Source organism: Ovis canadensis, chromosome 2, assembly GCF_042477335.2.
Source record: "Ovis canadensis isolate MfBH-ARS-UI-01 breed Bighorn chromosome 2, ARS-UI_OviCan_v2, whole genome shotgun sequence".
Classification (NCBI taxonomy): domain Eukaryota; kingdom Metazoa; phylum Chordata; class Mammalia; order Artiodactyla; family Bovidae; genus Ovis; species Ovis canadensis.
In genome coordinates, this window is record NC_091246.1 from 90,807,453 (window position 1) to 90,951,631 (window position 144,179).

The 144,179-nt window shown below is 39.7% G+C and overlaps 3 protein-coding genes and 3 pseudogenes across 3 annotated transcripts; 4 read left to right on the plus strand and 2 right to left on the minus strand.

Moving 5' to 3' along the window:
* The first annotated feature begins 163 nt into the window (after positions 1-163).
* LOC138432391 (interferon tau-like) lies at positions 164-2,048 on the plus strand (annotated as a pseudogene).
* A 4,936-nt stretch (positions 2,049-6,984) lies between these two features.
* LOC138434618 (interferon tau-like) lies at positions 6,985-7,572 on the plus strand (annotated as a pseudogene).
* An 8,223-nt stretch (positions 7,573-15,795) lies between these two features.
* LOC138434619 (interferon tau-4) lies at positions 15,796-16,747 on the plus strand. The gene has a single exon (XM_069579427.1). The coding sequence runs from the start codon at positions 15,860-15,862 to the stop codon at positions 16,445-16,447; it is 588 nt and encodes a 195-aa protein (XP_069435528.1). The 5' UTR covers positions 15,796-15,859; the 3' UTR covers positions 16,448-16,747.
* Positions 16,748-24,835: 8,088 nt separating this feature from the next.
* LOC138432392 (uncharacterized) lies at positions 24,836-113,074 on the minus strand. The gene is made up of 4 exons (XM_069573737.1): positions 112,904-113,074; positions 112,306-112,861; positions 37,044-37,646; positions 24,836-26,379 (listed from the first exon to the last, which is right to left on the minus strand). The coding sequence occupies exons 1-3, from the start codon at positions 113,072-113,074 to the stop codon at positions 37,555-37,557; spliced, it is 819 nt and encodes a 272-aa protein (XP_069429838.1). The 3' UTR covers positions 24,836-26,379; positions 37,044-37,554.
* On the plus strand, positions 25,921-26,508 carry LOC138432676 (interferon tau-like; annotated as a pseudogene).
* On the minus strand, positions 51,441-52,112 carry IFNE (interferon epsilon). Its single transcript, XM_069579429.1, has one exon. The coding sequence runs from the start codon at positions 52,110-52,112 to the stop codon at positions 51,531-51,533; it is 582 nt and encodes a 193-aa protein (XP_069435530.1). The 3' UTR covers positions 51,441-51,530.
* Positions 113,075-144,179: the final 31,105 nt, after the last annotated feature.

A 144,179-nucleotide genomic window follows, 5' to 3' on the forward strand; every position in this document is an offset into this window, starting at 1 on the left:
AACATGGTAACGATGACCCTATATGTGAGACAGCAAAAGAGACACAGATGTAAAGAACAGAATTTTGGACTCTGTGTGAGAAGGTGAGGGTGAGATGATTTGAGAGAATACCACTGAAATATGTAATTTACCATATGTGAAGTAGATCACCAGTCCGGGTGTGATGAATGTTACACGGCGCTCAGGGCTGGTGTGCTCGGACCACACTGAGGGATGGGACAGGGAGGGAGGTGGGAGGGGCATTCAGGATGGGGACACATGTACAACCAAGGGTGATTCACGTCAATGTATGGCAAAAACCACTACAATATTTTAATTAGCTTCCAATTAAATTAAATAACAACTAAAAAAATAAAGAAATAATGATAACATAAAAGTTGAAAGTTAAGTTTTATTTGGTGGGAATTCGGGAGGCAGTAAATCTATTCACCCTGAGCAATTCCTCCAAGGAGGAGAGGGAAGAGTCAGGTTATATAGGAATTTGCAAGAAAGGGGATGTAGTGTGAACATCAAAATATTTTTGAGAATTTAAGAAAACCAGGTATCTCAAGTTAAGGAATTTAGAACTTTTTCTTTGTATAGGAAGAGGCAAGTGCCTGGGTCAGTGAAAAAATTCCATTCCTGAACCTCAGCTCTCCTGGGGCATTTTTCCTTGCATTTTCTTGCATCTTGCATTTTTTCACTTCCCAAGTTGCCTTGGGCTCACCTTAGGGAGCAGCTGCAATTTGGTAGCTGTTACCCACAGGTGTTTTCCCCCTTCCTGAGCACCCTGGAGGGCTGGAAACTCTTGATGACTGTGTCATCCTAGTTGACTGATATGGCAGCAGATACTCCACTCCTCATGATCTTGTGGCCCCAGTGCAATGTAATCTCAGGAACCTGAATGAATGTTCTCAAAAGAACAGAAACTACGGAGTAGTTCATTCACTCTTAATCACAAGCCTCTGCTCTGTGAAACAGAAAACAAACTACAGAAATCAATATGGCCTGAGCGACTCTGAATTCCTATGTGTAAGATAAAGAGGGGGGAAATGCAGTTAAGAATCAAGGAAAACTTTTGTTTTGACATAGCACGAACACAAGGAATGCTTATATATATTATACTTAAATGTGTACATAATAAGTATATACACCTCTGTAAGTCTTTACATACTTACATACTTTCAGCCTTTCTTTACTTTCTCATTTAACTGATATACATTTGCATTGACAAATCCAAACTTTATTGGGAAAATTAACCTTCCATCGTAAAAATTAAGAATTTAGATTGACCACATTTTTTAGGTCAAATAGAAAATATCTAAATGAAAATGCACAGGGGAAGTGAGACAGAAATTTTCAGACAGTGAGTACCATCTTCCCTACTAAGCCTTGCTTAGAAAGATCATCATCAGACACCCTACCTCCAAGGTTCCACCAGACGCCATCTCAGCCAGCCCTGCAGCAGCCTCATCTTCCACATAGATTTCGTGCTCTCTGTACTGACGGCCCTGGTGCTGGTCAGCTACAGCCCGGGAGGATCTCTGGCCTGTGATCTGTCTCAGAACCACATGCTGGTTGGCAGCCAGAACCTCAGGCTCCTGGCCCGAAAGAACAGACTCTCCCCTCACTCCTGTCGGTAGGACAGGAAAGGCTTTGGTTTCCCCCAGCAGATGGCAGAGGGTGGCCAGCTCCAGGAGGTCCAGACCATCTCTGTGCTCCACGAGATGCTCCAGCAGAGCTTCAACCTCTTCCACACAGAGTGCTCTTTTGCTGCCTTGGACCCCACCCTCGTGGAGCAGCTCCGCATTGGACTCCATGAGCAGATGGAGGACTTCCATGCCTGCCTGGGGCAGGTGATGGGAGAGGAAGCCTCTGCCCTGGGAAGGATGGGCCCCACTCTGGCCTTGAACAGGTACTTCCATGGAATCCATGTCTACCTGAAAGAGAAAGAATACAGTGACTGCGCCTGGGATATCATCAGAGTGGAGATAATAAGAGCCCTCACTTCATCAAGCAGCTTGTACAAACGGTTAAAAAAGATGGATGGAGATCTGAACTCACCTTGACATGACTCTCACCGACTAAGATGCCACATCACCCTTGTACACTCACCTGTGTTCATTTCAGTTGACTGATTTCTGCTTTAGCCACCAAATTCATTGAATTACTTTAGCCGATACTTTGTCAGCAGTAATAAGCAAGTAGATATAAAAGTATTCAGCTCTAGGGGCATGAGTCCTAAAGTCATGCTGGCCGTCATGTTATCTGTTGCTGATTTGCTTATTCCTTCCTGCACCTAACATACTTAAAATATTTGTAAAATTACAATTCATCTGTACATCATATTAAACTTTCTACAACATGATTACCATTTCGTATTATTAAATTTGTACTTTGTTCTATTTATTAATTCTTATGAACAAAAATGAGTTTCCTTGCTCAAAAACTAAATCCAAACCTCCATTTAATGTATTATTTAAGAATGGGTGTTTACTTTTGTTTACTCATTCGTTCCATTCATATTATACACATACGTTGAGTACCTACGTGACAGACTGTGTGATTGTCACCGAGGAATACAAGTGAAGAAAGCAAATGCAGTTCCTACCGCATGGAAACTTCCAGTCTTACAGAGAAGAGGACATAAACACAGTATTATTTTATTTCAATTATACTAAAGACTGCAAAGAGAAGTGAAGGAAAAGAATGTTCTCACATGAGAAGCCTTAGGTACATATGATGCTGGATACAAATAATATTATATATCTTTCTAAGCTAACAGAAGGAAAGGAAAAGAATGTTCTCACATGGGAATCTTTAGGTACATATGAGTCTGGATACAAATGATATTGCATATCTTCCTAAGTACCTGTGGGACTTCTCTGGTAGCTCAGCTGGTAAAGAATTGACCTGCAGAGCAGGAGATGCCGGTTTGATTCCTGGGTCAGGAAGATCCCCTGAAGAAACGATAGGCTACCTACCCACTGCAGTTTTCTTGGGCTTTCCTGTTGGTTCAGTTGCTAAAGTATCTGCCTGCAATGTTGGAGACCTGGGTTGGCAAGATCCCCTGCAGGAGGGTTACGCAACCCACTCCAGTATTCTTGTCTGGAGAATCCCCATGGACAGAGGAGCCTGGTGGGCTGTAGCCCATGGGGTCCCAAAGAGTGCAACACCACTAAGCACAAGGCACAGAAAGTCCATGAATTCTCTTCACTTAGTTTCAAGTTACCAAAATCCAGGGAGATGTTCTTAGATAGACGTTACCTAAACACAATTATTTCTATAGAGTTGACCTAAAAGCACTTTCTTCTTCTTACTCTTAGAATCACAGACCATAGTTCCAGAGAGCCCAGGTACATCATTTACATGGCAAAGGACCTATTTCCTATTTAAAGCCTTGCTTTAGGTTTATTATTCCCTTTGAATAATAACTGCACTTGCATCCCTTCCAACTTGACTCAGTAGTAACACAGAACAGAGGCATAAATAAAGGGATTCCAGAGAAGACAACTGTGGGGTGTGCCTATTTGGGTAGAATTGAGAACTATCAAGGTAATCCAATTTTAATTCAGGAATTAACAAGGATGTGCCCATGAGTGTGTGTGTGCATGTGTGTGTGGGAATGCCTGCGAGTGTGCACGTGTGTTTGCTCAGTGAGTGGGGAAGGGCTTCAATTTAGCCTATGTCTATCAAACCTCTGCCTCAATTGACAGGCTTGTCTTCAGTTTCCTTCTCTCCAAATGACAAATGAGAGGGCTCTCTAGTTCATTTCTTGAATAAGTTTTGTTCCCTTTCTTTCTTCCTTCAACACTTTGGGGCCCCTTTTGGGGGCAAGAATACATAAATAATTTTTGGTCTCACCTGGCCATCTCTGTGGAGGCTTCCCAGGTGACACCAGTGGTAAAGAACTCGCCTGCCAATCCAGGAAACATGAGTCCACCGTTTAATTCCTGGGCCCGGAAGATTCCCTGGAGGAGGAAATAGCAACCCACTCAGGTATTCTTGCCTTGAGAATCCCATGGTCAGGGGGGCCTGTCCACAGGGTCACGAAGAGTCAGACATGACTGAAGAGACTTAGCACGTGCACATGGCTGTCTTTGAGACTGTTTGACAACTTTCAAATAGTCTCAGTCCTTCCATTTTTTCATTGACCTTTCTTCAACTTACATTACCATACTGTCAGCAAAAAAGATATTTGTCTCTATTCTCTTTCATGACATTCAAAATTATATTTGTTTTATTCTTATCCACAAACGACTCTCAAGTTTTGCCTTCCAGGAAAACTTGACATGAGAAACGAAACAATCTCTAGTGTTAAAAATTACAGAAAATATGGTGACACCCCTTGCCATTCTGTTCCTTCCTTTTGTATGAACCCTAGGATGAAATGTTTAGGAACGCAGCAGCAGGAGAGACAAACTGGCCAGTAAATCAATATGCAAAAAATAACCTCTTAAATGTTTTTTGCTGTTCTTTAAATTTAAAACAAAACATCATGAGTAAGTAAAGAAACAAGGCTATTTCCCCCTGTCACAGCCTGGGCCTCACTGCTCTGCCTTCTGAGCACGAGACAGAGATGGATCGACAAGTCAGCCCAACAGAAGGATGTGGCCTGAATGAACAACTACAGGGCACCGATTCTGTGACACAGGCTTTCAACAATACATCACACCCTCCCTGAATTCCCTATACCCGACGAAGAAATTCTGAGCAAAACAAATCTTGAACACTTTCTGTAAAAGACTTGAACGATAAAAGCTGTAGTGGCAAAATAAAAATTGTCTACCAAAGGTATAACAATTGCCTTTGGATAATGCCTCCACCTACTTAGCTCTTCACACTTTAGCTCTCAGCATCTGAGGGCTGCTGACCCTTGATATTGGGGACATGGATCAGGAGAAGAGGAGGTCATCACTGAGAACTCCCCTCCTTCACACAAACATGCACTGGGAGAGGGTGGGGATACTGGAAGATGAATGATTTTGCAAACTAAGAGACAAGGCCCTCCACAGTAGAAATCTAAAGTTCTTGGGATGTGGTTAGCCTGCCCTCACGGGTAAGATCCGAGTGGTTGGGTTGAGGACACTGTCATTCCAGGGGAAAAGTGCTACTAGAGGTGATAACCACCTTGTGAGTGAGGTGATGCTCTAAAGACAATTAATTATCTTGCAATTATAGTTTTCAGACCTACATGCACCAGAAAAGCAGCAGGATTCCTGGTGTGGTAATTGGCACAGCCTGTGGAAAACTATGAAAGTAAAAGTGAAGTCTCCCAGTCGTGTCCGACATTTTTGCAACCCCATGGATGACAGCTTACTAGGTTTCTCCATCCATGGGATTTTCCAGGCAAGGATACTGGAGTGGGTTGCCATTTACTTTTCCAATAGATCTATCATAAAAGCAGGTTGAAACCAACTGCCATATCATGTATATTGCTCCTGACACTTGATCTGGAGCCTATCATACACAGTGAAGTAAGTCAGAAAGAAAAACACCAATTCAGTATGTTAACGCATATATTTGGAATTTAGAAACATGGTAACGATGACCCTATATGTGAGACAGCAGAAGAGACACAGATGTAAAGAACAGAATTTTGGACTCCGTGCAAGAAGGTGAGGGTGGGATGATTTGAGAGCATACCATGGAAATATGTAATTTACTGTATGTGAAGTAGATCGCCAGTCCGGGTGGGATGAATGTGACATGGCGCTCAGGGCTGGTGTGCTGGGACCACACTGAGGGATGGGACAGGGAGGGAGGTGGGAGGGGTATTCAGGATGGGGACACATGCACACCCAAGGGTGATTCATGTCAGTGTATGGCAAAACCCACTACAATATTGTAAAGTAATTAGCTTCCAATTAAAATAAATAGGTTAATTAAAAAAATAAAGAAATCGTGACAACCGAAAAGTTCACGGTTATGCTTTCTTTAGTGGGAATTCAGAAGACAGTATCTCAAGTCACCCTGAGGGAATTGCTCCAAGGAGCTGAGGGGAAGAGTCAGGTTATATAGGAGTTTGCAAGAAATAGGAGGTAGTGAACATCAAAGTATTTTTGTGAATTAAAGAAAACCAGCTATCTCAAGTTAAGGAATTTAGCACTTTTCCTTAGTATGGGAAGAGGCAAGTGCCTGGGCTCAGTGAAAACATTCCATTCCTGAACCTCAGCTCTCCTGGGGCATTTTTCCTTGCATTTTCTTGCATCTTGCATTTTTTTCACTTCCCGAGTTGCCTTGGGCTCAGCTTAGGGAGCAGCTGCAATTTGGTAGCTGTTAGCCCACGGGTGTTTTCCCCCTTCCTGAGCACCCTGGAGGGCTGGAAACTCTTGATGACTGTGTCATCCTAGTTGACTGATATGGCAGCAGATACTCCACTCCTCATGATCTTGTGGCCCCAGTGCAATGTAATCTCAGGAACCTGAATGAATGTTCTCAAAAGAACAGAAACTACGGAGTAGTTCATTCACTCTTAATCACAAGCCTCTGATCTGTGGAACAGAAAACACACTACAGAAACCAATATGGCCTGAGCGACTCTGAATTCCTATGCGTAAGATAAAGAGGGGGGAAATGCAGTTAAGAATCAAGGAAAACTTTTGTTTTGACATAGCACGAACACAAGGAATGCTTATATATATTATACTTAAATGTGTACATAATAAGTATATACACCTCTGTAAGTCTTTACATACTTACATACTTTCAGCCTTTCTTTACTTTCTCATTTAACTGATATACATTTGCATTGACAAATCCAACCTTTATTGGGAAAATTAACCTTCCACCATAAAAATTAAGAGTTTAGATTGACCACATTTTTTAGGTCAAATAGAAAATATCTAAATGAAAACACACAGGGGAAGTGAGACAGAAATTTTCAGACAGTGAGTACCATCTTCCCTACTAAGCCTTGCTTAGAAAGATCATCATCAGACACCCTACCTCCAAGGTTCCACCAGACGCCATCTCAGCCAGCCCTGCAGCAGCCTCATCTTCCCCATGGATTTGGTGCTCCCACTACTGTTGGGCCCGGTGCTGGTCAGCTAGAGCCTGGGAGGATCTCTGGCCTGTGATCTGTCTCAGAACCACGTGCTGGTTGGCAGCCAGAACCTCAGGCTCCTGGCCCGAAAGAACAGACTCTCCCCTCACTCCTGTCGGTAGGACAGGAAAGGCTTTGGTTTCCCCCAGCAGATGGCAGAGGGTGGCCAGCTCCAGGAGGTCCAGACCATCTCTGTGCTCCACGAGATGCTCCAGCAGAGCTTCAACCTCTTCCACACAGAGCGCTCCTTTGCTGCCTTGGACACCACCCTCCTGGAGCAGCTCCGCACTGGACTCCATGAGCAGATGGAGGACTTCCATGCCTGCCTGGGGCAGGTGATGGGAGAGGAAGCCTCTGCCCTGGGAAGGATGGGCCCCACTCTGGCCTTGAACAGGTACTTCCATGGAATCCATGTCTACCTGAAAGAGGAAGAATACAGTGACTGCGCCTGGGATATCATCAGAGTGGAGATAATAAGAGCCCTCTCTTCATCAAGCAGCTTGTACAAACGGTTAAAAAAGACGGATGGAGATCTGAACTCACCTTGACATGACTCTCACCGACTAAGATGCCACATCACCCTTGTACACTCACCTGTGTTCATTTCAGTTGACTGATTTCTGCTTTAGCCACCAAATTCATTGAATTACTTTAGCCGATACTTTGTCAGCAGTAATAAGCAAGTAGATATAAAAGTATTCAGCTCTAGGGGCATGAGTCCTAAAGTCATGCTGGCCGTCATGTTATCTGTTGCTGATTTGCTTATTCCTTCCTGCACCTAACATACTTAAAATATTTGTAAAATTACAATTCATCTGTACATCATATTAAACTTTCTTAAACATGATTACCATTTCATATTATTAAATTTGTACTTTGTTCTATTTATTAACTCTTATGAACAAAGATGAGGTTCCTTGCTCAAAAACTAAATCCAAACCTCCATTTAATGTATTATTAAAGAAGGGGTGTTTACATTTGTTTATTCCTTCATTCCATTCATATTATACACATAGATTGAGTACGTACATGACAGACTGTGTAACTGTCACCAACGAATACAAGTGAGTAAAACAAATGCAGTTCCTACTGCATGGAAACTCTCCGTCTTACAGAGAAGAGGACAAAAAAAAAGTATTATTTTATTTCAATTATACTAAAGACTGCCAAGAGAAGTGAAGGAAAAGAATGTTCTCACATGGGAAGCCTTAGGTACATATGATGCTGGATACAAATAATATTATATATATTTCTAAGCTGCCTGTGGGGCTTCCATGGTAGCTCAGCTGGTAAAGAATCCGCCTGCAGAGCAGGAGATGCCGGTTCGATTCCTGGGTCAGGAGAAATGCAACCCAGGAGGAGACAGACAAACTCTGACCAGCAAATCACTCTGTAAAATATAAGTCCTAAATCTTTTGTTGTTATTTAAATCTAAAATGAAACATCATGAGTAAGTAAAGAAACAAGGCTATTTCTCCCTGACACAGCCTGGGCCTCATGGCTCTGCATTCTGAGCATGAGACAGAGATGGATAGACAAGTCAGCCCAACAGACGGGTGTACCACATGAACAAGGAAAGGTCACTTTTTTCCATGATATACGCTTCTATTAGTACATAACACCATCCCTGAATTCCCTATAGCCAACTCAGAAATTCTGAGATAAACAAAGATTCAACACTCTAAGTAAAAGAGCTGAGCGATAAAAGATGTAGTGGCAAAATAAAAACTGTCTACGAAAGGTGTAACTATTGCAAGCGGATCATGCCTCCACCCATACAGACAGTAAAAAACTGGTGGAAAGAAACAGTGATGTCTAGTATATTATTCCTGACTATCACCTTGAAGAAAAAAGTCACACCCCAAAAGTTGAGAGTTATGTCTTATTTGGTGGGGGTATTGGCACAGCCTGTAGAGCACTATAGATCTACTGGGAAAAAAAAAACCAACAGTGGAATGAAATGGTGATGTCTAGTGTATTCTTCCTGAGTGTCGACTTGAAGAAAAAAGTCACAACCTAAAAGTTGAGAGTTATGTTTTATTTGGTAGGAACTCAGGAGACTGTATTTCAAGTCACCCTGAGAGAAGTGCTCCAAGGAGGTAGGGGGTAGAGGCCACGTTATATAGAAGTTTGCAAGAAAGGGCAGGTAGTTTGAACCTCAAAGGTATTTTTGTGAAGTAGAGAAAACCAGATATCTCAAGTTAAGGAATTTAGCACTTTGCTATATATGGGAAGATGCAAGAGTCTGAGCTCACTGAAATAATTTTTTTCATGCATCTCACCTATCCTGGGACCACGCACCTTGCATTTTGTCATATCCTGAGCTCCCTTGGGTTCACCTTAGGGAGTGGCAGCAATCTGGTAGCTGTCAGACCAGGAGTATATTCCTCCTTCCTGAGCACCCTGCTAAGTCGCTTCAGTCATGTCCAACTCTGTGTGACCCCATAGACAGCAGCCCACCAGGCTTCCCTGTCCCTGGGATTCTCCAGGCAAGAACCCTGGGGTGGGTTGCCATTTCCATCTCCAATGCATGAAAGTGAAAAGGGAAAGTGACGTGGCTCAGTCGTGTCTGACTGTGAGCGACCCCATGGACTGCAGCCCATAAGGCTCCTCCATCCCTGGGATTTTCCAGGCAAGAGTACTGAAGTGGGTTGCCAGTGCGGCTGCAAACTCTGAGGACCGTGTCATCCTGGTCGACTGATATGGCAGGAAACATACCATTCCTCATGACCTGTGGTCCCGTGAAATGAAACCTCATGAACCTGAATGAATGTTCCCAAAAGAGCAGAAACACCTGATTAGCTTATGCACTAATACTCACAAGCCTCTGCTCTGATTAAAACAGAAAACAAAATACAGAAACCTATAGGGACTGAGGGACTCTGACCTCCTATGTATAAGGTAAGGAGAGAAAAAACGCAGTTCAGAGTCAAGGAAATATTTTGTTCCTGACACAAAGAAAAGGAATCTTTACATATATTAAAACATGTACATAAGTATGTACCTGTGTATAAGTCTTTACATCCCTATATAATGTCAGCATTTAATTAGTTTCTCATTTATTTGATATCCATTTGGAGTGACAAATCCAAGGTTTAGTGGGAAAACTGAACTTCTATTGTAAAATTTAAAACCATAATAGATTCATTACATTTTCTGGGCCAAATAGAAAATGTCTAAATGAAAACACAAAATGGGTGCGAGAGAGAAAACTTCTGAAAATGAGTACTGTCTTCCCTATTGAAAGCCTTGCTTTAAATTTATTGTTCTCCTTAAATAATAACTGCACTTGTATCCCTTCCACTTTTCTCAGGAGTGAGAGAGAACACAGACACAAATAAAGGGATTTCAGAGAACACAACTGTGGCCAACCAATAGCCTGGGATGTGTCTATTCAGGTAGAATTGAGAAGTATTAAACAAATCTAATTGTAATTCAGGAATTTACCATGATGTGTATGTGAGTGTGTGTGCATGCGTGTGTGTGTGCGCGCGTTTGCTCAGAGAGTGGGGAAGGGTTTCAGTTTAGCCTTCAGTTCAGTTCTGTTCAGTAGCTCAGTCGTGTCCGACTCCTTGCGACCCCATGAATCGCAGCACGCCAGGCCTCCCTGTCCATCACCAACTCCCGGAGTTCACTCAGATTCACGTCCATCGAGTCAGTGCTGCCATCCAGCCATCTCATCCTCTGTCGTCCCCTTCTCCTCCTGCCCTCAATCCCTCCCATCATCAGAGTCTTTTCCAATGAGTCACCTCTTCGCATGAGGTGGCCAAAGTACTGGAGTTTCAGCTTTAGCATCATTCCTTCCAAAGAAATCCCAGGGCTGATCTCCTTAGGAATGGACTGGTTGGGTCTCCTTGCAATCCAAGGGACTCTCTAGAGTCTTCTCCAACACCACAGTTCAAAAGCATCAATTCTTTGGCGCCCAGCCTTCTTCACAGTCCAACTCTCACATCCATACATGACCACAGGAAAAACCATAGCCTTGACAAGATGAACCTTAGTCAGCAAAGTGATGTATATCTCTGCTTTTGAATATACGATCTAGGTTGGTCATAATTTTTCTTCCAAGGAGTGAGCGTCTTTTAATTTCATGGCTGCAGTCATCATCTGCAGTGATTTTGGAGCCCAAAAAGATAAAGTCTGATACTGTTTCCACTGTTTCCCCATCAATTTCCCATGAAGTGATGGGACCGGATGCCATGATCTGCGCTTTCTGAATGTTGAGCTTTAGGCCAACATTTTCACTCTCCTCTTTCACTTTCATCAAGAGGCTTTTGAGTTCCTCTTCACTTTCTGCCATAAGGGTGGTGTCATCTGCATATCTGAGGTTATTGATATTTCTCCCGGCAATCTTGATTCCAGCTTGTGTTTCTTCCAGTCCAGCGTTTCTCATGATGTACTCTGCATAGAAGTTAAATAAGCAGGGTGACAATATACACCCTTCACGTACTCCTTTTCCTATTTGGAACCAGTGTGTTGTTTCATGTCCAGTTCTAACTGTTGCTTCCTGACCTGCATACAGATTTCTCAAGAGGCAGGTCAGGTGGTCTGATATTCCCATCCCGCCTAGATCTATCAAATCTCTGCCTCCATTTACAGACTTGTCTTTAGATTGCTTCTCTCCAACTGACAAAGGAGAGGGCTCTCTAATTCATACGTTAAATAAGTTTTCTTCCTTTTCTTCTTCCTTCAACACTTTGGGGCCCCTTCTGGAGGCAAGACTACATGTACAATTTTTGGTCTCACCTGGCCATCTTTGTGGAGGCTTCCCAGGTGACACCGGTGGTAAAGAACCTGCCTGCCAATCCAGGAGACATAAACACCAGGGTTTGATCCCTGCGTCAGGAAGATTCCCTGGAGGGGGAAATGGTACCCCACTCTGGTATTCTTTCCTGGAGAATCCCATGGACAGGGGAGCCTGTCCACAGGGTCACAAAGAGTCAGACATGACTGAAGCGACGTAGCATGTGCACGTGGCTGTCTTTGAGACTGTTTCACAACTTTCAAATAATATGATTTCTTCCATTCTTTGGTAGCCCTTCTTTAGATTTAACTTACACTTTGTCATAGCGTCAGCAAAAAAGACATTTGTCTATATTCTCTCTCATGAACTTCAAAATTACATTTGTTTTATTTTTGCCCACAAATAGCACTAAAGTTCTGCCTTTCAAAAGTTGAAATGAGAAACAAATAATTTCTCGTCTTAAAAATCACAGACAATATGCTGACGCCCTCTGCCATTCTGTTCCTTCCTTTTGTATGAACCCTAGGATGAAATGTTTAGGAACGCAGCAGGAGAGACAAACTGGCCAGTAAATCAGTAAGCAAAAAACAAGCTCTTAAATGTTGTTTTGCTGTTCTTTAAATTTAAAACAAAACATCATGAGTAAGTAAAGAAACAAGGCTATTTCCCCCTGTCACAGCCTGGGCCTCACTGCTCTGCCTTCTGAGCAAGAGACAGAGATGGATCGACAAGTCAGCCCAACAGAAGGGTGTGGCCTGAATGAACAACTGCAGGGCACCGATCCTGTGACACAGGCTTTCAACAATACATCACACCATCACTGAATTCCCTATGCCCAACGCAGAAATTCTGAGCAAAACAAATCTTGAACACTTTAAGTAAAAGACTTGAACAATAAAAGCTATAGTGGCTAAATAAAAATTGTCTTCCAAAGGTGTAACAATTGCCATTGCATAATGCCTCCACCTACTTAGCTCTTCACACTTTAGCTCTCAGCATCTGAGGGCTGCTGACACGAGATATCTGGGGACATGGATCAGGAGAAGAGGAGGTCATCACTGAGAATTCCCCTCCTTCACACAAACACTGCACATGAGAGGGTGGGGATACTGGAAGATGAATGATTCTCGGCAGTAGAATTCTGAAGTTCTCAGGATGTGGTTAGCCTGCCCTCATGGATGAGGCCCAGAGAGTTTTGTTGAGGACACTGTCATTCCAGAGGAAAAGTGCAACTGGAGGTGATAACCACCTTGTGAGTGAGGTGGTGCTGGAGAGGCAATTAATTATCTTGGAATTAGAATATTCACACATACATGCATCAGCAAAGAAGCAGGATTCCTGGTGGGGGTATTGGCACAGCCTGTCGAAGACTCTAGATTTACCATAAAAGTCAGGTAGAAAGAAACCATCCTCTCTCGTATACTGTTCCTGACTGTTGATCGGCAGCCTATTATACACAGTGAAATAAATAAGTCAGAAAGAAAGACAGCAAAAGAGATACAGATGTAAGGAACCGAATTTTGGACTCCATGTGAGAAGGTGAGGGTGGGATGATTTAAGAGAATAGCACTGAAATATGTAATTTGCTGTATGTGAAGTAGATCACCAGTCCAGGTGTGATGAATGTGACACAGATCTGAGGGCTGGTGTGCTGGAACCACACTGAGGGATGGGACAAGGAGGGAGGCGGGAGGGGTTTCAGGATGGGGGACACATGTCCACCCATGGGTGATTCATGTCAATGTATGGCAAACCCACTACAATATTGTAAAGTAATTAGCATCCAACTAAAATAAACAGGTTAATTTAAAAAAATAAAGAAATAATGACAACTTAAAAGTTGAAAGTTATGTTTTATTTGGTGGGAATTCGGGAGGCAGTATATCAATTCACCCTGAGAGATAGCTCCAAGGAGGAGAGGGGAAAAGTCAGGTTATGTAGGAATTTCCAAGAAAGGGCACATAGTGTGAACATCAAAGTATTTTTGAGAATTTAAGAAAACCTGCTATCTCAAGTTAAGGAATTTAGCACTTTTCCTTTGTATGGGAAGACGCAAGTGTCTGGGCTCACTGAAAACATTCCTTTCTGCATCTCAGCTCTCCTGGGGCAGTTTTCCTTGCATTTTCTAGCATCTTGCACTTTTTTCACATCCTGAATTGCCCTGGGTCCACCTTAGGGAGTAGCTGCAATTTGGTAGTTGTTGAAAAGGCAGAGGAACCAGAGATCAAATTGCCAACAAACAAACTGCCATCATGGAAAAAGGAAGAGAGTTCCAGAAAAACATCTATTTCTGCTTTATTGACTATGCCAAAGTCTTTACTGTGTGAATCACAATAAACTGTGGCAAATTCTGAAAAAGATGGGAACAGCAGACCACCTGACCTGCCTCTTGAGAAACCTATATGCAAGACAGGAAGCAACAGTTATAACTGGACATGGAACAACAGACTGGTTCCAAATAGGAAAAGAAATCCGTCAAGGCTATATATTGTCACCCTGCTTATTTAACTTATACCCAGGGTACAGCATTAGAAATGCTGGGCTGGACAAACCACAAGCTGGAATCCAGATTGCCAGGAGAACTATCAATAACCTCAGATATGCAGATGACATCACCCTTATGGCAGAAAGTGAAGAGGAACTAAAAAGCCTCTTGATGACAGTGAAAGAGGAGAGTGAAAAAGTTGGCTTAATGCTCAGCATTCAGAAAATGAAGATCACGGCATCTGGTCCCATCCCTTCATGGGAAATAGTTGGGGAGACAGTGTCAGACTTTATTTTGGGGGGCTCCAAAATCACTGCAGATGGTGACTGCAGCCATGAAATTTAAGGATGCTTACTCCTTGGAAGGAAAGTTGTGACCAGCCTAGATAGTATATTGAAAAGCAGAGACATTACTTTGCCAGCAAAGGTCTGTCGAGTCAAGGCTATGGTTTTTCCAGTGGTCATGTATGGATGTGAGAGTTGGACTGTGAAGAAAGCTGAGCGCTGCAGAATTGATGCTTTTGAACTGTGGTGTTGGAGAAGACTCTTGAGAGTCCCTTGGACTACAAGGAGATCCAACCAGTCCAACCTAAAGGAGATCAATCTTGGGTGATCTTTGGAAGAACTGATGCTGAAGCTGAAACTCCAACACTTTGGCCACCTCATGCGAAGAATTGACACATTGGAAAAGACTCTGATGCTGGGAGGGATTGGGGTCAGGAGGAAGAGGAGACGACAGACGATGAGATGGCTGGATGGCATCACCGACTCGATGGACGTGAGTTTGGGTGAACTCTGGGAGTTTGTAATGGACAGGGAGGCCGGGTGTGCTGCAATTCTTGGGCTCGCAAAGAGTCAGACACCACTGAGCAACTGAACTGAACTGAGCCCACAGGTGTATTCCCCCTTCCCGAGCACCCTGGAGGGCTGGAAACTCTTGATGAATTGTGTCATCCTGGTTTACTGATATGGCAGGAGATACTTCACTCACATGACCTGGTGGCCCCAGTGCAACGTAATCTCAGGAACCTGAATGAATGTTCTCAAAAGAACAGAAACACCCGAGTAGTTCATTCACCCTTAATTACAAGCTTATCCTCTGTGAGACATAAAACAATACAAAAATCAATATGGCCTGAGTGACTGTGCATTCCTATGTGTAAGATAAGGAGGGAAAAATGCAGTTAAGAATCAAGGGAAAATTATGTTCCTGATATAAGATAAACAAAAGGAATGCTTATATGTATTATACCTAAATTTGTGCCTAATAACTATGTACACGTCTATAAGTCTTTCCATACGTACATCACTTCAGCCTTTATTTAGTTTCTCATTTAATTGATATACATTTATATTGACAAATCCAAATTTTATTGGGAAAAGTAAACTTCTACTATAAAAATTAAGAGTTTAGAATGGCTACATTTTCTAGGTCAAGTAGAAAATATCTAAATGAAAACAAACAGGAAGTGAGGGAGGAATTTTTGGATAATGAGTACCGTCTTCCCTATTTAAAGCCTTGCTTAGAACCATCGTCATCAGAGAACCTACCTGAAGGTTCCCCCTGACCCCATCTCAGCCAGCCCGGCAGCAGCCGCATCTTCCCCATGGCCTTCGTGCTCTCTCTACTGATGGCCCTGGTGCTGGTCAGCTATGGCCCAGGAGGATCTCTGGGTTGTTACCTATCTCAGAGACTCATGCTGGATGCCAGGGAGAACCTCAAGCTCCTGGACCGAATGAACAGACTCTCCCCTCATTCCTGTCTGCAGGACAGAAAAGACTTTGGTCTTCCCCAGGAGATGGTGGAGGGCGACCAGCTCCAGAAGGACCAGGCCTTCCCTGTGCTCTACGAGATGCTCCAGCAGAGCTTCAACCTCTTCTACACAGAGCACTCCTCTGCTGCCTGGGACACCACCCTCCTGGACCAGCTCTGCACTGGACTCCAACAGCAGCTGGACCACCTGGACACCTGCAGGGATCAAGTGATGGGAGAGAAAGACTCTGAACTGGGTAACATGGACCCCATTGTGACCGTGAAGAAGTACTTCCAGGGCATCCATGACTACCTGCAAGAGAAGGGATACAGCGACTGCGCCTGGGAAATCGTCAGAGTCGAGATGATGAGAGCCCTCACTTCATCAACCACCTTGCAAAAAAGGTTAACAAAGACGGGTGGAGATCTGAACTCACCTTGATGACTCTTGCCGACTAAGATGACACATCAGCCTCCTACACCCGCCTGTGTTCATTTCAGAAGACTCTGATTTCTGCTCCAGCCACCAAATTCATTGAATTACTTTAGATAATACTTTGTCAGTAGTAAAAAGCAAGTAGATATAAAAGTATTCAGCTGTAGGGGCATGAGTCCAGAAATGATGCCTTCCCTGATGTTATCTGTTGCTGATTTATTTATACCTTCTTGCATTTAACATACTTAAAATATTAGGAAATTTGTTAAGTTACATTTCATCTGTACATCATATTAAAATTTCTAAAACATGTTTATGATTTTGTGTTATTAAATTTGTACTTGATCGATTTATTAAATCATAGAAAATGAATTTCTTTACTCAAAAATGAAAATCTACCCCCCCCCATTTTAAAATTTTATTAAAGAATGGGTGGTTACATTTGTTTATTCATTCGTTCCATTCTCACCAAGGAATACAAGTGAATAAAGCAAATGTAGCTCCTACTGCATGGAAACTCTCAGTCTTATACAGAAAAGGACATAAAAACAGTATTATTTTATTTTAATTATAGTAGGGGCTGCAAAGAGAAATAAAGGAAAAGAATGTCCTCACATGGGAAGCCTTAGGTCCAAATGATGCTGGAAAGACAAATAATGTTATCTATCTTACTAAGCTGCCTGCAGGGCTTCCCTGGTAGCTCAGCTGGTAAAGTGTGCGAGTGCAGAGCTAAAGACCCCTGTTCGATTCCTGGGTCAGGAAGATCTCTTTGAGTGGGATAGGCTACCTACCCACTACAGTATTCTTGGGCTTCCCTGGTGGTTCAGTTGGAAAAGAAAATGCCTGCAAGGCTGGAGACCTGGGTTGGCAAGATCCCCTGGAGGAGAGTTAAGCAGCCCACTCCAGTGTTCTTGTCTGGAGAATCCCCATGGACAGAGGAGCCTGGTGGGCTGTAGCCCACGGGGTCCCAAAGAGTGCAACACCACTAAGCACATGGCACAGAAAGTCCATGAATTCTCTTCACTTAGTTTCAAGTTACCAAAATCCAGGGAGATGTTCTTAGATAGACGTTACCTAAACACAATTATTTCTATAGAGTTGACCAAAAAGCACTTTTTTCTCCTTACTCTTAGAATCACAGACCATAGTTCCAGAGGGCCCAGGTAGATCATTTACATGGCAAAGGCACAAGAGAAATATCCATTCCTTCCAGCAAGCTTGCTTTATCAATTACACAAGCCTCACTTTGATACAGTAGCAGAGCTAGCAGAGGCCATTGTTCTCCTGATCTCCGGGCAGCCCCCATTCAACAAGGACAGCCACCCAAAGGCCCCATGTCCTAGTGGACAGGCACCCAGGGATTTCCCTGTTGCTTCTGGGATTCCACCCTGCAATTCTTGGGAACCCTATGGTAGTGGATGGCGACCTCAGGAATACCCTACAATTTGGGGATTACAGTCACCAAATTTTGGGCCCCCTGGGTTAGTGGAGAGCCACCTCAGGGTCACCCAGCAACTTTGGGGCCCCACATGCTAGTGGATGACCCCAATAACTTCCCATCCCCCGTCCTATATCTTGGCACTCACAGGAGTTTCTGCCATCTCCTGCCTGCCACCAATAGTTGGGTTGTACCCTTCAGGCTTACAAGACCCTTTGCCCAGCTCCAAGAACAAAGAAAGAATCTGCCGTCAAGAACAGAGGCATGGATGGTTTAAAGGATGGGAGGCGCTTACATGTCTGAAGCAAGGTCCTGTTGCAACAGCCCACCGTGTGTGGTGCATTGGGGGTGGGAAGTATTAATACATGATGACAGGCTTCATTCTGAGAGCAATGGAGGGGTGGGGAATAGAGGGTGGGGAAGTGGGGAATGGGGAAGGAGGGAGAGGGGATGGGGGAGGAGATTGCTAGTCCTAGTGGGAGTGACATCAGGTGGGCTCATTAGTTATCATGGAAAGCAGTAGAGGGACAGGCCTCTCACCACCCCTTTGACATTTTAAGATAATGGGATTAGAACTAACAATAGAAAGATCTCACCACAATCACTGCCATAATAAACATCTTAAGATAAGCAAGATACACTGTTCTATTGACTAAGACAAACCAATGTTGAAAAAAAAGTGTGTTTTTCTTCTCCTCCTTGAGAACTCCAAACCCTATATCCTCCTGGAGGGCCCCAGACCCCCTTCTCCTCCTTGGGGTCCCCAGGCTTCTTATCAATTTGCCTAGGAACTGACACTTTCAGAGATCTCTGATTCCTAGGTTAAATACATGTCAGTTGCTCAGTTGAGTACAACATGTTTGCAACTCCGTGGACTGTATCCTTTTCATACTGTTCATGTGATTCTCAAGGCAAGAATGCTGAAGTGGTTTGCCATTCCCTTCTCCAGTGGACCACATTTGTCACTTACAACCAACCTAGACAGCATATTAAAAAGCAGAGACATCACTATGCCAACTAAAGGTCCATCAAGTCAAGGCTATGCTTTTTCCAATAGTCACATATGGATGTGAGAGTTGGACCATAAAGAAAGCTGAGTGCTGAAGAATTGATGCTTTTCAACTGTGGTGTTGGAGAAGACTCTCGAGAGTCCCACTGAATGCAAAGAGATCCAACCAGTCCATCCTAAAGGAAATCCGTCCTGAATATTCACTGGAAGGACTGATGCTGAAGCTGAAATTCCAATACTTTGGCTACCTGATGTGAAGAACTCATGCTGATGTTGGGAAACATAGAAGGCGGGAGGAGAAGGGGGTGACAAGATGAGATGGCTGGATGAAATCAGCGACTCAATGTACCTGAGTTTGAATAAGCTCAGGGAGTTGGTGATGGACAGGGAGGCCTGGTGTGCTGCAGCCCATGGGGTCACAAGACTCAGACACGTCTGAGCGACTGAACTGAAATGGACTGTACCCCCAGGCTCCAGGTCCACGGAATTCTCCAGGCAAGGAAACTGGAGTGGGTTGTCATTTCCTTCTCCTGTATATTAAGTAAGTTTTGGGGTTTTCTTTTTTTTCTCTTCCTGCAACACTTCAGGGAAACTTTGGGGGGCAAGAGTACGTGGATAATTTTTGGACTCATCTGGCTGTCTTTCTGGGGGCTCCCCAGGTGCCACTGGTGCTAAAGAACTCACCTGCCACTGCAGGAGTCATAAGAGACCTGGGTTTGATCCCTGGGTCGGGAAGATCCCCTGGAGGAGGAAATGACAACCCACTCCAGTATTCTTGCCTGGAGAATCCCATGGACAAGGGAGCCTGTCAGACATGACTGAAGTGACTTCGCACAGACACATGCTTGTCTTTGTGACTATTTAACATCCTTTAAATATTACAATTCTTCCACTGTTTGGCTGAGTATTTTTCAGATTTAACTTGCACTTTGCCATTTAGTCAGCAGAAATGTCACTTATCTTTCTTCACTTTCATCACATTCAGATATACATATGTTTTATTTTTGCCCACAAACATCTACTCATTTGCTTTCTAGGAAAGTTCAAATGAGTGACTAAATATCCAAATCCTTGAAAATAATAGAAAATGAGGTGAAGCCCCTCTGCCATTCTTTTATTTCCCTTTGTATTAACCCTAGAATGAAATGGAACATAACCCAGGAGAGAGACAAACTTCGACCAGTGAATCACTATATAATTAATTATAAGTTCCTAAATCTTTCATTGTTTTTTAAATTTTAAAAGAAACATCATGAGAAAGTAAAGAAAGAAGGCTATATCTCCCTGACACAGCCTGGCCTCTTGGCTCCACATTCTCAGCACAAAACAGAGATGGAAAGAGAAGTCAGCCCAACATTCGGATGTACCGCATGAATACTAAAGGTCACTAATTCCTGTGACACAGGCTTCTAAGAATATGTAATACCACCACTGAACTCCCTATAGACAACTCAGAAATTCTGAGGAAAACAAATGTTCAGCAGTTTAAATATAAGGTTTCAATGAAAGAAGCTGCAAGGACAAAATAAAAATTGCCTACTAAAGTGTAACTACTGCAACTGGATAATGCCACCACCTGGGTAGTAGTCTCACCTGGAAAATCCCATAGACACAAGAGTCTGGCGGGCTCAGTCCATAGGGACACAACTAATCGCACATGACGGAGTGACTGACACACACACGCGTAGACAGAAACACACTTTAGCTCTCAGCATCTTGGCTGCTGACCCTTGATACCTGCGGACACAGGTCAGAAGAGGAAGTCATCACGGAGAACTCGGGTCCTTCACAGAAACACTCCAGGGAGAGGGTGGGGATCCTGGAAGGTGAATGATTTTGCAGAGAAAGAGACAAGCCCCTCCACAGTAGATCCTGAACTTCTGAGGATGTGGTAAGCCTGCCCTCACGAGTGAGTGCCAGAGAGTTTGGGCGAAGGACACTGTCATTCCAGACGAATAGTGCTATCAGGGGTGAAAACTACCTTGTGAGTGAGGCAGTGTTGGAAATATAATTAATTATCCTGGTTTAGAATCTTCACACTTAAGTGCACGGGAAAGAAACAGGCTTCCTGGCGGGGGTGTTAGCACAGCCTGCAGAGGACTGTAGATCGACCATAAAACACCGGTGGAAAGAAACAGCCACGTCTAGCGCATCATTCCTGACTGTCAACTTGAAGAAAAGTGTCACAACCTAAATGGTGAGAGTTACGTTTTATTGGGTGGGAATTCAGGAGACAGTATTTCAAGGCACCCTGAGAGAAGTGCTCCAAGGAGGTTGGCAGGGGAGAAGGGGAGCCAGGTTGTAATAGAAGTTTGCAAGTACGGGCAGGTAGTCTGAACCTCAAAAGTATTTTTGTGAAGTAGAGAAAACCAGATCTCTCAAGTAAAGGAATTTAGCACTTTGCTCTGTATGGGAAGATGCAAGAGTCTGGGCTCACTGAAATCATTCTTTTCATGCATCTCACCTATCCTGGGGCCATGCGCCTTGCACTTTTTCACATCCTGAGTTCCCTTGGGCTCACCTTAGGGAGTGGCTGCAATCTGATAGCTGTCAGACCAGGGGTCTATTCCTCCTTTCTGAGCACCCTGCAGGGCTGGAAACTGATGACTTTATCATCTTGGTTTACTGCTATGGCAGGAAATACTCCATTCTTCATGACCTGTGGTCCACTGAAATGTAACCTCAGTCACCTGAATGAATGTTCTCAAAAGTGCAGAAACAAATGATTAGCTCATGCACTCATAATTACAAGCCTCTGCAATGGCACCCCAGACCAGTACTCTTGCCTAGAAAATCCCATGGACAGAGGAGCCTGGTAGGCTGCAGTCCATGGGGTTGCTATGAGTCAGACACGACTGAGCGACTTCACTTTCACTTTTCACTGTCACGTATTGGAGAAGGAAATGGCAACCCACTCCAGTGTTCTTAACTGGAGAATCCCAGGGACAGGGGAGCATGGTGGGCTGCCGTCTATGGGGTTGCACAGAGTTGGACACGACTGAAGTGACTTAGCAGCAGCAGCTCTGATTAAAACAAAACAAAATACAGAAACCCATATGGGCTGAGGGACTCTGACCTCCTATGTATAATGTAAGGAGAGAAAAATGCAGTTCAGACTCAAGGAAAAATTTTGTTCTTGATACAAAGAAAAGGAATCTTTATGTATATTAAAATGTGTACATAAGTATATACATGTGTATAATTCTTTAAATCCTTATATAACCTCAGCCTTTAATTAGTTTTTCATTTATTTGATATCCATTTGGTGTGACAAATCCAAAGTTTAGTGGGAAAGAAAAAACTTATTGTTAAATTTTTAAGAATAGATTGATTACATTTTCTGGGTCAAATAGAAAATGTCTAAATGAGAACACAAAATGGATGTGAGAGAAAATTTATGACAGTGAGTACTGTCTTCCCATTTTAAAGCCTTGCTTTAGATTTATTATTCCCTTTAATAATAACTACACTTGCATCCCTTCCACCTTGACCCAGTAGTAACACAGAACAGAGCCACAATAAAGGGATTTCAGAGAAGACAACTGTGCCCAACCAATAGCCTGGGGTGTGCCTATCTGGGTAGAGTTGAGAACTATTAAGGTAATCCAGTTGTAATTCGGAAATTAACAAGGATGTGCCCATGAGTGTGTGCGTGCATGTGTGTGTGGGAATGCCTGCGTGTGTGCACGTGTGTTTGCTCAGTGAGTGGGGAAGGGCTTCAATTTAACCTATGTCTATCAAATCTCTGCCTCAATTGACAGGCTTGTCTTCAGTTTGCTTCTCTCCAAATGACAAATGAGAGGGCTCTCTAATTCATTTCTTGAATAAGTTTTGTAGCTTTCCTTTCTTCCTTCAACACTTTGGGGCCACTTTTGGGGTCAAGCATATATATACAATTTTTGGTCTCACCTGGCCATCTTTGTAGAGACTTCCCAGGTGACTCCAGTGGTAAAGAACTCGCCTGCCATTCCAGGAGACATGAGTCCATGGTTTAATCCCTGGGTCAGGAAGATTCCATGGAGGAGGAAATACTAACCCACTCAGGTATTCTTACCTGGAGAATCCTATGGTCAGGGGAGCCTGTCCACAGGGTCACAAAGAGTCAGACATGACTGAAGCGACTTAGCATGTGCACATGGCTGTCTTTGAGACTGTTTGACAACTTTCAAATATTATGATTCCTTCCATTTTCTCACTGACCTTTCTTCAACTTACATTACCATACTGTCAGCAAAAAGACATTTGTCTATATTTTCTTTCATGACATTCAAAATTATATTTATTTTTGTCCACAAACAACTATCAACTTTTGCATTCCAGGAAAGTTGACATGAGAAACAAAAAATCTGTAGTGTTGAAAATCACAGAAAATATGGTGACACCCCTTGCCATTCCGTTCCTTCCTTTTGTATGAACCCTAGGATGAAATGTTTAGGAACGCAGCAGGACAGAGACAAACTGGCCAGTATATCAATATGCAAAAAATTACCTCTTAAATGTTTTTTTGCTGTTCTTTAAATTTAAAACAAAACATCATGAGTAAGTAAAGAAACAAGGCTATTTCTCCCTGTCACAGCCTGGGCCTCACTGCTCTGCCTTCTGAGCACGAGACAGAGATGGATCGACAAGTCAGCCCAACAGAAGGGTGTGGACTGAATGAACAACTGCAGGGCACCGATCCTGTGACACAGGCTTTCAACAGTACATCACACCCTCACTGAATTCCCTGTACCCGACGCAGAAATCCTGAGCAAAACAAACCTTGAACACTTTCTGTAAAAGACTTGAACGATAAAAGCTGTAGTGGCAAAATAAAAATTGTCTACCAAAGGTGTAACAATTGCCATTGCATAATGCCTCCACCTACTTAGCTCTTCACACTTTAGCTCTCAGCATCTGAGGGCTGCTGACCCTTGATATTGGGGACATGGATCAGGAGAAGAGGAGGTCATCACTGAGAACTCCCCTCCTTCACACAAACACTGCACAGGAGAGGGTGGAGATGCTGGAAGATGAATGATTTTGCACACAAAGAGACAAGCCCCTCCGCAGTAGAAATCTGAAGTTCTCGGGATGTGGTTAGCGTGCCCTTGCTGGTGAGGCCCTGAGAGGTTGGGTTGAGGACACTCTCATTCCAGAGGAAAAGTGCAACTGGAGGTGGTGGAGCAACACCTTCTGAGTGAGGGGGTACTCGAAAGACAATTTTTTTTGGAATTAGAATCTTCAGAACTACATGCACCAGGAAAGAAGCAGGATTCCCGGTGAGGATATTGGCACAGCCTGTGGAAGACTATGAAATTGAAAGTGAAGTCTCTCAGTCGTGTCCGACTCTTGGCAACCCCATGGACTGTAGCCTACTGTGCTCCTCCATCCATGGGATTGTCCAGGCTAGAATACTGGAGTGGGTTGTCATTTCCTTCTCCAATAGATCTACCATAAAAAGCAGGTGGAAAGAACTGTCATGTCTTGTATATTGTTCCTGACTGTTGATCTGGAGCCTATTATACACAGTGGAGTAAGTCAGAAAGAAAAACAGCAATACAGTATATTAATGCGTATATACGGAATTTAGAAACATGGTAACGATGACCCTATATGTGAGACAGCAAAAGAGACACAGATGTAAAGAACAGAATTTTGGACTCTGTGTGAGAAGGTGAGGGTGAGATGATTTGAGAGAATACCATTGAAATATGTAATTTATCATATGTGAAGTAGATCGCCAGTCCGGGTGTGATGAATGTGACAGGGCTCTGAGGGTTGGTGCGCTGGGGCCACACTGAGGGATGGGACAGGGAGGGAGGTGGGCGGGGCATTCAGGATGGGACACATGTACAACCAAGGGTGATTCACGTCAATGTTATACAAAAACCACTACAATATTTTAATTAGCTTCCAATTAAACTAAATAAGTTAATTTAAAAAATAAAGAAATAATGACAACTTAAAAGTTGAAGTTATGTTTTATTTGGTGGGAATTCAGGAGGCAGTAAATCAATTCACCCTGAGTGATTGCTCCAAGGAGGAGAGGGACAGAGTCAGGTTATATAGGAATTTGCAAGAAAGGGGATGTAGTGTGAACATCAAAATATTTTTGAGAATTTAAGAAAACCAGGTATCTCAAGTTGAGGAATTTTGCACTTTTCCTTTCTATGGGAAGAGGCAAGTGTCTGGGCTCAGTGGAAACATTCCATTCCTGAACCTCAGCTCTCCTGGGGCATTTTTCCTTGCATTTTCTTGCATCTTGCATTTTTTCACTTCCCGAGTTGCCTTGGGCTCACCTTAGGGAGCAGCTGCAATTTGGCAGCTGTTAGCCACAGGTGTATTCCCCCTTCCTGAGCACCCTGGAGCGCTGGAAACTCTTGATGACTGTGTCATCCTAGTTGACTGATATGGCAGGAGATACTCCACTCCTCATGATCTTGTGGCCCCAGTGCAATGTAATCTCAGGAACCTGAATGAATGTTCTCAAAAGAACAGAAACTACGGAGTAGTTCATTCACTCTTAATCACAAGCCTCTGCTCTGTGAAACAGAAAACAAACTACAGAAATCAATATGGCCTGAGCAACTCTGAATTCCTATGCGTAAGATAAGGAGGGGGGAAATGCAGTTAAGAATCAAGGAAAAATTTTGTTTTGACATAGCACGAACACAAGGAATGTTTATATATATTATACTTCAATGTGTACATAAGTATGCACACCTTTGTAAGTCTTTACATACTTACATACTTTCAGCCTTTCTTTACTTTCTCATTTAACTGATATACATTTGCATTGACAAGTCCAAACTTTATTGGGAAGATTAACCTTCTACCGTAAAAATTAAGAGTTTAGATTGATCACATTTTCTAGGTCAAATAGAAAATATCTAAATGAAAACGCACAGGGGAAGTGAGACAGAAATTTTCAGACAGTGAGTACCATCTTCCCTACTAAGCCTTGCTTAGAAAGATCATCATCAGACACCCTACCTCCAAGGTTCCACCAGACGCCATCTCAGCCAGCCCTGCAGCCGCCTCATCTTCCCCATGGATTTGGTGCTCCCACTACTGTTGGGCCCGGTGCTGGTCAGCTAGAGCCTGGGAGGATCTCTGGCCTGTGATCTGTCTCAGAACCACGTGCTGGTTGGCAGCCAGAACCTCAGGCTCCTGGCCCGAAAGAACAGACTCTCCCCTCACTCCTGTCGGTAGGACAGGAAAGGCTTTGGTTTCCCCCAGCAGATGGCAGAGGGTGGCCAGCTCCAGGAGGTCCAGACCATCTCTGTGCTCCACGAGATGCTCCAGCAGAGCTTCAACCTCTTCCACACAGAGCGCTCCTTTGCTGCCTTGGACACCACCCTCCTGGAGCAGCTCCGCACTGGACTCCATGAGCAGATGGAGGACTTCCATGCCTGCCTGGGGCAGGTGATGGGAGAGGAAGCCTCTGCCCTGGGAAGGATGGGCCCCACTCTGGCCTTGAACAGGTACTTCCATGGAATCCATGTCTACCTGAAAGAGGAAGAATACAGTGACTGCGCCTGGGATATCATCAGAGTGGAGATAATAAGAGCCCTCTCTTCATCAAGCAGCTTGTACAAACGGTTAAAAAAGACGGATGGAGATCTGAACTCACCTTGACATGACTCTCACCGACTAAGATGCCACATCACCCTTGTACACTCACCTGTGTTCATTTCAGTTGACTGATTTCTGCTTTAGCCACCAAATTCATTGAATTACTTTAGCCGATACTTTGTCAGCAGTAATAAGCAAGTAGATATAAAAGTATTCAGCTCTAGGGGCATGAGTCCTAAAGTCATGCCAGCCATGATGTTATCCATTGCTGATTTGCTTACTCTTTCCTGCACCTAACATACTTAAAATATTTGTAAAATTATAATTCATCTATACATTAAACTTTTTAAAACATGTTTATCATTTTGTATTATTAAATTTGTACTTTGTTCTATTTATTAAATTCTTATGAAAGAAGATGAGTTTCTTTACTCAAAAATTAAATCCAAACCTCCATTTAATATATTATTAAAGAATGGGTTATTACATTTGTTTACTCATTCATTCCATTCATATTATACACATACGTTGAGTACCTACGTGACAGACTGTGTGACTGTCACCGAGGAATACAAGTGAGTAAAGCAAATGGAGTTCCTACTGCATAGAAACTCTCAGTCTTACAGAGAAGAGGACATAAAAACAGTATTATTTTATTTCAATTATACTAAAGACTGCAAAGAGAAGTAAAGGAAAAGAATGTTCTCACATGGGAGCTGTAGGTACATATGATGCTGGATACAAATAATATTATATATAATTTCTAAGCTACCTGTCGGGCTTCCCTGGTAGCTCTACCTGTAAAGAATCCACCTGCAGAGCAGGAGATGCTGGTTCAGTTCCTGGGTCAGGAAGATCCCCTGAAGAAAGGATAGGCTACCTACCCACTGCAGTATTCTTGGGCTTTCCTGGTGGTTCAGTTGCTAAAGAATCTCCCTGCAATGCAGAAGACCTGCGTTAGGAGATCCTCTGGAGGAGGGCCGGGCTACTCACTCCAGTATTCTTGTCTAGAGAATCCCAATGGACAGAGGAGCCTGGAGGGCTATAGCTCATGGGGTCCCAAAGAGGCCACCACAAAGAAGCACACAGCACAGAAAGTCAATGAATTCTTAACCTCGTTTCAAATTACCAAAATTCGGGGAGACTATTTTAGATAGACGTTGACGTTAAGTGAAATGAAGTCACTCAGTCGTGTCCGACTCTTTGCGACCCCATGGGCTGTAGCCTACCAGGCTCCTCTGTCCATGGGATTTTCTAGGCATTAGTCCTGGATGGGATTGCCATTTCCTTCTCCAGAGGATCTTCTCAATCTAGGGATCAAACCCAGGTCTCCTGCATTATAGACCGACACTTTACCATCTGAGCCACCAGGGAAGTTTAGACGTTTAGAAGTTTAGATAGACGTTACCTAAACATAATTATTTCTATAGAGTTTACCTAAAAGCTCTTTTTTCTCCTTACTCTTAGAAATCAGAGAACATTAAAGTTCCAGAGAGCCAGGTAGATCATTTACATGGCAAAGGCACAAGAGAAATAACAATTCCTTCCAGAAAGCTGGCTTAATCAATTACAAAAGGCTCACTTTGATGCAGTGGCTGAGCTAGCAGAGGCCATTGTTCTCCAGATCACTGGGCAGCCCCCATTCAACAAGGACAGCCACCCCAAGTCCCCATGTCCTAGTGGACAGCGACGAGGGATTTCCCTGTTGCTTCTGGGATTCCCCCAGCAATTCTTGGGCATCATATAGTAGCAGATGGCCACCTCAGGAATACCCTACAGTTTTTGGATTGGAGCCAGCAACTTTTGGGCCTCCTGGGTTAGTGGACAGCCACCTCAGGATCAGCCAGCAACTTTTGGGCCCCACACGCTAGTGGATGCCCCCAATAACTTTCCTTTCCCCATGTGTCTCTTGGCTCTCACAGGTGTTTCTTCCACCTCCTGGCTGCCACGGATCACTGGGTTGTACCCTGCAGGCTTACAAGACCTATGTTTGCCCAGCTTCAAGACCAAAGAAAGAATGTGCCGTCAAGAAGAGGCATGGATGGTTTAATGGACGGGAGGCGCTTACCTGTCTGAAGCAAGGTCCTGGAGTTCACTGGGGGTGGGAAGTATTTATACATGGTGACAGGCTTCATGCTGAGAGCAATGGAGGGGTGGCGAGTAGAGAATGGGGAAGCGGGGAATGGGGAAGAGGGGAGAGGAAGATGGGGGAGAGATGGTTGGTCATTGAGGGAGTGAGATCAGGTGGGCTCATTAATTATCATGGAAAGCAGTAGAGGGACACACCTCTCACCACCTGTTTGATAAAAAAAGATCAAATCTGGGGCCTGGGACAAGTACAGAGAAAAGCCAGTCATAGGGTGTATAGGGTGCATAGGGTGTACTGGTGGGGCAGGGTTTGTACAGAGATAAGAGAACAGCCATCCTGTTTGGCCTGACCAAACAGACTTTATTGCGAAAAATGACCAGTGATCATCTGGGCCATCAGAGTTTTTTGCCAGTGAAGGTTTGAACTATCCTGAGAATTACTGCAATGGGACACAGAGACACGGGGTGTGCCAGGGCTGTTTAAAATGCAGTTGATAGATTTGCCTGACCCGGGGTTGTCACAAACCTCCAATGTGTAAAAAATGCAATTATCTCGGAAATGGGATAAAACAAAGTATGTCCGTACTTCCTCAGTTCAGTTCAGTCACTCAGTCGTGTTCAACTCTTTTCGACCCCATGAATCGCAGCACGCCAGGCCTTCCTGTCCATCACCAACTCCTGGAGTTCACCCAGACTCATGTGCATCGAGTCAGTGATGCCATCCAACCATCTCATCCTCTGTCATCCCCTTCTCCTCCTGCCCCAATCCCTCCCAGCATCAGAGTCTTTTCCAATGAGTCAACTCTTTGCATGAGGTGGCCAAAGTACTGGAGTTTCAGCTTCAGCATCATTCCCTCCAAAGAAATCCCAGGGCTGATCTCTTCAGAATGGACTGGTTGGATCTCTTTGCAGTCCAAGGGACTCTCAAGAGTCTCCTCCAACACTGCAGTTCTTTTTCACAATGTAGCAATTCCCAGTATGCTCTCCAGATTCACTCGTCCTTCCCCTGCACAACCCATTCATACAGCTCTTTCCTGTTTCTTTGTGCTTCTGGCTACCGATTTGCCCTTAAGAGTGCAAAGCATAGTCACTCAGCTGTGCCGACTCTTTGGCACCCGTGAACCATAGCCCACCAGGGTCCTCTGTCTTGGGATTCTCCAGAGAGAACACTGGAGTGGATTGTCATTTCCTTCTCTAGGGGATCTTCCCCACCCAGGGATCAAACCTGGGTCTCCCACATTGGAGGCAGATTCTTTACTCTCTGAGCCACAGGGAAGCCCTGACAGTGCAAAGCCACCTCTTATAAGTTTGAGTCAAAATTCCAGGCTTTTTAGAAATGTATGTAAGGGGTTATTGTTTTTCTTGAGATGAATACTTTGGGAATGAGAGAATGTCGTTGTTACAATACTGTAACAACAGCCTTGGCCAAAATGACCTAGAAAGCAGGATCCCTTTTCCTCTGGAGGCTTTAAAAATAATTATGGAAGAAGCATGCCACCTACTGGCCAAGATGGACTAGAACATTGATGGAGTCTGTAGAACAGGCTTCTTGCTCTTCTAGGCAGAAGTCTGTCTTCTTATTAGCATTTTCTTCAGAGCTAGGGGAGGATCTTTCCTGGAAAGAACTGACACCAATAACTTGAAAAAGCCTGCTTCCTTAGCTTTCGTATTTTAAAGAGGAAAATACTCCCAGCTTCAGGCAGGACATGTCTTGGCCTAAGGAAGCTGCGTGGAGAGAAAGGTCAGGATGTGTCTTTTGTTTCCAGGCTGCTCATCCAGCCAAGGCGGCACATTCATCATTTGCTTTCCCTACTTTAACACCCTTGGAGCCTTCACCATGGCATGCTGGGTAGGGAAATGCGCGGGGAATCAGAGGAAATAGCTCCTGTTTGAAGGTGCATTACCTCTTTCCTAAACAGTAAGTACGTTGCTCGCTGCTTGACTTCAGGAGAAAACTCCCAATGTCCCTTTGAATAATAACTGCACTTGCATCCACCTTCCACCTTGACTCAGTAGTAAGAGAGAACAGAGACACAAATAAGGGTATTTCAGAAAATACAATTGTTGGCAACCAATAACCTGGGTGTACCTACTTGGGTAGAATTGAGAACTAGTAAGGTAATGAACTACAGTAACTGAGTAAATCAGGAAGAGCGAGCGAGTGTGTGTGTGTGTGTGTGTGTGTGTTTACTGATCAACTAAGCAGGGAAGGGCTTCACTATAGACTAGATCTTGCAAATCTCTGCTTCAGGTTACAGACTGCGTCTTTAGATTGCTTCTCTCCAATTAAGGAATGAGAGGGCTAATAGCCTATGGTGAACAATATCAGATTCGTGATCTCCGAAGATTTAGCTCCGGGAGCAGGGACCATGCTTGATCACTCAAGAACTTTTGTATAGCAGAGTTTTATTAAAGTATAAAAAGAGACAGAGAAAGCTTCTGACATAGACATCAGAAGGGGGATGGACAGTGCCCCGCTCGTAGCCTTAGCGAGAGAGCTATATACTTTTTAAATTGGTTATTAGAATAAATCAAAAGAATGTCTCAAAGTTTAAAGAGCTTACTAGACCCACTCCCACCAAATACATTTTAAGATAATGAGATTAGAACTAACAATAGAAAGATCTTACCAGACCCACTCCAATAATATACATCTTAAGATAAGTCACAAGGTCTTGTTAAGAAGAAACATGACCTCGAGCAAGATACATTGTTCTATTGACTAAGACAAAGCAATGTAGAAAAAAAAAATTGTTCTTTTCTCCTCCTTGAGAACTCCAGAATCCTATCTCCTCCTGGATAGTGCCAGACCCCTCTCTCGTCCTTGGGGACCTCCAGACTTCTTATCAACCTGCCTGGGAATTGACACGCTCAGAGATCTCTAATTTCTAGGTGAAACACATGTCAGTTGCTCATTTGAGTATGACTCTTTTGCGACTCCGTGGACTATACCCTTTGTATAGTGTTCACGGGGTTCTCAAGGCAAGAATACTGAAGTGGTTTGCCACTCCCTTCTCCAGTGGACAACATTTAGTCACTTATGACCAACCTAGACAGCATATCAAAAAGCAGGGCAACAAAATCTGTCTAGTCAAGGCTATGGCTTTTCCAGTAGTCGTATATGGATGTGAGAGTTAGACCATAAAGAAAGCTGAGCGCCCAAGAATTGATGCTTTTGATCTGGGCTGTTGGAGAAGACTCTTCAGAGTCCCTTGCACTGCAAGGAGATCCAGCCAGTCCAACCTAAAGGAAATCAGTCCTGAATACTCACTGGAAGGACTGATGCTGCAGCTGAGACTCCAATACGTTGGCCACCTGCTGCGAAGAACTGACTCCTTGGAAAAGACCCTGATGCTGGGTTATACTGAAGGCGGGAGGAGAAGGGGATGAGATGGTTGGATGGCATCACCAATTCAATGGACATGAGTTTGAGTAAATTCTGGGAGTGGGTGATGGACAGGGAGGCCTGGCGTGCTGTAGTCCATGGGGTCGCAAAGAGTCAGACATGACTGAGCAACTGAACTGAAATGGACTGTACCCGCCAGGCTCCTCGTTCCATGGAATTCTCCGGGGAAGGAAACTGGAGTGATCTGTCATTTCCTTCTCCTGTATGTTACATAAGTTTTGTTTCTTGTTTTTCTTTCTTCCATCAATACTTTGGAGACACTTTTTTGGGGCAAGACTACATAGGTAATTTTTGGACTCATCTGGCTGTCTTTGTGGGGCTTCCCACAAAGTTTTACAGTTTTATTAGTTTTAAAGTTGTTATTAGTTTTAAATTGTTTACTGTGTGTCTTGTAATGAGGGCATGGGGATGATGTGGTCACTTATAAATAGAATGGGCAATGAGAAGAGGACGCTCAGTACTAAGGGTCAGGCAGAGGAGTGACCTGCAACAGGCACTGAGGCAGGGGGCAGGGCAGGGAGAAGGACACAAGGATGAACGGGGAGAGACTACTGAAGGGAAGGCGTGTGCTTCAGAGACACAGTGGGGCCTGCAGGGTGGGTGAGGACTGAGCTGTGCCAGCAGCCCTGAAACATACGCCACCAGTGACCGTAGCAGGATCTGGTTTAGCAGAATTAACGGGGCAGAAACCAGATTGGAGTAGGCTGAAAAGGAAACACAAGAATGAGAATTAGGAACACTGTATAGAAAATTAAATTTTGTGAAGTGGAGCAGTGAAACAAGATGGCACATTGAGGAGATTATGGGTTAAAATGCCTGTGCACATTTTTCTCATGTTTTCTAATAATAATTTTCAAAGGATGGATGAATTGCCAAAAACATTTTAAATGTATGACTTATTTGATTTAAACAATTGCTTATTTAGATACTCGATTTGACACATTGCTTTTTTTGGCTAAAAATTGATTTAGCATTGTTCTAATTAGTCATTTTGTAGTGAATTTCAACAGTAATCCATTTGGCTGCTGATTTAAACTCTTCGTTCAGTCAAGTTTTACAGTCAAGCTTCATTTTATCTGCTACTTCCTTTTGTTTTATATTGGTAATTTACATTATTTATCATTTTATAATCTCTAATCATTGACATATACATTTTCTCTATGTTATAGCCACTTTCTTCTGATGGATATGTGTTTTTCATTTCTCCTGTGTACACAGAGCTAGACAGTCTCTTGTATATTTTGCCAAGCGCTGTTTAGGACATAGAATCAAGCCTCTCCCTAGTCACATTCATTCCTCTTTTGAACTTGTATGTATTTGGTGCCCTTTCTTGTGCATCTGTTTTTACATTAAATTCAGTATTTCGTTAACTTTTTTTTTCTTTTTTGATCTATGATATGAGAATCTAAATTGCTTTTTGTTTGAGTGTCAGGAAAGTTTCCTGGAATATTTTATTGAAATATCATTTCTTTCCTCATTAACAAGAGGTATATCTTTTGCATAAATCTTTAGCTAATGATCAGCATCTAATTAATTCTGCTAATATGGCAATTTTTGAGGTTTTTTTTTTTTTTTTTGCTTTATTAATACTTCGGAGAAGGCAATGGCAACCCACTCCAGTACTCTTGCCTGGAAAATCCCATGGGCGGAGGAGCCTGGTGGGCTGCCGTCCATGGGGTCGCACAGAGTTGGACACGACTGAAGAGACTTAGCAATACGGTTACTGAGCTTTACTCACTGCTACATGGTTTTATTACAGCTACTTTAAAACTCATTTCTGTTTTTAAATATTGTTGCTTGCATTATTTCTTGATTAGTTTTAGAATTGTTCTAAGGTTAAGAACATTGACTTAATGAGAATCACAAACATTTGTGGATCCCCAAATGGCTAATTGAGTGCTGAAAGCTGAGCACCGGAAGAAAGCTGAGCGCCAAAGAATTGATGCTTTAGAACTATGGTGTTGGAGAAGACTTTTGAGAGTCCCTTGGACTGCAAGGAGATCCAACCAGTCCATCCTAAAGGAAATCAGTCCTGAATATTCATTTGAAGGACTGATGCTGAAGTTGAAACTCCAATATTTGGCCACCTGATGTGAAGAAGTGACTCATTGGAAAAGACCCTGATACTGGGAAAGATTGAAGGCGGGAGGAGAAGGGGACAGAGGATGAGATGGTTGGATGGTATCACCGACTCAATGGACATGAGTTTGAGCAAGCTCCGGGAGCTGGTGATAGACAGGGAAACCTGCTGTGCAGCAGTCCATGGGGTCACAAAGAGTCAGGACCTGACTGAGTGACTGAACTGAACTAACAAAGAAGAGACATTCAATAAAAATGAAAGAAAGAAACGGAATCAAAGATTCTTTCTCCCAAAACCTAAGGCTAAGAACTTTTATTAAATAATATATGGGAAAGTTATAACATTAGCCAGGAAACAACAGAGCAAGAGAGTTTAGTGGTCACATAAATTCAAATTTAAGAAATGATGGCAGAAATTCATAGTCTGAGACTTAAAGAGTCATACATACCTCACAAATGGCCCACCCATTTGGCTGGTTGGTATGCATATATATGTATACTTTTCTTTTTAAAATTTTAAATTCTATTTAATGTGAAAAACTTCTCCCAGTTAATTTAGTACTGTCACCTGGCCCTAAAACCTCTGTAGTCATATCCTATTTAATGGTCAGATGTTATTAACTTATAGGTTCTAAATTTTTGGAGAACCAAGAAGCTGGGTTGTTAAAGCAGAACTAGGGGTGACTGAGCGGCTGCCTGTGCTGAGCTGCCAGCCAGCTGTGCACAGGTCCTGTGCACAGGTCCTGCCCATGCTCAGGACTTCAGCAGCTCAAGACACACGTGGTCAAATGTGGAAAGGATGAAGGAAGACAGGGTTGCAGCTAGGCTGACCATGATCTTCAGTGGGGGATCATGGGGCACTGTCAGGGAGAGGCAGGTGTGCCATTAGGAACGTGGCCACAACTCAGTCCTCCCTATCTGCCATATCTGCTTCTGCAGAGATCAAGACGCTCCTGAAATTCAGCAACACACAGAAATGCAGTAAGTACAGGCAGGTGCAACACCAACATAGCCTACAAGTCTACACAAAAACAGCCCCAAATTTTGCCTGAGTAGTGAGGTGTTGCACGTCGTAGTAGGGACAAGTGGCATATTTTAATGTTTCTCCAACAGCAAAAAAAACCAAGTGCTTTGCATCGTTAATTTCTGGAAAACAGGCCTGACTGATATTTGGGATCCAGTGGATGCTGGGCAGTTTCAGGAAAGCCCACACCCTGCTGTCCTCCCTGAGATGTCTCTGCAGCATCTTCAATACAGAGGCCCAGGATGTTTGAGATAAGACCCTCTTGGAGAAATTCCACATTGAACATCATCAGTAGCTGGAACAGCTGGTGATGTGTTTGAGACAAGAGAGCAATTTAGAAGAGAACTTGCTAGAAGTGAGGATTCAAAACTGGTTGTGAAGATCTACTTTCAAGGAATGAACCTTTCTGTAAAGGGGGAAGGATACAGAGCTCTATGTTTAAGAAATTAACGCAGTGGAAATCAACAGATACTTTCTCTTCATTAACAAATTTGTAAAATCAAGGGGAAAAAAAGAAAGAGAACTAAGCTTTCACAAAACAGTGGCAAAATGATTCTTACAAAGTTCAGGTTTTCATGTATTTTAGAAGTTGCTTTACCAGCTGAAAACTGAAGTCTAGATTCAGCAATGGTGACCTTAAAAGCAGAGAAATATGAATTATACTCAGTGATTTAAGCCTGACAGGTTTAAATCAGTTACCATGTATTTATTTTGTATATGGTATTTATATCTTATGGAACAAAGTGTTTTCATTACCATGTATAAAATTTTACTTTGTAAACATACATGCAATTTCTCAAATGTAATGTGCTCATGTATTCAGTTTTTAATGCACACAAAAACTGCAATCAAGTTGATGTTTTTCTGTGTGAGATCTACGCTAGAAACAAGGAATACCTGTATTTCCCTGGTTGATTTTGGGCTGAATCTCAGTGAGGTATCTTTGCTCATGACCCATCGACATATTAAATTCTTGGGATGAGGGAGAATCTCTGGACACATGACGTAAGTCAAAGAATGATTAAGTCCACTCATTTAGGTAACAAATTTGAGGATATGGACCAATAAAGAGCTGGACGTGCTTTTATAGACAAGAACTAAGAAAGGAGACGGCAATAATAAAACAGTAGTGCTTGAGTCACAGATCCCGGGAGTGCTCCTCCACTGTATATTGATCCTGTTCTGATATTGCCTTGTATCTAAAATAATGCCTTTGTTTATATGTATAAAAGAAAGCTAGAAATATGTACAGGCAGCTGCAGTTTAGAAAGCACCATTAAAAGGCACATGTGTTTATAGCCACATCCATCCCAAGTAGAAATGTTAGAACAGGAAAACATCCTGCAGAGATAATGACTGGAAAGTGGGGGAAACGCCGTCAGTTCCACCTGACGATTCAGATGGTCAACAAATAACCTGGGTGGAAACAGGTTTGCGTATTGGGAGAACTTGGTTTAGTTGGTCTAGCAGCCAGTCAGTATCATTCAAATATGAGTGAATGGTTACACATGTGTGTGTGTGTGTGTTGGGGAATTCATGTGTGTGCCTTCGTTTTTGTTTGTGTTTTGGAAGCTACTGGGTTACAGTAGCAAAAATCCTAGTGTCTACAAGGAAACAGTGTATAAAGAGCACTTAGAATATTAAGACTTTGTCAGCTATTTTTAATGTCTGAATATGTTGTATCTTCCATTATTTTTTATGTCTTTGAGAAATGTTTATTAAGGTGTGACGATAAGTTACTCTGCTCAGAAAACGGCATGGGGAAGCTATCACTGAACTCTACTGTTGAAACTATTGGTTGTGAAAGCTTAAAACTGAGTTGAAATGTTACAGCTTTGAAACCTTTTAAATGACATAATGTGCTAAACAATGTAAATCTGAAATCTTATGAGTCAAAATATTTCTGCTGATTACCTGATGATGGATACACATCAAGTTTTCTATATTGTCTTATTTTTTGCTTGTTTTCTTTTTAAGAGGAAAATTTCATGAAAATTCTACCTTGAAGCTGTTTTCCTGGAATGTATTGTTGGTGGTTTAGTTGCTCAGTCGTGTCCGACTCTTGCAACCCCATGGACTGTAGCCCGCCAGGCTCCTCTGTCCATGGGATTCTCCGGGCAAGAATACTGGAGTGGGTTGCCATTTTCTTCTCCATCTGGAATGTATCAGTTCAGTTCAGTTCAGTTCAGTCGCTCAGTCGTGTCTGACTCTTTGTGACCCCATGAATCGCAGCACACCAGGCCTCCCTGTCCATCACCAACTCCCGGAGTTCACTCAGACTCACGTCCATCGAGTCGGTGATGCCATCCAGCCATCTCATCCTCTGTCGTCCTCTTCTCCTCCTGCCCCCAATCCCTCCCAGCATCAGAGTCTTTTCCAATGAGTCAACTCTTCGCATGAAGTGGCCAAAGTACTGGAGCTTCAGCTTTAGCATCATTCCTTCCAAAGAAATCCCAGGGCTGATCTCCTTCAGAGTGGACTGGTTGGATCTCCTTGGAGTCCAAGGGACTCTCTAGAGTCTTCTCCAACACCACAGTTCAAAAGCATCAATTCTTCGGCGCTCAGCCTTCTTCACAGTCCAACTCTCACATCCATACATGACCACTGGGAAAAAAACCATGATTTCAATTTGAAACAGTAGAGGGCAGAATAACATTAGTCACAGAAGGCACTTGCTCATTGAGTCAATGTAAACAAATGAATTAACTGCAAGTATTCATGTCTTAGTGCATTTGGTTAGCTAACATAACACAATGTTATACTCAGCCTTAGGGAATACAATTAACACATTTTTTACCAGTGGTTATCCATTCAAATATGCTTCTTAGCAAAGAGACACCAGAGGACAAAGCTAAGTTATTAAAATCAGAATGGAAAAAGTTCCACTTCTTTTAAAAAATAATGATATTGGATGTCTGATACTTTCAGATTAGATAGTAAATAACCACAGAGGACTGGTGTTAGGCTGATATCCCCATTTTAAACCTTACCTTTTCCTCTTCATTTTGCATTATTTACTTATTCTAGATTTCTGTAAATATACTTGATTTATTTCAATAGGATGGTACATGGAAGATTTTTGCAGTGTTTTTTCTAAGTTAGTTACCACGATCGATAAGGCAATCAGTAATGTGGATTTTTGACCCAACTACTGGGAACAATTCAAAACAATCTATTCATCAGTATTTAATATGAAAAAAATAAACTTTCACCTCAAATATTTTGATGTGATATTAAAAAAAAATTAGTAATATATGCAGCATCTTTTAAAACCCCAAACGAGTGAGAAATAACAGAAACATGAGAATAATATCAATCAGGTTTCTTTATAAACAGGAGAAATGATAAAGTGGAATACAGGTATACCTCAGATATTTGCAAGTTCAGTTTCAGACTACTGCAATAAAGCTAATATTGCAATAAAGTGAGTCACAAACTTTTTATTTTCCAGTGCATCTAATTTCTATTTACATTATACTGTAGTCTATTAAGTGTCCAACATTATGCTAAAAAATAATGCACATACCTGAATTAAAAAATACTTTATTGCTAAAACATGCTAACCATCATCTGAGCCTTCAGTGAGTCATAATCTTTTGGTAATCATAATATCAAAGATCACTGATCGTGGATCACCATAACTAATACCATAATAATTTAAAAATCTGAAATATCATGAGACTTACCAAAATGTGACATAGACACAAAGTTTGAAAAATGGTGCTGATATACTTGTTCAATGCAGGGTTGTCACAGACCTTTCATTCATAAAAAATACAATTATCTACAAAGCACAATAAAAGAAGATATACCTGTATTCTTGCTAAAAATTAGGTAAAAAAAAACGATGCCTACCTTCCCTTCTAGTATTTAACACTGTGGTGGAATAATAACAAGTTAAAAATATATGAAGCAAATACAAGGAAGCAAAATTACTACCACAAGTAGGAAATACAGTTTCCAAGGCAAAAGTATGATTAACTTTGAACTCTGTTAATGAATACGCCACCATAAATCTAGCCACTCTTCACTCCTCTATCACCATGGATCGGCTTTGCCAATTTCTGAACTTCTTATAAATGAAAATAATGTTAAAATACTCATATCTATGTCTAGTGCTTTTGTTCAATATTATGTCTGTGACATCATTGATATTGTTTTGTGTATCAATAATTCATTGTTGTTATTATGCACTATGTTGTTAGAATAGATCAAAATACGCGTGTCAGTTCTAGTATTAATGTAGTTTAGCTTTGTTTCTTTGGCAGGTATTGGGACTACTACGATGAAAGCTTCTGTTAGCATACTTGGACTTTTCTTTTGGTGGATCTAAGCAATAATTTCTGTGGATATATGACCAGGGGTGGGTGGAGTGGCTTTGTCACAGGTGTGTGTTTATATGTTTATCTTTATAGATAGTACCAACCACTTTCCAAAAGTTTTAGTAGTTTATACTTCCATCATCAACAATTGTATGTCTTTTTATTTTTTTAAATTTAATATTTTTAGTTTTAGCTATTCTGGTGTGTGTGCTGTGGTATGACATTTTGGCTTTAATTTGCATCCCATGAGCAGTCATGATGTTGATCACTTTTCTTCAAGTTTATTGATCATTTGGAGATTCTCTTTTGTGAAGTGTGGTTTCACAAAATATGAAGATTCTCATTTTCTTCTTGATACTGAAGTGCATATTTAAAAAATATGTAAGAAAGACACAGACATAAATAAGCTAGAAATGCAAGTAAGTTCATAATCTTTGGAGTTTTTTTTAACCTGGCTTGTGTGACAACATCATGATTGTCTTCGGGATTGGCATGGGATTGTTCTGACCCATCCAAAATGCGTCCTTAGTAGAGTATCACTGTAGATTCATACTCCCTGCAGGTAAGAGATCTTGGCTAATTCTGTATAGAAGTCCTTTTCTCAATTGTCTTTCTTCTCTAAATTGCATCCTAGAAGTTCTTCTTCCATGTTAATTTTATCTAAGAGAAATCTTAGATACATGTACAGAAATTTCTGCTGTAACTTATTCAACAATTGCTGGAAGTGTTAAAGGTAAGCTTAAAGCAAGATACTGAATCTTAGGAGTCCTTTTTAGTGAAAATATTTGCACTAAAGAGAAAATAAGTTTATACCAAGAGGCGCAGATACATAGATATAAGATCTAGAATAGTGCTGGAGAAAACAATCAGGATGTACTTTATTCATCCATAAACTACTATGAAAAGCCATATAGCAAAGAAGACATTAGAATTCAGGAGTCAGTTACTTACTCTTAAAGTTATATCAATGTTTTCGTTCATCATGAGAAACATATATTAAAATTTTCTATTTATATATTACCAGAAAAATATGATTTTTATCCAAAATTCTGTCTGTCTCATCTTTGTCTTTTAACAGAGTATAGTGAAGTGTTTGGTTCCTCCATACTGTTCCTGGTGATACAAAGGCAGGAGTCATCATCTTCCAGTACCAACTCTGGGAGATTGAGCTGAGACAAGCTTCCTTTTCTTCAGAAAAATGGAAATACCGGACACAATTTAAAAGAGTCAATTTTAAGCACATAGCTAAGAAGAAAAAAAATGGAATGGTACGTATGTTCCAAAAATTAAAAGGGAGTTTAAAGATCTCATTTCTTATCCTCCATTCCCTCAAATTCTACTCCCTAGAAATAATGAGACATCAGTTTTCCCCAGTGTAATCCTTGTAATATCATTCAACATGTTATGAACGAGCTTGGATTTAGGTGAATACTCTTTACCTAGAGAATTTAATTGCTGTGTAGTATTCCACAGTATGAAGGGGTCAGTATTTACTTAACCAAATCCTCTATAATAGCACATTTGACTAAAATTACCCTTTATATAAGTAGGGCTGCAAAAAATAAATTTGTATTCCCTTTTGAGTAGGGAATGTAAGTACCTAGAACTGCATTTGGTGAGTCCAGTGGTTCAAAAATGCTGGTAATTTTTACCAAATTAATTACTGATATTTGAAAAATTTTTTGTTTCTACTATGTATAGGTGTCAGCTCTTATCCCAACCACCAGCAAGCTATTTTGTTCTTTATCAGATTTTTCCCTATAGAATGCTACAACTGAATCCTTGATATGTCCAAACTCATCTCTTTGTCCTTCTAATTTCAATCTATGGTAGAAATCTTCCTAGCTAGAGGCATTTTGGGGACACTTTTCTTGTTTATTTTAGCTCCTGAATGCTATCCCACCCACAAGAGTGTGTTCTCTCTCCTTTCCTCTTCTTCAGTTCAGTTCAGTTGCTCAGTCGTGTCCAAATCTTTGTGACCCCATGAACCGCAGCATGCCAGGCCTCCCTGTCCATCACCAACTCCCACAGTTTACCCAAACTCATGTCCATTGAGTCTGTGATGCCATCCAACCATCTCATCCTCTGTCATCCCCTTCTCCTGCTGCCTTCAATCTTTCCCAGAATTAGGGGCTTTTCAAATGAATCAGATCTTCGCATCAGGTGGTCAAAGTATTGGGGAGTCTCAGCTTCAACATCAGTCCTTCCAATGAACACCCAGGACTGATCTCCTTTAGGATGGACTGCTTGGGTCTCCTCGCAGTCCAAGGGACTCTCAAGAGTCTTCTCCAATACCACAGTTCAAAAGCATCAATTCTTTGGCACTCAGCTTTCTTCACAGTCCAACTCTCACATCCATATACAACTACTGGAAAAATGATAGCCTTGACTAGTTGGACCTTTGTTGGCAAAGTAATGTCTCTGCTTTTAATATGCTGTCTAGGTTCATCATAACTTTTCTTCCAAGGAGTAAGCATCTTTTAATTACTTGGTGGCAAACACCATCTGCAGTGATTTTGGAGCCCAGAAAAATAAAGTCAGCCACTGTTTCCACTGTTTCCCCATCTATTTGCCAGGAAGTGATGAGAACAGATGCCATGGTCTTAGTTTTCTGAATGTTGAACTTTAAGCCAACTTTTTCACTCTCCTCTTTCACTTTCCTCAAGAGGTTCTTTAGTTCTTCTTCACTTTCTGCCATAAGGGTGGTGTCATCTGCATTATCTGAGGTTATTGATATTTCTCCCGGCAATCTTGATTCCAGCTTGTGTTTCTTCCAGTCCAGGGTTTCTCATGATGTACTCTGCATATAAGCTAAATAAGCAGGGTGACAATATACAGCCTTGACGTGCTCCTTTTCCTATTTGGAACCAGTCTGTTGTTCCATGCCCAGTTCTAAATGTTGCTTCCTGACCTGCATACAGGTTTCTCAAAAGGCAGGTTAGGTGGCCTGGTATTCCCATCTCCTTCAGAATTTTCCACAGTTTATTGTGATCCACACAGTCAAAGGCTTTGGCATTGCCTTTTTTTGAGATTGGAATGAACACTGACCTTTTCCAGTCCTGTGGCCACTGCTGAGTTTTCCAAAATTGCTGACATATTGAGTGCAGCACTTTCATAGCATCATCTTTTAGGATTTAAAATAGCTCAATTGGAATGCCATCACCTCCACTAGCTTTATTCATAGTGATACTTCCTAAGGTGCACTTGACTTCACATTCCAGGATATCTGGCTCTAGGTGAGTGATCACACCATCGTGATTATCTGGGTCATGAAGATTGTTTTTGTACAGTTCTTCTGTGTATTCTTGCCACCTCTTCTTAATATCTTCTGCTTCTGTTAGGTCCATAACATTTTTGTCCTTTATTGAGCCCATCTTTGCATGAAATGTTCCCTTGATATCTCTAATTTTCTTGAAGAGATCTCTAGTCTTTCTACTAGACACAAATGGGTCCTTTAAGGTATTTTTCCTGTAACTACACAATTTGCTCTGGAACTATGCCTCTTTCTTTCCCAGTTCCATCCGTCCTTTTTCTCCTCCACCAGTTTCTCCCTCCCAAGCAATGAGAATAGTTTAGAAGATGTTACTTTAAAATGTCAGTTATATGGAATAATACACAGCTAAGACTTTGGTTCTTAATGCTCTCAAATTAACTGTTTTGGTCAGATTTATGATCACTTTGTTCATCTGACGTGAAACCAGATGAATCTGTTATTGAGAACAAATAAATAAATTTCCCCAGGGGTCTATGCTTTGTTTAGTACAATGCTTATACTGAAACTTAACTTGGAATAAATTTTACTAAAACAACGTGCACTTAGCTCTCTTACACAGAAAAAGTTACATGATTTATGAGTCAAGGGAACCTGCCTTTTGCTTTACTCAAACCTTGCTCCACCCATACCAAGAGTACATAATCTCCTCCTTCAGTGATGAGAACTTAGCTGAACAGGTTTCCATACTTTTAAGAAACTGGATTCCTCTTCCATTTAATGAAAATCCATGGGACTGTTTCTGCGTTATGATCCTTTCCCTGCATACCTGTAATGTGACTCTGGCTATTTGTCTCTAAATACTCATTACATGCTGGCTATTTCCTGTCTACCCATAATGTTTATGTATACAATCCAAAGAGATGAGGAAAACTGCCATCAAGTCTTCACTAATAGTTGGCAGAAAAACCGATCCAGTAGCCCTCCATTTTGGACAACAAGCTAGCTTTCGAAAAGAACAATGGGAAAAAGTGTTACACAACAACTATAAAACTGAGCCATGTACACCATTTGCGTGTATTGTTTTCATAATTTTTCTAACATATTAAGCCTTCTATAAACTGAACAATAATTTCAAGCTGGTACCAGTGGTTTCTATATTACTTGGCAATTGAAAACATGACTAACCATCACCAGATTGACGGGGTCAAAGGCCCAGAAAGAGTGAATTCAGAAAAGGATTGTCTAAGAAGATCAGAGCAACCAGAAGAGAGGCTCCGACCTGGATTTCTGCCTTACATATCGTGCCATTATTTTACTGTGCCCTAAATATACAAGGACAGAAACCACTCTTTCATCAGAGAAAGATAGATACTTCACTTCTTACTCCAAGAAGCAGTTTATCCAATATCCCATCTAGGAAAAATAGAGAAATTGAAAAACCAAAATGAAAAACTTTACCCCTTAGCTGCTGCTGAGTCACTTCAGTTGTGTCCAACTCTGTGCAACCTTATGGACTACAGCCTGCCAGGCTTCTCTGTCCATGGGATTCCCCAGGCAAGAGTACTGGAGTGGGTTGCTATTTCCTCCTCCAGGGGACTTCCTGACCAGGGATCGAACCTGGGTCTCCTGAACTGCAGGCAGATTCTTTACCGCTGAGCCTTATCTCTAGACAGAATCCCCTTACATATAGAAATGCCCATGATAATATGGTATTGATATTCCTTCTTTCTTTTAATACTATATTTTAAATTTCTTCATCCATTCAATATTTAGATTGACCCTGTTAGGTGCTCAGGTAAAGAGATAAGATTTCATTTGCCTACTGTGAAGCGTTAATTGTTCACACTCCAGTTGGAAGAAAGAGAAGTAACTGATTACACTACAATGTAGTTTGGGACACGGTAAAAGTTGTGATCTGGAGGGGCACAGATAGATTCAGAGAAATCAGACTATTAGGGCTTTCAGTGAAGGAAAAAGTTTTAAGTGAGTCATGAATAGCAAAAATGAGACATTAACACATATTAGGAAAAGAATATGCACCAAGTCAAGGAAACAGAATGTGAGTTTGGGTTTTCTATGGCCCAAAGGGAAGTTCTATATGCTATGGCACTGGAGGTCAGGTGCTGAGAAGGCAGACTTTGAGACACAGTTTACCATGCAAGGAGTTTACTAGGGAGCACTTCAGGGAAGAAAAACCAGGAGGATGGAGACAGGGAATGCTGAGTTGCCATGTAGTCACAAAGTGGCCTTGGCCAATTACAGTGAGGAGCTCTGAAGGCGAGATGACCCTTCAGAGATGGAGTGAGGGGTCTGAGCCTTTATACCTCCACATCAGCCAGTCACTGAATATAGGCAGACCTCAGGAAGGGAGAGAAAACTTGGGCTAAATGCCAAAAGCAATTCCAGGAATGAACCCCTGATCTCTTTATTTACCAAACATCTACACACCTCAACAGAGATTACTGAACCACTTGCCATCTTTCCCCTTGGAATCCTCTATCTTTTAGAAGTTTGGTTTCTTTTGTGTCTGCAGAATATACTTTGTCCAACTGTAATGAGTGCTATAGTTGTCATTTTTATTTCACTCAACCACAGGCATGAGAATCAGAAACTCTTACAGAAAGAAATGTGGTTTGGACCATTTTCCTTAAAAGGCAGTTATTACTATGGGGTGTAACTGGGGTACTGAAGTCTCTAAATACAGCTTCTTTAAGAGAGAAAAAGACTATCTAATCTGCTGCTGTGAAAAGGTAATGACAAAAAAACCAACTACTATCTAACAACTACCTTACCATCTATAGGGTGCTCACTTCTCTCCAGGTACTGCAGGAAAACGTGAGGTCAGGAATTTCAAGGAGAACATGCCTTCATCTGTTAAAAGTCTACCACGGCCATCAAGAAATAGGAATGTGGTTAATAATGTGTAGTCACAGGATCAACAGCATCAGCTTCATCTAGGAATTGTTAGAAATGCCAATACTCAGTCCCCACCACAGACCTATTGGATCAGAAACAGTGGGGATGGAGCCATGTGATCTGTGTTTTAACGAGTCCTTCGCATGATTCTGATGTGCCAGAGGTGGTGTTTAATTTACTGCATGTGATGAGTTTTCTAAGCCAAATCTCTACAAGGGGCCAACTTCTTTTTTTAAATTTAATTATTTTAATTAACTAATTAACTTATCTTCTGTCTACACCACATGGCATTTTGGATCTTAGTATCCGTAGTTCCCCAATTAGGGACTGAACTCATACCCCCCTGCAGTGGAAGTGCAGAGTCCTAACCACTGGACAACCTGGGAATTTCCTATTTGTTCTTTGTTTAAATCTCAAAAATAAAATAACTTTATTTGTCTTGGATCTAAAATGAATCCATATTTATGAGAGAACTATTTAATTAGAAAAGTGTTGGCGTGCTGCAATTCATGGGGTCGCAAAGAGTTGGACACAACTGAGCGACTGAACTGAACTGATGAGAATGGAAATTCTATCACCCAGATGGCACTGCTATGAACATTATAGTGTAATTTCTTTTCAGACATTTTTCACACATATTTTTTAAAAATGTGATGCTACTGTACTTATTACTTTGTAACCAATTTTTATTTGATTTAGTAATCTATTTAGCTCAGGACATGTAGATGTAACAATAATTCAGATGACTCACTGAATGAATGAACTTACCTTTACTCTGAGCTCACTCATGTATTGCTAGAAGGGTATCTAGTTTTTTTAAAAGTATTTCGCTTTCTCAATATCTCTAAACTTAGAACTTCGGATTTAAAGTTTTAAAACGGTACACATATTTCAGTTCAGTTCAGTCGCTCAGTTGTATCCGACTCTTTGCAACCCCATGAACTGCAGCACTCCAGGCCTCCCTGTCCATCACCAGCTCCCGGAGTTCACTCAAACTCAAGTCCATCGAGTCCGTGATGCCATCTAGCCATCTCATCCTCTGTCATCCCCTTCTCCTCCTGCCCCCAATCCCTCCCAGCATCAGAGTCTTTTCCAATGAGTCAACTCTTTGATGAGGTGGCCAAAGTACTGGAGTTTCAGCTTTAGCATCATTCCTTCCAAAGAACACCCAGGACTGATCTCCTTTAGGATGGACAGGTTGGATCTCCTTGTAGTCCAAGGGACTCTCAAGAGTCTTCTCCAACACCACAGTTCAAAAGCATCAATTCTCCAGCACTCAGCTTTCTTCACAGTCCAACTCTCACATCCATACATGACCACAGGAAAAACCATAGCCTTGACTAGACGGACCTTTGTTGGCAAAGTAATGTCTCTGCTTTTCAATATGCTATCTAGGTTGGTCACAACTTTCCTTCCAAGGAGCAAGCGTCTTTTAATTTCATGGCTACAATCACCATCTGCAGTGATTTTGGAGCCCCCAAAAATAAAGTCTGACACTGTTTCCACTGTTTCCCCATCTATTTCCCATGAAGTGATGGGACCAGATGCCATGATCTTAGTTTTCTGAACGTTGAGCTTTAAGCCAACTTTTTCACTCTGCTCTTTCACTTTCATCAAGAGGCTTTTTAGTTCTTCCTCACTTTCTGCCATAAGGGTGGTGTCATCTGCATATCTGAAGTTATTGATAATTCTCCCGGCAATCTTGATTCAAGCTTGTGCTTTCTCCAGCCCAGCATTTCTCATGATTAGTTTGTATTAGGCAGCTAAGGCAGTTATACAAGGAGGATGTCAACTTAAGCTAAATGTCTGGGGAAACATTAGTACGTAAAGTATTGGTTTTAGCTTCTAAATGTTATCTGCTATAAGTTTCCACGTGGCAGCTTCCAAATGGAGAAGTGTTCTGTTCACCTTAGTTCTGAGGAAAGAAATGTCTAGGGGTGAAGATACACTATAATCAAGTAATTCAAGATTTTGACAGTACGGGAACTTGAATAAGGAAATCCAAAAGAAAATTATTATCATTATTGTCATCTTTATATTTGCCAGTAATATTATATAATTCTGTTCAGGTCTGTAGTGTCTAGAATACAGTGCAAGCTTTTGAGTCAGGCAGACTTGAGAGGCCATCTTTGCTCTGGCATTTGCTCACTCTGTGGCTTGCTACATTACTTTGAATCAGTTATATACTTGACTTTTAAAGTCTTGTTCTCACCTGAGGAAAGAAGATAATATCAGAAACTACCTTGCAAGATTAACTGGAGAATTGAATAACATGTTAAATAATGGATTTGGTTTTGAAAAAGTTCCTGGATTAAAGAAAACAACAAAAATTCTATAGACATGAGAAGCAAATAACCTGTAAGGACAGTTGAATTGATAAATACTTCTTCTTTCTCCACTTCCCTATCTCTGCATGAACTTGAAGGTAACTGGGCTGAAATATGAAGCTGACAGACTTCCTCCTGACTGCCCAGCCTCTGCTTCCTTGCCCTCTGCCACTGCTGCAGCTCACCCTGCCTAGGTCTCAGGATCCTATTTGGTCCTTCCTCGTTCCTTTCAAGCCAAATCTGGATGCACTGGCCGACAGTTAACACATGTTCAGTTCAGTTCAGTTCAGTCGCTCAGTTGTGTCCAACTCTTTGTGACCCCATGAATCGCAGCACACCAGGCCTCCCAGTCCATCACCATCTCCCGGAGTTCACTCAGACTCACGTCCATCGAGTCCGTGATGCCATCCAGCCATCTCATCCTCAGTCGTCCCCTTCTCCTACTCCTAATCCCTCTCAGCATCAGTCTTTTCCAATGAGTCAACTCTTCACATGAGGTGGCCAAAGTACCGGAGTTTCAGCTTCAGCATCATTCCTTCCAAAGAAATCCCAGGGCTGATCTCCTTCAGAATGGACTGGTTGGATCTCCTTGCAGTCCAAGGGACTCTCAATAGTCCTCTCCAACACCACAGTTCAAAAGCATCAATTCTTCGGCGCTCAGCCTTCTTCACAGTCCAACTCTCACATCCATACATGACCACAGGAATTAAACTGAAAAGGAATATGCTCCTCAGCAAGCTTTTACAGCCAGCGATGACTTTTAACTAGAATTATACGATGAACCTAAAGCAGAGAATGACATAAAGTGATAGAATGAGCACCAAATTTCTGGGCCACAGCTATGCGTCTCACATTGATGACTGTGGGAAAGTCACCAAGCCTTAGTGACCTTCAGTTTCTCCAGCCTCACATTTGTTCCATGATGATTTTGGGGAGCTCCTGGGTGGAAGAGCTAGAACCCCTTCCTCATCAGCATCTCCTCTCCTTTGGCATTAGTACCCTTCTTTCTAGCTCTCCTCCCACCCAGCCCTTGCTCCAGGCCAACCCAAGGGCAGGCTGGCTCATTCCTGTTTCTTCTAGCCTTCATCTAACACTTCCTTTCACCAACAGGACTCCTCCATGTACATTTCTGATAACTGTGACTTGTTAGATATATTTTTTTAATTTGTATCTTTCAAACGACTAAAAATCAAAATACAAAAATATGTGGTAAAGCCTCTTCTACCCTGTCCTCTTCCCTTAGTTTCTCTCCCCAACCCACTCCACAAAATACACGTTAACATCATTGTAATTTATTGCTTGTATATTCGTGATTTATTCATATATAAGTAAGGTCAAATATAAAAAATTTGTATTACACTTTAATCTCAAATGCAGCATTTTATATACAGTCTGTATCATGCCTATTTTTTATGTATTTTTTTTAAGTCTGCCTCTTGCCTATTTTTATGTTTGTTTTTTTTTTCCCAGTATGGTAACAGCACTTCATTCTTTCCTCCAGCTGAATAGTTTTCCTTTGTGTGAATATGCCTTAACTGTCTCTAACTGGAAGGATATGGGTGTTTTCCTCTCTTTTGATATCATATATAATGTTGCAATGAATAATGCTGTATGTAAGTCACTTCACATGGATGCAAATATTTTTACAGGACATACTGCAGACCTGCACTTGATGAATAAAGGAATACATGCATCTGTGATTTTAACAGAGTTCACCAATTTGCCTTCACAGTGATTGTGCCAATTTCTGGTGCTCTGGAAAATTATAAAAGCATCCCTCTTCCAAAATCTCCATGATAGTGTTTAAAAAATTGAATTCTACAGTCTCATCTATCTGATAGGTTATAAATAGCATATTATTCACTTTTAATTTCTATTTTTTATTATGTGTGAGGTTGAACCTCTTTTCACGCATTTTTTTTTTCTTCTGCAAACTGCTTATTCATGTCCTTTGGCCTTACTTCTATTGTGTTGCCTATAATAAATAATCAGTGTGTGATGTTATTTTCAGAACTTGCAATACAAATTATTCCTAATATTTCTCATTGTTGCTAGCAATTTCTGGCAAAGAAATCATTGGACAGCACTCAGAATGGGAAAAAAATATTTACAAATGAAGCAAATGACAAGGCATTAACCTCAAAAATATACAAACAGGTCATGCAGTTCAGTATAAAAAAAAAAATAACAACCCAATCAAAACATGAGTAGACACATACAGATGGATAACAAAGACATACAGATGGCTAACAAACACACAAAAAGATGCTCAACATTCACTAAGTAGAGGACTCAAAACTATAGTGTGGTATCACCTCATACCAGTCAGACTAACCATTATCAAAGAACCTACAAATAATGAATTCTAGACAGAGTCTGGAGAAAAAAGAAACCTTTTACATTGTTGGTGGGGTGTAAGCTGACACAGGGACTATGGAGAACAGTATGGAAGTGCCTTCAAAAATTAAAAATAGAATTACCATATGGCTCAGCAATCCCACTCCAGGGCATACAACTGGAGAAAACTATAATTCAAAAAAATACATGCACCCCAATATTCACTGTAGCACTATTTACAATAGCAGGACATAGAAGCAACTTAACTGTCCATCAGCAGAGGAATGGATAAAGAGGATAATATTCCATTATATATATAATTACATAATATTACTCAGCCAGAAAAAGGAATGAAATTGTGCCACTTGCGGAGACATAGATGGACCTAGAGACTGTCATACAGAGTGGAGTAAGTCAGAAAGACAAAACAAACATTATATAATTGTCACCTACATGTGGAATCTAGAAAATGATACAGATGAACTTATTTGCACAACAGAAATAGAGACACAGACGTAAACAATAAATATATGATGTGATATCAATAGGGAAAGGGAGGTGGATCAGATGGTAAAGCATCTGCTTACAATGCAGGAGACCTGGGTTCAATCCCTGGGTCAGGAAGATCCCCTGGAGAAGGGAATGGGTACCCACTCCAATATTCTTGCCTGGAGAATTCCATGGACAGAGGAGCCTGGTGGGCTACAGTCCATGGGGTTGCAAAGAGTCGGACACGACTGAGCAACTAACACTTTCACTTTCAGGTATAAAATACATAACTAATAAGAACCTACTCTATAGCACAGGGAACTCTACTCAATGCTCTGTGGTGACCTAAATGGGAAGGAAATCTAAGAGGGAATATATGTATACATATGGTTGATTCACTTTGCTGTACAGCAGAAGCTAACACAACATTTTAAAGCAATTATACTCCAATACAAGTTAATTTAAGAAAAAGAAATCACTGGGATGAATATTCAATGATAAGCAAAGTATGACAGTGAAGATAAAGTTCATTATATCTACTTGGCCAGTCTTTATGAAAATATACCAATCTGAAGAACAATTATGAAATATTAATGAATCACTTCAACTCATAAAAATTTCAGATGGACAGAAAATACAAAGTGACATTACAGAATAAAAACAACTGTAGTCAATGCGCATCATCTTTAAAGCAAAGATACATATACGTATATATATATATACATACACACATACATATATATATACACACACACACAAAAAAAAAAAACAACAAAGAATAGTACTACTTTAAAACAAAAAGAAATAATAGTGCCTGGAGAAACCCTACTACTCCTCCGTGCTATGCTTTTAAAGCCTGCAGTTGGCTCTTCCTTCAAATGGTTCAAGTTTCCATGCCCTGTTCACTCAGCTTTCTTGTGAGTCGGAACACCAAGAACAGACACCGGTTGATTTCTACTTTGACAATGGTCCAGGCACAGCTGCTATAGTCCTGGCTTTCCAGGTAATCATGGATCCTTTGGAAATACATTTTAACCTGTAATCTAAGGTTCTCACTGCCCAAGGTGTCACTTTTCTTCTTTGCTTGCAGTCTCATGACTGCTTCTAGGTATTCCAGCTGTTGAAGAAGTTCAACAAGGAACTTTTCTGTGTGACTTTCCTCCCAACCATCAAGAGAAGAGGTTGCCCTGAAGAGGTTGAAGATCTGTTGAAGCATCTCATGAAGAATGGCCAGTACTTGTCCTTTCTGATACTGGTGAGGATTCACAGACTTCTGGGGAAGCAGGAAGTTTTTCCTGTGCAGTAGACACTGCTGAATTGACGAGGTCTGCAATTTATTCAAAAGTTTTAAACTCTCTTGGTTCACTCTCCTTTGCTGGCAAAGAACCAGTTTCAGCTCTTGGGAGCAAACAGTGGAAGAAGCCAACAGAACCAACACAATTTCAAAGAAAGCCTTGTTAATCATGGTGAAGGTCAAATATTCCACTTATCTCTGTGCAGACTGGATAAAGCTCCGACTCTAGTGATTATTTGTTTTGTGCATCTTATTCTGGAAAGTATTCTCTTTTGTAGTTTTGTTTTCTAATGTTGTCATTTCTCCAAGTTTACATGTTAAGCTTTCTGGTTCCCTTTTCACAAGGTTTACGGGACTTTTTTTTCCACTTTCCATTGTGTTGGCTTATTTGAGGAAGTAATCCAAAGAATTTGTTTTCTTTGCATGTGTTCCTTGAGACAATAATAGGCCAGTCATGCAAAATGATCTTCTATTACTCTCATTATTTATTATACACAAAGTTTCACTCAACACAATATGCTTTCTAAATATTTAGTCAAGCTTATTAAAGTTCTTTTACTGAGAGTAAGTTTTTCTTTTTAAAGGAATGGTCTTTCATGGAGTTATGTTTATCAGAGGCTTAACAGCACCTATATGGCGTGTGTGCGAGTGTGCTAAGTCACTTCAGCCATGTCCTACTTTTTGCGACCCTATGGACTGGGGCCTGCCAAGTTCCTCTTGTCCATGGAAATCTCTAGGCAAGAATACTGGAGTGGGTTGCCATGCCCTCCTCCAGGGGACCTTCCTGACCCAGGGATCGAACCCAGATCCCTTACATCTGCTGCATTAGCTGGTGGGTTCTTTACCACTAACACCACCTGGGAAGCCATAACACAGTCAGGCAAAAATTAAACAAGAAAAATTTAACTGAGTAAATTTAAAGGTCAAATTGGTTCCACCAAGCTATAGAAAAGGAAAGGTTTTTAAAGTAGAAACCAGGCAGAAAAAAGAAAATTATTAACAAAAAAAGTACTGTTTCAGGCAAAGTTGCCCTCCTAAGGGGGATGGAGGTGCCTATACGCAGATTACTTCACTACTGCTAACCAGGTAATTCTAGGTTGACTGGTTAAAGGTTACATTCCTGGGGTGTTGAAATTGCAATTAAGTTAAATATTAAGTCTTGGTTTACTGGCATGGAGTTTAGCATAAGTAATTCCATTTTGGGTCTGTTGTGTCCTTTTTACACTACTAAATTTAAAACCTCAAGTAGAACTGTATCTTTGCACAAATGCTTGAACAGATTAACCTTAAGATATGTACCAGCAATCTTAAATTGCTTTGTGTCTTAGCCAAGCAGTTCAATATCTAAGATTCTAGCCTATGAAAGTAATATAAACAGGAAAATATTAGCAAAGGAAGATTGTTATAAAATTACTGCAACTGAAGTGTATACCATATAGGTATATACCATAACACCATATAGGTCCAACAACAGTGGAATGGTTAAATAAATGTTGGGAAATCCACGTAATGCAATGCTATGCAAACATTATAAATAACATCATATGTGGAAAGAGTTTGGGGGCAGTTGGTTAGTCTATATTCCCTAGGGTGCCAATAACTAAAGAAAATCAATGTGACTAGTTTACGTCAGTAATGCTTCTTGAATTACAAGTCCCATATTCCTTTTTTAATAATTCCCTTTTAAATTAATCCATTTTTTGATTGTGCTGGCTTCTGTTGCTACATGCAGGCTTTCCCTAGGTGAGGTAAGTTGGGGCTCCTCTTTGTTGGTGCGTGGGGTTCTCACTGTGGCGGACTCTCCTGTTAGAGAGCATGGGCTCTCGGTGCACAGGCTTTACACATTGCAGCCCCTGGGTCCAGCAGTCACAGCACGTGAGCACAGTAGCTGTGGGGCACGGGTTTAGTTGCTCCATGGCATGTGGAATTTCCCCAATCAGGAGTTGAACCTGTGTCCCCTGCATTGGCAGACAAGCAGATTCTCACTCACTGTACCACCAGGAAGTCTCCAGTTCCATATTCTAAATTCTTCAGAATAAACCCCCAATCAACCATTCCAATCTTATCTCTCACTGTTGCTCCAAATGTGGTATATTTGTGCACGCTCAGTTGCTTCAGTCGTGTCTGACTCTTTGTGACTCTGTGGGTTGTAGCCTGCCAGGCTCCTCTGTCCATGGGATTGTCTGGACTTGTGTGTGTGTGTTTAGTAATATTTTCTTTCCCTAAAACATCACTTGTTGCCTCCTTCATTCCCAGGACCTGTCTGTCCAAGGACTAGGACTACTTCTCCTTTGGGGCCTAGACTGCTCCCAGGGAGCTATAATTTCTTCTCTGGATCCTCACAGAACTTTGCACCTTTTAAGACACTTTTCTTGGTCTGTCTTATAAATGGTTATTCATTTAATTGTCTCACAACCTTCTAACATTAAGACCTCTTATGAATGTGTAATAAACACTCCTATTTTTACTGTCTATACAACTATGTGCTACTGCTGCTAAGTCACTTCAGTCATGTCCGACTCTGTGTGGCCCCACAGACAGCAGCCCACCAGGCTCCCCTGTCCCTGGGATTCTCCAGGCCAGAACACTGGAGTGGGTTGCCATTTCCTTCTCCAATGCATGAAAGTGAAAAGTGGAAGTGAAGTCACTCAGTCATGTCTGACTCTTAGCAACCCCATGGACTACAGCCTAACAGGCTCCTCTGCCCATGACATTTTCCAGGAGAGTACTAAAGTGGGGTGCCATTGCCTTCTCTGCTATACAACTATAGTAGGAGCTTAATAAACCCACGTTGTCTTGGACTGACAATGTGCTCTACCACAAAGAAATACAAGATGTTACATCTCATATTTGACCTTTTTTTTTTTTTTTTTGCAGGTCATTGAGTGAGATCACAAGCGCTGGAAAGAGAATATAAACATGCGTGGCCTCATTATCCACCAGCTCAATTATATGTTGGTGTCATTTAGTCAGTCTCATCTTAATAAATTAAGTCAACATGCTCCACGGAGGAATCTTTTCCTGTTCAAAAGTTCAACTACATCAATCAAAAGGTTTCAAACATTTTGGGTGCTGTGGAATTTGAACTTTCAGATCCAGGTCCATGAGAGTCAAATTACAGAAATCTCTTATCTGAGCTAACAAGGTAAACAGGCTTTAAGCTGATGTCAAGGAGTGGGAGCTGGGAAGAAAAGAAAACTTCACACTGAACTGGACAGAGTAGAAACCATTCAAAGGTAGTTACGTCATGTTAAACTTTGTGCCCATGACTTTAAACTTAACATCCAAGTCATGTATAGTTTGCACTGAATATTGTTCTGTAAAGCATGTTCTCTTTGAAAAGTTTTTAAACTCTTCACGGGATCAAGAATTATCTAGTAATTCCACTAGTGCTGCTGCTGCTAAGTCATTTCAGTCATGTCCGACTCTATGCGACCCCATAGACGGCAGCCCACCAGGCTCCCCCGTCCCTGGGATTCTCCAGGCAAGAACACTGGAGTGGGTTGCCGTTTCCTTCTCCAATTCCATTACAGTTATTAGTTGTTTGACATCTGTACCTTGTGTTTCTCTGCTTGCTGGTGTCATCAGGATGACAAATGTTTGAATACTTAATTCATGTTTTCACATTCAGGGCAACTAGTAACTTTATAAAGTTATAAAGAAATCTGTCACGTATTATCAGCTGAATTATGGAATTTGGATTTTGAAGTCACAAAGACCTGGAATGGAATATTCTCTCTACCAACTGCTGGTTGTGTGACTTTGTGCAAATTACTTAATCTCTATCTGCCTCAGCTTTCTCATCTCTAATTTATAAAACAGTTTTGAGGATTAGCAGATAAAATATTATAAGTAAAAATATAGTATGGTGCCTAAGGGTTCCCCTGGCGGCTTAGTGGTAAAAAATCCATCTGCCGATGCACGATTCATGGGTTTGATCCCTGGGTTGGGAAAAGCCCCTGGAGAAGGAAATGGCAACCCACTCCAGTATTCTTGCCTGGGAAATTCCATGGACAGAGGAGACTGGCAGGCTACAGTTCACAGGGTCGCAAAAGAGTCAGACACAGCTTAGCGATCAAACAGTAGCAACAGCATGGTGCCTAAATTATGATAAATAACTAATACATATTTGTTGACTTCCACCTCAGTTCAGTTCAGTTCAGTCGCTCAGTCATGTTTGACTCTTTGCGACCCCATGAATCGCAGCACGCCAGGACTCCCTGTCCATCACCAACTCCCGGAGTTCACTCAGATTCCCGTCCATCGAGTCAGTGATGCCATCCAGCCATCTCATCCTCTGTCGTCCCCTTCTCCTCCTGCCCCCAATCCCTCCCAGCATCAGAGTCTTTTCCAATGCGTCAACTCTTCACATGAGGTGGCCAAAGTACTGGACTTCCACTTAACAAATACTAAATCAGCCACATTCTTCCTAGGGATTCAAAGTTATGGTAAAATATTTTTATAGACAGAACAGAAGAATTAAAAGTGAAACATTTTTATCTTCTTGTGGCTCTTTTGAGCTGAGTTGCTCTGGGCTTCTGAAAGGGTCTGATCTCACTATATCTGAATATTTTTTATTGTGGCAATAACTCCACTAGTGTTTTTAAAAAATTTCTTCTTCTCCCACTTCTTCTCTTTCTCTTCATCTTCTTTCTCTCCCCTCTCCCCCTTCTTTCTCTATCTCTATGTCTTGGTCTTTCTCTTGCTCAACAAAGACCTATGGTAATTTACAACATATAAAAAGAATAATACCTGTTTTGATAACACTCCAGTTACTTCATCAAGACAATAAATTTTTGACCTGATCTCAAGATAAATCTATAAATCTTTAATTCAGAGCTTCAGGAAAACTGTAAGGACAGTTGAGAAAAATTGCTAATCTGCACTCAAGACTTTCACATTATTTTCATCCAATTGACTATAATAATGTAAACCTGTGTTGTTTAATTTCCAAATGCTAGAGGATTTGCCAGGTATCATTCTGTTATTGATTTCTAACTTGAATTTCTTGTGGTTAAAGAAATTTAAATTGATTGAGATGTATTTTATAGCTCAGAATATGTTCTATCTTGGCGATCGTCCCATGAGAACTCAAAAGAATTATATTCTGCTTTTGTTGGCCGAACTGTTCTGTAAACGGTAATTAGGTCAACTTGGTTGACAATGTTGTTGACATTTTCTATGCTCGCTCTATTGTTTGTTCTATCAGCTATTAAGTGACACCTTGAAATCTCAATCAAAAGGAGACTTGTCTACCTACTGTTATTATTTCTATCAGTTTTTGCTTCATATATCTTTAAACTCTTCTGTTAGGTACATCACATTTAGAATTATCATGTCCACTTGATGAATTGACTGTTATTTTAAAATGTCCCTCTTTTCCCTAGTAATATTCCTTATTCTTAAATCAACTTTGTATATTATATACTTGTGCTTTTTTTAAATTAGTGTTTTCATAGTATATCTTGTTGTATCCTTTTACTTTTAACCTATACACTTTTTTTTTTCACATTTAAAATGAGTTTTGGACTCTGTGGGAGAGGGAGAGGGTGGGATGATTTGAGAGAATGGCATTGAAACATGTATAATATCATATAAGAAACAAATCGCCAGTCTACGTTCAATGCAGGATATACGATGCTTGGGGCTGGTGCACTGGGATGACCCAGAGGGACGGTATGGAGAGGGAGGAGGAAGGAGGGTTCAGGATTGGGAAGACATGTATACCCGTGATGGATTCATGTTGATGTATGGGAAAACCAAAACAATATTGAAAGGTAAAAAATAAATAAATAAAAAAATGAGTTTCTTATATATGGTATATAGTTGGATCTTACTTTTTATCCAGTCTAACAATCTTAGTTTTTTATTGTAGTGTCTGGGCCATTTTCATTTAATGTGATTATCAATGTGTCTGGGTTTACATCTACCATTTTGCTATTTATTTTCTAATTGCCTATATGTTCTTTTTCCTTTAGATTAATTTTTAAAAAGTGATTCCACTTTATCTCTACCATTGGTTTATTAGCCATTTTATTTTTACAATAGCTTCTCTACGGTTTATAGTCTATATACCATTTAAAGTATACTGTAAGGTGTTCTTGCCTGGAGAATCCCAGGGATGGGAGAGCCTGGTGGGCTGCCGTCTATGGGGTCACACAGAGTCAGACATGACTGAAGTGACTTAGCAGCAGCAGTAAGGATGTTACAATGTATGTCTATCTCCTCCCTTACATCCTTTGTACTATTGTTGTCAGACATTTTCATATGTTTTAAACCTCAAATGCATTGATATTGGTCCTTTAAATTAGTCAATTACATAGTAGAGAGATTCTGGAAATCTGTTTTCTATATTTACTCACATATTCACTATCTAACCAACCATACCTACCATTATCACATATTTACCTACATAGATACCATTCCTAGTGGTCTTCATTCCTTTTTAAAAAAAATTGTATTGAACTATAGCTGATTTAGAATGCTGTGTTAACTTCTGCTGTATAGCAAAATGATTAAGTTGTACACATGCATACAATCTTTTTTATTTTTTTCCAATATGGTTTATCACAGGATACTGAAATATAGTTCCCTGTGCTACGCATGATGACCTTGTTTTTTGTCCTTCATTCCTTCTTATAGATCTAAAATCTATGTGGTATTATTTTCTTTCTTCTTGAATAACTTCCTTTAATATTTCTTGTATTTCAGTTTGACTAGCAATAAATTCTCTTGGCTTTTGTTTGTCTGAAACATTTTTTTCATTTTTCAAACACTTTTTACTAGGTATAGAATTTTAAGATGACAGGTTTTTTTCCTTTCAGAACTGTATTAAAGGTATTGTCCCACTGTCTTTTAGTTTGTATAATTTCTGAAGAGAAGATTGCTATCATTCTTAATTTTATTCCCCTGTACATAATGTTACTCCTTGTTCTCTGACAGCTTTTAAGATTTTCTCTCTGTAATTATTTTCAGCAATTTTATTATGATGTGCCTTGAGGTAATTTTCTTCTTGTGTCTTCTACTTGGGAGTTTCTTGAATCTGTGCTTCCATAATTTTCATCAAAATCAGAAAAGTTTTAGACCTTACTTTTCCCAATATTTTTCATCTTTTTTTTAGGACTCTGTTGTAGATATGTCAGACGGGCCAATGATGTTTTATTCATTTATTTTTAGTCTTTTTCTCTTTTATTTTTGATAGTTCAATGGCTATAACTTTAAGTTCATCTATATTTTCTTCTTCTCTGAATTTCAAATTCTGACAATCAACTCAATGAGATCACTGACATGTTTGGGTTTTCTCCTCCTCCTCGTGCTGCAGCCTAGAAATTTTCTACACAGTAAGCAGGAGCAGTAACAGGGCTAACTATATTTATTTCCTTTTTCTCAAGGATCATTATTCTATGTTTCCTGTTACTCAGTATCTGAAAGCTATTGTATCATATGTTTTATTTTGTTTTTCAGTTTAAAGTGGGAGGGTGCATTGAGTCATCTATCATGCCTGGAAGTTGAAGTTCTGTCAACATTAACGATCCAAATTAGAAGCTAGCAGACTACAACCCATGGGTCAAATCCAGTTTGCTACTCGTTTTCATAAATAAAGTTTTATTAGAGCACAACTGTGCCCATTCAGTTATGTATCGCATATAACACTTTCATGCTCTAACTGGAGACTTGAGTAGTTGTGACAAAAATAGGCTTTGTCAGTGACTTCTTAGTTTTTCATCTGAATGTATGTTTCTGTTTATTCACTTTTTCCATAAATTAAAGATCTAATGTGACATTTCTCCAAAGAAAACATATAGATGGCCAATAAACACAGGAAAAGATGCTCAACATCACTAATTATTAGAGAAATATAAATAAAAATACAATAAGGTATCACCTCACATCAGTCAGAATGGCCAGCATCAAAAAACCTGCCAACAATACATGCTGGAGAAAGTGTGGAGAAAAGGGAACCCTCATGCACTGTTGCTGGAATGTAAATTGATACAGTCACTATGGAAAACAGCATGGACATACCTTAAACTAAAAATAGAACTACCATATAACCCATAAATTCCACAACTGGCCATATACCCAGAGAAAACCATAATTCAAAAAGATATATGCACCCCAGTGTTCACTGCAGCGTTATTTACAATAGCCAGGACAGGGAAGCAACCTACATGTCCATCCACAGCGGAATGGACAAAGAAGATGTGGTACATACATACAATGGAATATTACTCAGCCATAAAAAGGGATGAAATTGGTTCATTCGCAGAGATGTGGATGGACACAGAGAATGTCATACAGAGTGAAGTCAGAGAAAATCAAATATAGTATAGTAATGCATATCTGTGGAATCTAGAAAAATAATATAGATGATATTATTTGCAAAGCAGAAATAGAGACACAGACACAGAGAACAAATGTATGGATACCAAGGGGAAAAGTGAGGGGGCAGAACTGGGAGACTGGATTGACACATGTATGTTACTGATACTGTGTATAAAACAGATCATTAATTAGCACATGTTGTAAAGCATGGGGAGCTCTACTTAATGCACTGTGGTGACCCGAATGGGAAGGAGGTCCAAAAGGGAGAGGATATATGTGTATGTATAGCTGATTCATTTTCCTGTATAGTAGAAACTCACACAACACTGTAAAGCTTCTATCCTCCAATGCAAATGAGCCTAAAAAATAAGAAAAAATTTATGCTGTATTAGAATCCTGACTACCTCTCTGAGTTAAAAATACACCAAAACAGTTCATTAGTAACGAAGGTATTTAAACCAAAGCATGGCAGTATAAGATCAATTACTTATAGCCTAGTATCAACTTGCACTGTTTTCAAGAGAAATAAAGTTTGCAGCATCTAGTAGTCTAATAACTATGGTCAAAAACACATTATTGCTTTGACCAACTGAATTGTTCCCATAATGCATAAGCTTACTAATCACTCTAACTTATATTGAGATACTTACTGGTTAGTGTTAAATACTTCCCTGTTTTTCCTTGATTACTACAATGGACATTTATTGCTTTCTGCCTATTCACTGCCATCACCTTTCTGGGGACTATGGGTAAACACATCCTGACTTCTCTGCCTACAGTTTGTTCTTGCGCTTTTGACCAGATTCAACATGACACATGTAGTCCTGATCCAGACTACTCATTGGCTCACTTTGCTCTTGTTTCAGTGATGATTTCAGGAAAGGTCATTTGTCCCAGTGATTTCTCAGCAGTCCCCAAACTTTTCGGAACCAGGGACTGATTTCCTGGAAGATAATTTTTCCATAGATCAGGTGTAGAGGGGATAGTTTAAGGGTGATTCAAGTGCATTACATTTATTGTGCTCTTTTTTTTTAATTTTTGGGAATAGTTTATTGTGAAGCAATAAGAAAGGAAATTTTAACATATGTAATATCAGAATATGAACACATATGAAGAGAATCCTGTGATAAAGCAAAAACAATTATTTCCCCACCTTCATTTTCACATGTAGTTATGGGATTCACAACCTACTCAGTCATTATTATGCTTAATACTGTGAGGATCAAATAGCTTTTTCAGAGATTTTGTACTATTTGAATGTAATAGTTAATGGATTCTTAAGTGGTTTTAGTAGGACCATTCTCACCACAAGAATGGAAAATTGTACGCTTTATTTCTAATCTAATGCCACTGCTCCTCTGCAGCAGGTATTGGTCCTTGGCCTGCAGGCTGGGGACCCGAGCTCTACCCCTATTTTCTGAGCATAAACTTGCAAATTAAGTTAACCATATTACTTTATCTATCATAGAATGTAAGAGTTGGAAATGACCTTAAATAGCATGTAATCTCTGCTTCCCTTTCTCTTCCTGAAAAAAACTAGTTCTGAAGCCAAAAAATGGGTAGAAAAAAGGAAGCATTGCGCTGGAAGGGGGCAGGGACCGCTGGTGGTCCAGATCGCATGGTGGGGTGGCAGAGTTCAAAGAGGGTGGGGCATGTCTTCAAATGGAGAGATTACCTGGCATGAGATGTTGGAGCCTGAGAAGACTGAATATCTGCAGGGAGTGGGCAGGGCAGCTGCTATGAAAAGCCATAGGCTGAGTCGGGTGAGAAAAGCAAAGTTTCCAAAGGAAAAAGTTTCACAGTACTGTACTACAAAATTTTATTCTTTATTTGTAAAAGTTGTATAGATTTAAGTGGTTTTAATACACATGTACATCATGAAATGATTACGACACTCAAGCTAATGAACGTTACCTCACATAATTACGTAAATACTTACTAGTTTTAAAAAGTGAAAGAATAACTTTGCAGTGGAAAAGCCCAGCAGCCACAACCTCACTCACAGGATCAAAGTGAACCCCAAATGGGACAAACTGAAATCATAGATGACCAGAAAAGATGCAACTCAAACAATGCAACATTCCCTTTGTGCTCTTACTGCCAAGTGTAAATAACTTTAATCATGAAGCACCATTACTTAAACCAAACTGAGGAACACTGCACAAAACAAAACAAGTCAAAAAGCCCAAAGAACTGCTACAGAATGAAAGAAACTAAAGGGACTTCTAGTTTTCAATTCTGCATGTAAGGAGCAAAGAAGTAGTGATTATGTCTCAATAGTAAGTAAAAAGCTGAACACGCCAATAAATCAATAACTCTTTTAGAAGCCATACAAGGGAAGACACAGGGCAAATTGCTATCCCTCAAATTATGGAGAAAGACAGGAGAATACAGGGAATAAGAGTTCACCAGAGCAGAGACTCACAGGAGGAAACCACTGTGGGAACCAGTACAGGGTAGGAAAACCTGAACTGTTATTGATGAGTTGTTGAATGCTCAGTGAGATGAAAGGATATCGCAACTGAATACGCAGCATGATTCTGAACAGTCTTTATTTGCAATTAACAATATTATTGTTCAGTTCAGTTGCTCAGTCGTTTCCGACTCTTTGAGACCCCTTGAATTGCAGCACACCATGCCTCCCTGTCCATCACCAACTCCCAGAGTTCACTCAGACTCACGTCCATCGAGTCAGTGATGCCATCCAGCCATCTCATCCTCTGTCGTCCCCTTCTCCTCCTGACCCCAATCCCTCCCAGCATCACAGTCTTTTCCAATGAGTCAACTCTTCACATGAGGTGGCCAAAGTACTGGAGTTTCAGCTTTAGCATCATTCCTTCCAAAGAAATCCCAGGGCTGATCTCCTTCAGAATGGACTGGTTGGGTCTCCTTGCACTCCAAGGGACTCTCAAGAGTCTTCTCCAACACCACAGTTCAAAAGCATCAATTCTTCAGCACTCAGCTTTCTTCACAGTCCAACTCTCACATCCATACACGACCACTGGAAAAACCATAGCCTTGACTAGATGGACCTAAGTCAGCAAAGTAATGTCTCTGCTTTTGAATATGCTATCTAGGTTGATCATAACTTTTCTTCCAAGAAGTAAGCATCTTTTAATGTACAACTGGACAAATCTAAATATGAAGGCTGAGTATTACATGGTACTAATGTAACAATGCTGATTTCTCAGTTTTGATGATGGTATTGTGGTTATATTGGAGAAACATTCTTGTTTGTAGGAAATACACGTTTAAGTATTTGAGAGTATTAGAGCATCAGACTGGCAACTTCAGTTCAGTTGCTCAGTTGTATTCAAATCTTTGTGATCCCATGGGCTATACAGCCCATGGAATTCTCCAGGCAAGAATAATGGAATGGGTAGCCATTCCCTTCTCCAGAGGACTTTCCCAACCCAGGTCTCCTGCATTGCAGGTGGATTCTTTACCAGCTGAGCTACAAGGAAAGCCCAAGAATGCTGGAGAGGGTAGCCTATTCCTTCTCCAGCATATCTTCCCAACCCAGGAATCAAACTGGGGTCTCCTGCACTGCAGGCAGATTCTTTACCAACTGAGCTATCAGGGAAGCCCCAGCTTAAATAACCCATTTTTGAAATGTGGTAACTGAGGCATCATAGGGGAGAGTACCCTTCTTTTTACACATTATTATCACCTTTACTGTTCTTTCTTCACCTCTTCATAGTTTAATTTAGGCCAAGAATGGCAAAAATGCAGGGTAAAAAAGGGCTATACTCACCACTATAAATATATCAATATAGCATGATGTTTTAGCCCATGAACTCTAATATGTGGCATATTAGATTTAATCCCAACTTTATCTAATTTGTCTGTTGGTCTTGGACAAACTATTAGCATTTCTGTGTCTGTTACATTAATGTAAAGACAACTGTCATAATGGCATCCCATGGAGCTTTTGTAAGATCTAATTGATATAATCCAATTAATGTGTTTGTCTCAATGTATGGCACATGGTCTGTGCTAAATTAATAATATTAATATGGTATTTGTATTAGACATGATTAATAGATTATAGCACTATTTTCCACTGATCCCTAGGTAATTGCTTTCAATATAGCTCTCCAAGCAGACCCCTATTAATCGATCACAGCTGCAAATAAGATGCTGTCTATCTTCCATGGATGGTTTTTCAGTAAATGTCGATTAATCCAAAGAAGGACCAAGTGGTTGCATGTTCTAGAAGCACTTACAGAACATGTACTGTTCCTCACAATACTAATTTATTCAATTTATTTTTATTGATTGCTTGCCTTCCTATCACTGCTTTAGACCTATTATTCAGTGAGGCAGAGATAAAGATCATCAGAATGTGGTTTAATTGGATTAGGATGGCTGAGGAGGGAGAAACAATAATCAAATTATATAGTACAATAGAAAATAATTAAGAGTTTAGATCAGAATAAGATCAGTTGGGAGCATCTTTTGTTCCCATCTACTGACCTCCTGTTTATAGAACCTCAGTACATAGAGTGAGGAGAGCAAGCAGCCTAAGATCAACCCCTGAAGAGAACCAGTGTTTAAGAAATGAGTACAAGAGGACACCACGAGGGAACTAAAGAGTGACTACTACACTGGTAGAAGGAAGGCCACTTTTCAGGAAAGAAGGACAGTCTAACAGTGTCCAGTGCTGCTGACTGGATAAGCAAAATAAAGTACTGGAAAGAATATGTTGGAGTTAATGCCTTGGAAGTCATCAGTGACTTTAATAAACGGAATTTTTCAATAGGGTATTCTGGGTGGGAGCCAGATTTCAATGCTTTTAAGAAGTGGAAAAACAATGTAAGCAATGCCAACAAACAAGCAGGAGTAGGATGTTAAATCTTGAAAAGTTTTGTTAATTTCTAACTTTTGACTTGCTTTTAAAGTGAGAAAGACTAGTGGTTGGCTAGAAGTCAGTAGAGAGAGAGGAAATGGAACTCAAGGCAGGCTTGGTCTTTAGCAGGAAGGAAAGAGGAAAGCATAGGCATTGACACAGGTGTGCAGGTGTGGAAGGGGAAGTTCAGGGTTTTATTCTGATGGTTTATATTTGGTTTCTTGGTGAAGTGGGAGGTTAGATCACTTGAAGGGCCATCTTTGGGATCAATATTTGCCTTGGCACATGCTATTTCTTCTGCCTTCAAAAGTTCCTCTTATTTGCCAACCCCTCTTCTCTGGGCTTATATGCCTCCCAGAGGGCTCTAGCAATAAAGAATCTGGCTGTCAAGGCAGGAGACACAACAGACACGAATTTGATCCCTGGGTTGGGAAGATGCCCTGAAGGAAATGGCAATCCACTCTAGTATACTTGCCTGGAGAATCCAATGACAGAGAAGACTGGCGGGCTATAGTCCACGTGGTTGAAAAGAGTCAGATACGACTGAGCATGCACACACCATATACATGCTCTTATGGCCCCATTCATTGTTCTCATCATGGTCTGTAAGATTTGTGATTATTTTATTAATTTCTTTCTCTCCTAAGAAGGCACTAGCCAAGTCTTTGTTTTGCTTACATTGAAAAAGTCTGGCACATTATATTTCTAGCTCTGAATATAGTAGGGATTCAATTAAAAATTGGATGTGTAAGTGTTTTTAATTCAAAAAAAGGAGAGCTATTCTAGGTTTAAGAGAAGGAACAAGATTTAGGGTTGTGATAGCAAAGAATGTGAGGAAGAGATGGCTGATCAGGTACGAGAGTAATACTGACCTGGTGTGGCGGTCATTTATGTGTTAACTTCACTGGGCAACAGAATTTAGATACTTGGCAAACATTATCCTTGACGTTTCTGTGAGAGAATTTCTGGATGAGACTTACACGTTAATCAATGGACTCTGAGTGAGACTGACTGTCCTTCATATTGTGGATGGCCCGCATCTAATCAGCCAGAGGTCTAAATAAAACAAAAAATCAATCTCCTCCAAGCAAGAAAGAATTCCACAGTGACTTGAGTCAGCAACTTGCCTTGTACAGGCCACTGTACAGATTTCGGATCTGCCAGCCTCCAAATGTGTATGTCACTGTGTACATACACACATCCCATTAGTTGACTATTACACTAGGTAGACTGCTGAACCTAAGTTAATAATGGCATCAATTTTACCTTGCTTTGAGCAGAAGCAGAGAATGTCCACAGTCCACCCAGGATTGGGGTTTTGCCAGGTGATATTCCACTGAATGATAATGAAATAATTTCAAGATATTAGTAAGAGAGTAGTGGAAGTGTTGGACCCTGGAACTGTTAATAGGTGAGTACGGACTATATACCTAAGTGATCAACTTCAGGAGTGGGACAGTTCTCCTAAAACCCTCTGATCCTATTTTACAACTGACTTCTGATTTTCTCTAGTTTGAATACTTGGTTAGATAACATTGTTACTTGTGTGTCCATACATAAGGCAATATCCAAATAATAGCCACTGCTTACTGAATATACACTGTCTAGGAAACACTTCTGAAAACGCTTTACGTAGTCAAGTCTTTAATCTTCTTCCTTTCTCTCCCTTTCAAACCTCAGCAGGATTTTTTGGTAAAATAATATGAAGAGAATCTCAGTATTATAACACATCAAAGTTATGAAAAGTGGTCCAGATAACAAGAGAGAAATTTGTCCTGTGTATGTTCTGACAAATTAAATGACCTAAGCTTTTATAAGATAAACAGTAAAAGGTACCCAAAGCTCTTCAAAGAGAAAAGCTTTAAAAAGGCAAGTATGAGGCATAATCTTGAGGACATTTCATCTTGTGGCCAGAAGTGAACCAGGAAATTAGGCAGGAAAGGGAAGAGAGGTTTAACCCGAGGGAAAATGAAGGAGGGCAATGAATGGGATGGGACCCTGGACAGCTGTCCAAGATGGTCTCTACGGACTGAAAAGTATCTCAAAGGGAAAAGTAAAGAAATGGCTTGTATTTTCTCTGACTGCCAAGTGGGTTCACTGCTGATTAATGGTAAGACAATTTCCTTTCCAGTAGTAGGCAACACAACCACAATTTTTCAAAATCATTTACTTAACTAACAACTATACCTCTTACTTTGAGGGAGACATTGTTCTAGGCAAACTACCAATATTAATCCATTTAATCCACACTATTCAATGAAGTATTATTATCCCCACTGTACAAACAAGGATGTTCAAAGATATATTAAATACAAATGCTGTACATCACTAAGAAAATGCATTAATATTATTTCTAAATTTTGTTTAGGATTTGGGGATTAACATATACACACTACACAAAACAGGTAAATAACACGGACATACTGTATAGCACAGGGAACTCTATCTATACTCAGTATCTTATAATAATATATAATGGGAAAAAATTTAAAAAGTATATATAATTTTAAAAGAAAAATTCTAATTTTTATAATATGCTTCAGAGGGAGGTCTTATTATCTCCACTTAAAAATGAAAAGGAAAAAATACTTTTGATTTAAATAATTAAATTACATTTCCAATCCCATGAACTTGTATTTCCTGTTATGAAGAAATAACAGGGTCAAGAATTACCCTCCCATCAGAAACAACTAGAAAATTAGACAAAACACAGGCAACAACAATTTTTGGTCATTGGATAACAGGTAGTGGAAGACTGTGATCCTTGAGATGAGAAACAAATGACGCTTTTTGCTTGGAGGCAATTTCTAGACTAGACTGCAGGGAGGAGAAACCTCTCTGGACAATCTGAATTGAAGAAAGAGATATCAGAGTTTGTAGCGCTCAACAGAGCTAGAATTAGCAGGGCACAGTAGCCACCAGGGTGGAACTGTCTAAAATTTGAGAGGTATATTCTTGAGCCTTCGGGGGTTACTAATGGGTGTATATGTTAGGTAAAACCTTATAAAGCACAACAAGTACAATCTTCAGAAGAAAATAATTACCATGAACTTTCAAGCTAAAGAGCATATTCAGGATTGGAAAGCATTCAAGTTTCTACCAGCCACATAGAATACATCAGGCATTCTATTAGAGTCCCCTTAAAGAGCCACTTTTATATGTGGAACTAAATTAGTCCTAAAGTAAAGACTACTCTAGACCTGTCAAGAGAGCTTAAGAATAAGACTAGAAAAAGCCAAACTCATCTGCAATCAATATGACTGCCTGACAGAGCAAAAGCCAAGACGCTTACATAAGAAATACATAAAAATCCAGCATACTAAAATATAAAATCACCATGTCTGGCATTCAATTAAAAATACTGCACATATAAGGAAATAGTCTGACCCATACCTAGGAGAATAATGAGTTAATGAGTCAGACAGAGAAATAGTGGAGTCAGGCCCCACCCTGAAATAGTACTGCTTCTGAAATCCAGCAAACTAGAGGTACAGTCCGTGGTGAGTTAGTTAACCTTAGTAAGTCTCCACTTTTGTTAAACTGGCATGCTAATAATAACATGGAAGTTGTAAGAGTTAAAATAAGGTAACATACATAAATTGCCTAGTATTAGCAATTTAATATTTACTTATTTCTTGCCCTTCTGAAGTCCTCTTCCCCCTTCAGTTCATATTTACCTAATATTATGAATTCTTCCTCAGATCGAAACTGAACTAAGATTCCGTATCACTGGCCTCTGATGTCAAATATCTCAGTTTAGGCTTATCAATTCTTCCTTTCCTGAAGCAACATTTGAAGGATTAAAAGAGACAAACACCAGAGAAGTCAATGTAACCTCACAGAGCTTTATCACATTTGGGGTTCATTAATCTCAGAGTCTCAAGAAGACCTTGGTCGGCTTCACTCCTTGGTAGAGCAAAGAGAAAAATAAACCAGGAGACTATAAAATACTAAAGAGTTGGAACATTTGCCCTTTGACTTCTTAACCCAGCCTACATTTTTTCAAGGCTCTAAGCAACTATCAAGAGACAGAGTTGTCTGAAATCAATACTACTACCTTATATAGCCACCCAAAAGCAGATAATGAAGACTGGTGCCTACCTGGCCCAGAGATCAATGAGTTTGCCGAGTAATGTAGTCTGACCACCTAGCCATACATTTCTTTTGGTATAGGACTGGAAGGATGATGAGTGCAGAGGTTATGACCTAAAGTGGTTCCAGGAAATTCTTAGATTGGTGAGAGTATTATCAAAAGACCAATGAGTTGGTAGGGTATCTAAGCGGTCTATAAACTGCCATGCCAGGAACACAAATTCACCTGAAATTTAGGTAAAAATACTCTTTGTAGGCTAAGATAAGAAGTGTTGTCGCAAGTAAACAATGTGCTCCTCTAAATAAATAAACTAAAAACTAAGACAAGATATTGCAACTTAAAAATCTCACTAAAGGTGTAGTAGATTTGCAAAGTTCTTTATGAAGGCTGAAAATTTATGCCTAGAACATGGAGGCAGAAACACTGAACAGATTTACTTAAATTCAATTTCAATTTTCTAGGCTTAAGTTCTTAATAACATTGGGTCAATTTATCTTCGTAATCAACTTCCTGAGGGCATCTCAGTTTCATCCATCTATCACTGTCAAACTGCATTGCATTGCAGGTGGATTGTTTACCAGCCAAGCCACCAGGGAAGCAACCTGGTAAGTCAGGAAAGCGAATCTGTGTGGCCTTGGGTCACATGTGAATGCAAGCTGAGGAAGGTCATTCTAAAGATGTAAAACAGGGAGACTGCTTCCCCAGAGTGGCCCCTCTGGAATTCAAGACGAGATGCCTTAGAAATGGTAACACAGAGCCAACAACAGGTAGCAACTGGGGCGTGGGTGGAGCAAACTGGAACAATGACAGGGTCTTTGACAAGCATCTTGTGTGGCGACAGTTCTCCCCTTTGGGGTAGAAATAAAGGTTTTATAAAAAGTCTTCAGACTCAGAAACAAATGTCCTCTTTGTCACTGTGACTGGGTAGCAAATACAGCCAGGTCATAAAATGAAACCACTGATTAGCCTTGGGAATATAAATGGAGACTCTTCCTGCTCATCTCACCCATCCTGAAAGTCAGAACAAGACTAAGATCACCCTGAAATGAACTGACTCCCCTGCTGGCGGTGTACTGATACTTTCAAAATGGTTCAGTTACACCAGTTTCTGACGTCCTTAGGGGTTTTTATTGGTATGCATCAGTATGCATAATATATTTTTTCACTTTTTAAAATTAAATTTTATTGGACTATAGTTGCTTTGCAATGTTGTGTTAGTTTCTGTTGTACAGCAAAGTGAATCAGCTATATGTTTATATGTATATTGCCTCTTTTTTAGATTTCCTTCTCAGGACTCATAATACTATGTACAAGGCAGAAAACAGCATTTTAAAAGAAAGCATCTTATATCATAGAAGGGGGAAAATGGACACTATGAAATACTGCTAGTCAGCTGTTACAGGGATAGAGAGTTGAATATAACATATTGTACTACTACAACTTTGAGGTTATTTGGAGGAATTTCAGAAACCAAGGAAACACATTATTTTATATTCATCACATGGACTTTTAAAAAACATATAATTTTGTATCATAGCTCATGGCCACATTTTTTGTATTTTCACATTACCATCCCACACAGTTTACGAAAAATATTGCTTTTTTTATCCCCAAAGAAGGGTATGAGGCTAAAAACTATAGTACTTAATTTTAGATTTTAGTAAAATTGAACTTTTCCATCTCTAATTCATGTCTACTTAGCCATAATTAGAAAATCACACACTGATGTGAAAAGAAAAATTGCAGATATGTATGGTGGGGGAGAAGTAAGGCAGGAGACCAAGGGCATGAAGATGGGCAATAGGTACAAAGCATTTTGTAATTCACTAAGTATAGGCACAACCACTCTTCTAAATAAGAAAAGCAATCAATTTTCTGAAAGCCTAAACATTTTATATTAGACTTATTAATTTTAAAATTATTAATAATTAAGGACTTCCCTGATGGCTCAGATGGTAAAGAATCCGCCTGCAACGTGAGAGACCTGGGCTCGATCCCTGGGTTGGGAAGATCCCCTGGAGAAGAGAATGACTACCCACTCCAACATTCTGACCTGGAGAAATTCCATGGAGAGAGGAGCCTGGCAGGCTGCAGTCCATGGGGTTGCAAAGAGTTGGACACGAGTGAGTGGCTTCCACTTTTATTTTCAAGCTAAAGAAGACCACTGGTTCTTGGACTCAATGGAACAAAGATTTTGCAAGTTAAAGCTAGGAGAGCTACTGCTAAAATGAAATAATGGCAAGCATTTCTCAATGCATATACAATAAGTTAATGAACAGAGTTTTCTAAATTGTAAGCATCTTCATCATAAATTGGTCTTAAACCAGTAGTGTGGGCAGCCATTTATCTTGATATCTCAAGGTGGTTTCTGATTTGTCCATAATGTATAATTAAGGTTGTCATAGCAATAATTCATTAAGTTCTTATAATAACACCATGACTCCTCTACATGTTCTCTCCCTTAAAGACATTAGAAAACAATAGCCTAAGACCATTGAGCTTAAATAAATAAAGAGAAAGGTACCCAGGCATCTTTCTGTGCTTCAAACAAAATGAGGACTCTGGCTGTTGTCTGTGGAAAAGAAGAGGCTGGCCCATTAGGCAAAGTTGATATCCTTGGCCATCTTTTCAAAGGATGAAGTATCAGTAAGTACTACACAGTTAATTTTGAGACTTTTCTGGAAGGCAGTGCTGTCATTAATCACTCTTGATGTTCCTCCTAAAAGGAACTTGTTTTTAAAGTACTTGTTACTTCTTCAAAATCTAGACAGTGAGGGTTTGATATGACCTACTTACTGAAAATTGTCACTTTAACAAATATTTATTGACTGCCTGTCAATAACAGCAGTGATATTTAGATACTCTTCACTTGATTCCTAAGAGACTGGTTTTGATTTTTACATCAGTGTTTTTCTAAATCATCACTCCTCTTGGCCTTCCTGTGAGAAAAATTAAGTTGTTAGCTTTCAGATTCTCTTGTAATTTTGCCATCTTTTAAGAGCAACTGGAGAATTAAACCCCCAAACCAACATACATCAACAAGGAATTACAAATATTAGCTAAAGGCAAGAGAAATGCCATAGAAGATTTTGCGTATCAGCACACTACTTGATTACACTCAGTCCATTAATGCTTAAAAAAATTAAAGGAATGCTAAACTCTTTCTGGCTATAGCCATAAAAGGATGTTTTCAGCACATGAAGAAAAGTGGAAGATGAGATTAAATTAGAAACAGGCTATTTTTCTATGGGGCATACCATTTGCTGATATGTATGTAATACTCTGTATTACATAACTTCAGAATTAAATCAAGGTTGAAAGGTTTTGGAAATTCACAAGATATTAGACTTGACTTCTTTAATCTAGAAAAGCCTTTTCTTCCTGTGATTTCTTTAACTCAATCACTGAACAGTATTTTTGAGTTTAGCATTAAAAGATCTGATCTAAAGCAGAACATGAAGAGTTCCAGTCTCACACGTACTTCAGAGTTTATTCAAAATTCTTGACAGCAATGATGAAGGATGGTAAGAGAGAGGACAAACACCAGAAAATGGGAATTGATGTGGGTTATATCACAAAAAGATGAGGAAAAGGAAAGACAAGGAATCTTTAAGGGTTAAGACTTTTTGGAGTATCTGCATACTTAAATCTTGCAAGTGTGTGAAGAAGTCCCATAAATGGGTGGTTTGATGAACAAAGTTCATTATGACATAGAGGAGAAATAGCGGAAGGGAAAGCCAAGGGATATGTTAACCAATAAAATTATTTTAGTGTTTCTGTCAGTGTGATTAGGATATATTAGAGTAGGAAAATAATTCTCAACTTTTAAGCATATGTAGATACATTAATAATATTCAGTCCTGGCATCTGGTGAGTATAAGCAGACATTCCTCACACCCTTTATGAAGAGACCCTCTGCCCACAATGTCTATGTCCTAGGTAGCCACGTGTGTTTATTTAGAGATGATTGGATCAGAGGTGGTATGTGACACAAGAACTGCCTCCACTAGAACTCTATGTTGTGGTCAGGTACAAGGAGAGCTGAACCCATCAGCTTCTCACTCTTGGGAATTAGAACTGGGATACTGAAGACCCTGTTACAATTAACAGTGGGAGGGGAAGCTAAAAGGTTGTGATGCAGACAGTGTAGGAGCAGGTGGTGGCACTCACATAGCAGCCCCTTCTAAACCAAAGCTATGAGAAAGAGAAACATGAGTAATTAGAAAAGTGTTGGAGCAGACTCTTGAAGAGTCCCTTGGACTGCAGGCAGATCCAACCAGTCCATCCTAAAGGAAATCAGTCCTGATTATTCATTGGAAGGACTGATGCTGAAGATGAAACTCCAATACTTTGGCCACTTAATGCAAAGAACTGACTCAATGGAAAAGACCCTGATGCTGGGAAAGACTGAAGGCAGGAGGAGAAGGGGAGGACAGAGGATGAGATGGTCGGATGGCATTACTGACTCAATGGACATGAGTCTGGGTAAGCTCCGGGAGTTGGTGATGGACAGGGAGGCCTGGTGTGCTACAGTCCATGGGGTCACAAAGAGTCAGACATGACTGAGTGACTGAACTGACTAAACTGCGAAAAGTGTACTGAAGAAGAAAATGGGAGTAGACTTTCAGAGGGAACAGGAAGCCATGAGCAATACACACAGGATACGACAGGTGAAGAAAAGGGCATTCCCTTATAGCTGCTTTGACTCTTTGACATTGTCTAGTTGCAGTCATGAACCCTTACACTGGACCCCTTCTCCCTGAGGTAACCTGAGACTCTGACCCTTGAAATCGGTAGAGCTTAACCACATCAGTAGCTTATATAATAAAGCACTCCCCAAACGCCTGGGCAAGGAAATGAGCTCTCACTGAGCAGACGGCCTGCAGCAACTGTAGTGTTTCCATATGTGTGTTTTATAACTTAATAAAACGTGATCCCTTCGAAGTACTTTGTACATTACACAACAATTGATAACTATCATGGCAAATTCATCAAACGTATTATATGTGTAAGGTTTTAAACTAGGTAATGTGAAGACATACATGAAGTAACACAGGCATTCTCCCTTCACAAAGCACTCTTAGGAGTCTCTGACTAAACATATAACACCTCTACCTTGGAATGTAATTCTTTGATCATTTTCTATCTAAATCAGGTTCCCTTGTCATGTTTCCATACGCAAAAAAGTACTACCCTATCAGTTTCCCTGGTAGCTCAGCTGGTAAAGAATCTGCCAACAATGCAGGAGACTCTGGTTCGATTCCTGGGTTGGGCACTCCAGTATTCTTGCGCTTCCCTGGTGGCTCAGACAGTAAAGAATCCTGCAATGCAGGAGACCTGGGTTCGATCCCTGGGTTGGGAAGATCCCCTGGAGGAGGGCATGGCAACCCCTCCAGTATTTTTGTCTAGAGAATCCTCATGGACAGAGATGGCAGGCTACAGTCCAAGGGCTCACAAAGAGTAGGACATGTCTGGGTGACTAAGCACACATCATAATCAAACTTGTAACAGGTTATCTCTTTCCTTAAACTCCAAGCCATGGCAAGGTACTGACTATGTATCTGGTACATGATATGTGGTTAATAAGTACTAAATGATGAATAAAAACTGAGAAAGTCTAGGCTAAGACACAGAAGGTTGGGTACCAGACTTCTGTAATTCTCAAAAAACTGCTAGAGTTTTTATACTCACTGAAGGCAGTGATGCAGAATCATTAAATTTAGGGAAACTATTCATCTATAGATGCTAGTGATTTTAATTATAAAAGATGGGTTTTCCAGAAATAGACTTAGATAGGAAACAAATTTATGCTTCAGTTCAGTTCAGTTGCTCAGTGGTGTCCGACTCTTTGTGACCCCATGAACCGCAGCATGCCAGGCCTCCCTATCCATCACCAACTCCCAAAACCCACCCAAAACCATGTCCATCGAATCAGTGATGCCATCCAACCGTCTCATCCTCTGTCATCCCCTTCTCCTCCTGCCCTCTATCTTTCCCAACATCAGGTCTTTTCCAATGAGTCAGCTCTTCGCATCAGGTGGCCAAAGTATTGGAATTTCAGCTTCAACATCAGTCCTTCCAATGAACACCCAGGACTGATCTCCTTTAGGATGGACTGGTTGGATCTCCTTGCAGACCAAGGGACTCTCAAGTCTTCTCCAACAACACAGTTCAAAAGCATCAATTCTTCTGCACTCAGCTTTCTTTATAGACCAACTCTCACATCCATACATGACCACTGGAAAAACCATAGCCTTGACTAGATGGACCTTTAATGGCAAAGTAATGTCTCTGCTTTTCAATATGCTGTCTAGGTTGGTCATAACTTTCCTTCCAAGGAGTAAGCATCTTTTAATTTCATGTCTGCCATCACCATCTCGAGTGATTTTGGAGCCCAGAAAAATAAAGTCAGCCACTGTTTCCCCATCTATTTGCCATGAAGTGATGGGACCAGATACCATGATCTTAGTTTTCTGAACATTGAGCTTTAAGCCAACTTTTTCACTCTCCTCTTTCATTTTCATCAAGAGGCTCTTTAGTTCTTCTTCACTTTCTGCCATAAGGGTGGTGTCATCTGCATATCTGAGGTGATTGATTCAATCTTGATTCAAGCTTGTGCTTCTTCCAGCCCAGCGTTTCTCATGATGTACTCTGCATGTAAGTTAAATAGGCAGGGTGACAATATACAGCCTCGACGGACTCCTTTTCCTATTTGAAACCAGTCTGTTGTTCCATGTCCAGTTCTTTTTTTTTTCAACCCCATAGACTGTAGCCTGCCAGCCTTCTTTGTCCATGGGGTTCTCCAGGCAAGAATACTGGAGTGGGTTGCCATTCCCTTCTCCATCCATGTCCAGTTCTAACTGTTGCTTCCTGACCTGCACACAAATTTCTCAAGAGGCAGGTCAGGTGGTCTGGTATTCGCATCTCTTTCAGAATTTTCCACAGTCTATTGTGAACCACACAGTCAAAGGTTTTGGCATAGTCAATAAAGCAGAAATAGGTGTCTTTCTGGAACTTTCTTGCTTTTTCCAAATGATATAGCAGGGAGAGGGTGGGGAATAAATTAGGAGTTTGGGATTATCAGATACACACTACTATATATAAAATAATGAACAAAAAGACCTACAATATGGCACAGGAAACAATCTTGTAATAACCTATAATGGGAAATAATTTGATAAATATATATATATAACTGATTATATATACACAGATAAAATGAATCACTTTGCTATATACCTAAAACTAACAGAACACTGTAAACGAACTGTATTCTTTTTTAACTGGTTTAATTTTTTAGTCTGTGGCCTTGTTACCAGTTAAATTTTTACCGTCATTTTTTTCTTTCTTTTTCATTCTGAAGTGCTGATTCTTCTAAGATTAAAAAACTGATCTTCCTCAAATTACTTCCTTTCTCTTTCTCCTCACCTCTCTCCCCAAAATACGGCGATAGAGTCAACATATTTTTTAACGGCTAGTCACTGAAGTCTACTATATGGATATCTTACACAGTTTCAGAAATCAGGAAAGATTTGCAAGTGAAAAGGCAGGTGAGAAAACACGGGCAGATACCATCTTGGTCACAGAAATTCCAAGTGCTCCTCTAGAAATTCTTTTAACAGCCAGGTAATTAATTTGGAATCAGCATGTCAAGTAATTCATTTTTCAGCAATTAGATAGAACATATTTCTAAAAAAGGCAAACTATGAAGGTGGCCTGCTTCCCAGTAATACATCATCTTCCTGTAATGCCATCCCAGTTTTGTTTCCTCACACACGCTTGATGATCTCCTCAGGACACATCTCTTTGGACCGCTAGAATTTTAATCTCAAATTAAGCAAATTATCTTTGCTGACATTTTCTAATTTGCAATTCTCATGACATACACAGGCACTGTAAGGCAAATCTCCCAGTGGCATCTTCTGATTTAAGACTTTGAAGGCTCTCCAGACTATTTAAGAAAGGGTATCTGCTTTTGTTGCATAAACACAGGTGATGTGCCTGCTCTGTCAATGGAAACTGCCACCTTTGGGCACTAAGAACCCTTTTATCTGAAAAAAAGACCACACACCTAGCCTCAAATATTTGCTCAATTGGATATTCAACATATAAATGGACTTTCTTCAACTCAGTTCAGTCACTCAGTCGTGTCCAACTCTTTGTGACCTCATGGACTGCAGGACTGCAGCACACCAGGCTTCCCTGTCCATCACCAACTCCCAGAGCTTACTCAAACTCATGTCCATCAAGTTCGTGATACCATCCAATGATCTCATCCTTTGTTGTCCCCTTTTCTCTTTCCGCCTTCAATCTTTCCCAGGATCAGGGTTTTTTCAAATGTGTCAGTTCTTAGCATCAGGTGGCCAAAGTATTGGAGTTTCAGCTTCAGTCCTTCTAATGAATATTCAGGACTGATTTCCTTTACGATGGACTGGTTGGATCTCCTTGCAGTCCAAGGGACTCTCCAGAGTCTTCTCCAACACCACAGTTCAAGAGCATCAGTTCTTCGGTGCTCAGCTTTCTTTATAGTCCAACTCTCACATCCATACATGACCACTGGAAAAACCATAGCTTTGACTAGATTGACTTTTGTTGGCAAAGTAATGTCTTTGCTTTTTAATATGCTGTCTAGGTTGGTCATAACTTTTCTTGCAAGGAGTAAGTGTCTTTTCATTTCATGGCTGCAGTCACCATCTGCAGTGATTTTAGAGCCCCTGAAAATAAAGCCTGCCAACTCTTTCCACTGTTTCTCCATCTATTTCCCATGAAGTGATAGGAGATGCCATGATCTTCGTTTTCTGAATGTTGAGCTTTAAGCCAACTTTCCCACTCTCCTCTTTCACTTTCATCAAGAGGCTCTTTAGTTCTTCCTCGCTTTCTGCCATAACGGTTGTGTTATCTGCATATCTGAGGTTATTGATATTTCTCCCAGAAATCTTGATTCCAGCTTGTGCTTCTTCCAGCCCAGTATTTCTCATGATGTATTCTGCATATAATTTAAATAAGTTACCAGTTGGGCTTTGCTTTCAAAGACACAACATATATTATCTTTAGATCAGGGAAACAGTAGTAGTTCCTGACAATAACTAAGTATACAATCATATATGCAATGCACTGGCAAAGTCTATTAACACTCAAAACTAAAATTTTCTTCATCTATGAATAATACACAAATTTCTCAGTTTGGACCACGCTTTGAGGAGACTTTAGGAAACATCTGACCCAATCCATAAAGTTCTCCCCTGCTGCTCCAGAACAGGTATTTGCTTACCTACACTTCCATTTTCCAAAATCTGGGTATGCAGGCAACTCTTCCACAATCTTTGCTATATACACTTATCATCATAAATATAACATTTTAAAATTCTTAAAACGTTAAAACAAATTTACTTTCAAAAGGAAACTCTAACATGTATTTTTCTAATATACATTAAATAAGTACATAAAATGTTTATATGAAAATAAAACACATTATCTAAGTGTCAGTGAAACTAAAAGTAGTACTCTGGTCTGTTTCGAGACACATGTGACCAGAACAGGAAAGCCACTGTAGTGGGTGCTCTAGCTGTCTTTTTTGCTTCTGCATTCCCAGGTGAGCAGAGCTGTTAGTTTTGCTGCTATAGATATACTGACAAATAATGAGACCCTATGATTTAAAATGTTATAGCCAGGTTTATAACAAAATGTTTCAATTTTATTAAAATTTCAATCATTTCAAAAGCAAACTTTTACATGGATAAAGGGAGAAAGGGAATGTTGGAAAGAATTTATAAACAGTATCTTAGGACTTCATATGACTTCATCCCATTTCTGAAGCAGTTTCTTAATTTGAACTTCATAATAAGCCAATGAGATAAGAGAAATGTATAGGAGTCATAGAATTATTATTATTATTATTTGAAGGTTGGTAAGATAAACCAGTGTTAAAACACAGTAAGAGAAGCTGGATCTTTCTTCAAGATAAAACTAACTACAATATCACCTTTTTTTTCTTTTTTGATTGGAATTCGTTAGCAAATAAGTGATTCAGACTAAATGAGAACAAACTTCTGCCTTTTAACTCAAAATCACAATTTTTAGATGATTTTTAAATTGGACAGTAATGACATAAAGCAACAAAACATTTAACGAAGTCTAAATTACTACTGAAAATCAACTACTTTCTTTTTGTAGACTGTCTTCCAACTTGCCTACATGCTTAGCTTGCACAGCTGTATTTTTCTTTTTTCTTTCTACTGTATCATATAGTCTTCTACGATTACCCCAATTTACAAATAAGGTAACAGATCAAATGATCTGTCCAAATTCATATATACAGTTAGAAAATAACAGAACTGAGATTAGAACCAAGGTCTTTTCTCATATTATGAAGTTCTACTACACCATATTGTCTCAGAGAGAAAAAGAGGTCTCCATTTAAAAAAAAAGTCCGCAAAAGTCTAAATTTAAGCAATAGGTCAATTAAGATGTAATCCTTTAGTTTATAGAAAGATTACCACCATAGAAGTCCTATAAATGTTGAAAATTTCCCCTCTGCATTATCAGACTTAGTCTCTAGCCTCCAGGAGCTCACATATCATTTGCAATGTAACAGAAATCTTAGAGAAGAATGTATATTTAGAGGCATAGGATTTTGGTCAATATCAAGTCAATTGGAAAAGAAAAAAACATCTTGGAAACTGTAACGAGATCCAGCGGAGAAAAAATAATTGAAGTTAAAAACAAGCCCACAGAAGCACATCTGCAGCCGACGGTGCTCCTGTACGCAGTTATAAGGCCTGTTTATGTAAGAAACCTCAGGGTATGAAGCACAATTACAAAACACTGCTCCAGTTTTCCATAAGCACAGATGCAGTGGGAAAGCAGGCTGCTTTCATGACCATGCCCAAGTTCCATGCTGGAAACTGCATATATTTTAAAAAATCTGCCCTGTGGTTCAGGATTTAAAACAAATGTTCTCGAAATATGGTACACTGTCAAACTGCATCAAGAAAAGGTGCTTGTTAAAAATGAAGATTCCTGAGTCTCAATGAAGACTTATTAAATCAGAATGTTCAGGGGATGGTTTGGGACCCGTTTTTTTTTTTTTTTTTAAACAAGCTCTCCCAGTGATTGATAATATAACACTAAAGTTTAAAAACCACTGATTTGAGGAGATATTGGATACTTCAGAAAATTAATTTTTTTGCCTCTCATTTTGATGTTCCTAGAGCCCAAGTTTTGTCCCCCCCCCCCCGCCCCCACCATGATCACTTAAAATCAATCAAGTTTGGGTGTTTATTGAATTACAGTAAAACACCCTAAGATGTTGAGGAGTCATCTCAGTGAGCTTAGGGTTCATTTCCATCACAGATCCAGCTCATCAACAGTATTCACATCAAGGGGGTAGTGGATATCTTTCAATGGATGTAGATGAGTATAACAGAACTCTGAGAAAGGTAGAAACAGCCCAAACAAGCTCACAAAACAAGTTTTGAGAACTGAGTTATGGGTTAAAAGAAAAAAGTATTATACAACAGCAGTTCCTAGAATAGACAGAATGTCTTAGCCTATTGATTCTGCATCCATTTTCTTTACTAGCAAGATAAAGAATGAATAAGGTGAGGTGGATCTCTGATTTTAGCTACAGCTATTGTGTGGATTCTTAAAAGAATGAATGGGTAGTTGTCCATCGTATCTATTTTTATTCCAGGTGCAGTGTAAGTAAACATTCTAAGTTTGGGGGTAAAATAAGTCATGGGCAATAGTAGCTTACATAATGATCCTCGAGGGCTGGCTGCTCTGTGCATTTATTTCTGGCTGATAACTTGAAGAATTCAAAGAACAAAAAGAGGTGATAAACACACAAACCATCAATACTGAGATGATAAATCCGTACATAGTTCAGGTTAGGAAAGCAGCATATTATTACTTAAGTTACTTATCATACTGAATTTATAAAATGTCTCTCATCATCTTCACGTATCAACAGAACTTTTACAAGACTTGAAGACTAAAATTGCCATACTTTGTATATTTTTGTTAAATTCACAGCTGAGATTAATATACTTTGAGGTGGCAAGACAAAAATGTATAATAAACACTTTCTGGATGTTGTAGTTATAATACCAAGAGTAACGATAAATAAGTCACAAGTAGTGACTGTTATTTTATTTCTTGGAAAAGCATCAAAATCAAAATAAAATTAAGTTTATTAAAAGCAGAACTTTTTTTTTTTACTAAAACTTCAATGCTTAAAAACAGGATCACCAAGCAGCATTTACCACATATTTTTATTCTGTTAAGTGAATCTGTGAAAGTTGCTTTTAAAAGAGATCCACAGCCAATGAGCAACTCTAGAAATACAAGAAGTTAGAGGAGTGAGAACCAAACCAGAGAGGAGAAGAATCTGAGACACTGGACAATGAATTCCCTGGCTTTTCAGAACCTCTGTCTCTCAAGAGAAAAGCCCTCGGGTTTTGGCAGAACACTTCCACACATCCCATGGCTGGCCACCTGCTTCTAGCTAGAGAAAAGTTAACTTTTCTTAGTAGTAAAATAAAATTTGTTGCGTGTCTACTACAACTACTACATATACGTCAGGAGTTTTAGACAGTCACTTTTCAGACACAAAGAAAGAACCATCTGGCTAAAACATCTCATTTCTTTGTCTTAGGAATCCTGAAGGGTTAGTAATATTATCTTCAATTTATAATTGAGAAAATTCTAATTCAAAGGTTAAATGACTGTCCGAGAACACGAGTGGTGAGATTCGAACCTAAGTTTTATTCTGAAGCCCATGCTTTCCCCACTATCATGTGCTGACTTCCACAAGTCTATGGACCCAATGATAGACACAGTCATCCCTCAGTATATGGGGGGCAGGGACTGATTCCAAACTCCATGGATACTCAAGTCCCTTATATAAAATGATGTAATACAGTTAGTGCTCTGCATTTTCATGTTTAATCAACTTTGGATCAAATTTCAGTCTGAATATGGAGGACTGACTCTATGCTGGGACTGTTTAAAGGAGTTAGATTTGCAAGCCCAGAAGGGTTTTACCAAAAGCATTCATAATGGGAAGAGATTAACATCTTTCCTGCAAAGAAAGTCAGGATGGAGTCTCAAATATATGTGTTAAGGGCTTACCATGTGTCAGGGTCTGGGAATACTGTGGTTGATCAAGACACAGGGTCCCTAACTCTCAAGGAGCTTACAATCTAATGAGGGAGATAAAGACACTTAACCAGCCAACAAGTGTGTTTCAGATAGTGATCAATGTTTTGAAAACATAGGGCAGGATGCAGGCAAGTTGGATAACAGGAATGTGACAGCTGTTGAAGAGTGTGGTCAAGGCAGGCTTCCCTGAGGAAGCAATGTTCTTGTTAAGACCCAAGTGAAGAGGAAGAGGCAGGAACATCCTGGATGTGTTCAGAGATCAGCCAGAAAGGCCAGCGAGGCTAAAATGAAGAGACTCAGAGCATGGCAGGTGGGGTCAGGGAGGTGAGTGGGGCTGCATCCTGGCAACCCACATCCAGGGAAGGGCACGCCTCCAGAGCACTGCATTGGGGGGTGGGGAGCGGCATGCAGATGGCCATGGCTGCTTTCGGACAAGAGAGATGGCAATATGTTGGCATAGCAGGTTCACAGTGCAACAGCTATGCCAGCATCTTGCCTCCTCTCCAGTTCCAAGTTACAGGAGCAACACCAAGACTCTTCGGCGTTTTGCTTTTCCAAAATCTTCCCTTCCACCTGAGGGAGGCAAAGCACACCTGTTAATCGAAAATGCAAACTGGTTTCTGAATATTACAGCACAAGTCTTAAAGCATCCAATTTTGAAGATATAGTTTAAGCATAGGAAGGTTGTGGCCTCGTTTCTTTTTTTCCAAGGCCTTTGATCTAAAATGAGCCCTGAGAATATTTACTGACTGCTTATGAGACAACAGGGGTGGTGGGGAGGAATTCTGACAAAAATTTTAAGCCAGTAAAGTCTAAAGTTGATGACAGTTAATTATAGGTGATTACCACTCTATCTACAGCCCAAGGTACATTCCAGTGGCTCTCAGTACAGTTTTATTTTTCACTCTAATAACTCTATTGGTCAATTCCTGCCACTTAGATGTACTCAAAACAATAACAAACTGTCACCATGCGATGTGTAGCTTACTGCTTTAGGTACTCTGAAAAACGGCCGCTCTGAGCCAATAACTACCAGCTGGGAACGTAATCCAGTAGTGTATTTGCAAAAGCACCACTCTATGTGCAAAGATGTTCACTGAAACACTGTTTTTAATAGCCAAAGAACTAGAAACAACCTGAATGTCCATCAACATGATTGATATTAGCTAAATTATGACTTATATTATGACATAGTCTCATGATCACGTATTTTATCATTCTTACAAAAGATCATAGCGCAAAAATAATGATGCGGTATATGAGAACTTTTGTGTACGTGAAAAAGTATGCATAATCACATACATAGTCTGGGGTGTACATATAAATTTCTTCTTGAAGGGTACATGAATGCTTTATTATTTTAAATAATGTTTATTATTTTAAAAGTAATCAGATGACAGCATTATTTAGTTTTCTTTTTTATAAAATTTCTAATATTATTTACCAAAAAATGAACCTAAGCTACACCCACGTAAAGATAAAACATTCAACTGCACAGTGCTACCAAGGTACAGCTAAGAAAGAACCATGCTCACTTAAACTTGATCAATATCTATTGCATTTGCCAGAAACAAAGCTCACTGTTTCCTAAGTCTGAAGCTAGGTGTATATATACACATGGTCTCTCACACATGTGCGCTCTGTGGTATGCATTTCTAGTGGGAGGACAGGAGGTAATGAGGGTTCTATTGCACAAGACCCTGTAAAAACTGTCCTGGGGCTAGGGAACTGGTGGAAGAGGTACTAACTGAAATTCTGAAATTCTAGATTACAATTCAAGTTGACTATGATCTATTAATGTAAAGGTATTTAGGAATTTTTGGTTCATCAAGCACAGAACATTAGTTCAAAATTAATGGTAAATACAATACAGATTAGGTTACAAAATGTACCACTGAATCAAGAAGATTTAATTAAATCAATTTTCTCCCCAAAGCTTAGTTTTTTAAAGAATATTCCTAATACTCATAATTCAGAGGCAGATATAGATTAATCATTTTAGAAGGAACACACAATGCATTTGAAAACAATAATTCCCTGTGACTTCTTCAGAGTCATCCTGCACATGCAAAAGAAAACTGAATGTCAGTAACTATCTGATGTACCAGTCACATCCAGCAGATACCTGAGAATTCATACAGGCTGCTTTAAATGAAGATCACTTCAAGGGAAAGATAGGATGATATAATAACTTGTCCTATTTCCTCTTCCTTATTTACCTGCATTTTTTTAAAACAGGAAGAAATTTACTTCTGTAAGTTCTCAAATAATTGCTCAATTTATAATTTAAAAGTCTAGAACATGGGTATGTCCTTCTCCTGTTAAAGAAGCTGCTGTTTTTAAAAGTTGGGTCCTTTTGCTAATTTCTCTGATGTATCCAGGGAATACAGCTTCCATCAAACACAGGTAACAGGTACCTCCTCACCACATACACCTTAGACAAATTTCTTGCAAAAATACAGCCTAACCATGTATTATGTTACAACTGGAAAGCAGGAAAAATATCATGGGTACCTGATTATAGCCTTTAGCAGTTAAGGTTAAACTCTGAAAAATACTGTCAATAAAATACCCTGGAGAAAATGCAGGCCCTGTTCATTTTTTCCCCTAAAAAAAAAATGTTTAAAAACACCTCAAACCTCCTAAACCTTTCAGTAGTAAAATTAACAAAATAAAAGTTTAAATTATGGAATTTTCAAACTATTTTAACTAACTTTAAATTCATTTAAATGAATAATCTGATTTGATTTTGTAAATAACTGATTTACAAGCACTCTGGCAGCAGATCCAGCACGTCTCAGACATGAGGGGGACAGGAGGCAGTTAGCTATACCAGCTCCAATTAGTACTCAGATATACAAAAATGAGAACAACTCAATCACAGAAACCAAAAGAAAACTGTATAACTAATACTCAATGTGGTTTTTTTCTTTTCCAGAGCTGGAATACAGTCTACTTAATGCTTCATTAAAAGAAAAAAAAAGTTTTCTAAAAATGGCTGGAGGTGGAGGGCTGATTATGTATAAAGAGCTAGAATGTCCTATTTTTCAAGTACAGTATTATGGAAAAATTTGTGGTCCAATCAAGAACATCACTGTGGAGAAAAAATAACATTCAGTGAATGTGTTGGTATTGCTTTTGGGAACAGACAACTTGACAGGATGTGCTTAAAGCTACTCCCCAATTGATAGAAGCCAGATGTGTGTCTGCCCTGCATCTGGGGAAAAGTCATACATATATATAATTACATATACATTTATAGTTATATATATTTAATTATATATGATTATATATAATGATATATAAAAACCAGACTATATAAAAATATGTAACTAAATATAAATAAATAAAAGCATATATTTTAATTTAGAAATATTAATAAAACACAACTGAATATCTCTATCAAGCATCAGAAACAACCCCCAAGATGTAACCACTAAATTAAAGAGGAACTGGCAGAAACTGTTGGGTTTTTATTGCTTGCCCTCCCCACCAGCCTCTGGCTTTCCTGCTGGGAGATCTCATTCACTCCTCTGCCATCCCCTCCCACCACACACACACAGACTGTGGCACCTACCAGGCTTGTTCTCCACCTCCCCCAATTATAGTCCTCCATCCACTCCAAACTGCCTTTCCTCTTTGTGTAAGTTCTCTGTGGGAATAAGAAGAAATCTGTCCCTTCCTTATACTGCAAATGGTTCAAAGGCTTAAGCTTTCAAGGGGACCAAACTTCTTTAGGAGATGAGTATTATACAAAATTAGTTTTTAGAAGATATGGAAGATGGTTTTAATAGGGGGATCATTATCCTACAACTTCTTGTATAAAGTAGGCCAAGATTAAATCAATGACTCTTCTCCCAAATTCATATAAACACAGTGAGAAAGGAAGGTGTGGGGAGAAGGAAAGAAACAACTCTCCTGAGGAAATGGTATGTACTTTTACATTGTTCCCCTATTTAATCCTCAGAAAGGTGGGTTGTAGTGGGTATTATTAACCTCTATAAAAGACTGAGCTGAGGCTGAGAAAGTTTAACTATCTTAAATAAACAGCCCAAAGTGAATCTACCAGTAATTCCGTTACTTAAACATTTGTTGGGCATCTATTATATGCCAAGCCATATGCTAAAGACAGAGTGTTTGTCCACAGTGAGTTTCTGAAGTTGGGGGAGGGGTAAAACTTTATATATTTCAACTTAGTTTGCTAAGTCCTATGATCAAGCTACACACAAAGTATACTAAGAGAAAACATGGCATTGTGACAGATTACAATCATGGCCCCAATTCTCCCTGTATTCACATCCTGGCCATGTAACTCTGCAGTACCCCATTCTGACTCAAGCTACGTTAACAAGATAGGATGCAAGCAGAGCTTAAAAAGTACTGTGAGACTAGGCTTGCTTGCTCTCTCTTGAGCCTTAGCCATCCCCATGAAAACATACCCAGGCTGCTCGACTGAAAAATCAGGAACATAGAGCAAAGCCTTCCTGGCTGTTCCAGCCAAGGGCAGCTAAGATCAGCCAACAGCCTGCCAACCCTGACATGTGGGCATGCGCAACCAAGATGAACAGAGGTGCTTAGGTGACCATCCCTGATACGAGAGCAAATAAACACTTCTGCTGAACTCCTCTGGGGTTTTTTTTTTTTTTTGGTTGTTTGCTAGGTGGTAGTATTGCCTGATGACAAGTGACATAAATAATGATTATGTGTCTGGGTCAAAATTATCCTGAGAGCAGTGCATGCCACATTTCTTTGAACGGTTCATTTCACTAAAGGCATAGCAAAGTCAACTGACACCCAAGTTCCTTCTAGCACTCTGCTGGTCAATTGTAGGATTTCAGTGAATATTTATTAATAAATGAGTAAACTTTGATCGAGCACTGTTTTGCTAGATGATGGGCTCCTTGGGGGTAGGAGGCAACTCTCATTTATCTCTGCATACCCAGAACACAACGTGATAAAACGCCTTTAGCAGAAAGGTCAGTCAGTATTTGTTGAATAAGAGAATAGTAAGAATATAAGTAATATTATCAGATCAATGGGAAGCTGCCCAAGAGCTGTAAGGAAGCAACAGTAGTAGACTTGTTTTAAAATTGGAAGTCTTTTTTCTCTAAGTTTTAACACCTTTTATGTCTTTATTTTCCAGACTTGTGATTTGTCAAGATGCCTCTGGCTGCTCATTAATGGTAAATGGATGGAAGGGGACAGAATGGAGGCACAGGGACCAGCTAGGAGCCACCAAGGTTGTCCAGTCAGAGATGTTGTCAGCTTGGATTAGAAGAAATAATCCAGTAAGATTACTGGATTAAATGAACCCAATAATCAATAAGAATCAATAATCAATGAATCCAATCAATCAATCAATAAGAACATAGATCCCAGCTATATTTGGGAGGTGGGACAGAGAAAACTTGCTTGAGGACTTGAGGGCCTAAGGAAATAGAAGAACCAAGAAAAACCCAGAGTCCTAGTCTGTGCTCCTGATGGGAAGCGGTGACTTTCACTGAGATTGGGAATGCTGAAAGAGGACATATATTTAAAAAACGTAGACTCCTAATTACAGAGATTATGAGTTAATCCAGTATAAAGCCACCATCTGGAACTCCAATGTAAAGAATCTGTGGTATCAATTACTCCAAGACTGATGTTCCTTGAATGGTAAATTGTTATCTGTTGCACTAGAAAAGTTCATTTACCTTCTGTGGGCCAAAGCAATCTGAAGGAAGGCCATGCTGGGTCTTTGTTAGAGGACAAAATACAGCTCTGCTGTAGAAATTTCCTGAACCACATTAAACCTTTAAAGGAAATTAGGCTTAAGGAAGTATACAGTGTATGTGACATATTTGAAATCAGTTTTAAGAGACTAAGGATGAATCCTTTCTTGCTTAACAAATTTTCCATAGACCTAAAACTTGAAGGAGACTTTAGAACATACAGGAAGTTAGGCACTCTTGCTTTGCTTCCTTACAGTCATCTTAAACTCCATACTCCTAGAATTTCATTTAATGCAATTATTATTTTTTTAATCTAATCATTTAAGGCCATGATTCAGTTATCCTTTTGAGCACTGCAAAAGCCACCACACTGTGGTCTACACCAGTGTAAAACCACTGGCTTGAACTGATAAATGGCATCTTTTCCTAAAGATTTCAGTCCTTAACCAAGCCCTTAAAACATGTCCTTTATTAAATTAAAGTGTTTATTTTTACAACTGGTCATTACTTTACGTGAGTATGAGTCATTCTACTTTTTCTTGATTTCATGGCCATGGACTGCTACCCCAATCCCAGTTACCTAAAATTGTGTGCTGTTGGTCTTACAAGGGCTGGGGTTATAAGAGACTAGGGACAGACCCATATAAACCTACCAACACTTCTAGAAACAGGCTGGAGCATTTTGATGGTGGGTGAGCTATTATTTTCATGTGTGAAAATATGAAAATATAGAGACTGTGGATCTGTTCTGAGTTACAATGGGGATGAGTGATTTACCAGTAACAGAGGGTACCTGCTGAAGCCCAGCCAAAGGTTCCAGGGGAACCTTTTGACCACTGGATAGCCCCCACCCTTAAAAATATGGTACAGTGCATATCTTAAAAAAAATCTTACAAAAATATTGAATCATTGTGTTGTATACCTGAAATCAATATACTATTATAAATCAATTAAAAAACCTTTATAATGTTGAGTTTCCCAAAGGGAGGGTGAATTTAGAGTATCAGTTCAGTTCAGTCACTCAGTCGTGTCCAACTCTTTGCGACCCCATAAATCGCAGCATGCCAGGCCTCCCCGTCCATCACCAACTCCCGGAGTTCACTCAGACTCATGTCCATTGAGTCAGTGATGCCATCCAGCCATCTCATCCTCTGTTGTCCCCTTCTCCTCCTGCCCCCAATCCCGAGTATACCAAGTATCAAATACTTTACATCGATTCTGTGATTCAATCCTAACTCCAAACTGAAGAGTAGTTGAGTAAGTTATCTCCATTTTATGTATGAGGAAACCAAACCTCAGAAAGGTTAAGTAACTAGTTTATAATCACATTGCCAGTAAATGTTATAGCCAGAATCAGCATGTCTTCCCCCATGCACTGTATCTGTGCTCCCATACTGAATTCCAACTTCACCAGCTTTATTTCCCACCTACCAGCATGGCTCTCCTTTTGCAGCTAGATTTATCTCACTATCTCCCTAGCATGTCAGAGACACCTCCAGTGCCACTGTGCTCATACTATTTCATCTGTCTCTGAAATATTCTTCTAAATGATCATTCTGCTTCACAGTTAAAAAAGGATCCACCCAAAAGGGAGCACTCTGAACTCAAAGAAATGATCCACCAAGTTGATTCACAGCATATCTACAAATGACTCAGTCTTCTTGTCAGTCATCTTTGGGATACCAGCTAAATATAATAAAAATATAAAATATGCTAGATGGTTACCTGTGAGCCAACTACCACCAAATTCAGACATAAAGAACACATTACAGGAAACTCTTCCAAGTAAACCAAAAACCAAGGGCTCTTAAGTATCTCCGTCATCTGTAAGTGTTGGAGAATGCTGAGCCTTAGATGCTAAGTCTCTAGCTCTTTGCACCCTCCTAACTTGCCTCTTGGTTTACCTGGAAAACCAGAATTCATCCTTAAGACTGCTTAGGTAGTGCTATACTGCTGCTGCTGCTGCATGTCACGATAAATGCCCTATTCTAACAAAGGAATAGACTAAGGAATGCCAAGTTACACATATCCACCGGAGGGTTCCTTCGTTTTTGTTTTTAACGGTCTCTTGCAGGTGATTTTGGTGCTACTGGAAGGTTGACAAACTGGGCCCAATCTGTGTATACTTCTGCTGTAATTAAAATCCAATGCCCTAAACCACTAAGGATGACAGGGAAGTTTTCAGATCCAGAGATTACCAAGGCTCCAAGAAGAGCTGGATTCCAGAAGGGGGCTTTAGGAAGGAATGTGGCCTGAGTACATCATGGAGTCATTGCATCCGGTCCCATCACTTCATGGCAAATAGATGGGAAACAATGGAGACTGTGACAGACTTGATTTTCTTGGGCTCCAAAATCACTACAGATGGTGACTGCAGCATGAAATTAAAAGACGCTTGCTCCTTGGAAGAAAAGCTATGTCCAACCTAGACAGCATTTTTTTTATTTTTTATTTTTTTAGTTTTTTATTTTTTAAATTTTAAAATCTTTAATTCTTACATGCGTTCCCAAACGTGAACCCCCCTCCCACCTCCCTCCCCATAGACAGCATTTTAAAAAGCAGACATTACTTTGCCAACAAAGGTCCATCTAGTCAAGGCTATGGTTTTTCCAGTGGTCATGTATGGATGTGAGAGTTGGACTATAAAGAAAGCTGAGTGCCAAAGAATTGATGTTTTTGAACTGTGGTGTTGGAGAAGACTCTTGACAGTCCCCTGGATTGCAAGGAGATCAAACCAGTTAATCCTAAAGGAAATCAGTCCTGAATACTCATTGGAAGGACTGACACTGAAGCTTAAAACTCCAATACTTTGGCCACCTGATGCAAAGAACTGACTCCTTGGAAAAGATCCTGATGCTGGAAAAGATTGAAGGCAGGAGGAAAACAGGACGACAGAGGAGGAGATGGTTGGTCGGCATCACCGACTCAATGGACATGAGTTTGAACAAGCTCCAGGAGTTGGTGATGGACACAGAAGCCTGGGATGGTGCAGTCCATGGAGTCGCAGAGTCGGACACGACTGAGTGACTGAACTGAAATGAACATCAGGGAGACTGGAGTGAAGCTCATACAGCATGGGCCACAAGTAATGTGGGGTAGTGGGTGGCAAGGTGATCAGTCGTAGGGAAGAACAGCAGTGATAACCACAACCGTGCTTGTCATTTGCTTCTGCTCTATTCGGACACCATGCTCAGCTTTTATATATGTCATTGGATTATTTCCAATCCTCCTAAAAGCCCTGCAAGGTAACATCAACATTCCCTTTTTATTCTCTTTACAGAGAATATATAAAACTGATGCCTTCTAACCTAACTCTAATTCATGAAAAGGAGTTCTGTTTTGAATAAGACAATATAATATGTTTTTCCTTTGTACTTTTTCCAGCTGTACTGCCCTTTTGCTAAATGTATCTCCTGTTTCTTGTTTAGGGTTAAAATTTTCATTTTAATACCTACTTGCTGCTGCTGCTAAGTTGCTTCAGTCGTGTCCGACTCTGTGCAGCCCCATAGACAGCAGCCCACCAGGCTCCCCCGTCCCTGGGATTCTCCAGTCAAGAACACTGGAGTGGGTTGCCATTTCCTTCTCCAATGCATGAAAGTGAAAAGTGAAAGGGAAGTCGCTCAGTCGTGTCCGACTCTTAGCCACCCTATGGACTGCAGCCTACCAGGCTCCCCCGTCCATGGGATTTTCCAGGCAAGAGTACTGGAGTGGGGTGCCATCGCCTTCTCCGAATACCTACTTTCCCATAAACACCTACCTAGGGAAGATAAATATTAATAGGTGTTAAACAAGAATCAGAGTAAATATGTATATTTTCAGACATTTCCTCTAAACAACTCGAGGTGTTCTGGAAATACTTATTAAAGTGTATCTTATTTTCCCAGTAAATGTCTATAAAAAACTCAAATAAGTCAAGAAAAAAGAAAAAAAAAAAAGGAGAACAAAAGAAAACCTGGAGAACCAAAGACACAAGACCAGTTTCAGTGAAGAGGAGGCAAGTCCAAACAGTAAAGAACTTGGCTGTGTACTGAAGGGGCTGCCCTCTGGGCCACAGAAGCAACATCATACTTTAATTGTCATCACTAGACTTTTATGCTGCTCTTTCTGCCAGCATTTGGTAATCCGATATAACCACAGGAAAAAGTGCTTACCCCCCAGAAGGTGAGGAAGTCCTTGCCCTTGACATTTTTGTTTTTCATAGAACTGGGTATAATACTACAAATATATTTATCTTTTATTACAGTGAAGATCCACTTACATATTTCTAATTATGTTTCTGCTCATATTTACAGAAATTATTTTTACTAAAAGACCTATGTATATCTTGTAACTGATGTCAGCCTGTGATGACTGTTTACTCAGAAACTTAAACGCAAAATCAAAATAATTTCATTTTCTGATGACAGTTATTAACTAGTATGTGGCATTCTAAGGTAAATAAACACATTACACTTTTAAGACAGAAAGAAAAGAGCCTTTGCCTTGTTAATCTATAATTAGCTTTCTTTCCCAGAGACATAATTTATAAAGACTTTAAAAGGGAGGGACAATTTAACTAGGTAATTTCAACTTTGTTTCTACTGTGTTTGATATCCAGAAGAAAATGCAAACTATTCTATTATTGCAAAGTATCTGCTACTGCAAGGATGATGACTTTTTAAAGAACAAAGAATTAGGCTGGACTGTTCTGAAAAGAAGCAAACAGGTGACAATGCACTTTTTAAACACAATAGGATGGTTAGAATAGAGCCAGGGGCACAAGGATTTCAAAAGAAAAGTTGGTAAAAAGAAAACACGAACCAAAAATACAACTCATTGGTCTTCATTTAACACAGGAGATAATGAATAACGAAAATGTCTTCATATAATAAATACAGTTTCACATTTAGACCTTCATAATATTTCTTGAATGAAATGTCTATTTTTAGAAATAGCATTCTATTTACATTATGCCTTAGAAATCTTACTAAAAATTTACTCTGTAACTTAAGACAATTCTACTGAGCTATATCAGAAACATTAAAGCCACAAGCACTTGGAAAAATGTGTATCTTCCCAATAAATTTAAATGTTAAGAACTACATTTATTTTTCATATATAGTAACCACTTAGAGTATACGACAGAATATCAATGAATATAACCTGTGAAAATACAACTCTTTGTCTCCAATCACATTTGTAAGCACAGATAATTGCTTCTCAATAGAGTTGAGACATGGACAGAGGAACCTGGTGGGCTATACAGCCCATGGGGTCACAATGAGTCAGATGTGACTGAAGCAACTTAGCACACAACACACACAGAGCTTTATCACTCAACTTCTGATTTACAAAATGTCTTAAAAGCAGCATAACTATGAGCAATTTTGTCCCAATTTCTATATCAGAACATTAGACTCCAATCTTCCAGAGAAGAAGCTAACTTTTCATTTCCTCCGCATTTCATGATCAGTGAGAGTACAAGCCTGGAATTCATGCTAAGAAAATTCTTCTCCTTTCTGGGAATCTTAGGGATTTCAGAGCTTCCAACAGAACATGGGTTCACAAGCCCTTGCAGTTTACTATAATCTTTTGAACTTGAAAAAGCTGACTCTTGGACCTCAGAGCACAATGAATAAATCAGACTTTCTAGAGATAGGGCTGGAGCACTGGTATATTTATAAAAGCTCCATATGTGATTATCATGTGCGGGCAGGGAGAGAACCACAGACAGAAGGCTTTAAGACAGATGGATGGTTACATCACGGTCAGCTTAACAAGCTGGTGAACCAATGATTCTGAGTGGAGAAAAAAAGAGGGACGGCTCCACAAAGAACTGATAATGATTGGTGATGTTAGGCAAATCCTCTGAGTCCCCTGAGGGGCAGAACTGGAGGCAGAAAGCAGAGCAGAACACAGGTCAACTCTGGGGGCAGGAGGAGTTTATTCAAGATGCTCCCTCAGCCTCACTGGTCTTTCCTCTCCCTGCATCTCCCAGGTACATAATATCCCTGTGGTTCTTCCCTCCCACCATTGCACCAGATTTCACTCCTTTATGAGCCAATTCAGATTATCTAAAGTAAATGTAATCAACTCATGCTCAGATTACAGCCTACATTTGAGGCCCTTAAAACATCACTATTTTCTGGAGACAAATGTATATTATGGAAATAAAGAGGCTATACATGTTCCAGCTGTCTTCTGGGTTTACCTCTCCAAATCACCTCTCCACCCTACCCTCTTGCCCAGGCTGACCTGTAACAGACTATACAAACAATTTTCCTGTCCTCTGATTTCCTGTTTGGGGACGCACTGACGGGCCCTGAAAGGAGATCAGAGGGAAGGAAGAGAGGGAAACTGGGATGTACATTCCCCTGGCTTGCTCGCTGTCAGGCTGCCACAGATCAACTGTGCACCTCGGCCCAAAGCCACAGGTTGGTGCAAAGACAGAGGTCCTCTCAAAGTGGCTCTCTTCTGGCAGGTTCCAGTTATTCCCACCCCTCACCTTCCTGTCTAGGACTGCAAACAGTCTCTGTTCTTACAAGCCCTTCTTACTCTGCCCCCTCTTTTTTAAACAATTCCTTTACTGAACCCAACAAGAATTACCCTAATTTGAGTGATCTGTTTCCAGACAGAGTCCTGACATATTTGTTGGCCATAGATTTTCACTTTCCAGTTTTTCAAGAAATATGAGAGATGTATGCAAAGATTCAGGGGTGTCAGGAACTATTTTGAAGAGATATACCAGAGACAAGACTAATCAGAATGGACATCACCTGTGTCCCAGAGGCCTGCTACTGGGCCAGGAGAGGCATTAAACTGGATCATGAGGAGTCAACAGAAAGGGGACTCAGGATGGATAGGGTAGTGACTACTTTTTCATCACTAATGAAATATTCCAGTATCTCAGCAAGTATAGCCAAACCAGCTGAACGGTCGTGAGTCCTATATATAATGCTGTTCATTGTAGAATGGATTATGACAGCAAACAGACAAACCAAAAATAAATGGACAAAATTTATATTGCCAACAACAAATTATAGTAGATTCATGTTTTCAAAGAACAGTTACTAATACGTGCAGATAATTACAAACTACTTGGAGAAAAGAAAGCAGTTACAAATAGCACAGGCTGTAAAATTCCAATTTTGGTTAAATATGTGTGTTTACATACATTTAAATTAGAGTACAAAGAATGAGGATATATGAAAAAATGTTAATAATGTTTATATGAGTAGAGAAATAATAAGTTATTTTCATTTTCTTCTTTAAAAATATTTTTTCCAAAATTTTTGCAAATAAATTTAATTATTATAGACAAAATAACTTTTAAAAAATGGGGTACAGTGAAAAAAAAACTTGATACATTACATTTTATATTGAATCTTAAAGCCATTTTAGTGATTATGGTGAACATTTTCACTTCATTCCATCTCAACTAAGATTTATTGCTTAACTTTTATAGACCAGATTAAAGAACTGACCCACCTCAGCACTGATGAGCTAACCATCAAGTGGAGAAGGTGGACAGACTAAAAATAAAAATAACACATCACACTAATACAGGCAAGAACAAAAACAGCTGAAGATTTTAGAATGCAGGGAAAGGAGAGATGACTTTTGTCTGGAAGGAAGTCACCTTGAGCTTCACAGAGGAAGTAATCACTGAGCAGGGCTGCGAAGACTAAACAACAGTTCAAACACCAGATAAGGCAGGATAGAACTTTTCTAGGAGAGAAACAGTTCATGCAAATGATCTCTGGCATGAAACAGTCAGGAGCTAACGGGAATTAGCTCTGCTCCTCCTAAAATAGAAACTTGCAAGGATCTTGACTTTGAGGGCAGGGAATAAACATTTATGAAAAACATACTATATGACAAGAATTGAGTTAGTTCTGTTTTTTTTTTTTTTTTTTTTCCCCTCCCAACCAAGACCACATCACAAATAAGAAAACTGAGGCCCAGAGAAGTAACGGCTATTTTAGACATCTCTGAAATTACACCTTCAAGGTTAATTAAGTTTATATTGTTATGTTTATATGAAATCTTTCCTTCCCTTTTTTCATATTGAATTCTATCAGTTGCTCTCATTACATGGAAAGGATTAAGATGAATTATGGTGTCGAGGGTTTTGGATTTATTTATCTACCACAGAACTTCCCTCTTCCTAACAAGAATTAAATATTAACTCTCTGCTTTTATCTGTCCAGAGATGGGGGTGCGGCAGTGTGTGCGTGACTGTGTGTGTGCGCATGCGCGTGTGTATGGGGCAAGTAGGAATGGGACATGCCATAAAAGCAAGCAGTTTGGGGAGCAAGTAATCAGAAAATAATGTGTGCCATATTGGAATAACCACCTTAAAGGTGAAACTGTCAATGAAAGCAAGGAAATTCAACAAAGGAATTAAATTCTTTTAAAACTACAGGATGTTCTGAACTCTGGATCTTATAGAATTTATCGTAACTATTGACAAATACTTGTATTTGTTGTTTTGAAAATATTTTCTAATATTAACCATTTTAGACCACTTATTTTTATGAGGATGGGTTAATTCTGGGGTTATTAATTTTTGCTACTTCCTAAGTATGAAAAAAATAATTCTTTAATAATATGCCTATGTGGACCAAAATCTAAAAATGTTTAACATAGGTATCAGGTCAAGGGTCACTCTACAGCCTCCTGGACAATGCACGAATCAAGCTAAGTTCAGTCCGTCTCTCACCCATTAGGGGATTTCACTTGGGCATAAATTTATTTGGCCAAAAGAATAAATTCAGTTTTTCTTCAGTACAAACCAAATTACTTTCTTAGATGTTTATTACTTTACTCCACTTAGATCTTCTGTCTTTGAAGCCCAGGCATCCTATTAAGAATCTTTCAATAATTCTATTATAGCTCAATTATGGCTCAATCTTATGCCACCTGACTTCAATGGAATATTCTCTATAAAAAAGCAAGCTGACTTGAGTTCCTTTAAACTTTTAGAAAGTTAATTAACATTCGCCAAGCACTTTGAAGACAAAATGTGTCGCAAGTAGTAATTATTTTTTAAAAATAAAACCACAGGGAGCTACCATTCTATAATTTTGGTGCATCTTCATTATTTTTTTAATCCACAGTTCAATATCCCTCAAAGTGAGGAGGCGGTACAGATATAAGCATATAGCCTGTATTTTCTTTCAAGTAAATGCAAAGTCAGGCCAAAATAAAAATGCACTGTTCACACCACATTTTGCTCTCCAGAACTTTCAGGCATGAAGCCCATCTGAAAGCACTATTTTGGGTGTGAAAGAACCACTGCATCCAAAAGCCGCATGAAGAGTCGGACCAGCTTTAAGCCCCAGCTCTGACTCTCAAGGCCCTGGGACCACAGGCCACAACTCCCATTTATCCCAACCTGGAGACATGGACTGTGTCGTCTGTTCAGACCCTCCTCCCAGCCACAGCACGGCATCTGTGTTACCCCAAATAACGAAGTGTTAGAATTCAGCCCATTTTCCCTATGTGTCAAACACCATGATTCAGACTGGCTGTGGACATTTGATAAATTATATAATTAAATTTTTAATACTTTAATAGACTTTAAAAAAATGTTCTCTCAAAAGATAAACTCCTCGTGTATTTAATAGTGGAAATCTAATAATTTAGAAGAACCCACTGATTTCCTTGGAGGAAGTTAGAACCCATTGATTTCCTCGCAGGAAGTTATAAACTGTGATGACGTTGAGGTTAGATGCCTGCCCTCTTGGTGGTACCTCTGCACATTAAGCCTTCGCACTGTGTAGCCTTCATACAACTCATGTTTGTGTGTGTGCACACATACGATTTATAAAGTGAGTACATGGTAGCTGTTTATGGAGGTCAGGGGCCCTTGGCAGAGGAAGTGTGAGCATTACTGAGACTGAGCACATCAGAAAATCTATCAATAGAAAATTACTTGCGAGGCTTGATTTCTATAGAAAATGGCTCACTGCATTCAGTTTGTCAAACTCCTGACAGCCTTCCAATCTACTAACTTGATTAGCATAAAATGCCCACTGGCAAAAGCAAAAACCAAACTGTTTACATCTTCTCTCACTCTGATGCTGTCAAAAAAAGTTTTTTTTTAAGATTTTAAAGGATGGTCAACAGGTTTAAAGAAACTTAAAATTTTTAAAATTCTCAGGTCTACTTAGAAAATAATGTTTTTGTATATTAGCATTTACTTAGCTTTCATCTGTACCAAGCAGGCATTTCCTAAAGTTAAAACCAAAATTCAGTGAAAAGCACATTGCTTGTAATGATCTGAGAGAAGCTGGCTAAGTGAACAAAATTTTAAAAAGCATTCACTCCTTTAGGACTCATAACTGCAGTATTTTGCTAGTAAATCTATAAAAATTTCATATCATCTGTATTAAAGATTATGCTTCTGAATTAGCAACCCTTAAAAAGTAAAATTAAATTAATTCATAAATTTAAATAGTATAAAACATTGTAGATTTGAATTTAATTACTAAATATATTCCCCAGTCCAGGAAGATGATAAAATAGCTATCTTCTGTGTTACTGGAGTAACACTGGCTTTCTTCCTCCATCAGTCCCACTAGAATTTTACCTGTGGTGATGAAGTATTCCACAATACTAAGGGTGGTAATTTCAAAACCTTCTCATAAAGTTAGTATTCCCGTGTCTTTCAAGCTAGTAACTAACCAAGCAGAATATTTTCATATTAAAAGTCCTGCAAAGCTATGAAAGGTTCAACAAGTTAATACCGATCTATAGAGGAGCCAGCAGAAAATAAAATACACACCAAAGTCATTCATGGATGGAGGGTAGAAAATTCCTGGAATGGTGAGAAAAATCCTGGTGTAGCATATTTTGCCCTGGCAAACAAGGTCCTGGGTGCTTCCTTCCCAGGAAGCTGAATGAACACTTACTTTTTAAAGTGCCCGTTCCCTGAGGTGCATTTTCTCAGGAGGTTTTATAAAATGCAAGCATAACAGTGCCTGTTTGGACGAATACACCATCTTTTAGTGCTCACAGGCAAGTGTGTCTTGTCACTTGGCGGACTTCTTAAAAAGAAGCCCTGCCATCAGAAATTACTGAGATATAAGAACAATTTTTAGGAGATGGGCCACAGAAGAGTCAAGGGCAACATAATTTCTCTTGTTAATGTTCTAATCATAGGTATAGTTACCACTCGAGCCAACTGGAAGCTGAAAAGTCTTGAAGATATTAACTAGAAGAAAAGCTAATAGGGATACTGTAGATTATGATTCAATTAAAGGAAGAATCACAGGATTCTTAGGATGTGAAAACTTAGATGGAACCTTTATTGGACTAGATTGGGGATAGTCTAATTTCCTTAGTTAACAAATTTAGAGAAGTAAAAAGAAGTCGTCTGTGAGACCGCTTAATCTACAAGAAATGCCAAATTCACATTAAACGTGCATGATACGATTTGCTTATCTAGTGTGTGTTAGGAGATACAACAGAGAGTAAGCCAGGCTGTAGAGGGGACAGCCTGAGTACTCTGTTTCCTCTGTTCCTGACGACTGTGACAAAGCCGGCAGTCCATGCACAGAAGGATGTCAAAGGCTCGATTAGTTTGCAATTAAAATTTCTTTTGGAACATTCTGCCCTATGTCCTCAAACACTGTTCTTGTCTGTAATCTCTACGTATTCACATGGACATGGAATTTTCCAGAAAGAATACTAGAGTAAATCTGACTTTTTCTGAGAGGGTAGGAGGTTGGGGAAAACGTTTTCTTGGCTACTCATCGCACGCTTGGAATTTTACATAACCACTCTCAGTTAATCTTGATCATCACCCTGTGAAATATGGTATTATATCCATTTCACATGCGATAGAACTGAGGCTCCAGAGGCTGAAGCGATCTGCCAAGGGCCAAAGAGCTGGGAAATGGCAAAATCAGGATTCAAACTCAGTTCTGTCTTGCTCCGGCTCAGGTGCTTTCAATGAACTTATTTTAAAAGCACGTTTTAAATATCTAATTCTTGTTCTAGGAGTAGGCAGGTAAGCCATGCAGCAGGGTTTTCTCTTACTATAGCATTACTGTGGGACTTTCAAGTGATGATTTTGTGCTTGAAACTATTATTGGAAGAGAGGAAAAGTGTGGTCTTTCAGATTAGCCTGCTTGTTACCTTCTTGTTCTCAATCCTTTTCCCCCAAGGCTTCCAATACTTTCCTTCCATATTCTGCTATCTTTAATACAGACTTCCATTTATCTCCCTCCACTCTCGGAATTAAACAGAACCAAACAATGCTGGCTCAAGTACCAAAATGGTGTTGGTAGTTTGTGATCATTCATGGTGGACATGCTCTCAATATGTGATAAATAGCAGCATTTTTACTTCTCCAGTTTAACTCTGATGCTGTTTCTACAAATTCTTGCCCTGTGATATGATGATCTGGCCATGCAATAGGAGAGTATATATCTTTTTCCCTAAGTAGTAACCAAAGAATTCTGAAACAAGATCTGCATGTGTATAAAAAATAAGTATAATGTGTGATGGTCACAGAATTCAAGTAGCTTCTCCAGTTCACAAAGCTTCAAAGGGGCACAATCTATATTACTAAGCAAGCTTCATTCCAGGGCCTATGCTTCTAACTACTTGGCTATTTTGGGTCCCACCAGAACTGACTATAAATAAAATTATTAATCACCTTAGACAAAATACGAAGAGTCTAGTAAGAGCAGAATCAAAGGATAAGCCATGTTTTGAAGAATGAGTACTAGAATCTATGAGTTGTTCTGCTTTTAATCAGACATAAATTATCAAACAGATGAGGTAATTTCAGAAAAATAAAATAATATGAAACACAGAGAAAAAGGAGTAGGCGTTCATGAAACCATGAGAATTACATTTTTATGTGACCCACTGTAGGAAATGCATTTCACATCACCACCTGTTACACAATGCATGACACGTTACAAAAACAAAAGTTTTACAAAGCAATACTTAGAATCACTATGTGCAATGCACTTTTTTATTTCACTACTTCCTTTCTTGAATAATCCTTATGGTGACGCACGTAATTGATCTCATGATACATAAAGGGGTCAGGCCCGCACTTCAAAAACCTCTCTGCCAAAGGACTGTCAAATTCTGTGCTGCCACTGCCTTTATCTTGTTCGAGGGAGACAATATTAATGGATCACAGCATTCTTTCCAATGAGTCAAGTCTCAGGACCCTTTCCAAACTCATGTTTCTAGGCAGAAAATATCAACCGGAGTTGGGACAAAGACATGACACGTTCACTATCTAAGTTCCAAACAGACAGGGTATAGAGCTAGAGTAGCTCTTTTAGTTACTTGCTCTCTTCATATACTTAGCACTTGCTTTGTAACTGGCACACAAATATCCCCTAAAAAGATGAATCAGTAAATGGTCACTAGGATTAAGAGGGTAAGGTTTGGCTCCAAGAGTTCCTCTGTGAATCTTTTCTCTCCCTCTCTTGTCAACCTTGAAAATGTAAAGTTTTCATGATTCAGTGGTTTAGAATACTGTATGTACCCTCCCTTCTTTCCAAATCCCATCTTGTAATAGTAATCTGCAATAGGCTAGTTGATGTTATCTCTATTACTTTCAAAGACAACTGGTTCACAATGAAAGAATTACCAATTTTTTGGAAGTTGAAAACCATGGATTATAAAGTTGAAAACCATGGCAAAGTTCCTTGTTAAACTGGTCCTGGAAGGAAGGAGAAAACTTGACAGGTCAGGACCTGGGCTGGATATCAGTACATCTATGCTCTCACTTCAACCTTTCAATATGATCAGTTTCATAGCATTACCCCATCTTACTTGTGGGGTAAAGTAACAAGAGAGGTGAGGTCTTAGAAAAAGAGGTGAGGTCACACAGTAAGTGTCTGGCAGAGACAGTACTGAAACCAAGGTATTTCATTGCTCTTTTCATTACACCTCAGCTACTCCTGAAAATGGTATATTAAGTTACAAAGAAACAATGACCAGAAGCCTTGAATCCACTTGAAGTATGTGAATGTAACATGTTATCATACTGCAAAAATAAAACCCAATACCTTAGTAATATACTTCATCATATAACATTATTTTTTCTTCACTGAATCTCTGTTTTTCATTGCTGGGTATATTTTTCTTGGCAGCTGTTAATCTTGGCTCAGACATAAATTCTTACTGCAGACTAATTCAAATGTGTTAAGTCCTCTAACAGAGAGAAAAAAACAAGATTCTGTGTGTGTGTTTATGTGGGTCAAGTGCAAGGGGAAACAATATATGATTTGGGGGTGTGTAGGGCAGTTAAAAGATGTTACAGGCAGAACCACAATTTTAGCCTTCGGGCTCTCATCAGAGGCAGTTATGGAGAAGGAAACGGCAACCCACTCCAGTGTTCTTGCCTGGAGAATCCCAGGGACGGAGGAGGCTGGTGGGCTGCCGTCTATGGGGTTGCACAGAGTCAGACACGGCTGAGGAGACTTAGCAGCAGCAGCAGAGGCAGTATAAAGAAAGGGAGTAGGAGAGAGCAGCATGGGTCAAGTTTAACTCACATTCACCCCCACACAAGTGTACACAGCTTGATAAAGTCACAAAATCTACAATGTGTAATTTGCCCAATCATAATCATGAGTCACTGTAAGAGTTACTAAGAAGGTCATCTGAAAAAGTAATTTCTGCTATAAGTTTACAACAGTGGTTCCTAACCAGAAGCAATTTAGGGAACATTTGGCAATGTCTGGAGACACAGTTTTGGTTGACACAACTGAGTAAAGGCACAGGGTGCTGTTACAGATCCTACAAGGCTTGGACAGGCACCCACAGCAACAAATTATATGGTCAAAATGTCAAGAGCGCCAAGGTTGGGAAAACTTGGTTTACAGGTGACACGGTTATCTGGGCAACCCAACTACGATACTGCAGCTGCCTCTCTGGCCTCAGTCTCCTCATCTGTAAAACGGAGATAATAACAGTACTCGTTTCATGGGGTTGTTGTGAGGATTAGAGTCTTATTATGCAAAGCATGTAGGACAGTGCCTGTGGCACAGGGAGTGCTCACGAAATGTTTTTCATCACCACAAGCATCTTGACTACTATCAAAACTCACCACTGTGCAGGCAGGAGACCCGGTTCAATTCCTGGATTGGGAAGGTCCCCTAGAGAAGGAATAGGCTCCCCACTCCAGTATCCTTGGGCTTCCCCTGTGGCTCAGTTGGTAAAGAATCTGCCTGAAATGTGGGAGACCTGGATTCGATCCCTGGGTTGGGAAGATCCCCTGGAGAAAAGAAAGGCTACCCGATCCAGTAGTCTGGGCTGGAGAATTCCATGGACTGTATAGTCCATGGAGTCGCAAAGAGTCGGACACAGCTGAGCAACTTACACTTTCTCATTGGAAATAATTTCAGAAAGATCTCTATTATAGTAAATCATCCAATCATACTTACAAAATACATGAGCTCATTTGATTCTCACCACAGCCTCGTGAGGAAGGTATTAGATTAGTATTAACCTGGTGGCTCAGATGATAAAGAATCCGCCTGCAATGCGGGAGACCTAAGTTCGATCCCTGGGTCGGGAAGAGCTCCTGGAGGAGGGCATGGCAACCTGCTCCAGTATTCTTGCCTGAAGAATCCCCATGGACAGAGGAGCCTGGCGGGCTATGGTTCATGGGGTCGAAAGGAGTCAGAGACACGACTAAGTGACTAAGCACACAGCACAATTTAACGAATGTAAAAAGTGAGGCAGAGAGCTTTTAAAAGACCTGTTCAAATCACAGAACCAGAAATTAAGTGCTGAGCTGAGACTCAAACACAAGATTCCCAACATTAAAGTCCAAGTCCATTCCCCTGAGTGGTATCTGTAAGTGGGGGGGGGAGGAGGGAAACAACAAAAACCAATGTAAAGAGTCTTCTATCCACAGTAACCTACTTAACTAAGTTACTGCTAGATTAAGCAGGTAACTAGTAAGTAATATTCACTAATTTCCTGTGTGTTCACTCTCATACATGATTATGCAACCTATACGGCTGCAGTCCATGGGGTCGCTAGGAGTCGGACATGACTGAGCGACTTCACTTTCACTTTTCACTTTCATGCATTGGAGAAGGAAATGGCAACCCACTCCAGTGTTCTTGCCTGGAGAAGCCCAGGGCCGGGGGAGCCTGGTGGGCTGCCATCTATAGGGTCGCACAGAGTCGGACACAACTGAAGTGACTTAGCAGCAGCAGCAGCAGCAGTATCATTTTCTAAAGTAGCACAGGTTCTAGCAGCTACGTTGGTTCCCACTGACCCAAACAGAATCATCTGCTATTATTTCTGTAAGTTTCTTTTGTTCTTGTCATACTGTTTCTATTACACTAGCTTTTGGATCCCAAAGATTTTTTTGAAGTATCTCTGGTGACAAACTTGTCTGTTTTGGCTTTTTTTTTTTTTTTAATACTTTAAATTTCAGGTGACTGTCAATCTGTGTGTGTAGTCCCTGTTTTTCATTTCAGGCACAAAAACAGAAAATGATTTCCTACTTTTAAATAGCTTTACTTTAGAATTACTTTTGTCAAAAATCTCACTTGAAATGCTTGGATTTGGCGGTGTCCCAGAATGTTTTTTATATCATTTGCCTCATAACCTCTTTTTTCCCATGCGCATAAAAGGTCTGCTTTTCTGGATTATAACCACTCTGCTCCAATGGGTCTCAAAAGAGGAATTCTGATGAAAAAAAAAATAGAGTTTTAATTATTTTTACTATTTAAATGTCATTTCCCCATTAGTTTCCATTCAATTCCATTATATTTTTACTTTCTTTTCACATAAATTTGTCTAATTTTGTCCTTAACATTTTTGTTTTGACCTCTGAACTCTTTTTTTAAAAATTAAAGTTGTCTTTGTTTCTCTGCGTTTTAATCCCTGTTTTGTTCAGCCTGCAAACTGACTCAGTCCACTCTTTAGCCTGATCTTTTTGCTCTTTTCCTGAGTCCCAACACTGAATTTCAGATACCACAAATTGCTGGCATGAAAGGGGCCTTTGCAATTATCCTGCTCAGGAGTACAGGACCTTTAACTTTTACAAAATAAAAAATTAACAAGTCCCTATCTCTTTTGCCATCATAGAGAGCAGTGGAAGAAGCCAAGGGCAATGGAGAATGGTGCTAAAGGAAAAGCTTAGGTCCAAGTAGTACGAACCTGTAAAACGAAGCGAGGAAGAGAGAGAAAGAGAGGAGGGTGTGGAGGCTGTGTATATGGAATGGTAGTGTCCTCCCAAGGAGAGTTCCCGTAAGGTCCTTAGAAGAGGTACTGTGGCAGGAGGCACTCGAAACTTTGCAAGCAGAGCTGTTAAGATGGACCACACTTCAGAGAGTCTTAGGCAGCTCTGAGGTGTGCCCGCAGTTTACACATCGACAGCTCAGGTGGCTTACCTAAAGCCACAAGTCAATACTATAAAGACGCAGCGCTGGAACACAAGTCCCTTCCTTTACTGCTCAAGCCCACTTTTCACCTCATTCCTTTACTCCTTCTCTGGTGGGTTCAGTTACAGGAACTCTGGTCTAAACTCATGCCTTAATTATGGCAGGCTCTGACAGATTTTCCTTAATCCTCACATCTCCTATAGGGTTTGTAACCACACAAAAGGTCAGGTGTAACAACAAAGAAGAGTGAACGATCATTTACTTAGCGTTCACATCAATAACTGAAGAAGATGTAATTATTCCCATTTCCCAAATGAGGAAACCGAGGTTCAAGAAGGTGCAGCACCAGCTGCACAATTAATGGTAAACTACCCACAACCTGTCTACCACAGTTCAACACGCAAACGCATATTACAACTTTCCTGGACAAGGAAATGTCTTCTTTTCACTCATTCCCTACATTCATTGTTTCAAACAATATTCACTGAACACCTATTATGGATTCAGGGTTCCAGAGGTTTTAACTATATTGCAATTCCAGGGCCATGTTCCAGAAAACAGCCACAAAAAACTGTCTATACAGGGTTTTGAAATGATTTTCAGAGAAAATTTACAAGTCATCTAAAAATCAGGGTTAGCACTTTAAAGACACTACCTATTTCTTTCGGTCACAAACATTGTTACCTGTATCTCTTCTATGTCGTCTGTCAAACTTGGACATGAAAGGCTTTGAACTAGTTCTAAAAAGTCAAGGAAAAAACAAGTGCATTTAAACTGCTATACACATGACTCCCAGGTTTTTTTTAACAAGAATTCCACAAATATTCTGCTTAATAACTGTGAAGTACAGCAAAGTAATCAAGAACAGAGAGGTGGCACAGGAAGGATTTTAGTTGGTATCTCAGTTTCACACTCTTTATTAGCTGTGAACCCTTTATTCTCACCAGGCCATGGTTTTCTTGTCTATAAAACTGGAATAATCATGGTGCCCAGACTGGGCTGGCAACAGTAAGGCTGTTGTGAAGATTACTGCAGGTAATTCAGATAAAGCATATGGAATAAAACATGGCACACAGAAAATGATTAATAAAGAGAGCTATAATTGTCATCATTATTGCTTTGGTAATTAGAAGAACTGGACACATTTTAATATTTGTTTTTGAGAAAAGATCTAGATGAACCCCAACCCTGGCAGTTCTGGAAAAGTTTTGTGTTAGTTCTAGATTAACATGAGTTCTGAAATAAAAGCAGCAATAATAAACTATGCTATACCATTTATAGTCTAATATTCCCAGTATAAACTACATTTTTAGGTGAGCTAATAAAGCCATTCAGCATATCTGTATTTTTCTGAAATATATAGTTCTCATATCATGCTTTCTTTACTAAATTTTGCAAAAAATTTCTACTAACACTTAATGGTTAGTATAATGAACATCTTTAGAAGGAAGATTTACTTTTCAAAAAAATGTTTTTAGAAGTGTTCTTAACTGATTGATAAATTAGTTTTCTAGTATCACTGGTCTCTTTGCCACAATGGAAAGAGGAAAAAAGGAAAAAAGAACATGAGCTGTTACCAACTACTAAGTACTTTTAAAAGGAAACTGACTTCTGTCAAAAGCTTAGCTCATCTTCATCAAGAAATATGATTTCCTGCTATTTCTCCAGACTGTTAAAAAAATCCAGTTGGTTAGTCTCTTATTTTATATTTCTTTTCATTACCTTTCTATATAGCCTTCTTTTGTTGACAAAGATATTTTTAGTACTTTTGGTTGAAAAGCTACAATACTGAAAGAAAATATTATTTGGTTAATTAAATATTTAAAGATTAAGATGTCATATTTTTTCCTCTTTGGTATGAAACTAGAAATTTGTTTCCAGATATTAAAGAGCTATGATAAAATTTTAATTATTCAATTACTAGAAGCAATTAAAATGCTACTTAGCACACATCAGTCCAGGTACTAACCTATAATTTTTTTAACTTCAAATTACAATTCAAACTATTGGTGTTATAACTGACAGTTAATACACAAAGATAGTCACTTAAGAAGGAAATTAACATTACCCTTTTCATTAAAAAATCCTAATTTTAAAAACAAAAATAAATAATAAAACAACATAGAATCTTATCATTATTAGGGTGCTGGCCAACATGCAGCAGCAGCAGTATTTTAAACTATTAGAAGTCAGGCTGTAAGCTATAAATTGTTTCTTTTGCTTTTTTAAATTTAATAGAGTTCCATTCTTACCTATAAAAAGGAAATCAGTTTTGAGTTATAGCACAGAATATCTAAAGGAAATGTCAAGTGACAGTATTACCAGTTAGTTACTTGAAAATCCATTCTAGTTAAAAGCCAGTTAAATGCTAGTTTATAAGGCTTTTCATTCACTCTAGGTAGGTTTTACAACAAAGAGCTCTCACACCCTTCACTGCTTTAGTCTTACTGTTTCTTGAGACTTTTTTTTTTAAGTTAATGAAGTTGAGATGATAGGTAAAAGGTCAGATTTAAACAAGGAAAAAATTACCAGAACCCCACAGGGTTATTTAATGATGATTTTATGACTTGAATTTTCACTCAAACATGCACCGTAATTCACAAATCTCAGGCTATTTTATTTTAGAAAGATTTTACCAGTTTGACTTTGTGAGGGGGACCAATTCTTTACTTGCATCAACTTTTAAACTCCAAAACAGTTTCACCTCAAATGTCTAATAATAATTGGTCTTTACTGATCACTGGATGTCATATTTAGATCAACTAGAAAAGCACTCACACAAGTTTCTGATAAAGGCCTTTCCCAGCTGATTTATCTTATTTTATACATATCCAATTTATTAATGAGGCCAAAGTCCACCTGAAATTTGACAAAGACAACTTAAAATGTCCATTGTCAGATGACACTGGTTTTTTTCCTTTCCTGCTACTCTTTTCAGAATCAGGATTACTTCTAAGCAAAGAGCTTACATGTACAGTACGAGGAAGAAAGTCCAACAGAGAATTACTTCAGCAGTATTGGAACAGCTTTTATGTGACCAGTGCTATATCATCTCGGTCATATTAAAATGTACCATTTTATTGTACTTTTCACCCCTTTCAAATTGTAACCCCCACCCCACCCCCAACACACACACAAACCAGAGAACTACAATGTAAACCATAAGTAATTGAAGATAAGTGAAAAACCTAACTGCATTCTTCAGCCACAGTCTCCTGCATACTACGCTGGAAAACTTATAATCAAATAATATTCTGGGTTTTTTTTTTCTTTCCAATTAAGGTTGAAAGCAGTTTGAACAAGACTACTGCCTATAAACAAATGGCACTAATTTTCTTGTTTGAATGTAAGTCTTTTAACTTCAGCTGTTATGCCCTTGGCAAGGAAGTGGGGCTGAACTAGACAAGACTAAAAGATTTCGTGGGTTTGATTTGCTGTGGATCTGAAGCTGGTTTTGCAAATGGCAGAAGACGGCTACTCCCTTTCCTGCCACTGAAATCAGTGTAAGAGGACAGTGGGGAATCTGACTCTCAGAATTTCTCTTCTGTTTCTGAATTCATGTGGACACAGGCTTACAGGACAGAACTATGCTCAGCCCACATAGCTTGTTTCATTAATCTTCTCCTCACAGTCTTTCCTCTCTCAGTATCTAATGCTTTGTAAGAGGCAGGGCAGATAGAGAAATGGAAACTGGGCCACACAAACTGAATGCCCCCAAGGCCAATAAAAATTACATTTTCCCTTTCCAAAAACATAATTTGTAATTAACATAACCATTCTTATTTTACTCAAAGGATTGGTGCTATTTGTGATTTTAAAATGTAAGTCCCTCAAAAGGGGCATTTCTTTCAAGTGGAAATTATTTAACTTTTATAATACATTTAATTTATAAACTGTCCTCAACTGCTGAATAGCTTGGAAAGTGGTATATAGATAATATTTGATCAAGCCATGAGAAAGGATTTTCAAACCAGTTTATATTTTTTGGTATCCACTGTGTATTTTAACCTCAGTAACTATATATTGGCTAAAAAGTCAATTAGACAATGAAGAAGAAAGCACTAGGGAATCTGATTGATGTGTATAAATCTTGACCCCAAACTCTTCTTTTTCACCCTTTCCTTGCTGCAAACCAACACGCACGTATGCCATAGCCATGCTTGGATTTCCAGCCCCCTTCATTCCAATCCTCACCAAAAATATTTTGATAATTGCCTGGACTACACACATAAGATACGGAGAAAAAAGTCTCCATACTCTTGAATAAAGCAAACACATTAAGGAGCTTATACTGCACCAGTGCAATAACTGATTTACTTTCTATACAAAGGTTTTAAAGAGGACAAAATTTTAAAGTACTCAAGTGAAAATACACTTCAGAATAGAGTTCACATTTCATTGTTTCTTATTTAAGACTGACCTACTCTAGACTCAACAAGTTGTTTTTTTTTCCTAGTCTATAGAAATATGTTTCAACAAAAAACAGACTTTCTTCTCATACAAATGTTTAAAACACTTAGGAGCTTACTCCTAAGGAAACAATCTATTAAATACATGAAGAAACTGTTAAAATACAATTACTGATTCTTTTGCTAATTTAAGATTTCAAAGAACTAGAAAAGAACTCTTGAAAATCATATCATTATATGTATTGTAAAATGTCTTCAAAAAGCCATTTGGTCTTAAAGCTAGATTTCATTCCTGAAATGCTAGTAATCAGGAATTTAATCTACTTTCTTACAGTTTAAATTTGATGGGACCCCATGGATGTTTATATGTTAAAACTACCTAGATACATTAAATGAAGAAAAACCGTGGCAATGTAAATTACATTAAAAATTTAATGACACCTACGTCATTAAGTATCAATGTCCTAAGTAAAAGACATCTTACAAATCTATTAATAAAGAAAACTGTCAATGTAAATTATTTAAAGTACTTGGAATTATCCCAAATAGCTACCAACAAAATGCAACTATAACTTAAAAATTTTAAGGTAAATCAAGATAAATATTTTTTAACCTGAGTAAAAATCACATGCAGAAAAATTCTATTTCATTCAGTTTAACACTGTTCACTTGAAGATTTGAGATTTACAAGTATGCATTCTCATTAAAGTTTTAAAAGTATAAGTACATAATTTTATGCTACCTTTTAATTTTACTTCCTCAAGCGTTCTAGAGCTTCTAAAATAGTTATTCAGTTATTACACTGTACAAAAACAATACCTTTAACTTTTCTTCCCACTTGCATTTTAAAAAACATGCTCAAGAATAAAGCATTTTATACCTCCCTTCTTAATCATCTATTGAAAAATTTAAAAAGAGCCAACAGTTCACATTATCAGTCCAAGCTTTGTGTCTGATGCAGGCTTTTCAGAGCTATAAAACTTCACCTAGTGAATAACTACTTTTTAAAGGAGCTTCTTGAGGGTTCCCCTCTTTTACCTATTATGTAGGCAATATTTCCGCCTCTACAACAAAGTCCTAATATGGCATAAATAAAGATAAACATCACATGCTGATAATTCCATAAAGTCTGGTAATTCTACGAAGATAAACACAAAAAACTTTCATTTCGAGGTCTATAATTCTACTTATGCGGTTTTTTACACCCAAAGTTACGGAAGTTGTTCAACTTTCAAGAGGCTCTATCACAAATTAAGAAAGGAAGTGAGGGCGGCAATAGTTTTTATGCACGGGTTTAAACCACTGTTACTTTTATATCTATCTCTTAAAATCAAGATAAAGGCCTTCAATTAAGGATTAATGTCTGGAAACCATGAAAAATAAGCAGTATTAGGCTTGAAAAAATAATCAGCATTAGGCTTGAATAATAACTTAAGAGTCAGTCCCTCCCCCAACCAAACACAAAACTCCACAACTAAATCTAAACTTGGCTGTCAATTTCTAATCAAATTTTTACGGATTCAAGCAACATTTATTTAAAAGAAAGTATAAAGCAGAATACTGTTCATATTTTTGTCCATGAGAGAAACATTTTAATGCAGAGGTAATAAACTCCAGAGGAAAAAAAAGTAGGATCCTTTTCCTAATTCACTTCAAAGCTGCCTGGGATTTCAATGAACAAAGCTGAAAGGCCCGACTCCAGAAACTAGAGTTCCCTGACGATGAGGGGTGTTCAACCACAGCCTCAACTCCAACCCAAGTGTAGGTCTTGAGCTGTCACTCGTAGTCCTAATACGACTTAACGCAGGAACAAAAACGGTCCCGCAAGAAGCCGGTTAACAGGTCACTTACGCTCAAGTTTTCCTTAACTTCTCCCCTGCCAAAGCGGCATTAAACGAACGTCTCTTGTCAGGTTTTTCGCGACAGCCATTGTCTCGCTGTAGGTTCGCTGGCTCTTCCAGCAGTGAAACACTGCTGGAAACGCCAGGATTTACAAAGCATCATTTTCCCACCTGTATGAGGCGAAAACAAACTCTAATCCTACCAGGAGGGGATGTAATATACACGCCCAACTTCTCTTCACTCTAAGAGGGGAAAGCCGCGCAAGTTGTAAAGCGGCAGTAATTTTAAATAGCAATTGGGCTCTCGAGAAACAGCAGTGGTTGAAAGCTCTCGCTCCGCACTCGCCACTTGAACCCACATATTTCCTTCTTCGCGGTTTAGGGGACGAGAGCGACGAACCTAGGACTTCGGAGATCCTGCTATGTGGGCGAGAGGCGGCGGCGGCTCTGCGCAGAGCCAGGGCCGCGGTGCCCCGGGAAGCGCGGGACCCGGCCGCAGCATCCTCGCTCGGGCGCCCGCGGCCCTCGGACCCGGGCGCGCGCTGCCGTGTGCCAGGCCCCGAAGCTCCCTCTCGACTCGGAGTTCGCCTGGCTTCCCGCGCGTTTCTCGCTTACCTGCCGGGAGGGCTGGGGCGCTAAAGCTCCGCGCCGCCTCGCGGGGGTGGGGAGGGGGCCCAAACAGGGGCGGCATCCCGCTTCCCCTCCGGTCGCCGCTTCTCCTCTTGGTCCGCGCGTCTTTCTCCTCTCGGCGCCGGACGCGGAACCAGAGCGTCCCTGGCCGGCGCCCCAAGTTGTGCGCGAGTCGAAGCCGCACGCGAAGCACCTTCAGGGAGGCCGGCTGGACCCCAGAGACCCGGCCTCTCGTTAGCGCGGGCGCGAGCGGATACCCCGCACCTCCGCCTGGTCCACACCTGCCGCCGCCGCCGGGGCCGCCGCCGTCTCCGCTCCTCCCTGGCTCCGCCCCTTGCCCGCCCCCCGCTCCGGCCGCTGCTGCCGCCGCCGCGGCCGCGGCAGGGAGGGGGCGGGAAGCGGCTCCCAGAGCCCGGTGCGTGAGCTGGACGCTGCGCCTCCTCCCTGGGGCTGGGCGGACCCAGGTCTCTACACTGCAGCGCGGCTCCGGAGTGCCGGAATCTGTTGCGGGGGAGCGGCAGCCTTTTTCGGGTGGGAGCGTCTCGCGGAGTCAGGAGAGCTAAGGAAGGGAGAGAGTGCCCACCTGCGTGAGCCGGAGCTTCCCCGTGCGCTCGTCAAATCCAAACTTAGCCAAATGCACAGCGGAAATGCCTCCTAGGTCGGACCCCTGCACTTGCAGGGGTCTTCTAAAAACCTGGCTGATAGAATGGGCCCCTGGTGTAATTTCCTTTAGAACAAGCGGGGAGCTTTCCATCCCGAGTGGCCTCTCCCCTATGCGCAACGCTGTAGGTGCCTCGAGGCCCGTCTCCGACGCCGTCTCCACCGTGCAATTTTTCCAGGTGCCCACCCTCGTCCAGATTTGATTTCGCCCCCTTTTGGACAGCCAGGGCTCTCTGAACCTCTCTATAGGCCTTGCCTTTGGGTGAGAGAGCTTTGTGAAATGCAGCGGGCCATCTCCAAACACTGTAGTTATTTTTATTGTACTCTATTCATTTTCAGTACTGTCGCCTAGAATCAAAGGGATTTATGCTTCCCTAACCCTTTCCACTTATGTTTTAATTCCTTGAAGGTAAAGGCTGTAATAAGTTGCTCATCTCTGGAAATTTTCAAGCAAATACTGAGCAGTACTTAGAACTCGCCAGATGACCTAGCAGGAAATGCTGACTGGCCTACTTACTATATCCTCTGAATACCTATATATCCTCTGAAAGCCAAGCATGGCGTCTTGCACCTAGATGTAGGATGGGGGCTGAGGTCCGGGGAGATTTTGTTTCTGTGTGAGAAAGTAATTAATGTTTGACAAAAGTCAGTCCGATTCCCTCATAGTGGTATTTCATTTATGGTGGCATATATCTCCATGTAAAAAGTCATTCAGTCGAAGTGAAAAATATTCATCAGATGTTCCCTAATGAGTTGGCACTTCCTAAAGGATCCTTTCCTTAGTCAACTATAGAAGATAAGTCAAATGCAGTTTAAAAAGTTTATGTATTACATAAATTAGATTTGCAAGAGCACTTGAACTCAAGGGCTATATGAAAGATTCAAATTTTAAAATTTCTTTATGAACTACAGTTGAATAAAATGTATTTTATGCCTTTTGTCATGTACTACACAAGTGTGTATTTTGAGTTGAGAGGTCAGCAGTTAATGTAGTAAACAGATAGGAATCAAAGAAACTGATTTGTACTTCAGCTTAAAACAGGTGATTTCATGAATTCTGTTTTAAAGAACAGAAATCTTAAGCCATCTTGACCCTCTTGACCAAGAAATAAAGAGCAAAAATTAACAAGTTTATTTATATTAAAATATTCCTGATAACTCTTGATAACTGAGTTTTCAAAATTTACAGTCACAGTATAAGGGAAAAGTCAGATATTTTGCAAATCATGAAAAATGTGCCTTGGGATAGAAAAGATTATGAACCTTATGAACAATTAAGTGTTTTACAATATATTAAAGTATATAATACATGTTTTATATATATAACATGTTTTATATATATATATTTAGTGAAACTTGTTCGTAGAAAACTCAAAAGTAAAAGCCCTTTTTTGAAGTGAGAAAGAAACCCACTAACTTTATCATGGAAAGCACAGAATCATCTAACTCAAATAGCTGTGAATTAAAGATTTTAAAATTAAAAAAAATAAAAAACTAAAAAAAATATGATATGTAAAAAGGAAAAAAGATTTCATTATAAGTGGGTTCCACTAGGTAAGACTTTATGCAAATCCGATAGGAAAAGATATTGAATAAGCAAGTGTAAGCATTTCATTTGTCGATCATATTTTTAAACTTCCATAAGCCCAGAATGTTATAAAAAAGATTATACAATTGCTTAACTAAAATTATGTATCAAAGCACCATGACTAGAAAAGAGCCAAAGAAAGGATAATTCATCTCAAATAGTATCAACCCAAACAAAAACTATCTTAATCCCACAGAAAAAGGATCATCATTTAGATTTCAATTTGTGGCAAACAAGCTATTTTCCCTGAGACAAACACATAATATCACAATAAACCAAGGAGTAACAGAATGCTGCCATAAATGGCCCAAACTTGCAAAAGTTAATGCCTGTTGAAACTAGATAGTGGATATATGGGTATCTGACATTTTGAAATGTTCCATAATTTACAATAAAAATTGAAATAAATAAGAGAATATAACAATGGTAAGTAAAACATTGAAGTAAATTGAAAATTATTTGTGATTCCGCACTTGTTCTTCCACAGTTTTTAATAATTCGGTTGTCTTCCATTGGTAGTTTTTTGTGCCTGCGATCTCATGCCTGCTAACTTTCTGAGTAAGAGTTTTAACTGTAGAGAGAGGCAGGAAGGAATCATTTTTGGTGCATGTAGACAGGGGAAGTGAATATTTCTAAAAGAAACAATGCCATGCTTTTCAAATAAATACTCTAGTTAAAACAGAAACAAGCTGGAAATTCCCTGATGGTCCAATGGTTAGGACCCTTGGCTTTCACTGCCAACGGTTTGGGTTTGATCCCTGGTCAGGTAACTAAGATCCCACAAGCCACATTGTATGGCCAAAAAACAAACAAACAAGCTGAAAATGTTATATGACATATATTTTATTCTGTGCTGAGTTTGGACTGTCATTTTGCATGGTCGTGTTATTTTCTTTAAACAGTTAGTCAAAACAGATTTTGTTTCACCTAACTTCCATAAAGTAGGGATAATGAAAGACATATTTATATTATTAAAAGTAAACTGAATACTATCCTTATATATTTTTATGAGAACATTTATTGGAAGTCATGATTTTCATTCTCTTGAACATGAAGTGACATATTCTTGGATTGTGGAACACCCCCATTTTAGGAACTATTACTAAACTTTTCTTAATTTAAAATATAATTAATAAATCCAGTTGCTGCAAATTTTTCACCAGTTGCTAACATACAGAGAGTTACTCTCTGGCTCAGAAATAAATCTATCTTTCTGATCAGTGGTCTTGGTTATCTTTGACTCGTTCATATTTTGAAGATTCAAAGGATGGCAGTGGTATCTATAAAGGAGAGTGGTGGTTCTTAACTCCAGCACACACATTGATGATACAGTTATGCATGGGCTTGGCATCAATTATTAAATTGTGATAGTGTAATTTTCTGTACTTGTTAACTCCGATTCCACCTCTTGCTCTTCTCTTGAAAGCAATGATTTTAAAGGGAAAATCTTAAGTCTTCTCTCATTTAAAGAGATAAATTATTCATATACATTACTTGTAATCCATCTCGAATCAAGTCAGTCCTAAAGGAAATCAACCCTGAATATTCACTGGAAGGACTGATGCTGAAGATGAAGCTTCAACACTTTGGCCACCCTGGTTGACTCATTAGAAAAGACCCTGATGCTGGGAAACATTGAAGGCAGGAGGAGAAAAGGACGACAGAAGATGAGATGGTTGGTTGGCATCACCAACTCAATGGATGTGAATTTGGGCAAGCTCTGGGAGATGGCGAAGGACAAGGAAGCCTGGCATGCTGCAGTCCATGGGGTCGCAAAGAGTCGGACATGACTGAGCAACTGAACAACAACAAAACATTAAGTACCACAGAAGTAGATAGAGAACTATTTAATACAAAACTCAGATCATTGTTGGTCTCATACAAAGGAAAAAAGTCAGTTTACTCTCTCTACCTAACACCTGGCGACATCTTCCTCTTCGTATAGGTTTGGGGTCTAGTTGAGTGGTGAGATGGGACAGCTCAAGATACATAAGACAGGGTGGGAGAGGCTGCTCTAAAGTGCTTTGCAGTAAAGATAAGAACCAGTCTTATTATTAATAGTAAGTGTGCCCCATAGACTAATAGTATCAACATCACCTGGGAATTTGCAGAATCCTAGATCCCATCCCCCGATCTTCTGAACCAGACGATATGTTTTGAGAAGATCCCCAGGTGATGTGTATGCACAGTAATATTTGGGAAATGCTGGACTACAGAAATTCTGGAGTTAATACAAACATTTCCGATCCTGTGGTTTAGGTTCCCTGGGTTTTCTTACAAGAGAAAGGCAGAAGTCTTCAGGCCATTAATACTCCGGGAATTTTTATTAAGGTCTCAAATAGGAAACAAGATTCTTGGGGCAAGGATTTTAGAGCAGCATTAAAAACTGAGCCTTTGGAATCACAGATTAATAGAGACACAAAGTTATCTTGAGAACTTATGTCACGTTTGCCCTTCCTTCTGGACATATTTTTGTTTGTTTATTTTTCAAGGTCTTCAGGACTACATCAAAGCCTCCAAGTCAGGTCTGTGAGTGAGTTTCAGGGACTAACAAATGCACTGAATATAAAATATGACTGTATATTTCTATTTTTCTAAAAGAGAGCTGTTAGTGTTCACCAAATTCTCAAAGGAACTGCCCCTAATTGTTTGAGAACCACTGGTACATCTTATTTCCCTCTAAATCTTATTTCATTGTGTCATTCCTCAGAAGTTAAGTTTTTTCTTAAAAAAATATCAACTTGAAACATTGCTTATTTTAACTTTCATCCCTTTTGTTTCATTATGGACAGCATATGTTCAGTACCATAAAAAGAAACCTCAGCGTCAGTACTTTGTCTTTTAATCAGTAGTCTAGGAAAAATATTTTCAATGATGAAACTCTTTCTAAATCATTAAATATTTAAGGGTCAACTTAAAGATTCTGGAAAACCTATCCCTTTGTGTGTGTGTGTGTGTGTCTCCCAATAGTAACAGGGCATACACTGATGAGTTCCAAGTACCACCCTTGACTAGACGGACCTTTGTTGGCAAAGTAATGTCTCTGCTTTTCAATATGCTATCTAGGTTGGTCATAACTTTTCTTCCAAGGAGTAAGCGTCTTTTAATTTCATGCCTGCAGTCACCATCTGCAGTGATTTTGGAGCCCCCCAAAATAAAGTCTGACACTGTTTCCTCTGTTTCCCCATCTATTTCCCATGAAGTGATGGGACCAGATGCATGATCTTTGTTTTCTGAATGTTGAGCTTTAAGCCAACTTTTTCACTCTCCTCTTTCACTGTCATCAAGAGGCTTTTTAGTTCCTCTTCACTTTCTGCCGTAAGGGTGGTGTCATCTGCATATCTGAAGTTATTGATACTTCTCCCGGCAATCTTGATTCCAGCTTGTGCTTCTTCCAGCCCAGCATTTCTCATGATGTACTCTGCATAGAAGTTAAATAAGCAGGGTGACAATATGCAGCCTTGATGTACTCCTTTTCCTATTTGGAACCAGTCTGTTCCATGTCCAGTTCTAACTGTTGCTTCCTGACCTGCATACAGATTTCTCAAGAGGCAGGTCCGGCAGTCTGGTATTCCCATCTCTTGAAGAGTTTTCCACAGTTTATTGTGATCCACATAGTCAAAGGCTTTGGCATAGTCAATAAAGCAGAAATAGATGTTTTTCTGGAACTCTCTTGCTTTTTCCATGATCCAGCTGATGTTGGCTATTTGATCTCTGGTTCCTCTGCCTTTTCTAAAACCAGCTTGAACATCTGGAAGTATGGATGTGAGAGCTGGACTGTGAAGAAAGCTGAGTGCTGAAGAATTGATGCTTTTGAACTGTGGTGTTGGAGAAGACTCTTGAGAGTCCCTTGGACTGCAAGGAGATCCAACCAGTCCATTCTGAAGGAGATCAGCCCTGGGTGTTCTTTGGAAAGAATGATGCTAAAGCTGAAACTCTGGTACTTTGGCCGCCTCATGCGAAGAGTTGACTCATTGGAAAAGACTCTGATGCTGGGAGGGATTGTGGGCAGGAGGAAAAGGGGATGACAGAGGATGAAATGGCTGGATGGCAGCACTGACTCGATGGATGTGAGTCTGAGTGAACTCCGGGAATTGGTGATGGACAGGGAGGCCTGGCGTGCTATGATTCATGGGGTCGCAAAGAGTCAGACATGACTGAGCGACTGAACTGAAGTACCACCCTAAATTCTAACCCATTCTCTCCTTATTCAAAAGGAAGTGGATTGATTATTTCAAATAATGTATTTATCATAGAAAAGGAGAAATGTAAAGAAATGATGAAATCTGTTTAGAACCATTCAGAACAATGTAAGTAATGTTATGCTGCTTTTATTAGGAAAAGAAAGTATTAATACATCTTACTTAAAATAACTCTTGTCAGTTTAGCACCCTAAATTAGAATTATTTTAGAATAATACAAAATATGTCTTAGTCATCCCATTATTCCAGCATTGTAGTGGGTGAAGTGGAAGATGTTTTCAGGCTTTGGAATGAAGCACAACTCCTATTTATTTCTCACTCCACCTCTTACCTGGGATAAATCCCCAGCTTTTTTGTTCTTCAGTTTTCACGCCAGTAAAAATGGCAAAAACCCTGTAATACCTACCTGTTACAGTTGTTGTAAAACTTAAACAAAATGATGTCTATGAACTGACTGGTAGAGTGGAGGGCACACCATCTCCTTTTCTGAGGCGAGAGTTGGGGGAGACACACACAGACACACACTGACAGACACACACACGCACACACACCATTTCCCTCTAGCGTTTGTAATGGCGCTGCTGCACACCTAGTGTATTTGGTATGTATGGAACACACCAAAGACGTTTGGATGTCTTTGGGCAGCTGATTTTAAGGCTGACAAAGCCAGCAACATTTGGAACCACATCAAGGAGTCCAGTCTATTCCCACTGCCTATCCACTGAATGACTAGTTAATAAAGGCCATGCCAGTGTGCATATTGGATACAGGAAAAAAACAAGTTCATGACCAGGGAAACCCGGCACATTTATTAAATCCCTGTCCAGCCTTGCAAAGAGAGCTAGGGTCTAAGCAGATGTCCAACAGAGACCCAAATTGTGGGTGTGTATTTGTGTGAAAGGAAAACAAATGCAGATTATCTTCATGGCCACTACTGACCCTCCATGAAACTATCTGAAATGAGAGTGACCTGTTGTATGGAAGACGTGTCAACACATATCCAACACCCTGAAATAGGAGGCATTAATATCGCCAGGGTGTATTTTAAATTATTTTAGAAGAGGAAGCATGAGAAGATTGTCTTATTCCCTTTCTGGCTATTTTATAAATCTCCAGTATCTGACCTTTGCATGAATATATTCCTACAGCAAAACTTTTATCACCAGGGCAATTTTCCAGACATGATCCTAACCTCCCTTCTTTCCTGCTCAGTTGCTTTGTCTCTTGTTTTCCCACAATTAAAAAACAAACCAAAACAACTCTGTAAGATCATTTGCTTTGTATCTCCTCTAGCCTTTCAGGGACGACACTGGGCCTTATTTGTCTTTGTTTTGCCAGCCTGGCCCATCTCCAAATGCACAGCAGATCCTCTACAGATCCAAAAATGAATACCCTGTGCCAGCATTTGCATTTCTCAAACTTTCTATCCCATGCTAGATGTTCCATGAAAACCTCGAGAGTCAGGTTTGAGGAAACTTGGTGTTAAAAAAGTTAATTAAAAAAAATACGTGACTTCTCATAAATTGAATATTCTAACACACATGTACTACCCAAACATTTCTGGCTGTTGAACTTCCTTTCACTTTTCTGGAGTTTAGCAGGGCAAAGTTTTCAAAACTCAGCTCTGATCCAAACAAAAGCAGTTCACACATTCAGCAGCAGTTCTTTAAGGCTTTCTAAACTAGTGTGTAAGACTTTTCAACAAAGCACCAGAAGATTCGCAAGTACCAGATTTTCAGCAATATTTAATACAGTGGAATACAAGCACAATGAAACAATTTAGATTCCCCCTGCCTTGGAGTGCACTGTAATAGGATTTCATGTAGGCTGGATATGAATCTGACTAATGCTATTTTACCTAACGTAAGCCAATACCAAGGGCAAAAGAAGGGAAATGTTTGGCACGGTATTTTGTCAGACAATGGTGTCAGCATTGCAAATAGTAATTACAGTTCTAGACAGGTACCATGTACTTTCCAAGGAGCTTACACTCACCATCCTGGGAAGACGGTCTGAACCGATGGAGTGCACGTGAGAAAGGTGACTGTTTGAAACAGATCCTTGCAGGTGGATCTTCTTATATTGGGTTTCCTCCTGGTTCTTTTCTATGTCACCTGAGTCTTCTACCTTCCCTTTGTTTTCAACTTTCCTCCTCTTTCTCTCTCATCCTCCTCCTACTTTTCCCACCTTTTATTATATCAGGGCTTTTATTGTTTAGTCGCTCAATCGTGTCTGATTCTTTTGTGACCCCATGGACTATAGCCCACAGACTCCTCTGTCCATGGGATTCTCCAGGCAAGAATACTGAAATGGATTGTCATTTCCTCCTCAGGGAATCTTCCCAACCCAGGGATAGAAACAGTGTCTTCTGGATTGCAGGCAGATTCTTTACCACTGAGTCACCAGGGAAGCCCATCTGGCTGGTAGATATCATTAAACCAACACATAGAATATTAATTTAATTGAAGATTTATATTAAAGATATATCACAATGCAACATAAGCATTGGCCTACCAGAGCTGAGGGTGACCAGAGGTTTGGAGTGAGGCCTATAAAGTATCCCACTCCCTGAGCACTGAATCCAGGGTCAAGGGATGTCCACAGGTAAGGGGCCAGGGATATAGGAGGGACACTGGAGGGGCCACAGGGTAATAGCTATTTATTGCTAGCTCAGGGGGCTTCCCATGTAGTGCTAGTGTTAAAGGACCCGTCTGCAAAAGTCAGAGACATTAAGAGGCATGGGCTTGATCCCAGGATTGGGACGATCCCCTAGAGGAGGACATGTATTCTTGCCTGGAGAATCCATGGACACAGGAGCCAGGTGGGCTACAGTCCATGGGGTCACAAAGAATCGGACACGACTGAACCAACTTAGCACGCATGCACACCACTGCTAGTTTCTGAGCTGTATCAGTGTTTAATCTGGTCATACCAGCACATACCAGATGCATCTCAATCCTACATTCAATCACTTTTTTCTGAATGCCTACCATGTGCCAGGCATTTTGTTAGACCTTGAAGATAGGGTCAGGAGCAAGATTTTTTATTCTAGTATCAGATTCCCTAACAAAGGGATCAAGAAGCAAATTAAAATGAAGTTATGATTATTTTTATTTATCTAGCATAAACCACTCCAATCTATAATTAGGTTTGGGGAAAAAGGGGGAAATAAGGGAAAAGGAGGTTAAACTTGGGAGCGGAAGAAGAACAAAATTACACTTAAAAGGACAAATAGCCATCCTATGACATCATTTGAAAACATTGCTTCACTTTTTGAAACGTCTTTGCTTAAAACCTTTTCCTAACAATTTTTCATTGCTTATTCAATTTACATAACCATGGAAATTGAGGGTGAACATGATTGCTGAACATGTCTTTAATTTAAAAAGAAAAACAATAATACACCTTAGTATCTATTGTTCTTAATTGGAGTATAAAAAATAATAAATTTGTTGTATCCTATTTGCTCTGAAGTTATAAAAATGTGCTTATTGCTTATATAAAACAATACTTTAAAACTCTGTTTTTAGCATCTGAAATATACATTGATACTTTATCTCACTATCTCTTTGGCTTATTGGAAGAAAAAAAACTAATCACAGAGCTCCTTCTTCTAGGCGGAGTTCAAGATCCACTCACTTGCAATCCTCACTTATAAAGCTATAATTCTAATTTTAATAAGAAAACTGAGGCTCAACCAGGTTATGCAGCTTGACTAAGATGACACGGGAAAAGTAAGCATTCTAACTGATGAATCTCATAATTTTAAGAAACTACTGATAAGTTCAAATTTTCTAACAAATTAATCATGTTGCCTTAAATCTGTGAAATCAATACTCAGTATCATCTTTTGTGTTAGTCACTCAGATGTGTCCAACTCTGCGACCCCATGGACTGTAGCCCACCAGGCTCCTTTGTCCATGAAATTCTCCACGCAAGAATACTGGAGTGGGTTGCCAATTCCTGCAGTATCATCTTACATGATCACTAATTGAACAAATCACCATTTGACTGCCCTGGTGGCTCAGACGGTAAAGCATCTGTCTACAATGCGGGAGACCCGGGTTCGATCCTTGGGTTGGGAAGATCCTCTGGAGGAGGAAATGGCAATCCACTCCAGGACTATTGCCTGGAAAATCCCATGGACAGAGGAGCCTGGTAGGTTACAGCCCATGGGGTCGAAAAGAATCGGACAAGACTGAGCGACTTCACTTTCACTTTAACCATAAGAAAAAAATTGAGATGCAATATACACATAAACAATTCACTGTATATTTATTATGTTACAAGATACTCTTCACCTGAATTGATTTTAGAGTTGAAATGGGGCCTAATATGTATGAAACAGATATCAAAGCTTCTTAAAAATATAATCCATTATATACTGCATATCTAAAGGAGTATGTCAAGGCTGTATATTTTCACGCTGCTTATTTAACTTATATGCAGAGTACATCATGAGAAACGCTGGGCTGGAAGAAGCACAAGCTGGAATCAAGATTGCCGGGAGAAATATCAATAACCTCAGGTATGCAGATGACACCACCCTTATGGCAGAAAGTGAAGAGGAACTCAAAAGCCTCTTGATGAAAGTGAAAGTGGAAAATGAAAAAATTGGCTTAAAGCTCAACATTCAAGAAATGAAGATCATGGCATCTGGTCCCATCACTTCATGGGAAATAGATGGGGAAACAGTGGAAACAGTGTCAGACTTTATTTTGGGGGGCTCCAAAATCACTGCAGATGGTGATTGCAGCCATGAAATTAAAAGACGCTTACTCCTTGGAAGAAAAGCTATGACCAACCTAGACAGCATATTGAAAAGCAGAGACATTACTTTGCCGACTAAGGTCCGTCTAGTCAAGGCTATGGTTTTTCCTGTGGTCATGTATGGATGTGAGAGTTGGACTGTGAAGAAGGCTGAGCGCCGAAGAAGTGATGCTTTTGAACTGTGGTGTTGGAGAAGACTCTTGAGAGTCCCTTGGACTGCAAGGAGACTCTCTGAAGGAGATCAGCCCTGGGATTTCTTTGGAAGGAATGATGCTAAAGCTGAAACTCCAGTACTTTGGCTACCTCATGCGAAGAGTTGACTCATTGGAAAAGACTCTGATGCTGGGAGGGATTGGGGGCAGGAGGAGAAGGGGACGACAGAGGATGAGATGGCTGGATGGCATCACTGACTCGATGGATGTGAGTTTGAGTGAACTCCGGGAATTGGTGATGGACAGGGAGGCCTGGCGTGCTGCAATTCATGGGGTCGCAAAGAGTCAGACATGACTGAGCGACTGAACTGAACTGAACATCAGAATAAACTTTCACTGTCTAATGTGAGTTCAAAGCAATCTAGGCCTTTTCATTCTAAACAATATATCCCCGAAGAATGTATGTTTAGCCCCAACACAAGATTCTATCTCATTTGTCTGCTTTTACTTTCTCTTAAGAACTAAGACTTGGCACTCTGTTGCCCTAAAGGGCCAGGAGCAAGCATCGAGAATGAAAACAGAACACGAAATCTGGTGCAATGGGTCTGGGGACCTGCAGCCCCTATTGGACTGAGGTGCAGAGTCCACTCTGAGTCCAGCTTTTATTTCTAACTGCAGACTACAAAACTTTCTTTGACCTTTCTTTCCCAAGACACTACACTGACATAGTCCAGATCTCCTTGTTTTTACCCCAGGCTGTTCCCTTCTGGGATAGTCTCAGGAACAATCAGCGAGTGTGTAGGCGGTGTTCATACCTAATGCCGACCCGGTGTTCCAAGGTCCATGCCCAGTCATACTCCCTTCTGGGTCTGGCCTTGGGGTCTGTAATAATGCTATTCTAAGAAAAACATGAAAAATAATCAACACAGTTTCTTGATATATTCTATTTTTCCAGGTGCTATTTCTATGAAATTTCTCAAGGCTGTGAAAGTACATTATTAGCAATTTCCACAACAGGACTCCCAATGCAAGGGGCTTGGGCTCAATCTCTAATCAGGGAACGGGATCTCACATGACAAATCAAGAGTTCAGATGCTGTAACTAAAGATCCCACGTGCCCAAATGAAGAGTGAAGAAGACACATGATGCAACTAAGATCTGGTGCAGCCGAATAAATTAAGATTTCTTTAAAATAATAATATAAAAAGCCCTAGGGCTAAACCTCTAGCTGTGTATATGAGTATTCGCTCTTAGGTTTAAAAGTGGACTGTCCTTGCATGGCAGGTTTATCCTCTGCTTTCAATAGGCTGTTTTTTCACACCCTTTTCCCCATACAAATCACTTTAATCACTTTTGACGAATTCCTTACACAGAATGGGAAACTTGACATGAAACAGAATAGGAAATAAAAATGGAGTATAGAGGAAAAATAGAAAATAAAAATTTTTATGAGAAAAATACAAAGATGAAATTATGTATATGTAGGTATGTGGGCATACTGTTTATATAACAAGCATACAGTTTTCACTGTGGTTTAAAAGGATAGATCTAAGAAGATAAGGGGAGGGAATAATAGGGACAGCAAGACAATTGATATTTATAAAACAGCAAAGGGTATGGGCTTGGTCTCTGAATTCCAGAATGCATGAAACTTCAGTAAGGACAAAATTTAAAAAGGCCATTTGTGGATAAAATTAGTGTGATAATAACAATGATAATATGTAAAAGTCATATTGTTGCTGTTTTACTCACTAAGTCGTGTCTCACTCTTTTTCTACCCCATGGACTGTAGCCCACCAGACTCCTCTATCTATGGGATTCTCTGGGCAAGAATACTGGAGTTGGTTGCCATTTTCTTCTCTAGGGGATCTTCCTCACTCAGGCATCAAACCTGTGTCTCCTGCATTGGCAGGGGAATTCTTTATCGCTGAGCCACCAGGGAAGCTCTACTACCAGTTTTCAAAGCTATAGAGTGATTTATAATTTATCGTCTTTTCAAGGGTTTCCCTCGTGGCTCAGAGGGTAAAGCGTCTGCCTGCAATGTGGGAGATCTGGGTTTAATCCCGGCTTGTTCAAATGTTAAATGCCACAGAGGTGTCATTTTGACAACTAAATATTTTTGGTACTATGCGTGGCCATAAATGCTTGTTGATGAGTTCTAGTTAACAGAATGCTTGAATAAATGAACTTTACTGAATATTAGGGTGAATCAGTTTTTATTCTAGTTTTTAAGTTGGGTAGAAAGGTGTATTTCTTTATACATATGGCTGTAAACTAGTGAAAGTTTCAAAACTTCAGTACATGCAGTCTGAAAAATGAGATGCAAAAGATATATAATTGAATTCATAAATTTGAACTGGTATATGATGGAACCTAGGGATAGTCAAGGGAGAGTTCAAGTTTTAAGAAAAATAACAGGAACACCACCAGAGAGGCAAAGCATTGAACTGAAAATATTTTAGGTTGTGGTAGCAGTTATTTTCTTAGGTTTAATCTCTTGAAATTGTGTATAAATACCCATCATGCCTCCAAAAGAATTTAAAGAGAAAACTGGATACATAAAATGATTAAATTGTATACATTTCCTAAAGGAATAATTTTTGGTTTTGGCCCATAATGAAAACTTGTGAGGAGAAAGGAGGAATATTTTAAAATGAAATCCTTCTAACCAAATTAATTCTAATTTCCTCATTTGATTTAAATGCAGCTGAACAATAAAAAATTAAAAGTAATTATTGACACATAATGAATATTAGTGATTTTTATGTTCTTTTTAAAAGTATCTTAGAATTACTATGTTAAAGCCTTCTGAATATAAATTAAATCACTGACTTGATATTAGTTAACCAACTCTTAATATATTTTTCACTTGTTAAGATATTAATGTCTTTGGCATTTAGGAAAAGTATGGCTTGCTAATTGACACATCATTCTTTTTCTCTACTAGTATACAATTTCTGGTTTCCTAAGCTAAATGCCTTCTCAGAATTATGTTCTCATACTTTGTCTTGTCATCTTATTTTAAATATAACCCTTTAAGACACACTTATGCTACAAGTTCAATGTTCAAGAGCTCTAATTTTACAGTCTTGGAAAACTGTAGATGGAATGGGCCCAAACTTACATGAACTCCCTATGAAAATGGGATTTCTGTATATGTATGGAAGAATATCATTTGCACTATTTCTTCATGTATTTAAATCTTTTAGAGATTATCCTGGATTCTAACATCTCTCATAATTTGGACATTTTTCCATTTTCATTTATGTTGTTCAGGGGTAATTTTTATCAGATGTGATCAAAATACGTCTCCATAGTTGTACCAAATACATACATTTGTCTCCTGCTGTTATTTTGGGAAAAATAAACCTTTTGCTGATATGAAACAAGGGAATGAGAAGATTGCCTAGCTTTTCAATGATAAAAATAAGAGAATAGAAGAAAACCCAAGTAGGGGACTGGGAAATGGGACTTAAAATCTGTTCAAATAGTATTGCATTTGACATTCTGCTTTTCAGTATTTCTCTCTTTACCACCAACAACACTCAAGCTGTCCCTCCTCCCAAAATCTTAAAGATAAATGTTTTCCTTCAGAAAACCAGAATTTAAAACTGCTGCCATCAACAGAGGATTCCGAGAAACATGAGAGGGGTCCCTGGACTGGACTGAAAGTGAAAGTGAAGTCGCTCAGTCGTGTCCGACTCTTTGCGACCCGTAGACTGTAGCCCTCCAAGCTCCTCCGTCCATGGGATCCTCCGGGCAAGAATACTGGAGTGGGGTGCCATTTCCTTCTCCAAAGACTGGACTAGAGGAGTGAAAATAAGGTGAAAGGCAAAGCAGAAGGAAAGATGATGACACATCCTAGAAAGTAGAACGCTCTGGCCACCTGATGCGAAGAGCCGACTCATTAGAAAAGACCCTGAGGCTGCGAAACTTGGAAGGAGGAGGGGACAACAGAGGACAAGATGGTTGGATGGCATCACCGACTCAATGGACACGAGTTAGACCAAGGGGGTGAAGGGGGTCACAAAGAGTCAACAGAACGGAGGAAACTGGGAACAGGTGCACACATGGTAGACCAGATGGAATCCTAGAGATGAGACCATTCCATTAGTACTTAGTTACTCACTGGCAACTTTGATATATATAAAGTATATATTATATATAAATGTGAATCTTGCTCTATACTAGAAACTGGCTAAGACTACAGAAATGTAATCAGGGATTCCCAACTTCACTTATAGGTGGTGGGCACACTTAACCTAGGTAAATAATAGTTGACAGTGTTTTCTTTTATGTTAAAGATGTTAAGAGTTTAAGTTGTATAGTGGAGAGACCAAAACAGACTGGTGAAATTTGGGTTCAATTAGAATTCCACTTGGCTTTGTCCCCAGACACTTCTCTCTGTAACAAGTGACAATACTCATTTGCAATTTGGGCCTTGTCATCACAGCCAAACACACAAAAAATGATTTGTTTGGAATAACTTAGATTTTAGAGGGCGGTTTCAGAGAGAAAAATCAATGTAGCTTACAGCACAAGTAGATTGCTAGCTGTTACAAAATTCTCTTTGTAATTTCTTTTATAACTTTCTATTTTATTCACCGTAGAAGGAAAAAATACAGAGAGAAATGCTTTGAATACAAAATATACAGTGGTACAAAACTATTTGCTGATGAATTTGGTTCACTCAATTATTTGGAATAGAATAAGGGAAAAATTGAACTGAGGAAGTCATAGAAATGATTTTATTTAATCTTCTCATTTTACAGATAAGGAAATAAAGTCTGATGAGATACAATGAATTACCCATGATCACGGAGCTAATAACTGGTAAGACCCCATGTCTCCAGGTTCTGCATTCTAATTTTTACAACACACTATTTTTTGTTGCAGCATTTTTATACTTAAAATGATACCTTTTAGACATTCAGTTCAGTTCAGTCACTAAGTTGTGTCCAACTCTTTGCAACCCCATGGACTGCAGCATACCAGGCCTCCCTGTCCATCACCAACTCCCAGAGTTTGCTCAAACTCATGTCCACTGAGTCGGTGATGCCATACAATCATCTCATTCTCTGTCATCCCCTTCTCCTCTTGCCTTCAGTCCTTCCCAGCATCAGGGTTTTTTCCAGTGAGTCAGTTCTTCGCATGAGATGGCCAAAGTATTGGAGCTTCAGCTTCACCATCAGTCCTTCCAATGAATATTCAGGACTGATTTCTTTTAGCATTGACTAGTTGGATCTCCTTGCAGTCCAAGGGACTCTCAAGAGTCTTCTCCAACATCACAGTTGAAGAGCATCAATTCTTCTTTGCTCAGCTTTCTTTATGGTCCAACTCTCACATCCATACACGATGGCTGTAAAAACCATAGCTTTGACTAGATGGACCTTTGTTGGCAAAGTAATGTCTCTGTTCTTTAATATGCTGTTTAGGTTTATCATAGCTTTTCTTCCAAGGAGCAAGTGTCTTTTAATTTCATGGCTGCAGTCACCATCTGCAGTGATTTTGGAGCCCAAGAAATAAAGTCTGTCACAGTTTCCATTGTTTCCCCATCTATTTGCCATGAAGTAATGGGACTGGATGCCATGATCTTAGTTTTTTGAATGTTGAGTTTTAAGTCAGCTTTTTCACACCCTTCTTTCAGTTTCATCAAGTGGCTCTTCAGTTCCTCTTCACTTTCTGCCATGAGGGTGGTACTTTCTGCACTTTCTGCATATCTGAGGTTATGGATATTTCTCCCAGCAATCTTCATTCCAGCTTTTGCTTCATCCAGCCTGGCATTTCGCATGATGTACTCTGCATATATGTTAAATTTCATATGCTGTACCCTGCATATAAGTTAAATAAGCAGGGTGACAATATACAGCCTTGACATACTCCTTTCCCAGTTCAGAACCAGTCCGTTGTTCCATGTCTGGGTCTAACTATTGCTTCTTGACCTGCATACAGGTTTCTCAGGAAATAGGTAAGGTGGTCTGGTATTCCCATCTCTTTAAGAATTTTCCAGTTTGTTGTGATCCACACAGTCAAAAGCTTTGACATAGTCAATAAAGCCAAAAGGAACAGACCAATTAATTGGCTATCCAGAGATGGCATACAGGTAGTATATTATGAGAAGTGGCAGATCATGGAGGACTTCTCTGAGAGCCATTAGGTCCCAAGTTCTTTGGAGTAGAGATATTATGTTATTTATTTCTATATTCCCAGTGCCAACAACATATAGCTTATTCAATGGCTTTCTTCTGCTGACACACAGTAAGGAAGTAAGACAGTAAAAGGAGCATAGTCCAGGTTCAAAGTGAGAAAATCTGATTTGATGGGTGAATGACAAGACAAAACTAGAAAATAGATAACAGTGAAAATATCTTTAATTTCAGAGGCACACTGGAACATTTAGAGGCTAAAGTCATGATACTTGGGGCTTACTTTAAAACAGTTGAGCAAAGAGGAAATAAATGAAGGAAATATGGTAAAATAATAGCACCTTAAGGTAAGGTGATTGGTATATGGGAGTTTATTATGATATTCTCTCTACTTTGTAGACTATTTGCATTTTTACGATAAAGCTAAGATAAATGTGATATTACATTTTCTCATTTCAATACTGTCACTGTTCCCAATTCTCATAGGAGAGAGAGTGCTGCTGCTGCTGCTAAGTTGCTTCAGTCGTGTCCAACTCTGTGCAACCCCATAGACGGCAGCCCACCAGGCTCCCCCGTCCCTGGGATTCTCTAGGCAAGAACACTGGAGTGGGTTGCCATTTCCTTCTCCAATGCAGGAAAGTGAAAAGTGAAAATGAAGTCGCTCCGTCGTGTCTGACTCTTAGCGACTCCATGCACTGCAACCCACCAGGCTCCTCCGTCCATGGGATTTTCCAGGCAAGAGTACTGGAGTGGAGTGCCATTGCCTTCTCCAAGGAGAGAGAGTACCAGTTTGCAAATGTGAAACATCTCTGAGCCTAACTTTCTTTGCTGGGTCCACTTCTGTCCGCTATCAGCAAGGAGTGTGAGGGTGATTCATCTGTTAAGGCAGATCGCAAAATTTTTATGCTGAACTTCACCTAATAGGTGGTGTTCAAATATGTGACACTTTCCTCATACTTGGCTTCAGAAGCTTGCAGACTTGAGGTAGACAACCTACGACTCCAGACCCTTTCTAGAAAAGGCACTATAATTGCATCTACTTCCAGATTGTTGTTAGGATCTAGAGGATAATGTGTACAAATCACTCAGCACCTCACCTGCAACAGGGTGAGCACCCAGAATGCATTAAGTATTTTTAGCAGCAGTCAAATTGAAAAAAGAAATGTATTCAACTTCATCAGGAATCTCCACACAGTAGTAGAGAAAAAATCCCCACTTAGCGTAACTCAGTTTTCTCACCTCAAAGGCATTGTGTGGGTCTTTCTCTCTGAACAAATGGAAGTTGTTTTTCTTTCCGTAAAAACATTAATTCCTTTGATTAGAGAGTGAGAAGGCCACTGGACGATTTCTGAACTCTGACTAAACAGATACAAAGGAGATGATAAAAGCTGGGTTTGTTGAGCAGGTCTTGCTCATTCCAGAATGATGACACAAGTTTGGGTTAAGGATAGTGAAGATGCATAAAGCGGTTGTACTGACATTTCAACTCAATTCTTTAAGCCATGTTTATTAATGCCTTGCCTTCTGGATACTCAGGCAACCACCCTCTCTCTCTGTGGAGGATGTTCATTTCAGAGGTGTGCCTCTGAGTGAACTGAAAGGACCCCAAGGAGAATGCCTGTCTTTCCTGCCCCCAGCCCCTCCTGTGCTCGGTAAATCTAAATGCAGGGCTTTCATCTTCTCATCTCTCAGCTTAGGTCTCCTTTTGTTTGGTGATGCCCTGTTAGGTTGCTTTGTGTTGGTTTCTCTGGGAGGCCTGCCAACCCCAGCCTCAGAAAAGGTTCAAGATGATTGAGATCAAACGCTTTGAGACAGTGTTACATTTCCTTTTCTTCCCCAAGCTTGTCTTTGTCTAGTCCATGCCCTGTTTTGTCTTAAATCTTCTCTCCCTCATGTAGTGCCTCTACAGCCAAAGAGATTGCTAGGTCATAGAATCATACTCTTTGAACTGATCGTAAGAGTGATCAAATCCACCTGCCCAATATAGGAATCTCTTTCAAAACTCTAACCCATGCTTATGTTAAAATATGAATTGCATACACTTCATAAAAGGGAATGTCATTACTACAAAGGGTGTTAATTTCATTTTTAACCAAATTTTTAGATATTTTTCCACATCTTTTAAGAAATAGAGTTGCACAGAATGTCTATGTGATGAGTAGCTATCATTATTTCCTCTTCTCTTATTTGTCTTTTCTTTATCAGATTAACCCCATTTTCTAAGCATTAAGGAGAAATTAAGTATACAAGTAGATGGTAGCCATAAAAATAGACAGATACACTTCATGGAATTTATTCAACAAATGGCCCAAAGTATGGTTCAGAAACTGTACTGCATTCTGGGGATATATACTGAATGTTTACATTCTCCCTGAAATTCTAACCTATCAATGTTGACAGTGTTAGGAAGGGGAATGTTTGGGAGATGATGTGATCATGAGGTGGAGGAGCTTTCATGAATGAGAATAGTGTCCTTATTTAAAAAGTCCCCAGAGAGCTCCCTTGCTCTATCAGAGGAGGACACAGGAAGAAGACAAGCCATCCACCAGGAAGGGAATCCTCCCCAGACGCTGAATTTGCTAGTATCTTGATCTTGCACGGCTCAGCCTCCATAGCCCTAAGAAGCACATGTCTGCTATTTATAAGCTTTTGGTCTGTAGCATTTTGTTATAGAAGTCTGAATGAACTAAGACGCATAATAAGACTCATAGCAGTGTCCTCACAAAGTTTACCATCTAGCAAGAAATACAGACGTTAGAAAGGCAATTAACCAAAGACAGCCACAGGGTAAAAATGAAAGTGTATAACAGGAGCACCTTTCCTAGGTAGGTGGTCAGGGAAGTATCCCTGAGGAAAGAATATTTGATCTCAGACCTGAAAATATTTAGGAATTAGCCAGGCAAGAAAGTATGTGTGTGGAGGAGACAGAGGCGGGGAGGGATGAAATAAGACAGTCTAGGCTGGGTGGTTGGTACTTGGGTGGTTCTGAAGTGAGGAGGAATTGAATATATTAAAGGGAACATGAGAGGTTAGAACTTTGTGAGCAAGGGAGGGAGTCTTATGAGGCTGAATCTTATAAGGTTTTGGACTTTATGATGAGAGTAATAAGAAATGAAGGGGGAACTTTAATTTGGTAAGTCGTAAGATTTCCAGACATTGTACCACTTCAGCCCACCTGTCTTGGACAGACTCTAGTTATTCACCGTTCTGCTTCAGATGTGGTGCAAGGCACTAACCACATGTGCTATGCAGGGTCTGCTTGGCTGTAGCCTCCTCTGCCCTGGACATCCTAAATGGAGTTATTTGCTCAGATGGCCACTAAGTCATGGCTTATTATATAAACCTTGTGGTCTAGTAAACCAATGCCTGGTTTGAGTTGGATCTTTGACCCTAGGTGGACTACAAGGGAACCTTATGCCGAACAGGGATGTCAAGGATTAAATTCATATTCTCTTTCTGCATCTTATTTAACCTGTATTATTTGAGTTTTGCTGTCATTTTGATTTTTCTTCTTTCTTCCATAATATGTTTCTCATTATAAAAGCAAACTCGTAAAATATAGAAAAACATGGCAAAAATAGAAATCATCAATAATTAAATAGAAATAGCTACTATTATCACTGCTATTTATATCTTTCCATAAGTATCACTTTCTACATCTGATATCATATTGTATTATATTATAGCCTATTTTTTCCCATTATTATTATTAGGTCATAAGAGTTTATTTTCCACTGTAATTAAATGGCCTTCATATGTGCTTCTTATTTAAGAATGTTTAAGCTTCCTGGTATTTTACTTTACAAAAGAATATTTTTATATTTAAATATTTGCTTGTATTTCAGAATATTTCCTCAGATTAGAACCCTACCAACATATTTAAAACTTCCTTGATACATAATTACAAATTGCTTCACCAAATCTGCTGACTAAATTTATACTTCTACCTGCACTGTATATTTTGAACAAACCATGCTAATTAAGGTCTTCCCTTGTGGCTCAGCTGGTAAAGAATCCACCTGCAACTCAGGAGACCTAGATTCAATCCCTGGGTTGGAAAGATCCCTTGGAAAATGGAAAGGCTACCCACCCCAGTATTCTGGCCTGGAGAAATTCCATGGACTATATATAGTCCATGGGGTTGCAAAGAGTCGGACACGACTGAGCGAATTTCACTTTCATGCTAATTAATAGGAGAAAATTAAATTTCATCATTATTTTCATTTTCATTTGTAATTATTAATGATGTTAATGATTTTAAATTTTGTCATAAGCTACTTCTATCTCCCTTTGGATAAACTGTCTTTTTCCTATGTATGCACAATGATCTTCCTAAGTTTCTTATACATTTGTGTAATCCTTTTTTATGTAAGAATTTTAATCCTTAGTGTTCCATAGTTCCCATAAGTATTCATCTCAATCCATTTGGAAATTTTAATTTTGTGATATAAAAATATAGACAAATATTTAAATACAGCCTTTTCTGTGTACATACCATTTGAGTGTTATTGTAGTAAAAAGGAAAAAACCACAGAGGTTTCCTTGCCTGATTTACTTTCTCTTTCAGTTTGACGTGAGCCTAAAAAAAAAAAAGTAAAGTAAAAAACAAGCTTTCATGGGCTTCACCCTAAATAAATCTTATATAAATCCTTTCAAATGCAGTTAGAAATAAGTCAGGAAGAATCTTATTTCTCTAATAAAACTAAAGACTTAAAAATGTAATTGAGGGTATGAGTTGGGGCCTGCAAAGATTGTATTCCAAGACTTGCCTTAATATTTTATAGTGTGCATGTATTTCATTGAAGAGAGAAAAAATTAATAAGACTCACATAATTCTTTTCTGGTACATGGTAATTACTCAACCACCATCAAATAAATGGAGTTAACTTATTATTTGTTGTAACTTTTCTTTACATTCTAATCTTAACCCAGTTCTCCTTAGGAAGGACTTTGAGATCAAACTGTTCTGAATCTACTTTCTAATCAATAAAATGAAGATAAAAATTTAGACTAAACACCACAGTGTATGTAAAATACTGAGCCTAGAGCCATCATCCAGGAGACGGTCTGTTAGCGCTACATGTCTCTACTCGGCCTCTCACTCCTGTCTCAGGGTAGGAAAAAGATTCTGTAGTTCTTGAGAAAGAGCATATGTATATCTGAGTGCAGGCAGCCTACACTGGCATAACCCCAGTAGCATGTCAGGCTATCCAAGTGGAAAAATAAATGATAGCTGAATTTTGCATATTGAGAGTCAACTGTGTAGCTAGTATTGTGTGGGGCACTGGTCATACTGAGAATAATAGAACTCACTGCTTACATTCACCAAAGGGGTATTGGAACCTTTTGAGTAAACACTGAGAAATGCTGATCAAACTAATTTACCACTAGGTCTAGCTTTGCCTATTCTGCTGCTCCAATTTAAAATTTTCCTGGAAACAAGGAATGATCACACTGACCGCCTGGCACTGCAGTATGGGGGAGATAGCTCTGCACATGTACCATGAGATAATCCAGAAGAATCAAGGAAAATAATGTATTTATTGAGTCAACTAAGTAAGGAGGCAAGGGTTGTTATAGCACCCCATGGTATCATCTAATGTCAGAAGGAGTGGTTTTCATGTGATTCTGATGAAATATTCCAATAAAGAAAATTCAAATAATAAAAGTAAGTCACTTGCTCCCAGAGGAATTGCTGACTCTTCTTTCTTGTACAGAGCATATTACTGACCACATAACTCTGTGGAATTTTCAAGTTTCATGGGACAACACTGCTTTTATTTTATTTTATTTTATTTTTTTAAAACATAAAGGGATTTTATTGCTAGCTGGAGCTAGGGCTCAGGTCTCATCCAGTGCAGTGGAATCCGACAAGAGCCCCGAAGGACAACACTGCTTTTAATAGTAAGTAAAACAAATTTTTATAAATTTGTTTTAATGTTCTTATAATTCACATTTTTATTGTACAATTTTTTTTTTATTTTCAAGATATGTATTCTTAAAGCTTTGCAAAACTGAGACATTTAATCTTAGAGAAGAGATTAACCTTTTATCTACCTGGTTTGTTTTACTTAGTAGGATAGGAACATATGTATTATAACCTACAAAATATATTATATCAACTGCTAGCATAGAAGTCACTGAATCTTTTTTGCAAGCAGTTTTTTCTCTTAAACTAGAAGAAATCCTAATTTAAAGAGTACATGTAAAAGAAAAAGAGAACTTGTTCTCATTTCTTTCAATTTGTGTGTATCTAATGTTTCTCCAGAATTCTTAAGTATTAATAAAACAAATTTTAGATGTGTTTTGTTTATTATTTCCAAAAGTAGATCTGATTCAAACACATTAAATAATTTCAAATGGAAGCTCTTTATTCCTTTATTCCTCTTTATTCCTTAAGAAACCATCCACTTAAATATCAGGTGAGTCTTTGTGCTTCCAAATTATATTCAGTTCGGTTCAGTCACTATTCAATTAAAAATGTGGTAAGTGGACTTTTGTTACCACCTTGGTAACACTCTTGGATTCTCCTCACTTTGCACCTATTTACTTGACTTTTCAGGGAGCTATTTGCACAGCCTCATGGGCAGCCCATCATCAGTTAAAGTCACCTGTCTGGTTCAGAAGTGTTGGATTTTGGGGAGATCAGGCAGAATATAAAAATTGAAAAGAAAGGACAGGAAGGGAAAAGAGAAAAGAAGAGAGAAAAAGAAAAACAAAGAAGAAAAAAGAAAAAAAAACTTAGGGTAATACAGATGTGTTTTAATTAATTTGGATATTTTCTGAATCTTCTGTAATGTAGTCCATCACTACCCCAGCGGATTTATTTTCTCTCAAGTCTGGGTTGTAGGAAGTTTAAAAAAGGAACTGGAAAGTGATAGAAGTCTTCCATCCTGGTGTCTTCTAAGTATAGGCAGTCCATGCCCAGTCATGAGGCATTTGCTGGATCATTGTCGTTTTATAAGTTAAAGCCAAGGGAAACACTCACGCAAACATCACTAACACCGTTAAGGCAACAGCCACTCTGGAGATTGTGTGTTGAGACAGGAATCATTATCATTTTCTACCCCTGGTCTTTCTGATCACTTGTATGCCTTCCAATATACACATAGGCCCAAAGGAACATACATGTGATTTAACCTTATAATGTGTAGGTAGAACTGCTTGGTACACACAGAATTCAGCTCAGGTGCTATGTCTGGGGGAAAAACTATTCTAAGTGATTTAGAAAGAGTGCTATAAATCTGAAACTGATTTTAACAGGTTCTAAAGTGTAGCTATAATTTGAGGCACATATATAATTTTGCTTGCTATAATTTCTAAATATTTTATTTTGAACTTTATTAATTTGCTTCCTTAGTTTTCAGCTATTCTGATAAACATAAAAAGGAGTGCCAAAGATTCCTCTTCTTTCTCACTATGTTCTTTCTACAACTTTGTTTCTTATTAAACTTCCTGTAATTCACCAAAAGGCCAGGAATTAATTTTATTAATTTATTTGGAGTGTGTATATGTGTGTGTTTGAGAGAACAAGACATAGAAAGAGAGAGAGGACCGTCAAAAAAGGCTGCCTGGGTAGTGTTGCAATAAGTAGAGAGAATTGTCCTTGAACACAATTGTCTGTTAAGCTGCTTTTGGGGCACAGGGGTCATAACAACTTTTTATTTTTATTTTTTTTTTAATTTATTTATTTTTTTTTATTTTTAGTTTTTTATTTTTTACATTTTAAAATCTTTAATTATAACAACTTTTTAGAGAGTAGAAAAACAAAAAGTGAAAGAAAAGTAGAGTTTCCTTGTGATAGAATTATGTCAGAACATATATATTTTGTACATTTATCTTTGCTGCCATAATTTAGTTTATATTGAATTTTCATATTTATTCATTTCTATGGTATATGCCAGGCATTGGATACATAGTGAGAATTTCTAAACCTGCAGCTTCTTAGAGGAAAGCGTAAAATTATTAAATGTGTTCACATAAACTTAAAAACATACTATTTTAGTCTTTATTCTCTAGGCTATAAAGAAAAATGTTAAATTCACATTTTTTTTTTTTCCTCCACAACTTTGTCCCTGTTTCTATTGTTCTGACTTCCAGTGTGGGATAATGTGTTTGTGGTTTCAGTTGCTGGCTATGTTCAAGGGGTTTCAACTATGCATAAGGAACAACAGAACAGCTTTTAGTTAAGGGTAACTGTATACCAGTCACCAATAGCTGTCAGCATTTTGAGAGGTTAGACTTTACCAGGATATCCTTGAATGCTGGATATTGAAAAGGAAAGAAAGCAATCTATAAATATGCATAAAACTATAACTGTCATAAAATAAAATCTTTAGGAAACTTTTCATTCAATTTGAGGGTAGCTCCATTTTGTTTTATTTTTTTTATTTTTTTTTATTTTTTTTATTTTTAGTTTTTTATTTTTTAAATTTTAAAATCTCATAATGCTTTCTTAATCAACCTGGACTTGCTTTCTTTAAGTATTCCCCTTCCCTTCTGGCCTTGGTGTGCCTTCGAGTCTCAAACAGGAAGACAAACTCTAAGGATGTGAGATAAAAGGAATAGCTTCTTCTCTGTACATGCTGAAGTACGTTTTAAAAATGTTTGAACAAGTCCACAAAATCTGAGCCAAAAATAAAGAAAGAAAAGGAAAATGATACAGAACAAAAGAGTAGAAGTTTGTTACACACACGCAAATGCACATACTTGTATCTTTGGAGGTTCTTGGTTCCCTGGTTACCGTCTTACCCTGAAAATTATGTTGGCATGTTTTCTTCTGAAAACCACATCACATCACAGATCTGATACTTGTAACATCAAATATTAGCTTTAATACATAAAATACTGTATGCATTTTAGACAGAAACGGTTTATAGTCATGCTAAGAGAAATTTCTAAATTTCCTTCTTAATTTTACAGATATTATAATAGAAACACTAGTGATTGAATCAATACAGTTCTTTGCAACTGAGAGTTGTTTTCTGTGTAAAGTCCTTAGCCATATCTACTCTGGATCTGACAGCAAAAATAGTAGGTAAGAAATCAGACTCTGGATCGAGACTGCCTGGTTTCAAATCCTGGCTCTGCCCCTGGAAGCTACATGGCCTTGAGCAAGTTGCTCAACCTCTCTACCTCAATTTTATCATCTGTAGAATGGCCAAACTAACAGTGTCTATTTCAAAGGGTGGTTGTGAGAGTTAAATGACTTGAAAGATGTTTAAAATTGTGCCTGGTACATAGAAATCGTCAATAAATGTTAACTATTATCATCAGTCAGTCAAGCACCTCTGCAGTACTTGGGAGCTCAAACTGGACATTATTTTTTGGGAGGAAATTGATGGCTGCATATTACTGTATATTCCACTAGTTCCTGTTATTAGAGGAAACATTTAAAGGCTATTGACCGAGGAGGAAGCTAGCCTTGTGTAGTTGGATCCTGCTAGTTGTAGCCATCCCAGATCTGGCTTCCCACTTCCCTGACTGGCCTGGCCTTCTTTCACTTTTGCAGATCAGCTCCCTCATGTTTAACTCGGGGTTTTAATCATTTACATTGATTAGCCGTTTGGCACCTCCTCTTTCTGTCTGCTTTGTCTGTCTCTCAAAACGATGATTTCCAGCTTGCTCTGACCCCAGTATTTGGCTCCTAAGATGTCCCCAACACCTCCGTGTGCATCATCCTTCAATGCCTATTTTGTCTCGTTCAGCCTTGCCTCCTCTTTTTCCAGCTCCCTGCTCCAGGGCTTATGGCAGAAAGAGGCCTTAGAAAGCGTTGGTTTGGTAGCTTAATATTCAAACCCTAGGAAAGGCACTCCTTGGTTTCATAGAAGCTACAGAATGTAGCAGTGATCCACACATTTTAGGGTATACCAGAATTATTCAGAGTATGCTTAAAATGCAGAATTCTGAACCCTTTTCCCAGAGATTCTGATTAAGTCTTTGACAGGGCTGATGAACCAGCATTTTAATCCACATGGTAGGTGCTTCTGAAGCAGACTAGTCTGAGAAGCTTAATTTGAGAGACACTTGACTAAATTTCTGTCCTTGAATATATAGTCTGCTATATTGGCCTCCTCTACAAATTCCTTTCTTGTTTGCTGGAAAACACTGTGCACCGGGCCCACAATTATGCCTAAAAATAAATACATAGTGAAAAGGAAGAGGGTGCGGAAATAGCATTTTCCCCAGGGTTAGAATTTTTTCATGCCTCCCGATTCTTACATCAATAAGTTAGGTGGCCAGTAATATACTTTTGTCCATATCTTACCTTTCAGAAGACAGAAAAGAACCCATACTTTTCCCAAACTACACTTCTATATTATTCTTAAAGAATTATCTATTTACCCCTTTAGCATTTCAGATGTTTTCAGAATGATCACTTACCCCTTTAGAAGAACATGCAGCCAGAAGATTTGGGAGAAAACTGAAACGAATTCTCTGAGCTATGATTCTTGAGTCAGTTCTTCACTCCAATTTCCCCCCCTCTTTTAGGCATCTTCATACCCACATGCCTGAATTTGAGCCTTATGTCCCTACCACTAACCTCAAGCCAGAGGCCAAGAGAGAAGAATAGAGCTTTCTTCACTGAGCAAGGCTGAGTAATGCCATAGTCTCACCTTCCCTGGGGCTCAGTGTGCTACTGTAGCCCAGCCAACTCTGGTCTTTTCTGGGAGTGGTCCAGCCCCAGCCTCCTGCCTACATGACCTGAGTGAGCTATCCTTGCCAGACTTTGAAACCTCTATCTATGAAACATTTAAACTACACAGGCAGTGCCGAAACCCATTCTTCCTTCCTGGCTTCTCTGGCTTGGTAAATCTTCCTTTCTATAACACAGTCATGTGTGGAGCATAATTTGATAGAGCCTGGCTCTGTGCTAGAAAAGGAAGACATGGTCTCTGCACTCCAGGAGTTCATCAGCTAGCCAGGAAGTCAGAATAATAAAAGGCTTGAGTGCATGGTGAATTGAGCCATAACTGAGGATGGGCCAAGTGCACCAAAGTGTGGTCCCATACTGATCTGTGATTGACAGTGTCCTTGGAGCCTTTGAGGCTCCTGGGATCCAAGTACCACAGTCACCTAAGCTCTCTCTCCTCATGACTGAGGTTCTAGGTCACTAATGCATAACCTAAGTCTCACCTAATTGCAGCATCTTCTAAGCTCTTCCTTTACTGTTAATAAAACATAGAAAGTGCTTCCATCTCCCCTCAATAGGAAATTACTTTTTCATCAATTGAAACTCTATAATTCTTTACCTCAACATTCCTGTGGTGCTTACTAAAGTTTCCCTTGCATTATGGCTATTTAAATACATGCTTACTCTCCCTTCCAGATTAGAGATTCCTTGAGAGCGTGGACTACTCACCTCAGTGCCTTGCACGGAGCACCATACATAATTGATGCCTAATACATATTTGAACAAGTGAATCAACAGTGACAACAAAATCCTTCTGATAAAAGATCTTGAACCTGAGGTATCAGAGATTTCCCTAGTATGAATCATTTCCTTTTGGTTTTAGATTATGCAATCCTCCATCTCCGGTCTTGGGAGAGGGGGAAGCAGGGAACCAACCAACTCAAGCCTTCAAATTCTGATAAATTTTAGCAGATCCAGGAGTTTTAAAGTTTATAAATAATATGTTGAAAGACAAATATAAAAAATTCCAGTTATTCCATGTTTATATGTTAGTAAATACTCTGCTCACAAAAATCGGATGTGTAAATCTGAAGGCTAAGTTGTACAGTTTATTGAGAAAAAGACACAATGAAAACAATGGCAGGAGAAACTCTTCAAAACTGCTGATTTAAAAGTACTTTACCTTGACCATGAAGACTAAGTAAAAAAAAAATACCGTATGTAGAATATTTACATAATTGTTAGGACAGCAGATAAAATAATGAAAGGGACGAAAGTTGAGCATTTACATAGAACTTCTCCATTAGGCCCTATGCAAATGGCTTTTGTGTAGAGCATCTATTCAATATCTATAGCCACTGGGTGACATGGGTGTTACTGACTCGAAGGAGTCTAAGAAATTTGAACAAGATCACCTGTTCAGTATGTGGAAGAGCTAGGCTACACATCTAGTTCTATCTAACTCCAAGTCCCATCTTCTTTAATTATGTTGGTTAAGTATCAAAGATGTAGCTGAGTCACCAAAATGAGGTACCAGAGATGTCTCATTTTAATAAATCTTTAATGTATTATAAGTAAAATTAATAATTTATTCACTCTGCAGATGTAGTCTGTAGTGGCTACATTATTGTTCAAAGTTCTTGTGTATTATAATATGCAGCATGGGAACAGAGGCACATGATTGCACTAAATGGCCTTAAAAGTATAGTATAAAGTGATTAGATTTAGTATGTGTGAAAATCCCCAAATAGGTTATCATACAATGAAAAAACACTGAGGTTATGATTTGGTGACCTTCTGGAAGGAGTGCCCCATGCTACTGATACCTCTCCTCATCATAAGAGATTGGAGTTGATGGATAGGAAGGGGAGGTATTTAAATTCTTCCCAACTCACTATTCTTGGTAATTTTCAGTTGTTTTATTTATAAAATAGGAAAAATAATAGTACCCAGTTGGTACAGATATAAAACTAGATAACATATATAAAGTGCTTATCAGAATGACTGAATAAATCATCTATTTTAACTATTGTTCTTAAAGTACAAACATTCACTCACTCAACATTCATGTAGCAAATACATATTGAGCATCTGAAAGTGCCAGGCAGTATTACAGGCAGGATAAATACAATGTGAATAAGACAGACAAGATTGTTGACCAATGAAATTAAGATTTAATTTGAGTAGTTGTATTGCTGATAATAGTAGTATCTGTTGAGTGTACATTGTTGGTAAGTGCCTTGCCTATCAGTCACGCAGGTTAGAATTATTATCTCCATGTATAGTTGGAGAAACTGAGGCTCAAAGATAATAAATGACATTGCCACCCACAGCTAAAAATCTCCTGACTGAGGCACCTGATATTTACCCCAGAACTATTGGTTCAAAGTCAATGTTCTTTTCACTATATGCCAGACTCCTAACTGGGTCCTTATCTCAAACATTTCCGGCCGTTTTCCTTATATTTGCAGAATGTGCAAACTGGAGTACGGTGATAGTTTCACGGAGTAGTGGCTTAAACAGCTTGATGCTATTGTTGGGGTAAAGGTGAAAATGGATAGGGCTTCCCAGGTGGCTCAGTGGTAAAGAATCTGCCTGCCAATTCAGGAGATGTAAGAGAGGCAGGTTTGATCCCTATGTTGGGATGACTCCCTGGAGGAGGGCACGGCAACCCACTCCAGTATTCTTGCCTGGAGAGCCCCTTGGACAGAGGAGCCTGGCAGGTTACAGCCCATGGGATTGCAAAGAGTCGGACACAACTGAGGGGACTTAGCACACACAAACCTACAGAAGGGGAAATGGTGTCATGGGCGCCTAAGAGAACTGGAGCCATAGCAGAGACGCTGTCTAACTGGAACTGTGATCAGTAGAGAAAGGAAGCTGCAACCATAGCATCGAAGGCAGATAGGATGAAATATCCTCACCTTGATCTCCTCCTAGTTGTTGTTGTTTAGTTGCTAAGTTGTGTCTGACTCTTTGTGATCTCCTGGTCTGTAACCCACCAGGCTCCTATGTCTGTGGGATTTCCCAGACAAGAATACTGGAGTGGGTTGCCATTTTCTACTCTAGGTGATCTTGCCAACCCATGGATCAAACCTGCATCTCCTGCTTGGCAGGCAGATTCCTTACTGCTGAGCCACCAGGGAAGCCCCTTCCTCCTGGTACCTCCTACTAATTGAACCCAGCTGGAAAACAAAAGGAACGTGCATTCAGGTGCTACGGTCCCCAGAGGTCAGTCTTTCTAGGGCCCATAGCAGGGCAGAGAAGAGTAGAGATAGTTCTGAAGAGATTTAATCCAAACTCAAAAGATACTGAACTACGTAACTGAAGAATGTTCAGCACAGCATACCCATGACAATAGTACCAAAGCTGCAGGACCAAACAGAGGAGTGTGTGTGAGCGGGGGGTGGGGGAGAATGTCCTGGTCTTTCTCCTTCCAATCTGCTGCCAGCACGTCCCATTGGTTAAACTCAATTCTTTGTTTTCTGTTTGTTCATTTTTACTGCTACCAACTGTCTGATCAATTAGGAGGTCAGCATAGTTAATGGAGGGGAAATTCCAAAGCTCTACAGTGATACATACATCTTTTCAGGATTCGGTGGGATTGACCATGTGCTCTTTCTTGAAACCCCATTCTGGCAGGCTCCTCTGACATCTGACTTTCCTGTTTTAACATCTGTGATATGTGTGTGTGTGTGTTAGTTGCTC

Bases quoted from the DNA above. Each gene is read 5' to 3' on its own strand.
- LOC138434619 (XM_069579427.1), top strand. From the start codon at position 15,860: ATGGCCTTCGTGCTCTCTCTACTGATGGCCCTGGTGCTGGTCAGCTAT.
- IFNE (XM_069579429.1), bottom strand. From the start codon at position 52,112: ATGATTAACAAGGCTTTCTTTGAAATTGTGTTGGTTCTGTTGGCTTCT.
- LOC138432392 (XM_069573737.1), bottom strand. From the start codon at position 113,074: ATGGAAAGCTCCCCGCTTGTTCTAAAGGAAATTACACCAGGGGCCCAT. The intron at 112,862-112,903 runs GTGGGCACTCTC...TGACTCCGCGAG, and splicing joins GGAAGCTCCGGCTCACGCAG to ACGCTCCCACCCGAAAAAGG. The intron at 37,647-112,305 runs GTAAGCGAGAAA...TTTTTTTCCCAG, and splicing joins CGCCCCAGCCCTCCCGGCAG to TGGTCATGTATGGATGTGAG.